At 47.0% G+C, this 144,179-nt stretch overlaps 3 protein-coding genes across 7 annotated transcripts in view; 1 reads left to right on the plus strand and 2 right to left on the minus strand.

The window, feature by feature from the left end:
* Nucleotides 1-21,010: 21,010 nt before the first annotated feature.
* Nucleotides 21,011-95,686, plus strand: CNN1 (calponin 1). The gene is made up of 7 exons (XM_077261937.1): nt 21,011-21,167; nt 78,513-78,634; nt 78,711-78,777; nt 79,403-79,540; nt 92,759-92,869; nt 93,319-93,465; nt 94,381-95,686. Exons 1-7 carry the CDS (start codon nt 21,105-21,107, stop codon nt 94,627-94,629), a joined length of 897 nt encoding a protein of 298 aa, XP_077118052.1. The 5' UTR covers nt 21,011-21,104; the 3' UTR covers nt 94,630-95,686.
* Nucleotides 95,687-111,238: 15,552 nt separating this feature from the next.
* On the minus strand, nt 111,239-117,243 carry ELOF1 (elongation factor 1). Its single transcript, XM_077261938.1, has 4 exons — nt 117,121-117,243; nt 114,219-114,343; nt 113,510-113,580; nt 111,239-113,132 (listed from the first exon to the last, which is right to left on the minus strand). The coding sequence occupies exons 2-4, from the start codon at nt 114,332-114,334 to the stop codon at nt 113,068-113,070; spliced, it is 252 nt and encodes an 83-aa protein (XP_077118053.1). The 5' UTR covers nt 114,335-114,343; nt 117,121-117,243; the 3' UTR covers nt 111,239-113,067.
* An 11,635-nt stretch (nt 117,244-128,878) lies between these two features.
* ACP5 (acid phosphatase 5, tartrate resistant) overlaps nt 128,879-144,179 on the minus strand; it is a 16,510-nt gene continuing 1,209 nt past the window's right edge. Inside the window, exons 1-5 of one of the 5 annotated variants that reach the window (XM_077261939.1) lie at nt 143,383-143,489; nt 134,228-134,507; nt 132,543-132,670; nt 130,425-130,770; nt 128,879-129,835 (exon numbers count right to left, since the gene is read on the minus strand). In XM_077261939.1, the coding sequence (XP_077118054.1) occupies nt 129,596-129,835; nt 130,425-130,770; nt 132,543-132,670; nt 134,228-134,507; nt 143,383-143,474 (1,086 nt within the window). In that variant the 5' untranslated portion in view covers nt 143,475-143,489 and the 3' untranslated portion in view covers nt 128,879-129,595. Of the gene's footprint in view, nt 129,836-130,424; nt 130,771-132,542; nt 132,671-134,227; nt 134,508-142,484; nt 142,964-143,382; nt 143,490-144,179 lie in introns of those variants that run through there. The other 4 variants (XM_077261941.1, XM_077261942.1, XM_077261940.1 and 1 more) reach the window with 4 other exon arrangements.

Below are 144,179 nucleotides of genomic sequence, written 5' to 3' on the forward strand. Positions count from 1 at the left end.
CAGGTAGTCTGGCCAACACGCCTTCTTATCCTCCTCCAATGTTTTCAGCATTTGAAGTAAGGTTCAGTTGAAGCGTTCACATGCTCCTTTGCCTCGAGGATGGTAAGGGGTGGTCTGGGACCGCTCGATGCCATACATACGATACAGTTCTTCCTTCACCTTGCCTTGGAAACATGCGCCTTGGTCGGAGTGGATGCGCTTTGGGCACCCATACACCCGGATGAAGTCTTGACAGATGGCTCGCGCCGCCGATTTCGCAGTCTGATCTCTAGTCGGGGTAACTACTGCGAACTAACAGAAATGATCGGTCATCACCAAACAGTACTGTAGCCCCCGGGTCGAGTGTCCCACAAGGAGATAGTCGATCATCAAGACTTCTAGCGGCTCTTTAGTTTGTATGGTCTGGATGGGTGCCTTCTGTTCGGTACTCTTAATGAGGTCACATACTCGACATTGCCGGCAAACCTCTTCCACCACAGACTCCAACTGAGGGCAATACACATACCGCTGTAACCATTGGTAGGTCTTTGTGGGCCCGGAGTGAACTCCAAATTCGTGGGCTTCTTTAGCTACTTCTTAAGCCATTCTTCCTGGGATGACCACCTGCCACCTTACTTCCATATCTTTCAGCTGCTGTCTCTTACGATATAGCACTGACTCTCGCACTTCCAATCTATCCCATTGGTGTAACACACTCTTCATTTCGGAGTCCAGATCATCTCTCTCTTGTTTGCCAGGCTTCCGCTTCTGAGTTACCCACCATTTCATCTGTCTCAGCCCTTCGTCTTCATCCTGAACATGTCCCCATTCCTCATTGGTTCTCCCCAGAGACAGGGGTAATGCACAGGCCTGCCTTCTTGACTGGGCCGCAACCACTGGGGACTTAAACTTACGAAAGTCTGGGGTTTCCTCCTCTTCGAGTTGCTCATCGAGATCCCCCATTGGAGTCTCCACAGTCACTCTTGACAGCCCATCAGCATTTGCGTTTTCGGTAGCAGAGCCATAACGGATGGTAAAGTCAAACTTGGCTAGGCGAGCCACCCACTGTTGTTCTAAGGCCCCCAATTTAGCATTCTTAAGGTGGGCCTGGGGATTATTGTCTGTTCGAACTTGAATCTTGGTCCCTGTCAGGAAGCTCGCAAACTTCTCTGTCATGGCCCACACCAGGGCCAGGAACTCTAACCGGAAGGAGCTGTAATTTTGAGGGTTTCTTTCGCTTTCTCACAGGGACATGCTAGCAAACCTGATGACTCTCTCATGTCCATCCTGTATCTGAGAAAGTACTGCACCAAGTCCATGAAGGCTACCATCTGTATACAACAGGATTGGTTGATCGAAGTCTGCGTAGGCCAAAATCGGGGCTGAGGTAAGAGCATTCTTTATAGCCTGGAAGGCCTCATCTTGTCTCTGGGCTCAAGGGATGTACTGGGTCTTCAGTACTCCAGCGGTCTCCCTCAGCAGCTCATTCAGAGGACTCGCCACATTCGCGAAGTCTTTATCAAACCAGCGGTAGTACCCGGTGAGCCCCAGAAAGGCCTGAAGTTCTCTCACTGTTCGAGGGACTGGCCACTTCTGAATAGCAGCCTCTTTTTCTGATGAGGGTAGAACTCTATCTTGTGACACTATGTGGTCCAGGTACTCGATCTCTCTCTTGAAAAGATGGCACTTCTTTAGCTTCACCTTCAGGTTATGAGCCCGCAGTCTTCCGGGCACCTGTCGAAGCCGGGCAAGGTGTTCTTCAAATAAGTCCGAAAACACTATGATGTCATCCAGATAGATCAGGGTAGCCTCAAAACTTAAGTCTCCCAAACACTTTTCCATCAGCCTTTGAAACGTGCCCGGAGCATTGGAGAGCCCGAAGGGCATCCGGTTAAACTCCAACAGCCCCATAGGGAGGATGAAGGCATTTTGTCTTTGTCTTTCTCTGCCACAGCTACTTGCCAGTATCCGCTTGCCAGGTCCAGGGTGGAGAAGTACTTGGCTTTCCCCAATGCTGTCAAGGATTCCTCGATGCGGGGCAAGGGATACGAGTCTTGAACAGTGCAGGCATTGAGTTTCCTGTAATCTACACAGAACCGGATGGTCCCATCCTTTTTCTTGACGAGCACCACCGGGGCTGCCCAAGGGCTCTGACTACTCTGCACCACTCCTGAATCCAGCATCTGCCTCAGTAATGTTTTCACCTCTTGATACATCTTGGGCAGGATTTGCCGGCATCGTTCTCGAATTGGACAAGCTTCTCCAGTCGGTATCTCATGCGTGATGGCTTCAGTACAGCCGAAATCCTCGGTGTGACGGGAAAATGCGGCCTGATTCTCCCACAGCATAGCTTCTATTGCTTGCACACGCTCAGGGCCCAGAGCCTTCACATCCACTTCCATTTGATCAAGGATGACCCGTCCACTCCACTCCGGGGATGGTGTCTCTTCGGCCCCCGCAGCAACTACTAGGGTCCACGCCTTCTTTCAGAGATAAAGACATCTCCTTCTGATTCACCACTTCACCCTTATGTAGGTACACCAGGGCCAAATCTGTCCCTCGTGGCAATGTGACTTCCCCGGGGCCCACATTCAAAGCTCTTATGGGGACGTATCCTCGCTGGACCACAGCTATTGTACAATCTATCATGACTTCTTGGTCCACTCCTCTGCCTACCACAGGCTGAACAACCACTTCCAACCCGTCAAGTTTGCGATGCGTCCCCACTGTAAGGTATACTATAGTTTCTTGCTCAGAAGGCAGGACTACAGGTTCTTTACCAGGAGCCCTGATGACCCCTACAGTCTGATAGGATGGCACACTCTTCTGCATCCCACAGACGCGGATCAGTCGTTGAAGGGCTTCTTGAGTAGGCTTATGTGTAGTAGCCTTCTTCCAATATCCAGGTCCCCGTTCGGTAAACATAATCTGATCAAGTTCACGTAGGATATTCATTCCCAGTACTACAGGCACATCTTCTTTGATAGGCTCAGGGACTAGCAGGATCCCTTTTCTCCCCATTTCTTGTCCACAGATTCGAATATTCATCCACACGACCCCTGTGACCGGGATCGGTTGGGCTGAAGAATGTTTGCATGAGTACTGTGGGTCAGACTGTTGTAGTTCCCCCACTCTTCGTTCCATCTGGGTCAGTTTCTCTTGCACGTTGACAAGGGACCGCTGCAAGTCTTGCACCACCTGGACCAGCACCTCCTGATGGTTTGGGTCCCCTCTGGTATTGGCGCCCTGGACACACATCACCCCAGACGCGTAGTTCTCTTCTTTACATTGGGCCAGCGTTTCCGACAGGATTTGACGAAACGTAAGAGCCGGATCTGCCTGGACCCATTCTGACAGTGCTCGCTTCAAGGATGTGCTGTGCAGTCCCAGAATGAATTGCTCCCAGAGTATCCGGTCTTTAGAGTCCATGCCGCCAAATCCATCCACCTCCTTTCTCTGCACCTCAACTAACACTTCTTGCAGTGCTGTTGCATACTGAGAAATTCTTTCTTCTACCCGCTGCAGCCTAGAGAAAAATTTGTACCTCATACCTGCACAATAATGACCGATGAAAAACATTATGAATAGAAAAAGATGCAGGGAGGTCCAAACGGAAGGACACAGGGTTAAGAATCTCCAATATCTTGTACGGGCCGATGAACCGAGGCTTAAACTTGGGAGAAGAAACCCTCATAGGGACAAAACGAGAAGACAACCACACCAAGTCCCCAACACAAAGCCGAGGACCAACCCGACGCCGGCGGTTGGCAAAAAGCTGAGTCTTCTCCTGGGACAACTTCAAATTGTCCACTACCTGCCCCCAAATCCGATGCAACCTCTCCACCACAGCATCCACTCCAGGACAATCCGAAGATTCCACCTGACCAGAAGAAAATCGAGGATGAAACCCCGAATTACAGAAAAAGGGAGACACCAAGGTGGCAGAGCTGGCCCGATTATTGAGGGCAAACTCCGCTAAAGGCAAAAAAGCAACCCAATCATCCTGATCTGCAGACACAAAACACCTCAAATATGTCTCCAAGGTCTGATTCGTCCGCTCGGTCTGGCCATTAGTCTGAGGATGGAAAGCAGACGAGAAAGACAAATCTATGCCCATCCTAGCACAGAATGCTCGCCAAAATCTAGACACGAATTGGGTACCTCTGTCAGAAACGATATTCTCCGGAATACCATGCAAACGGACCACATTTTGAAAAAACAGAGGAACCAACTCGGAAGAAGAAGGCAACTTAGGCAGGGGAACCAAATGGACCATCTTAGAGAAACGATCACACACCACCCAGATGACAGACATCCTCTGAGAAACAGGAAGATCCGAAATAAAATCCATCGAGATGTGCATCCAGGGCCTCTTCGGAATAGGCAAGGGCAACAACAATCCACTAGCCCGAGAACAACAAGGCTTGGCCCGAGCACAAACGTCACAAGACTGCACGAAGCCTCGCACATCTCGAGACAGGGAAGGCCACCAGAAGGACCTTGCCACCAAATCCCTGGTACCAAAGATTCCAGGATGACCTGCCAACGCAGAAGAATGAACCTCAGAAATGACTTTACTGGTCCAATCATCAGGAACAAACAGTCTACCAGGTGGGCAACGATCAGGTCTATCCGCCTGAAACTCCTGCAAGGCCCGCCGCAGGTCTGGAGAAACGGCAGACAATATCACTCCATCCTTAAGGATACCTGTAGGTTCAGAATTACCAGGGGAGTCAGGCTCAAAACTCCTAGAAAGGGCATCCGCCTTAACATTCTTAGAACCCGGCAGGTAGGACACCACAAAATTAAACCGAGAGAAAAACAACGACCAGCGCGCCTGTCTAGGATTCAGGCGTCTGGCGGACTCAAGATAAATTAGATTTTTGTGGTCAGTCAATACCACCACCTGATGTCCAGCCCCCTCAAGCCAATGACGCCACTCCTCAAAAGCCCACTTCATGGCCAAAAGCTCCCGATTCCCAACATCATAATTCCGCTCGGCGGGCGAAAATTTACGCGAGAAAAAAGCACAAGGTCTCATCACGGAGCAATCGGAACTTCTCTGCGACAAAACCGCCCCAGCTCCGATTTCAGAAGCGTCGACCTCAACCTGAAAAGGAAGAGCAACATCAGGCTGACGCAACACAGGGGCGGAAGAAAAGCGGCGCTTAAGCTCCCGAAAGGCCTCCACAGCAGCAGGGGACCAATCAGCAACATCAGCACCCTTCTTAGTCAAATCAGTCAATGGTTTAACAACATCAGAAAAACCAGCAATAAATCGACGATAAAAGTTAGCAAAGCCCAAAAATTTCTGAAGACTCTTAAGAGAAGAGGGTTGCGTCCAATCACAAATAGCCTGAACCTTGACAGGATCCATCTCGATGGAAGAGGGGGAAAAAATATATCCCAAAAAGGAAATCTTTTGAACCCCAAAAACGCACTTAGAACCCTTCACACACAAGGAATTAGACCGCAAAACCTGAAAAACCCTCCTGACCTGCTGGACATGAGAGTCCCAGTCATCCGAAAAAATCAAAATATCATCCAGATACACAATCATAAATTTATCCAAATAATCACGGAAAATGTCATGCATAAAGGACTGAAAGACTGAAGGGGCATTTGAAAGACCAAAAGGCATCACCAAATACTCAAAGTGGCCCTCGGGCGTATTAAATGCGGTTTTCCACTCATCCCCCTGCTTAATTCGCACCAAATTATACGCCCCACGGAGATCTATCTTAGAGAACCACTTGGCCCCCTTTATGCGAGCAAACAAATCAGTCAGCAGTGGCAACGGATATTGATATTTAACCGTGATTTTATTCAAAAGCCGATAATCAATGCACGGCCTCAAAGAGCCATCTTTCTTAGCCACAAAGAAAAAACCGGCTCCTAAGGGAGATGACGAAGGACGAATATGTCCCTTTTCCAAGGACTCCTTTATATATTCTCGCATAGCAGCATGTTCAGGCACAGACAGATTAAATAAACGACCCTTAGGGTATTTACTACCCGGAATCAAATCTATGGCACAATCGCACTCCCGGTGCGGAGGTAATGAACCAAGCTTAGGTTCTTCAAAAACGTCACGATATTCAGTCAAGAATTCAGGAATCTCAGAGGGAATAGATGATGAAATGGAAACCACAGGTACGTCCCCATGCGTCCCCTTACATCCCCAGCTTAACACAGACATAGCTTTCCAGTCAAGGACTGGGTTATGAGATTGCAGCCATGGCAATCCAAGCACCAACACATCATGTAGGTTATACAGCACAAGAAAGCGAATAATCTCCTGGTGATCCGGATTAATCCGCATAGTTACTTGTGTCCAGTATTGTGGTTTATTGCTAGCCAATGGGGTGGAGTCAATCCCCTTCAGGGGTATAGGAGTTTCAAGAGGCTCCAAATCATACCCACAGCGTTTGGCAAAGGACCAATCCATAAGACTCAAAGCGGCGCCAGAGTCGACATAGGCATCCGCGGTAATAGATGATAAAGAACAAATCAGGGTCACAGATAGAATAAACTTAGACTGTAAAGTGCCAATTGAAACAGACTTATCAAGCTTCTTAGTACGCTTAGAGCATGCTGATATAACATGAGTTGAATCACCGCAATAGAAGCACAACCCATTTTTTCGTCTAAAATTCTGCCGTTCACTTCTGGACAGAATTCTATCACATTGCATATCCTCTGGCGTCTTCTCAGTAGACACCGCCAAATGGTGCACAGGTTTGCGCTCCCGCAGACGCCTATCGATCTGGATAGCCATTGTCATGGACTCATTCAGACCCGCAGGCACAGGGAACCCCACCATAACATCCTTAATGGCATCAGAGAGACCCTCTCTGAAATTCGCCGCCAGGGCGCACTCATTCCACTGAGTAAGCACAGCCCACTTACGGAATTTCTGGCAGTATATTTCAGCTTCGTCTTGCCCCTGAGATAGGGACATCAAGGCCTTTTCCGCCTGAAGTTCTAACTGAGGTTCCTCATAAAGCAACCCCAAGGCCAGAAAAAACGCATCCACATTGAGCAACGCAGGATCCCCTGGAGCCAATGCAAAAGCCCAATCCTGAGGGTCGCCCCGGAGCAAGGAAATCACAATCCTGACCTGCTGAGCAGGATCTCCAGCAGAGCGAGATTTCAGGGACAAAAACAACTTGCAATTATTTTTGAAATTTTGAAAGCAAGATCTATTCCCCGAGAAAAATTCAGGCAAAGGAATTCTAGGTTCAGATATAGGAACATGAACAACAAAATCTTGTAAATTTTGAACTTTCGTGGTGAGATTATTCAAACCTGCAGCTAAACTCTGAATATCCATTTTAAACAGGTGAACACAGAGCCATTCCAGGATTAGAAGGAGAGAGAGAGAGAAAGGCTGCAATATAGGCAGACTTGCAAGAGATTCAATTACAAGCACACTCAGAACTGAAAAAAAAAAAAAAAAAAAATCTTCAGCAGACTTCTCTTTTCTCTCCTTTCTCTGTCAATTAATTTAACCCTTTTTGGCCGGTCAAACTGTTATGGTTCTCAATGGCAAGAGAACATAGCCCAGCAAACATAAGTACTAGCTCTTGGAAGGATGGAAACTAAACTGACCATGAACTAAACCTGCCGCACAACTAACAGTAGCCGGGTAGCGTAGCCTGCGTTTTATCCCTAGACGCCCAGCGCCGGCCGGAGGACTAACTAATCCTGGCAGAGGAAAATATAGTCCTGGCTCACCTCTAGAGAAATTTCCCCGAAAGGCAGACAGAGGCCCCCACAAATATTGGCGGTGATTTTAGATGAAATGACAAACATAGTATGAAAATAGGTTTAGCAAAATTGAGGTCCGCTTACTAGATAGCAGGAAGACAGAAAGGGCACTTTCATGGTCAGCTGAAAACCCTATCAAAACACCATCCTGAAATTACTTTAAGACTCTAGTATTAACTCATAACATCAGAGTGGCAATTTCAGATCACAAGAGCTTTCCAGACACAGAAACGAAACTACAGCTGTGAACTGGAACAAAATGCAAAAACAAACAAGGACTAAAGTCCAACTTAGCTGGGAGTTGTCTAGCAGCAGGAACATGCACAGAAAGGCTTCTGATTACAATGTTGACCGGCATGGAAGTGACAGAGGAGCAAGGCTAAATAGCGACTCCCACATCCTGATGGAAACAGGTGAACAGAGAGGATGATGCACACCAGTTCAATTCCACCAGTGGCCACCGGGGGAGCCCAAAATCCAGTTTCACAACAGGCATATTATTGCCGTCAAACTTTGGTAGCACACTAAATATAGTGCCCATAGGGAGTGTCCTTGCAGGGGCTCCACCAATGCCCACAGCATCTCCATTAACATTAGAATTCTCGCTGTTGCTGTCTGCTGCCTCCCTCTTGGTGACAGTACTCTGCTCGCAGCGCCACTTGAAACGATGGCCGGGGGACCACCACGGTGCAGGAAGACTACCGTACACAAGATGAGTTGCAAACAACAAAGGGTAAATTTATTGGAAGTCAAGGAATGAAGTGGATGAGGAAGATGCAAACAGGGGTATGCAATGGCAAAAGATAATTTACAAGAGTTATATTCTTTAGCTTGTCCGTAAAATAGCACGGTGCTCCAACTATTACAGAATCAACATACGTCACACAAGTTAATGCAAACAATAAACAAATAATGATGCTACTCTACTTATAACCTCCCTGGCCTTTACTAAGCAGGCCACACGGCTCCAGTATACTGACTACTGAAGCCTACACTAGGCCCTGACATGTGCACAAACAAGAACAAACCCAAGGTGATGTTGGGGACTCAGATCCAGTTCCCGGGGGGGCCACTACAGTCTAGTGCGGTGGTGCGCACGGCTTTCTGCCATCTCCGTGAAACATGGTCTTCTCCTTGCTTCTGGGTCCCACGGAGATCTATCTTAGAGAACCACTTGGCCCCCTTTATGCGAGCAAACAAATCAGTCAGCAGTGGCAACGGATATTGATATTTAACCGTGATTTTATTCAAAAGCCGATAATCAATGCACGGCCTCAAAGAGCCATCTTTCTTAGCCACAAAGAAAAAACCGGCTCCTAAGGGAGATGACGAAGGACGAATATGTCCCTTTTCCAAGGACTCCTTTATATATTCTCGCATAGCAGCATGTTCAGGCACAGACAGATTAAATAAACGACCCTTAGGGTATTTACTACCCGGAATCAAATCTATGGCACAATCGCACTCCCGGTGCGGAGGTAATGAACCAAGCTTAGGTTCTTCAAAAACGTCACGATATTCAGTCAAGAATTCAGGAATCTCAGAGGGAATAGATGATGAAATGGAAACCACAGGTACGTCCCCATGCGTCCCCTTACATCCCCAGCTTAACACAGACATAGCTTTCCAGTCAAGGACTGGGTTATGAGATTGCAGCCATGGCAATCCAAGCACCAACACATCATGTAGGTTATACAGCACAAGAAAGCGAATAATCTCCTGGTGATCCGGATTAATCCGCATAGTTACTTGTGTCCAGTATTGTGGTTTATTGCTAGCCAATGGGGTGGAGTCAATCCCCTTCAGGGGTATAGGAGTTTCAAGAGGCTCCAAATCATACCCACAGCGTTTGGCAAAGGACCAATCCATAAGACTCAAAGCGGCGCCAGAGTCGACATAGGCATCCGCGGTAATAGATGATAAAGAACAAATCAGGGTCACAGATAGAATAAACTTAGACTGTAAAGTGCCAATTGAAACAGACTTATCAAGCTTCTTAGTACGCTTAGAGCATGCTGATATAACATGAGTTGAATCACCGCAATAGAAGCACAACCCATTTTTTCGTCTAAAATTCTGCCGTTCACTTCTGGACAGAATTCTATCACATTGCATATCCTCTGGCGTCTTCTCAGTAGACACCGCCAAATGGTGCACAGGTTTGCGCTCCCGCAGACGCCTATCGATCTGGATAGCCATTGTCATGGACTCATTCAGACCCGCAGGCACAGGGAACCCCACCATAACATCCTTAATGGCATCAGAGAGACCCTCTCTGAAATTCGCCGCCAGGGCGCACTCATTCCACTGAGTAAGCACAGCCCACTTACGGAATTTCTGGCAGTATATTTCAGCTTCGTCTTGCCCCTGAGATAGGGACATCAAGGCCTTTTCCGCCTGAAGTTCTAACTGAGGTTCCTCATAAAGCAACCCCAAGGCCAGAAAAAACGCATCCACATTGAGCAACGCAGGATCCCCTGGAGCCAATGCAAAAGCCCAATCCTGAGGGTCGCCCCGGAGCAAGGAAATCACAATCCTGACCTGCTGAGCAGGATCTCCAGCAGAGCGAGATTTCAGGGACAAAAACAACTTGCAATTATTTTTGAAATTTTGAAAGCAAGATCTATTCCCCGAGAAAAATTCAGGCAAAGGAATTCTAGGTTCAGATATAGGAACATGAACAACAAAATCTTGTAAATTTTGAACTTTCGTGGTGAGATTATTCAAACCTGCAGCTAAACTCTGAATATCCATTTTAAACAGGTGAACACAGAGCCATTCCAGGATTAGAAGGAGAGAGAGAGAGAAAGGCTGCAATATAGGCAGACTTGCAAGAGATTCAATTACAAGCACACTCAGAACTGAAAAAAAAAAAAAAAAAAAATCTTCAGCAGACTTCTCTTTTCTCTCCTTTCTCTGTCAATTAATTTAACCCTTTTTGGCCGGTCAAACTGTTATGGTTCTCAATGGCAAGAGAACATAGCCCAGCAAACATAAGTACTAGCTCTTGGAAGGATGGAAACTAAACTGACCATGAACTAAACCTGCCGCACAACTAACAGTAGCCGGGTAGCGTAGCCTGCGTTTTATCCCTAGACGCCCAGCGCCGGCCGGAGGACTAACTAATCCTGGCAGAGGAAAATATAGTCCTGGCTCACCTCTAGAGAAATTTCCCCGAAAGGCAGACAGAGGCCCCCACAAATATTGGCGGTGATTTTAGATGAAATGACAAACATAGTATGAAAATAGGTTTAGCAAAATTGAGGTCCGCTTACTAGATAGCAGGAAGACAGAAAGGGCACTTTCATGGTCAGCTGAAAACCCTATCAAAACACCATCCTGAAATTACTTTAAGACTCTAGTATTAACTCATAACATCAGAGTGGCAATTTCAGATCACAAGAGCTTTCCAGACACAGAAACGAAACTACAGCTGTGAACTGGAACAAAATGCAAAAACAAACAAGGACTAAAGTCCAACTTAGCTGGGAGTTGTCTAGCAGCAGGAACATGCACAGAAAGGCTTCTGATTACAATGTTGACCGGCATGGAAGTGACAGAGGAGCAAGGCTAAATAGCGACTCCCACATCCTGATGGAAACAGGTGAACAGAGAGGATGATGCACACCAGTTCAATTCCACCAGTGGCCACCGGGGGAGCCCAAAATCCAGTTTCACAACAGGCATATTATTGCCGTCAAACTTTGGTAGCACACTAAATATAGTGCCCATAGGGAGTGTCCTTGCAGGGGCTCCACCAATGCCCACAGCATCTCCATTAACATTAGAATTCTCGCTGTTGCTGTCTGCTGCCTCCCTCTTGGTGACAGTACTCTGCTCGCAGCGCCACTTGAAACGATGGCCGGGGGACCACCACGGTGCAGGAAGACTACCGTACACAAGATGAGTTGCAAACAACAAAGGGTAAATTTATTGGAAGTCAAGGAATGAAGTGGATGAGGAAGATGCAAACAGGGGTATGCAATGGCAAAAGATAATTTACAAGAGTTATATTCTTTAGCTTGTCCGTAAAATAGCACGGTGCTCCAACTATTACAGAATCAACATACGTCACACAAGTTAATGCAAACAATAAACAAATAATGATGCTACTCTACTTATAACCTCCCTGGCCTTTACTAAGCAGGCCACACGGCTCCAGTATACTGACTACTGAAGCCTACACTAGGCCCTGACATGTGCACAAACAAGAACAAACCCAAGGTGATGTTGGGGACTCAGATCCAGTTCCCGGGGGGGCCACTACAGTCTAGTGCGGTGGTGCGCACGGCTTTCTGCCATCTCCGTGAAACATGGTCTTCTCCTTGCTTCTGGGTCCTGGAGGTGCTCCTGGAAACAGTAAATTCCTTTCTCGGTATCTTCGTGGCTTCTCAAACTCACACAGGACAGCCACTCTCGCTGCACTCGGAAAAGTCTGTCAAATTTCAAAACTCCACTCTGTTACAGGCTGTGGGTCCTCTCTTGCAGAAAACAGCACAAAGTTCTCTCTGCAGCAGCTGCAGCTCACACACGCTGTTCAGGCTCCACCCCCACCCTTTGCATAGTCCAGTTCATTTACACAGTCTATTGCAGGGGAGAAGCAGAACATTCCATCACACCAGACAAGGGGGTGCAGTCTCTTAAAGTGACAGCGTGTTCCTTACTGTCCACAACAGCACCACCCTCTTACTCCTGAACCCCATTGAAAACCTCTAGAATGTAATCAAGAGGATGATGGATAGTCACAAGCCATCAACAAAGAAAAACTGCTTAAATTTTTGCGCCAGATGCAATGTGAAAGACTGGTGGAAAGCATGCCAAGACGCATGAAAGCTGTGATTAAAAATCATGGTCATTCCACAAAATATTGATTTCTGAACTCTTCCCGAGTTAAAACAATAGTATTGTTGTTTCTAAATGATTCTAAACTTGTTTTCTTTGCTTTATTTGAGGTCTGAAAGCACTGTTGTTTATTTTTATTTTGACAATTTTTCTTTGTCAGAAAAAAAATACAAAAATTATTGCTTGGAACTTTGGAGCCATGTTGTCAGAAGTTTTTAGAATAAAACAACAATTTACATTTTACTCAAAAATATACCTGTAAAGAGAAAAATCAGACAAACTAAAAATTTTGCAGTGGTCTCTTAATTTTTGCCAGAGCTGTATATTCTAATGGGTTAGAACAATCATTTAACTACCGTATGTTAATCCTTTAGGTAATTTTCTTCTATATACACTAGCCTAGGTGAGTATCATTATCGTAGTGGGAGCTTAAAGAGAAAGCATAGACAAAGTTCATTCTTTTGGTGTATATGTTTTAAGCTATTTGAGGCATATCTTATAATGTCTCTTTTAAGAGATTTTTTTAAGGGTTTTATGTAATTTTGGTATATGGACCGCTGAGTTAAAGAGCTAAAAAATGCCAAATAAGCAAACTGAGCAATAAAGATAGAGATGAGCGAACCTGAATTTAAAGAGAACCTGTCAGCAGGATTTTGCTAAGTAAGCTACAGGCATTGTCACGTGGATGCTGTTACACTGATTAAAATCTCTGTCTGTCTCTGTCTGTGTTTCTCTCTCGTCTCTATGATGATGATGATGAACATGCTCATGCTTCGAGGTGGGCCTGCGGGCAGGTCTTTTCTTTGTGTTTTGTCATAGTGCACCCAGATAAGACCCTGCCCACAGGCCGGCAACAAAGCACAATCATATCATTAAATAAAAGCTTCAAAGATTACACAAGAACCACAAAAAGGATTTCTTCACCGCATGTATCATTTTAACCAGTGTAACAACATCAACATAACAATGCCTGTAGTTTACCTATGCAAAATCCTTCTGACAAGTTCTCTTTAAAAATAGAGAGAGAATTTTTTTCCAGATCGAAAGTTTGGGCCTCCATTATTTTCATTGGGGTTCAGGTTCAAGTTCGGGTACAGTTCTGGTGCCAGGAGCCGGGTTACTGTAATAAGAGGTTTCAGAGTAATAAGAGGATCAGGAGCCGGGTAACTGTAATAAGAGGTTACAGGGGTAATAAGAGGATCAGGAGCTGGGTTACTGTAATAAGAGGTTACAGGAGTAATAAGAGGATCAGGAGCCGGGTTACTGTAATAACAGGTTACAGGGTAATAAGAGGATCAGGAGCCGGGTTACTGTAATAAGAGGTTACAGGGTAATAAGAGGATCAGGAGCCGGGTAACTGTAATAAGAGGTTACAGGGGTAATAAGAGGATCAGGAGCCGGGTTACTGTAATAAGAGGTTACAGGGTAATAAGAGGATCAGGAGCCGGGTTACTGTAATAAGAGGTTACAGGGTAATAAGAGGATCAGGAGCCGGGTAACTGTAATAAGAGGTTACAGGGTAATAAGAGGATCAGGAGCCGGGTTACTGTAATAAGAGGTTTCAGAGTAATAAGAGGATCAGGAGCCGGGTAACTGTAATAAGAGGTTACAGGGGTAATAAGAGGATCAGGAGCCGGGTTACTGTAATAAGAGGTTACAGGGTAATAAGAGGATCAGGAGCCGGGTTACTGTAATAAGAGGTTACAGGGTAATAAGAGGATCAGGAGCCGGGTAACTGTAATAAGAGGTTACAGGGTAATAAGAGGATCAGGAGCCGGGTTACTGTAATAAGAGGTTTCAGAGTAATAAGAGGATCAGGAGCCGGGTAACTGTAATAAGAGGTTACAGGGGTAATAAGAGGATCAGGAGCTGGGTTACTGTAATAAGAGGTTACAGGAGTAATAAGAGGATCAGGAGCCGGGTTACTGTAATAAGAGGTTACAGGAGTAATAAGAGGATCAGGAGCCGGGTTACTGTAATAAGAGGTTACAGGGTAATAAGAGGATCAGGAGCCGGGTAACTGTAATAAGAGGTTACAGGGGTAATAAGAGGATCAGGAGCCGGGTTACTGTAATAAGAGGTTTCAGAGTAATAAGAGGACCAGGAGCCGGGTAACTGTAATAAGAGGTTACAGGGGTAATAAGAGGATCAGGAGCCGGGTTACTGTAATAAGAGGTTACAGGGTAATAAGAGGATCAGGAGCCGGGTTACTGTAATAAGAGGTTACAGGGTAATAAGAGGATCAGGAGCCGGGTAACTGTAATAAGAGGTTACAGGGTAATAAGAGGATCAGGAGCCAGGTTACTGTAATAAGAGGTTTCAGAGTAATAAGAGGATCAGGAGCCGGGTAACTGTAATAAGAGGTTACAGGGGTAATAAGAGGATCAGGAGCCGGGTTACTGTAATAAGAGGTTACAGGGGTAATAAGAGGATCAGGAGCCAGGTTACTGTAATAAGAGGTTACAGGGGTAATAAGAGGATCAGGAGCCGGGTTACTGTAATAAGAGGTTTCAGAGTAATAAGAGGATCAGGAGCCGGGTTACTGTAATAAGAGGTTACAGGGTAATAAGAGGATCAGGAGCCGGGTTACTGTAATAAGTGGTTACAGGGTAATAAGAGGATGAGGAGCCGGGTTACTGTAATAAGGGGTTACAGGGTAATAAGAGGATCAGGAGCCGGGTTACTGTAATAAGGGGTTACAGGGTAATAAGAGGATCAGGAGCCGGGTTACTGTAATAAGGGGTTACAGGGTAATAAGAGGATCAGGAGCCGGGTTACCGTAATAAGAGGTTACAGGGGTAATAAGAGGATCAGGAGCCGGGTTACTGTAATAAGAGGTTACAGGGTAATAAGAGGATCAGGAGCCGGGTTACTGTAATAAGAGGTTACAGGGTAATAAGAGGATCAGGAGCCGGGTTACTGTAATAAGGGGTTACAGGGTAATAAGAGGATCAGGAGCCGGGTTACCGTAATAAGAGGTTACAGGGGTAATAAGAGGATCAGGAGCCGGGTTACTGTAATAAGAGGTTACAGGGTAATAAGAGGATCAGGAGCCGGGTTACTGTAATAAGAGGTTACAGGGGTAATAAGAGGATCAGGAGGCGGGTTACTGTAATAAGAGGTTACAGGGTAATAAGAGGCTCAGGAGCCGGGTTACTGTAATAAGAGGATACAGGGTAATAAGAGGATCAGGAGCCGGGTTACTGTAATAAGAGGTTACAGGGGTAATAAGAGGATCAGGAGCCGGGTTACTGTAATAAGAGGTTACAGGTTAATAAGAGGATCAGGAGCCGGGTTACTGTAATAAGAGGTTACAGGGGTAATAAGAGGATCAGGAGCCGGGTTACTGTAATAAGAGGTTACAGGGTAATAAGAGGATCAGGAGCCGGGTTACTGTAATAAGAGGTTACAGGGTAATAAGAGGATCAGGAGCCGGGTTACCGTAATAAGAGGTTACAGGGGTAATAAGAGGATCAGGAGGCGGGTTACTGTAATAAGAGGTTACAGGGTAATAAGAGGCTCAGGAGCCGGGTTACTGTAATAAGAGGATACAGGGTAATAAGAGGATCAGGAGCCGGGTTACTGTAATAAGAGGTTACAGGGGTAATAAGAGGATCAGGAGCCGGGTTACTGTAATAAGAGGTTACAGGTTAATAAGAGGATCAGGAGCCGGGTTACTGTAATAAGAGGTTACAGGGGTAATAAGAGGATCAGGAGCCGGGTTACTGTAATAAGAGGTTACAGGGTAAAAAGAGGATCAGGAGGCAGGTTACTGTAATAAGAGTTTACATGGTAATAATGGATCGCCCCCAGTGTAGGGCAATGGGGTACTCGGTACCGGGTCCTGCGGTTCGGGGGATGTCACGGTGGCTGACCCGGTCCGTGGCCCTTAGGGGTTTCCAGTAAAAGAGTTTATATATGGGCAAGGTGCAATAAAGAACGAGGAGACAGGTTTGCAGTCTTTTACCTTGTTTACTGAAGACTTCAGATGGCATCCTCAGCCCGGAGCGCCAGATGACAGGGCAGGCAGAGTCCGGTCGGTCTGAAGGCAATTCCAGAGTCCCCTTATCCAGGTGGAAATCAGTAGCCTTCCTACTAGCGCCTGTGTGTTGTAGTACCTCCCTGCTGAGCTTCTCGGTAAGGTCCTCACAACTCTTGTAGATGTTCTAGATGTTGTTATTTCTTCCTCTCTGTCCCCCAGATGGTATGGATAGGACAACCTGTATGACTGGGATAGCCTGGGTCTTGTTTGTAGGGACCCTAGAGACGCCCCGACCCCCACAATTTGCCACCGTGTCTTCTTAGGTATTAAGGTCGGGCAGCCAACTTGGAATTGACTATCCTGCCGGTCTCTGAAGTAATGCGTAGTCAATTACTCCCTCGGTGTTCCTGGCTACCGGCTTCTGCGCCTCAGAAAGGAGCAGCTTGTTCCTGGCTGATCTCCCTCTGATATTCCTCTCCTGTGCTCTGCTTTCCTGCACACTCTCTGCAGTATGTTCACCTTTTTGTGTCTTTTTCCAGGAGTTGCAGCACTTCAGGCCAGCAGAGCTCCACTTCTTCTGTCTGCCTGACAGGAACTGAACTCCTTTCCCTCCAGATCAGGATGTCAAAAGGGGAGCTCACCCTAAACAGGCTTAGAGCTCCCCCTTATGGTCTGGAGTGTAAACATGTTGCATGCGTGTAATACCTGAATGTGGTTGTCTTTCATTGCCTTAAGACATGACATCACTTCTCCCCTGAAAGGATAATGACATCACTGCGACAACCAGGACACTGGGGCGCCGCAATAAGAGGATGAGGAGCCGGGTTACTGTAATAAGACTTTACATGGTAATAAGAGGATGAAGAGCCGGGTTACTGTAATAAGAGGTTTCAGAGTAATAAGAGGATGAGGAGCCAGGTTACTGTAATAAGAGGATCAGGAGCCGGGTTACTGTAATAAGAGTTTTCAGAGTAATAAGAGGATGAGGAGCCAGGTTACTGTAATAAGAGGTTACAGGGGTAATAAGAGGATCAGGAGCCGGGTTACAGTAATAAGAGGTTTCAGAGTAATAAGAGGATCAGGAGCCGGGTTACAGTAATAAGAGGTTTCAGAGTAATAAGAGGATCAGGAGCCGGGTTACTGTAATAAGAGGTTTCAGAGTAATAAGATGATCAGGAGCCGGGTTACTGTAATAAGTGGTTACAGGGTAATAAGAGGATCAGGAGCCGGGTTACAGTAATAAGAGGTTACAGGGTAATAAGAGGATCAGGAGCCGGGTTACTGTAATAAGAGGATACAGGGTAATAAGAGGATCAGGAGCCGGGTTACTGTAATAAGAGGGTACAGGGGTAATAAGAGGATCAGGAGCCGGGTTACTGTAATAAGAGGTTACAGGGTAATAAGAGGATCAGGAGCCGGGTTACTGTAATAAGAGGTTACAGGTTAATAAGAGGATCAGGAGCCGGGTTACTGTAATAAGAGGTTACAGGGTAATAAGAGGATCAGGAGCCGGGTTACTGTAATAAGAGGTTTCAGAGTAATAAGAGGATGAGGAGCCAGGTTACTGTAATAAGAGGATCAGGAGCCGGGTTACTGTAATAAGAGGTTTCAGAGTAATAAGAGGATGAGGAGCCAGGTTACTGTAATAAGAGGTTACAGGGGTAATAAGAGGCTCAGGAGCCGGGTTACTGTAATAAGAGGTTACAGGTAATAAGAGGCTCAGGAGCCGGGTTACTGTAATGAGGTTACAGGGTAATAAGAGGATCAGGAGCCGGGTTACTGTAATAAGAGGTTACAGGGTAATAGGAGGATGATCAGGAGCCGGGTTACTGTAATAAGAGGTTACAGGGTAATAAGAGGATCAGGAGCCGGGTTACTGTAATAAGAGGTTTCAGAGTAATAAGAGGATGAGGAGCCGGGTTACTGTAATAAGAGGATCAGGAGCTGGGTTACTGTAATAAGAGGTTACAGGGGTAATACGAGGCTCAGGAGCCGGGTTACTGTAATAAGAGGTTACGGGGTAATAAGAGGATCAGGAGCCGGGTTACTGTAATAAGAGGTTACAGGTAATAAGAGGATCAGGAGCCGGGTTACTGTAATAAGAGGTTACAGGGTAATAAGAGGATCAGGAGCCGGGTTACTGTAATAAGAGGTTAAAGGGTAATAAGAGGATCAGGAGCCGGGTTACTGTAATAAGAGGTTTCAGAGTAATAAGAGGATGAGGAGCCAGGTTACTGTAATAAGAGGATCAGGAGCTGGGTTACTGTAATAAGAGGTTACAGGGGTAATACGAGGATCAGGAGCCGGGTTACTGTAATAAGAGGTTACAGGTAATAAGAGGATCAGGAGCCGGGTTACTGTAATAAGAGGTTACAGAGGTAATAAGAGGATCAGGAGCCGGGTTACTGTAATAAGAGGTTACAGGGGTAATAAGAGGATCAGGAGCCGGGTTACTGTAATAAGAGGTTACAGAGGTAATAAGAGGATCAGGAGCCGGGTTACTGTAATAAGAGGTTACAGGGGTAATAAGAGGATCAGGAGCCGGGTTACTGTAATAAGAGGTTACAGAGGTAATAAGAGGATCAGGAGCCGGGTTACTGTAATAAGAGGTTACAGAGGTAATAAGAGGATCAGGAGCCGGGTTACTGTAATAAGAGGTTACAGAGGTAATAAGAGGATCAGGAGCCGGGTTACTGTAATAAGAGGTTACAGGGGTAATAAGAGGATCAGGAGCCGGGTTACTGTAATAAGAGGTTACAGGGGTAATAAGAGGATCAGGAGCCGGGTTACTGTAATAAGAGGTTACAGAGGTAATAAGAGGATCAGGAGCCGGGTTACTGTAATAAGAGGATACAGGGTAATAAGAGGATCAGGAGCCGGGTTACTGTAATAAGAGGGTACAGGGGTAATAAGAGGATCAGGAGCCGGGTTACTGTAATAAGAGGTTACAGGGTAATAAGAGGATCAGGAGCCGGGTTACTGTAATAAGAGGTTACAGGGGTAATAAGAGGCTCAGGAGCCGGGTTACTGTAATAAGAGGTTACGGGGTAATAAGAGGATCAGGAGCCGGGTTACTGTAATAAGAGGTTACAGGTAATAAGAGGATCAGGAGCCGGGTTACTGTAATAAGAGGTTACAGAGGTAATAAGAGGATCAGGAGCCGGGTTACTGTAATAAGAGGTTACAGGGGTAATAAGAGGATCAGGAGCCGGGTTACTGTAATAAGAGGTTACAGAGGTAATAAGAGGATCAGGAGCCGGGTTACTGTAATAAGGGGATCAGGAGCCGGGTTACTGTAATAAGAGGTTACAGAGGTAATAAGAGGATCAGGAGCCGGGTTACTGTAATAAGAGGTTACAGGGGTAATACGAGGATCAGGAGCCGGGTTACTGTAATAAGAGGTTACAGAGGTAATAAGAGGATCAGGAGCCGGGTTACTGTAATAAGAGGTTACTGGGGTAATAAGAGGATCAGGAGCCGGGTTACAGTAATAAGAGGTTACAGGGTAATAAGAGGATCAGGAGCCGGGTTACTGTAATAAGAGGTTACAGGGTAATAAGAGGATCAGGAGACGGGTTACTGTACTAAGAGGTTACAGGGTAATAAGAGGATCAGGAGCCGGGTTACTGTAATAAGAGGTTACAGGGGTAATAAGAGGATCAGGAGCCGGGTTACAGTAATAAGTGGTTACAGGGTAATAAGGGGATCAGGAGCCAGGTTACTGTAATAAGAGGCTGTGAGGACGGTTTCGGTAAGTACAGGGGATATATGTAGCTGAGTTATTATTATAAGATGGATTATAACACTTGAAAGTTGCCCATAGATCTTTTCCCCTCAGTGAAGTAAAATAAATAAAGATGTATATAATACGGCCGTATGGGAAATTCCAGACATATACTCTCCTTATAAGTCCCGATCTTTATATACAGATATGTATTTGAAGTGTGGATGAGATGGGTGTGTGGGATCTGGAGCTGGATGTGGCGGTTCGGGGGCAGGATGTGACTTGTGGTGCGGAGCTGACAGTCTGCTCATTTATTCTGTATGTTGGTAGCACATCGGCCTCCTCCTTCGCTGATTAGCTGTCGATTAGCTCAGTAACTTCTCGTATTTATGATTTCTCGCCCGTCTTTCCCTCCTGCCTCGATTTAACCCCTTCATCATCTGATCCTATTACGCGCCTTCGCTCCCCACTCCCTATCTTCATTTTTCAGTCCTCCAGTCTGGCTTCCTCCCTTCCCCCCACCCTCGTTCCTTCTCTTTCTGCCATCATCAGTCCAAAAAATTCCAAAGTTGGAAAATCTGACACAGTCCTGATATATCTCACTGTATAAATATATATATATTTCATTTTTTTTTTAATACCAACATGTTGACATCACAGGGAACAACGCTCTACAATTGGCCACACGCTGAGCCAATCCCCGGCCCCTCCGCAGACACACAGCTCTGGGAGAATGGGACATTTAAAAAGTTGAAGGAAGATTTTAAGAGCATCTTCTGAAGGAGCGAGGCTACAGGACAGGTCAACATGGCTGCTGCTCACTTCGTCAGGGGCCCGGCCTATGGACTCAGCGCAGAGGTGAAGAACAAGGTGAGGAGGTCGTCCCAAGAGCATGCGATCAAAATCCGAATGTGTGGAGCGTGTGTGGAGCGGTCACCACGAGAGCCGACCAGTCCTTCCATTATATTTTCATGTCCTACGACGCCATGGACTCGTCTCGAGTACAAGTATCTGTGTCTGGTCCGTGGAGCTGACGCTCCGTATCTCCTGGGTAGTGGTAGATTTTGGATGGGATGTGAAGAGCTGACAGTCTAAGGTTTGTGCGCACACGTCTTTCTGAGGCGCAGTAATGCTAAAACGACTTGCCGTTTATTTGGTCCATAATTTGAGCTTCTTTAAACCTCTTTAGGTTTCGTAAGTTATGAAGGACGGGAGCGCTCCATTCTTCTGCGATTTCTACGGTTTTAGACATAGTTAAAAAAACTAAACAAAAAAGTCGCTGATGTCTATTAGATGCCGTGTGTACATACTCTTACAGGTCGTCCATTAGTCTTCTATTAAATGTCAGTGTCCTTATCCTGTACCCCCAGTGTCAGTGTCATTATCCTGTACCCCAAGTGTCAGCGTCATTATCCTGTACCCCCAGTGTCAGTGTCATTATCCTGTACCCCGAGTGCCAGTGTCATTATCCTGTACCCCCAGTGTCAGTGTCATTATCCTGTACCCCCAGTGTCAGCGTCATTATCCTGTACCCCCAGTGTCAGCGTCATTATCCTGTACCCCGAGTGTCAGTGTCATTATCCTGTACCCCAGTGTCAGTGTCATTATCCTGTACCCCGAGTGCCAGTGTCATTATCCTGTACCCCCAGTGTCAGTGTCATTATCCTGTACCCCCAGTGTCAGTGTCATTATCCTGTACCCCCAGTGTCAGTGTCATTATCCTGTACCCCCAGTGTCAGCGTCATTATCCTGTACCCCCAGTGTCAGTGTCATTATCCTGTACCCCCAGTGTCAGTGTCAATATCCTGTACCCCCAGTGTCAGTGTCATTATCCTGTACCCCCAGTGTCAGTGTCACTATCCTGTACCCCCAGTGTCAGTGTCAATATCCTGTACCCCCAGTGTCAGTGTCATTATCCTGTACCCCCAGTGTCAGTGTCATTATCCTGTACCCCGAGTGTCATTATCCTGTACCCCGAGTGCCAGTGTCATTATCCTGTACCCCCAGTGTCAGTGTCATTATCCTGTACCCCCAGTGTCAGTGTCATTATCCTGTACCCCCAGTGTCAGTGTCACTATCCTGTACCCCCAGTGTCAGTGTCATTATCCTGTACCCCAAGTGTCAGTGTCATTATCCTGTACCCCGAGTGTCATTATCCTGTACCCCGAGTGCCAGTGTCATTATCCTGTACCCCCAGTGTCAGTGTCATTATCCTGTACCCCCAGTGTCAGTGTCATTATCCTGTACCCCCAGTGTCAGTGTCATTATCCTGTACCCCCAGTGTCAGTGTCAATATCCTGTACCCCCAGTGTCAGTGTCATTATCCTGTACCCCCAGTGTCAGTGTCACTATCCTGTACCCCCAGTGTCAGTGTCATTATCCTGTACCCCAAGTGTCAGTGTCATTATCCTGTACCCCGAGTGTCATTATCCTGTACCCCCAGTGTCAGTGTCATTATCCTGTACCCCGAGTGTCAGTGTCAGTATCCTGTACCCCAAGTGTCAGTGTCATTATCCTGTACCCCCAGTGTCAGTGTCACTATCCTGTACCCCCAGTGTCAGTGTCATTATCCTGTACCCCCAGTGTCAGTGTCATTATCCTGTACCCCCAGTGTCAGCGTCATTATCCTGTACCCCCAGTGTCATTATCCTGTACCCCCAGTGTCAGCGTCATTATCCTGTACCCCTAGTGTCAGTGTCATTATCCTGTACCCCCAGTGTCAGCGTTATTATCCTGTACCCCCAGTGTCAGCGTCATTATCCTGTACCCCGAGTGTCAGTGTCATTATCCTGTACCCCCAGTGTCATTATCCTGTACCCCCATAGTCAGCGTCATTATCCTGTACCCCGAGTGTCAGTGTCATTATCCTGTACCCCGAGTGTCAGCGTCATTATCCTGTACCCCGAGTGTCATTATCCTGTACCCCCAGTGTCAGCGTCATTATCCTGTACCCCCATAGTCAGCGTCATTATCCTGTACCCCGAGTGTCAGTGTCACTATCCTGTACCCCAAGTGTCAGTGTCATTATCCTGTACCCCCAGTGTCAGTCATTATCCTGTACCCCGAGTGTCAGTGTCATTATCCTGTACCCCCAGTGTCAGTGTCATTATCCTGTACCCCCAGTGTCATTATCCTGTACCCCAAGTGTCATTATCCTGTACCCCCAGTGTCAGTATCCTGTACCCCCAGCGTCAGTGTCATTATCCTGTACCCCGAGTGTCAGTGTCATTATCCTGTACCCCGAGTGTCATTATCCTGTACCCCCAATGTCAGTATCCTGTACCCACAGTGTCAGTGTCATTATCATGTACCCCAAGTGTCATTATCCTGTACCCCAAGTGTCAGCATCATTATCCTGTACCCCGAGTGTCAGCGTCATTATCCTGTACCCCCAGTGTCAGTGTCATTATCCTGTACCCCCAGTGTCAGCGTCATTATCCTGTACCCCAAGTGTCAGCGTCATCATCCTGTACCCCAAGTGTCAGTATCCTGTACCCCCAGTGTCATTATCCTGTACCCCAAGTGTCAGTGTCATTATCCTGTACCCCAAATGTCAGTGTCATTATCCTGTACCCCAAGTGTCAGCGTCATTATCCTTTACCCCCAGCGTCAGTGTCATTATCCTGTACCCCAAGTGTCAGCATCATTATCCTGTACCCCGAGTGTCAGCGTCATTATCCTTTACCCCAAGTGTCAGCATCATTATCCTGTACCCCAAGTGTCAGCATCATTATCCTGTACCCCGAGTGTCAGCGTCATTATCCTGTACCCCCAGTGTCAGTGTCATTATCCTGTACCCCCAGTGTCAGCGTCATCATCCTGTACCCCAAGTGTCAGTATCCTGTACCCCCAGTGTCATTATCCTGTACCCCAAATGTCAGTGTCATTATCCTGTACCCCAGTGTCAGGGTCATTATCCTGTACCCCCAGCGTCAGTGTCATTATCCTGTATCCCCAGTGTCAGTGTCATTATCCTGTACCCCGAGTGTCAGTGTCATTATCCTGTACCCCGAGTGTCAGTGTCATTATCCTGTACCCCGAGTGTCAGTGTCATTATCCTGTATCCCCAGTGTCAGTGTCATTATCCTGTACCCCCAGGTGTCAGTGTCATTATCCTGTACCCCAAGTGTAAGGGTCATGATCCTGTACCACGAGTGTCAATATCATCCTGTACCCCAAGTGTCAGTGTCATTATCCTGTACCCCAAGTGTCTGGGTCATGATCCTGTACCCCAAGTATCATGATTCTGTACCCCAAGTGTCAGTGTCATTATCCTGTACCCCAAGTGTCAGTGTCATTATCCTGTACCCCAAGTGTCAGGGTCATGATCCTGTACCCCAAGTATCAGTGTCATTATCCTGTACCCCCAGTGTCAGGGTCATTATCCTGTACCCCCAGTGTCAGCGTCAATATCCTGTACCCCAAGTGTCAGGGTCATTATCCTGTACCCCAAGTGTCAGTGTCATTATCCTGTACCCCCAGTGTCAGTGTCATTATCCTGTACCCCCAGTGTCAGGGTCATTATCCTGTACCCCGAGTGTCAGTGTCATTATCCTGTACCCCCAGTGTCAGTGTCATTATCCTGTACCCCCAGTGTCAGGGTCATTATCCTGTACCCCAAGTGTCAGTGTCATTATCCTGTACCCCCAGTGTCAGTGTCATTATCCTGTACCCCCAGTGTCAGGGTCATTATCCTGTACCCCCAGTGTCAGTGTCATTATCCTGTACCCCCAGTGTCAGTGTCATTATCCTGTACCCCCAGTGTCAGGGTCATTATCCTGTACCCCAAGTGTCAGTGTCATTATCCTGTACCCCCAGTGTCAGTGTCATTATCCTGTACCCCAAGTGTCAGTGTCATTATCCTGTACCCCAAGTATCAGGGTCATGATTCTGTACCCCAAGTGTCAGTGTCATTATCCTGTACCCCAAGTATCAGGGTCATGATTCTGTACCCCAAGTGTCAGTGTCATTATCCTGTACCCCAAGTGTCAGTGTCATTATCCTGTACCCCCAGTGTCAGTGTCATTATCCTGTACCCCCAGTGTCAGTGTCATTATCCTGTACCCCCAGTGTCAGGGTCATTATCCTGTACCCCGAGTGTCAGTGTCATTATCCTGTACCCCCAGTGTCAGTATCCTGCACCCCCAGAGTCAGCGTCATTATCCTCCACCCCCAGTGTCAGTGTGTAATTCCTCTTCACTCTACATCTGAGGACTGGTTTCCCCATTGATGTGGGTCAGCGGTGCTTTGCCTGTGGAGCTTGTACTCTTCTGCCCTCTGTGCAACTCTTCGTCTCCACCGGATTCCTGTAATGTGATGATCGCTGTCACCACGGAGGAATACAATTGCTTGTTGACAGATTGTTGAATCCACTTGAAAGTGCCTCTGATGCTACTGCTGCCTGCGTCTCCTCCAGAGCGGGCGCTGGGGTCCTGTCTACAACGAGCTGCGCGCCATTCATTCGTTGTGCTCAGAGTCCAACTGTTGAGACCAGAGATGCAGAACCTCCAATAAATATTATATGCTGCCACTTCTTATAGGGACAGTAATGGAAGATTTACCAATTTATCTCATCTTCAAGCTCAGCGATAGTTTAAGGCAACAGTCAGGCTAAGGAGTTTTTTTGGGGGTTTTAAGGGATATCGACACTTTAAGTGCAATTCTTTCTTCTTAAATTAAAGTATTTTTGCCTTAAAATGATTTAGCACTTTTGTTTCATTAAAAATGTATTGTCTCTCCTCTGGCTGCAGAATGAGTTAACTGAGAATCCATTGGTGAGCTCATTGTGACAGGTGAGCTTGTAGTTCCTCTCCCCTGATTCATGACTACATAAAAATACAGTTCAACTTACATGCGGTCTGTGATCATAAACCAGCAAAAGAAGAGCTAAAAAAGACAGATAAGGAATTACAAGTCATAATGACTTCACTGATGGATTAACTTATTCTATAGGCAAAATATAGAGAGCACATCACAGAGGCTTTAGAAGGAAAATGGTGCAGAATTTTTAATGAGGCTCAATCCCCAAAAAATGTTTTAGGCAAAACATAGCATGTATTTAAATGGGTTGTCCGATTAATACAAATTATCACCTATTCACAGGATAGGTGATGACTTGCTGATCGGCGGATGTCTGACCACTGGGATCTGCACTAATTGGCAGAATGGGGAAGTTTTATCCTTGTAATAATGAAGCGGCAGTGAGCATGTGCGACCTGTGTTACCATAAGGATGAAGCGGCAGTGAGCATGTGCGACCTGTGCTCCCGTAAGGATGAAGCAGCAGAGAGCATGTGCTACCTGCGTGAATGAAGCAGCAGTGAGCATATGCAACCTGTGCTGCCATAAGAATGAAGCAGCAGAAACCATGTGCGATCTGTGCTGCCATAAGAATAAAGCGGCAGTGAGCATGTGCGACCTGTGCTCCCGTAAGGATGAAGCAGGAGTGAGCATGTGTGACCTGTGCTCCCGTAAGGATGAAGCAGGAGTGAGCATGTGTGACCTGTGCTCCCGTAAGGATGAAGCAGCAGTGAGCATGTGCGACCTGTACGAATGAAGTGGCATTGGGCATGTGCGACCGGTGCTCCTGTAAGAATGAAGCAGCAGTGATCATGTTTGACCTGTGCTCCTATAAGATTGAAGCAGCAGTGAGCATGTGCTCCCGTAATAATGAGGTGACAGAGTATGTGGTCCTGTACAAATTAAGTGGCAGTAAGGATGTGTGACCTGTGCTTCCGTAAGAATGAAGCGACGGAGAGAATGTGTGACCTGTACAAATGAAGGGGCAGTGAGCATGTGCGACCATATGTAACTTGTAGTCCTGCAAGAATGAAACAGCAGTCAGCATGTGTGATCTCTGCTCCTATAAGAATGAAGCGACTGTGAGCATGTGCGACCCGTTTTCCTTTAAGAATGAAGCAGCAGTGAGCATGTGCGACCTGTGCTCCTATAAGAATGAAGCGACTGTGAGCATGTGCGACCTGTGCTCCTATAAGAATGAAGCGACTGTGAGCATGTGCGACCTGTTTTCGTATAAGAATGAAGCTGCAGTGAGCATGTGCGACCTCTGCTCCTATAAGAATCAAGCTGCAGTGAGCATGTGCGACCTGTGCTCCTATAAGAATGAAGCGTCTGTGAGCATGTGCAGCCTCTGCTCCTATAAGAATGAAGCTGCAGTGAGCATGTGCGACCTGTTTTCCTATAAGAATGAAGCTGCAGTGAGCATGTGCGACCTCTGCTCCTATAAGAATCAAGCTGCAGTGAGCATGTGCGACCTGTGCTCCTATAGGAATGAAGCAGCAGTGGGCATGTGCGACCTGTGCTCCTATAAGAATGAAGCAGCAGTGAGCATGAACGACCTGTCCTATAAGAATGAAGCGGCATTGAGCATGTGCGACCTGTGCTCCTATAAGAATGAAGCATCTATGAGCATGTGCGACCTGTGCTCCTATAAGAATAAAGTGGCTGTGAGCATGTGTGATCTCTGCTCCTATAAGAATGAAGCGACTGTGAGCATGTGCGACCTGTTTTCCTATAAGAATGAAGAGTCTGTGAGCATGTCCGACCTGTGCTCCTATAAGAATGAAGCAGCAGTGGGCATGTGATACCTGTGCTACTATATGAATGAAGCATCTGTGAGCATGTGCGACCTGTTTTCCTATAAGAATTAAGCTGCAGTGAGCATGTGCGACCTGTGCTACTATAAGATTGAAGCGTCTGTGAGCATGTGCGACCTGTTTTCCTATAAGAATGAAGCTGCAGTGAGCATGTCCGACCTGTTTTCCTATAAGAATGAAGCTGCAGTGAGCATGTGCGACCTCTGCTCCTATAACAATGAAACTGCAGTGGGCATGTGAGGCCTGTGCTCCTATAAGAATGAAGCTGCAGTGAGCATGTGCGACCTGTTTTCCTATAAGAATGAAGCTGCAGTGAGCATGTGCGACCTGTGCTCCTATAAGAATGAAGCTGCAGTGAGCATGTGCGACCTCTGCTCCTATGACAATGAAACTGCAGTGGGCATGTGAGGCCTGTGCTCCTATAAGAATGAAGCTGCAGTGAGCATGTGCGACCTGTTTTCCTATAAGAATGAAGCTGCAGTGAGCATGTGCGACCTGTGCTCCTATAAGAATGAAGCAGCAGTGGGCATGTGCGACCTGTGCTCCTATAAGAATGAACCAGCAGTGGGCATGTGAGACCTGTGCTCCTATAAGAATGAAGCGGCAGTGAGCATGAATGACCTGTCCTATAAGAATGAAGCGGCACTGAGCATGTGCGACCTGTGCTCCTATAAGAATGAAGCATCTATGAGCATGTGCGACCTGTGCTCCTATAAGAATGAAGTGTCTATGAGCATGTGCGACCTGTGCTCCTATAAGAATAAAGTGGCTGTGAGCATGGGCAACCTCTGTTCCTATAAGAATGAAGCGGCTGTGAACATGTGCGACCTGTGCTCCTATAAGAATAAAGTGGCTGTGAGCATGTGCGACCTGTGCTCCTATAACAATGAAGCGTCTATGAGTATGTGCGACCTGTGCTCCTATAAGAATAAAGTGGCTGTGAGCATGTGCGACCTGCGCTCCAATAAGAATAAAGCGGCTGTGAGCATGTGCGACCTGTGCTCCTATAAGAATGAAGCGGCTGTGAGCATGTGCGACCTGTGCTCCTATAAGAATGAAGCGGCTGTGAGCATGTGCAACCTGTGCTCCTATAAGAATGAAGCATCTTTTTCCAGTGTTATTTTTTGAACTTTTTTGTTGTCTTTTTCGGTCACACAAATATTGTTGCAGTACCACTAGTCACCTCTACCAGTGGCACAAATTTTCCCATAGACAGCAAAGCAATAGTGCCCCTCCAGTTTGACTAAGCAGAAAAATAAAACGTTGCGAGCCACAATTGTTTGGTATAGACTGTCATAACGTGGAGGTGGCCATTGTCGGCAAAGCTAATTTAAGCACTGAGAATTTGGGGGATTACAGGCAGCAGATGTGAGGATTTAGCTGATAATACAGGCTGGATTGGGTCAGTGACAAAGCATTGAGGTGGGATAAGCAGGTTATAGCTGGGGGACAGGGACAGCTGAACGCAAAGAACTCTTTAGAAATTCACTCCTAGGTCCTTAGCTATCTATGCCATTCTTTCAAGACCAAAGCTGGTACGAAAATGCCTATTTGACCCATTTCTGTTCCTTCTGAACTCCGTCATATCTCCGTTGACAACAAAGGATCCTCTTTTTCTTTGACATAGGTCGAAAGAAAGTTGGCTGAACTTCAAACACACGTTGACATTGGAGTAAGGTTCATCCACCTTAGTCCAACGTCACCGGGAACCTTAAAGATCTTACAATCCCAAAGGCTTCACTTTTGTTCTACAGAGGCATGGGAGAGCTTGAGCTCAGGTATCTCTTCATCATTTTATGACAAAGTGACAACTCCATAACTGTTAGAGATAGTTGATGTCTACTTCCTGGACCAAGATACGAGAGGAAAAAGTCTTCAGGAGCATTTCTAGTAGACGTTTCTACCATGCAGTTTGGTGAGCATGTGTTATCTGGACGTATGATCCTAAGAACAGTTTTCTCTGATGGTCCTAAGGTAAAACAGTCCAGTACTGCACTTTCCTTTCCGTTAAGTCCCATGTAGATCATCTGCCGAAGCCTGTATGGTTGATTGACTTGGACCAAAAGGTGGTTGTCCAAATTCTAGGACCACATTTTACATTACATGTTCTATATCCAAAAGCTGAACATACTAGTGAGAGCCATCAAAATCAATTGTTTCAATCAATGGAAAAAACATTCTGTCCATTGTCTCCTACTCCCTGGAGGACCTTTTCTGTGGTCCTTCAGAGAATAGCTTGACTCTAGCTAATGGGGGTTGGTGGGATCTGAGTGGGTGATTCCTTCCACCTCCTACCAAATAACTACATTTTCCTTAGAAGGCATCTGAAAAGGGTTTGTGCAGAGCAGACCTCCCATCAAATTCATGGGATGACTGACTAAATTTCATTCCAGGTTCGCAATACTCCTATCCAACCAACACGCTCCTCTAATCATTAGGCAATGGCGTAGGTGGATGGATTGTGTCATCCTGATTTCCGGAATGGGTACATGTGGTTTGGCAGCCTGTAGACATGTGGTTTACTGCAGTTTATGAATGACATATGTCATGTATAGCTGGCACAGGTAGAAGGATTTCATGGATGACTTAACAATGATACAGTATTGTACGGTGAAGACCAAAAAAAAGAACAAGTTCTTCAGAAAACCCTTGTCCAACGTCAATGATGTAAATAATAGGGGTCTTTCTCCTCAGCTCCCTCTCGACTTCCACTCACGGTTCAGCCAAGCGTGTGTGTTCTCTATGGGGAGAGGGGAATGAGATGTGGCCTCACCATCTCTGATGGATGCTTGAAGATATTCTAGTCATCTGTGACTGGACTCTTCCTTAGACTGAAGTTGACCAAAGCTGATGACTACAGAAGGATAAACTGACCCTTATGAGAATAGGGATCTCCAAACTCTCCCTTCACAGAAGATATGAGAGTTATAAAGGAATGGCCGGACGATGTGCCCTATCCTGTGTGGCAGGAGATAAGATGCCGCCAGAATCCTCTGCCTATTGAATACATCTGCTCGCCTGGCTGAGCGTCTACGCATGTGGCAGATCAGGCGGACATCCCACAGCCAATAATGGCAGATCAGGCGGACATCCCACAGCCAATAATGGCAGATCAGGCGGACATCCCACAGCCAATAATGGTCCAAGGTGCATGGAAGGCTCTTTATCTGGCAAAAAATATCTTATTGTTTGCTGATGGCTGGTAAACGGTCTACACATCCTGTAATCTCCATGAAGCTAAAAATATTGTGTGAATTATACATCTTCTATATAGTGATGTAGGCCATACTGGTATAACCTGGGTATTGTCTGTTTATAATTATATATGTACAGCTGGTATAACCTGGGCATCTCCTGTATATAATTATATATGTACAGCTAGTATAACCTGGGTATCCCCTGTATATAATGATATATGTACAGCTGGTATAACCTGGGTATCCCCTGTATATAATTATATATGTACAGCTGGTATAACCTGGGTATCCCCTGTATATAATTATATTATATATGTACAGCTGGTATAACCTGGGTATCCCCTGTATATAATTATATATATACAGCTGGTATAACCTGGGTATCCCCTGTATATAATGATATATGTACAGCTGGTATAACCTGGGTATCCCCTGTATATAATTATATATGTACAGCTGGTATAACCTGGGTATCCCCTGTATATAATTATATTATATATGTACAGCTGGTATAACCTGGGTATCCCCTGTATATAATTATATATATACAGCTGGTATAACCTGGGTATCCCCTGTATATAATTATATATGTACAGCTGGTATAACCTGGGCATCTCCTGTATATAATTATATATGTACTGCTGGTATAACCTGGGCATCTCCTGTATATAATTATATATGTACAGCTGGTATAACCTGGGCATCTCCTGTATATAATTATATATGTGCAGCTGGTATAACTTGGGCATCTCCTGTATATAATTATATATGTACAGCTGGTATAACCCGGGTATCCCCTGTATATAATTATATATGTACAGTTGGTATAACCCGGGTATCCCCTGTATATAATTATATATGTACAGCTGGTATAACCTGGGCATCTCCTGTATATAATTATATATGTACAGCTGGTATAACCCGGGTATCCCCTGTATATAATTATATATGTACAGTTGGTATAACCCGGGTATCCCCTGTATATAATTATATATGTACAGCTGGTATAACCTGGGCATCTCCTGTATATAATTATATATGTACAGCTGGTATAACCCGGGTATCCCCTGTATATAATTATATATGTACAGTTGGTATAACCCGGGTATCCCCTGTATATAATTATATATGTACAGCTGGTATAACCTGGGCATCTCCTGTATATAATTATATATGTACAGTTGGTATAACCCGGGTATCCCCTGTATATAGTTATATATGTACAGCAGGTATAACCTGGGCATCTCCTGTATATAATTATATATGTACAGCTGGTATAACCCGGGTATCCCCTGTATATAATTATATATGTACAGCTGGTATAACCTGGGCATCTCCTGTATATAATTATATATGTACAGCTGGTATAACCCGGGTATCCCCTGTATATAATTATATATGTACAGTTGGTATAACCCGGGTATCCCCTGTATATAATTATATATGTACAGCTGGTATAACCTGGGCATCTCCTGTATATAATTATATATGTACAGCTGGTATAACCCGGGTATCCCCTGTATATAATTATATATGTACAGTTGGTATAACCCGGGTATCCCCTGTATATAATTATATATGTACAGCTGGTATAACCTGGGCATCTCCTGTATATAATTATATATGTACAGTTGGTATAACCCGGGTATCCCCTGAATATAATTATATATGTACAGCAGGTATAACCTGGGCATCTCCTGTATATAATTATATATGTACAGCTGGTATAACCTGGGCATCTCCTGTATATAATTATATATGTACAGCTGGTATAACCTGGGCATCTCCTGTATATAATTATATATGTACAGCTGGTATAACCTGGGTATCCCCTGTATATAATTATATATGTGCAGCTGGTATAACCTGGGCATCTCCTGTATATAATTATATATGTACAGCTGGTATAACCTGGGCATCTCCTGTATATAATTATATATGTACAGCTGGTATAACCTGGGCATCTCCTGTATATAATTATATATGTACAGTTGGTATAACCCGGGTATCTCCTGTATATAATTATATATGTACAGCAGGTATAACCTGGGCATCTCCTGTATATAATTATATATGTACAGCTGGTATAACCTGGGCATCTCCTGTATATAATTATATATGTACAGCTGGTATAACCTGGGCATCTCCTGTATATAATTATATATGTGCAGCTGGTATAACCTGGGCATCTCCTGTATATAATTATATATGTGCAGCTGGTATAACCTGGGCATCTCCTGTATATAATTATATATGTACAGCTGGTATAACCTGGGCATCTCCTGTATATAATTATATATGTACAGCTGGTATAACCTGGGCATCTCCTGTATATAATTATATATGTACAGTTGGTATAACCCGGGTATCTCCTGTATATAATTATATATGTACAGCTGGTATAACCTGGGTATCCCCTGTATATAATTATATATGTACAGCTGGTATAACCTGGGTATCCCCTGTATATAATTATATATGTACGGCTGGTATAACCTGGGCATCTCCTGTATATAATTATATGTACAGCTGGTATAACCTGGGCATCTCCTGTATATAATTATATATGTACAGCTGGTATAACCTGGGCATCTTTAGTGTATGCTGATGCAATCAGTGCAATGTGTATCTGACAGGTAAAAGATTTTAATTCACATAAATTCAGTAGAAGTAAATGTTAGGAATCACTAACAACACAACGTGGGCCAAGCCTGGATGGTTTTATAGACCTGTCTAGCTCATCACATAAAAGTCTCGTTTTATAGGGAATTATTCCTAACATGCCAAACGTCTTTGTTTTGTGCGGCTGCAGGTTCTGTACGGTATCTGATGGCGTAAAGTACAAGGGAGGTAATTAAACACTTACAGTGGGGCAAAAAAGTATTTAGTCATTCAGCAATAGTGCAAGTTCCACAACTTAAAAAGATGAGAGGCGTCTGTAATTTACATCATAGGTAGACCTCAACTATGGGAGACAAACTGAGAAAAAAAAATCCAGAAAATCACATTGTCTGTTTTTTTATCATTTTATTTGCATATTATGGTGGAAAATAAGTATTTGGTCAGAAACAAAATTTCATCTCAATACTTTGTAATATATCCTTTGTTGGCAATGACAGAGGTCAAACGTTTTCTGTAAGTCTTCACAAGGTTGCCACACACTGTTGTTGGTATGTTGGCCCATTCCTCCATGCAGATCTCCTCTAGAGCAGTGATGTTTTTGGCTTTTCGCTTGGCAACACGGACTTTCAACTCCCTCCAAAGGTTTTCTATAGGGTTGAGATCTGGAGACTGGCTAGGCCACTCCAGGACCTTGAAATGCTTCTTACGAAGCCACTCCTTCGTTGCCCTGGCGGTGTGCTTTGGATCATTGTCATGTTGAAAGACCCAGCCACGTTTCATCTTCAATGCCCTTGCTGATGGAAAGAGGTTTGCACTCAAAATCTCACGATACATGGCCCCATTCATTTTTTCATGTACCCAGATCAGTCGTCCTGGCCCCTTTGCAGAGAAACAGCCCCAAAGCATGATGTTTCCACCACCATGCTTTACAGTAGGTATGGTGTTTGATGGATGCAACTCAGTATTCTTTTTCCTCCAAACATGACAAGTTGTGTTTCTACCAAACAGTTCCAGTTTGGTTTCATCAGACCATAGGACATTCTCCCAAAACTCCTCTGGATCATCCAAATGCTCTCTAGCAAACTTCAGACGGGCCCGGACATGTACTGGCTTAAGCAGTGGGACACGTCTGGCACTGCAGGATCTGAGTCCATGGTGGCGTAGTGTGTTACTTATGGTAGGCCTTGTTACATTGGTCCCAGATCTCTGCAGTTCATTCACTAGGTCCCCCCGCGTGGTTCTGGGATTTTTGCTCACCGTTCTTGTGATCATTCTGACCCCACGGGGTGGGATTTTGCGTGGAGCCCCAGATCGAGGGAGATTATCAGTGGTCTTGAATGTGTTCCATTTTCTAATTATTGCTCCCACTGTTGATTTCTTCACTCCAAGCTGGTTGGCTATTGCAGATTCAGTCTTCCCAGCCTGGTGCAGGGCTACAATTTTGTTTCTGGTGTCCTTTGACAGCTCTTTGGTCTTCACCATAGTGGAGTTTGGAGTCAGACTGTTTGAGGGTGTGCACAGGTGTCTTTTTATACTGATAACAAGTTTAAACAGGTGCCATTACTACAGGTAATGAGTGGAGGAAAGAGGAGACTCTTAAAGAAGAAGTTACAGGTCTGTGAGAGCCAGAAATCTTGATTGTTTGTTTCTGACCAAATACTTATTTTCCACCATAATATGCAAATAAAATGATAAAAAAACAGACAATGTGATTTTCTGGATTTTTTTTTCTCAGTTTGTCTCCCATAGTTGAGGTCTACCTATGAGGTAAATTACAGACGCCTCTCATCTTTTTAAGTGGTGGAACTTGCACTATTGCTGAATGACTAAATACTTTTTTGCCCCACTGTATTACATAATATAGCAATTTCCTAGAGTCTCCCCTTCCCAACCCTGGAGGACACAAATAAGAGGGAGAAGCCATATAACAGGTGTATGGTCCACCCTCTTATGGGCAAAACAGACAGAAGGGAGGAGCTATGCCACATGGAGTCTGCTCCTCCTACTTTAGGGTAACAAATTTAGAGGGATACGCTATGAGACATGGAGTCTGCTCCTCCCACTACAGGGTGACAAAAGGGAGACGCTATATGACAATTAGTCTTCTCCTCCCACCCCAGGGTAATAAAGACAGGAGGGAGGAGCTATGTGACACTGAATCTGCTCCTCCACCACAGGGTGCCACAGTCAGGAGGGAGGAGCTATGTGACATGGAGTCTGCTCCTCTCACCACAGGGTGACACAGTCAGGAGGGAGGAGCTATGTGACATGAAGTATGCTCCTCTCACCACAGGCTTTCTATAGTCAGGAGGGAGGAGCTATGTGACATGGAGTCTGCTCCTTCTACCACAGGGTGACACAGTCAGGAGGGAGGAGCTATGTGACATGGAGTATGCTCCTCCCAACAGAGGGTGACAGGAGGGAGGAGCTATGTGACAAGGAGTATGCTCCTCCCACCACAGATTGACACAGTCAGGAGGGAGGAGCCATGTAACATGGAGTATGCTTCTCCAAACAGAGGGTGACAGTCAGGAGGGAGGAGCTATGTGACATGGAGTATGCTCCTCTCACCACAGGCTGTCTATAGTCAGGAGGGAGGAGCTATGTGACATGGAGTCTGCTCCTCCCACCACAGGGTGACAGTCAGGAGGGAGGAGCTATGTGACATGGAGCCTGCCCCTCCCACCACAGAGTGACAGTCAGGAGGGAGGAGCTATGTGACATGGAGCCTGCCCCTCCCACCACAGGGTGACAGTCAGCAGGGAGGAGCTATGCGACATGGAGTCTGCTCCTCCCACCACAGGGTGACAGTCAGCAGGGAGGAGCTATGTGACATGGAGCCTGCCCCTCCCACCACAGGGTGACACAGGAGGGAGGAGCTACGTGACATGGAGTCTGCTCCTTCCACCACAGGGTGACAGTCAGGAGGGAGGAGCTATGTGACATGGAGTCTGCTCCTTCCACCACAGGGTGACAGTCAGGAGGGAGGAGCTATGTGACATGGAGTCTGCTCCTCCCACCAGAGGGTGACAGTCAGGAGGGAGGAGCTATGTGACATGGAGCCTGCCCCTCCCACCATAGGGTGACAGTTAGGAGGGAGGAGCTATGTGACATGGAGCCTGCCCCTCCCACCATAGGGTGACAGTTAGGAGGGAGGAGCTATGTGACATGGAGCCTGCCCCTCCCACCATAGGGTGACAGTTAGGAGGGAGGAGCTATGTGACATGGAGTCTGCTCCTCCCACCACAGGGTGACAGTCAGGAGGGAGGAGCTATGTGACATGGAGCCTGCCCCTCCCACCACAGGGTGACACAGCAGACATACTATGGTGAGGTGCAGGTGATCCTCAGTGGACAGGGATCAGATGCAGCCAATATATAATACATGACATTTAGCAGCAGGCAGTGGCTAGCATCGGGTTTAACCCCGTGCGCCCCGGCGGGGAGCTGTGCACCGCGCAGGGAATGTGTGCTGGATGAGAGCGCAGACCATATAAGGCCGGCTCCGCTCACATGAGACGTCTCTACTATATAAGGGTATTGGTGAAATCCATAACCCAGGTGTAAATGGACCCCCTCCTCGCCTGTCACAATTCTCTCACATCCCCCATTCATTCTGTCTGCCCTGTCTGTTAATTAGCGGCTGGCAATTACATGTGGTGCTGGAGCAGGACATTCCTGCCTGTGGAGCCGCCGCCGCTGCCCCTGCCCTGCGCTCTGCAGCTATTCCTAGGAATCTGCCTCTTTTCTGGCATAGGGCGACTGTGGGGGACATCTGGGCTCTCACAATGCGTCTACCCACTGGGACGGGCAATGCGGACACGTGCAGACCACAGGGGTATAGTTATAGGGGAAACAATACAGTAGTAGCACCCAGTATGTGCACAGACAGATCCACTCCGTAACCCGCCTCAAAAAGCGCTAAATAAATTGCAGTTGCTTCAGGACTAAACGATGGCATGCCTTGAAGTGTCTTCCATCTGAAAAACTTGCAGGGGTCTCGGATGACTAAAAGACATTTATACCTTAAAAGTAAATATACCCTTAAGCTTTAGTTAAGGCAACCATTCACACTAGACAAAAGTTGTCCAAATCGACTGATATCAACAGGTATAGGAGGTCTTTGACACATAATGTCGGGGCAATGGGGATCCAGCAGGTCTGATTTTCAGATCCTTTTGTTCTCTAAGTGATAAGCTACCATCAGAGATTTCTATCAGCGCAGCTCTCTCATAGAGAACACAGGAGCAATCTCGGAAGGGCGAGTCTCTCAAAATATAGTTGTCAGCTAAATGATCGGACAGCTGTCTATAGTTTATGAGGGCTTTAGTCAAACACTTGTTTGGCTGACATATATAGTCTCATTCAGATGAGTGTATTTTCAGTCCAGCATACTGACCCTCTTTTATCACATGTAAGACATTAAAGATTACATCATCTACATTAATACAGGATCAAAACCAACATCAGTACATGAATACAACACCAAATCACTATCAGTACACTATCAGTACAGAAATACATCACCAGAAACACCATCAGTACAGAAATAAATCACCAGAACCACTATCAGTACATGAATATGTCACCAGAACCACCATCAGTACATGACTACATCACTAAAATCACTATTATAATGTACATGACTACATCACCAGAACCATCCTCAGCACATGTGGAGCGCCCCCACACCGCCGCAGGGCCGAGGGGTACCCGGAGCCGGGCCTCTGGGTCTCAGTCCTGGGGTTGTCACGGTGGCTAGACCCGGTCCGTGGCCCTGTCTGTCAGTGGGGGACGTCCGGTGCAGTAAGTGGTGTTGTAACGGTGCAGTTGTGGGGTGCAGGTCGCGGTAAATAACGAGGACACCAGGTTGCAGTCTCTTTACCTCATTACTGGAGATCTCTGAGTCCTCAGTCCAGAATACGGTTCACCAGGCTGCGCAAGTCCGGCCGGTCCAATGGCACCTCCAGAGTTCACTTCACAGGTGGAAATCGGTGCCTTCCTTCTTAGCGCTATGTGTTGTAGTCCTCCCCTGCTGTGCTTACGGAAAGTACCCCACAACCGTTGTGTCTGTTTCTTAAGTTCCCTCACAACTCGATTAAATGATGTTCTTCTAATCTTCCGTCCCTTCCTGATGTTACAGTTAGAACGGCACCTGTTTGTCGGATAGGCCTGGAGTTCTTCCGGGACCCTAGAGACGCCCCTCTCCCGCAATTGCCTCCCAAGACTTCATAGGTGATGTGTGTTAGACAGCCCGCCTTAAACTGACTGTCCTGCCGCTGTTTAGAGTATTGCTTGAAGCTGAATGTTATAATACTCCCTCGGCGTTCCGGCCACCGGTAGTGCGCCTCAGTAGGGTGTTGCTCCGGTCTTACAGCACGACCCCTACTGGAATTCTCCTATTGCTTGATCTCGTTTCTCACTCAGCACAATCTATCTCGCTTCTAGTCCTTTCTTGGGTCCCGCCGCTTCCCGGAGCTGGCGCGGACCCGTTACGTTCTTTCCAATGCCAAGCCTCTGTCAGGATCCCACCCCTGACAGAGACCCTACTGTCTCTTCCTCCACAACACCCTCTGCCACTAAGTGTTGCTTCGTCCAATCCAGTCAGCTTTCTGATCTAACTTCCTGCCTGACCCCCAGTTTACCCACTATGGTGGGGAGTGGCCTAATGAATAGAACCCTTAGCTCCCCCCGGAGGCCCGGCTGTGAAATGTATTGGTGTCTGTGATACCTGGTCAGATGAACTCCTTCAGTGCCATCGGACGCACCATAGCTCCCCATAGTGGCGGAGCCACAGTACTGCAACGACCAGGACTCTGGGGCGCTGCACTCCCCCCTGGTTAAACACAGTACTCCGGGACTGGGAAGAAAACAACAATACAAGTTTAGCAAAAAGACATACAATTTTGTTGAGTGCAAATAATAAGTATACTTGAACAGAGCTTCCCTTTATGGGAGGTGAGGACACTTGAACGTTACAAAACATGGTTAAATATTAAAACATTATAAATTACAGGCTATAAATAACTCCTGTTACCCAACCGGGTATTCTACTAAGCGCAAAAACTGCTGAATAACATTTTAACATTGCCCTTAAGGACATACACTCTGTATCCACCAAAGGCCTTCCTATAATCACATTATAAGGTAAGTTAACTTTTTCATTCTCCTTCTTTGAGTCTGCAGGACCGCCTGTCCTATCGGCACCAGACCTACTGCCTCTCCTTTCTGTTACAGGACCGTCCCGTTCAGCCAGGGCCTACCGCCTTTTCAACTGCTATACATGGTATAGAACATAACATACTTTCTGTTTTAGAAGCTTTGAGCCATCTACGTATAGCTCCTAGGAGGACTCACTACCTAACCCCTACGGGTTCACTTTCTGTCCTCTGTAACACATTACTAACTCTTTCTTAACTTTCTATGGAGGACTCAGGGTTTACCTTCTATCCCCATTTTCTTATCAACATTATCAACTTTCTTCTTAGATCATCAACCTTCATTAATACTTTCTTACTTCCGACTATGCAGGACATTCTGTCTACCCCTAGGGGCCTACTGCACCTTCCTTCTGTCTCTCAATCTTTCTTCTAAGGAACATTGTCAGCATTTCTTTACAGTTAACCAGTTGGATACATATAACTTTTACATGTAAGTATCATCATTTTCTCTTATCAAACATCATTGCTATCTATCAGTCTTAAAGCAATACCATTTCTTTAAGTGCAACACGTGAACATCCCCTTTAAGAGGGGACCAAGTCTTTAGGAGGTAGCATTTGTTCTCTAGCTACCAGTCCTTTCTCAGCAAAAGCTCCGGTATGGTATCTTCACAAAGAGTCTTTAAGTACAACCAGTAGGAAACACCCTTAAGAAGGTGTAAACTATTTACAAAGAAGAGTTTGTATCATGCACGGTCCATGATTACTGCAGTTCTTTCAACTTGTGCAAACTTGAGGAAAAATAAACAAACAAGAAGGATCCCTAGGAATTAACCCTGGACGGGTTTAGCAACAAACAATCAGGAAACGCAAACAGTTAAACCAAGAACTATATACATTTTCATTTTTTCCGAGGTTTGTTCTTATTCTGGCGGTCTTGGTCCCTGACCCCCGACTACTGTGGCACGGATACCAGCGGCAGGCCCCGCAGGGACCACCAGGTCACCCGGTGTCTGAATTTGAAGACTGACCCTGCTAGCGAGTTCGGGAGCTACTACAAAGCGCACAGTGGAGACAGTAACGAGATCTGGCAACTCTGGATCAACCATAATTGGGGCCACAGGCGACACTCCCTCAGGCTCACATCGCTGAACATTCCGGGCACGCCATCCTTGTGCGTTCCAGTGACGGGTGTACGTCACCTGGTCCCCTTCTCGCAATGGTTCGCCTTCCCGATCACAGCAGGGAGTTTCCACGTCATAACTAGCAACGAAGACGTCAGTCGATAGACCCGGTTCCTGTATAGAGCCCCATCCTTTCCTTGGGTGGAAGGCCGACACCATTCCTCGCTTCACCACATCTTTCCTGCCAGGCACAGACTCCTTGCGTTGCGTCTCCCGTTGTTCAACTCCATCTCGCTGTTTCCAGTGCTGGAGCACGCATTGATTGTACTGGTCCCAGGTAAGTATCGCGATGGTGAGACCATCCACCGGAACCCCATCCTGCTCAACCCAGGGGGTGTCCCACCGGAACATCACTCCGTCCGGGCCCATCTCTATGGGCTCCCCCCACCTGGTTGGTAGTGGCGGCAACAACTTCCCGATCGCGCTGGGGCCGAGGACCACCCGCTCGATGGTGAACGAAGGATTACTGCTGCGGGGAGGATCGGTCGCGGGAGCGGGATCGAGCGTGGGGGCAGGGATATCTGTCGTACCTGCGCCTGATGTGGTTCCACTGATGTCGATCCGGTCCGCTGACAAGAACGCTGGAGTCGGCTGCAGCCCGGACTGCGGCTCTTCCAATACGGTCCCCGGACGCGGCTCCGCTCGCTGTGGTTCCTCCTCCGCTGGCTCCGAGGTCGGGATTGGTGGACTCAGCTCCGCTATCTGTTCCAGGGGCTTCGGATCCTCCGGCTGCAGGGGACACGGGTCCGCCTCCGGTGAACGAGGGCAAACCGGGACTGCTCCTTCCCCGTTCCGGCACTCGCTGTTCTTCGTCATGGTCTGCTGATCGGTGGCAATGCATACATCGGACTCCGCCATTTCTCCAGGGCCTGGCTTCTCCGTCTCCTGCTTCCCGCCGTTGCAAATCAGGGGGTTGTCCTCTGTTTTGGGGCAGGTCATCTCTTTGCAGCCAGAAGCGCAGGGGGCGGTAGCCATTTCTCGCGCCACTCTGGAAGTCTCCTCCCATAGCACGCCCTCCTTCTTCTCTGGTGTAGCAATGGCGGCGGCTTTTGGCGGGAACTTCTCTGAGTCAATGGCAATACACAATCTCTTACAGTCCAAGCACAATAAATCACAGTTCCAAGGCACACATGACCTGATTCTTCAGGCTTAAGTAGATCCTGTTCGTGACGCCAAGTTTTGGAGCGCCCCCACACCGCCGCAGGGCCGAGGGGTACCCGGAGCCGGGCCTCTGGGTCTCAGTCCTGGGGTTGTCACGGTGGCTAGACCCGGTCCGTGGCCCTGTCTGTCAGTGGGGGACGTCCGGTGCAGTAAGTGGTGTTGTAACGGTGCAGTTGTGGGGTGCAGGTCGCGGTAAATAACGAGGACACCAGGTTGCAGTCTCTTTACCTCATTACTGGAGATCTCTGAGTCCTCAGTCCAGAATACGGTTCACCAGGCTGCGCAAGTCCGGCCGGTCCAATGGCACCTCCAGAGTTCACTTCACAGGTGGAAATCGGTGCCTTCCTTCTTAGCGCTATGTGTTGTAGTCCTCCCCTGCTGTGCTTACGGAAAGTACCCCACAACCGTTGTGTCTGTTTCTTAAGTTCCCTCACAACTCGATTAAATGATGTTCTTCTAATCTTCCGTCCCTTCCTGATGTTACAGTTAGAACGGCACCCGTTTGTCGGGTAGGCCTGGAGTTCTTCCGGGACCCTAGAGACGCCCCTCTCCCGCAATTGCCTCCCAAGACTGCATAGGTGATATGTGTTAGACAGCCCGCCTTAAACTGACTGTCCTGCCGCTGTTTAGAGTATTGCTTGAAGCTGAATGTTATAATACTCCCTCGGCGTTCCGGCCACCGGTAGTGCGCCTCAGTAGGGTGTTGCTCCGGTCTTACAGCACGACCCCTACTGGAATTCTCCTATTGCTTGATCTCGTTTCTCACTCAGCACAATCTATCTCGCTTCTAGTCCTTTCTTGGGTCCCGCCGCTTCCCGGAGCTGGCGCGGACCCGTTACGTTCTTTCCAATGCCAAGCCTCTGTCAGGATCCCACCCCTGACAGAGACCCTACTGTCTCTTCCTCCACAACACCCTCTGCCACTAGGTGTTGCTTCGTCCAATCCAGTCAGCTTTCTGATCTAACTTCCTGCCTGACCCCCAGTTTACCCACTATGGTGGGGAGTGGCCTAATGAATAGAACCCTTAGCTCCCCCCGGAGGCCCGGCTGTGAAATGTATTGGTGTCTGTGATACCTGGTCAGATGAACTCCTTCAGTGCCATCGGACGCACCATAGCTCCCCATAGTGGCGGAGCCACAGTACTGCAACGACCAGGACTCTGGGGCGCTGCACATGAATACATTACCAAGGTTAGTACAGCGATCAACTGCAATGTCAGATCAGCCTCATATATAATTGTTTCCCATTAACCTACAATTCCTAGTATGGCCTTTATAATGGTAAGGAGATGATGGAAGTTGTTGTCAACAGCCATCATCAAACTGCGGACAATACAGGAACCACCGATTGCTCAAAAGACTTTAGAAGTGTGAAACTCAGGAGACTGACTACGACGTCTGCTGTATTTGGTCAGCGCTTTGTGTGAATATGCTCCTGTCTCCTGAGCTGTGCACTTCTAAGGTGCCATTTGAGTGATTGATAGGGATCTCAGGACCTGGTCCCCCATTGATCTGCTCAGAATTAACAGGCCTAAAACATCTAAAAAAAATGCTCCCAAAGGTTTTGATACTAATTACGATGCTATCTACACAGGCTGTCAATCACCTGATGCATCTGATGCACAAGCAACATAGTCATTCATCGGGAGAAATTATTTTTCAGCTTACTTATACATCATCGCTCTCTGCAGCTCATCGCATAAACACGTGATGCCAAGAACAATGCTATCCTATGTGCACACAACGATGACGTCTTGTAAACAATCGTCCTGTGCACATGAAAATGCCAACAGCTCGTCTAAAAATGGCTATTAAATGACTGCCGATTGGCTTCATATAGTCAGTAGGCCATGATTGTCCAGGGGAAATGCGCCAGTAGATACTTAGTCTGCACACTATCTTCTCTTATTTAATATTCCCACTACACTGTCCTCCCTTATATACTATGAGCACCACACCATCCCACTGCTATTCTATTACTGCCACACTGTCTGCCCTTGTATATTATGATCACCACACCATCCCCTTATGAACTAGTTGTACCCACCACACATTCCTCCTTGATGAACTAGGACCTCCACACTGTCCCCCCATGTTGCCCCTCTTCACGCTGCTCCCCACAATGAGAGACCACTCTTCACACTGTCCACAAACACCACCCCTTCTCTATACGTAGCTGTTTCTTCACACTTTCCCCTCCATGCCACCCCACTCCATAATTAGCCAACTGCTCACACTGTCCCCCAACTCCATACTGAGCCACCTATTCACATTGCCCCCACTCCATACTGAGCTGTCTCTTCACATTGTCCCCTCAATCCAGACTGAGCCACCTCTTCACACTGTCCCTCAACTCAATACTGAGCCACCTCTTCACACTGTCCCTCAACTCCATACTGAGTCACCTCTTCACACTGTCCCCCAACTCCATACTGAGCCACCTCTTCACACTGTCCCTCAACTCCATACTGAGCCACCTCTTCACACTGTCCCCCAACTCCATACTGAGCCACCTCTTCACACTGTCCCCCAACTCCATACTGAGCCACCTCTTCACACTGTCCCTCAACTCCATACTGAGCCACCTCTTCACACTGTCCCCCAACTCCATACTGAGCCACCTCTTCACACTGTCCCTCAACTCCATACTGAGCCACCTCTTCACACTGTCCCTCAACTCCATACTGAGCCACCTCTTCACACTGTCCCCCAACTCCATACTGAGCCACCTCTTCACACTGTCCCCCAACTCCATACTGAGCCACCTCTTCACACTGTCCCTCAACTCCATACTGAGCCACCTCTTCACACTGTCCCCCAACTCGATACTGAGCCACCTCTTCACACTGTCCCCCAACTCCATACTGAGCCACCTCTTCACACTGTCCCCCAACTCGATACTGAGCCACCTCTTCACACTGTCCCCCAACTCCATACTGAGCCACCTCTTCACACTGTCCCCCAACTCGATACTGAGCCACCTCTTCACACTGTTCCCCAACTCCATACTGAGCCACCTCTTCACACTGTCCCCCAACTCGATACTGAGCCACCTCTTCACACTGTCCCCAACTCCATACTGAGCCACCTCTTCACACTGTCCCTCAACTCCATATTGAGCCACCTCTTCACACTGTCCCCCAACTCCATACTGAGCCACCTCTTCACATTGTCCCTTCACGAATGACATGAATAAAAATTAATGCAGCGAGCCTCCAACCTTTCCCACCAGGGGACAAAGGGAGTATTTAAAAAATAAATAATTGATTTTTCCTGGCAAGTGAGTGCCACTCCCTTACACCTGCCACCTAGTCACAGTCCCTCCATTGCCTAGTGGCAAATGCATCCCTCCACATGGTATTTGGGGATTTGGAACGCCCGCCAGGACCGTGGGTACTCGGTACCGGGTCCGGTACTTAAAGGGATGTGTCACGGCGGCGGCAACCCGGTCCGTGGACCTGGGCGCCCATGTTTAAGGAAAAGTCTTTATAGGGGTTTGAATAAAGTTTGCAAAATAATAAATGATCGTGACGCCACCTGTGGTATTCGGTCAGGGATGACCGATGCTGCGTAAAGGGGTCCTCTGGGGTGATGTTGTGGCAGCAGGGATGGTATACCTTCCCACAGGTAAAGCTGAGTCCCCAGGGCTACCTGTGTATAGATAGAGATGGTAGATAGTGTAGCAAGAAACGGAGGACACAGGGTTGCAGTCTCTTTACCTTTTTACTGTAGTGTTCAGGCAGCCGCAGTCCAGGGTACCAGATCACAGGTTCTGGTATGGTCCGGCCGGCTTGGAAGCAAGTTGGGAATCCCCCTAACCAGGTGGGATTGGAAGCCTTTCTTCTAGCGCGGTGTTGTAGTCCCTTGCTGCCTTAGGCCTCTCACAAGGTCCTCACGTTTTCTCTCTGTCCCCCTTTAGGTAGGACACAAACCTGCATGACAGGTGGCTCGAGCCTTTTTACACGACCCGGGCTCTCTGTGCTACTGTGTCTTCGGGTGTAATGGTGGACAGGTGACTTGAAATCCAGCTGTCCACCGGTTTCTGCTGTGAGACATAAAGTACTGCACAACCTTAGTCTTCCGGCTACCGGTATCTGCACTTCAGCGTGGAGGGAACCCAGTCGCAGCTCTCCTACAGCTCCTCACTCTCCTGTGCTTCTTTTCCTCCTTCACACTCTCTACAAGTTATTCTGATTTCCTTTTCTCTCTTTCCAGGATCTGCAGCACCTCACGTGCCTGCACTGCCCCTCTCTTTCTCTCTGCTCTGTTGCTCTGACAGACTGCTCCAGACTGCTGTCATTTGCTGCTCCCATCCCGCACCCCCATCCTGTCATGTGCTGTTCCCATCCTGCGCCCCCGTTCTGTCATGTGCTGCTGCCATCCTGCACCCCCGTTCTGTCATGTGCTGCCCTATTCTGTCATGTGCTGCTCTATTCTGTCATGTGCTGCTCCCATCCTGCGCCACAGTTCTGTCATGTGCTGCTCCCATCCTGCGCCACCGTTCTGTAATTTGCAGCTCCCATCCATATGCCCCATACGCTGCTCCATAAAGGTTGATGACCCCCATAAGATGCTCCATAGTATATGCCTCATATGCTGCTCCATTATGGTTGATGGCCCCCATAAGATGCTCCATAGTATATGCCTCATATGCTGCTCCATTATGGTTGATGGCCCCCATAAGATGCTCCATAGTATATGCCTCATTTGCTGCTCCATTATGGTTGATGTCCCCCATAAGATGCTCCATAGTATATGCCTCATATGCTGCTCCATTATGGTTGATGGCCCCCATAAGATGCTCCATAGTATATGCCCTGTATGCTGCTCCATAAAGGTTGATGGCCCCCATAAGATGCTCCATAGTATTATATGCTCTGTATGCTGCTGCAATAAATATAAAAAAATAACATACTCACCTATCGTCGCTGGGCGCCGAGTGCTGGGGGGCCTGAGCAGGCGGGGACACTGGCGCGCTGTGGGGGTCAGGATCCGGAGTTGCCGCTAGCTCAGGCCCCCGACACTTGCTATAGTCACCTGGCCCTGATCCAGTGCTGCATGCCGCTCCGTCTTCCGGGTCCTCTTGCTGTGACTGTTCAGTCAGAGGGCGACGCGCATTAAGCGCGTCATCGCGCCCACTGACCTGAACGTCACAGGCAGAGGATGTGGAGGACGGAGCAGCACGCATCACTGGAACGGAACAGGTGAATATTGCATACTCACCCTCCTGGCACGTCCCTGCTTCTCCGTTGGAGATCGCGGTGTGCGTTCAGTGCTTTCGCATACCGCGATCTCCTGGGAGCGTCACTCTGTGGGGTCCAGACTGTGCCGGCGCTTGCGCTTGTGCAGTCTATAAAGGCTTCGGACAGAGTGACGCTCCCAGCGTTATATTATAGATATCTATATCTAGGGAAGCTCCCCTGAAACCGGGTTCAGAGCTCCCCCTTCTGGCCTGGAGTAAGAACATGTTGCATGTTTGTGATTACCTGCTAAAAGGGATCCTTCCTCACTTCCAAGCATAACATCACTCTCCCCATAAGAAAAGCAATGCCACTGTAACAGCCAGGAACCTGGGGTGTTACAGATCCTGGTACGGAGTTTGAATTTGTGCCCAGAATTTCGAGCTGTCAATATAGGAAGTTCATTTCCTTACCATTTTCTAAACCTGATTTTGCTCAGGGAAGCAAAATGGGAACATTCTTGTTGATATCCATCTTTGTTAAATTATTTTTCTGGCTTTCTCCAAAAATAGATTTGAACCTTTTCTTCCAATTCTTTGCCATTTTTAGAATCTCTAGACGTTTAGTGGTACCAGTCCTGCTCCCAATGAAGACGCAGATACAGTTACACAGAAAGTACAGAAAACTGCTCTCTTTTAGCTCCATTTTTTTTAAGTTCCCTCTTTCTGTCCCAATAAAATAAGAGAAAGACAGAAGTCCAAACACCAGGGGGAATAAAATAAGAGAAAGACAGAAGTCCAAACACCAGGGGGAATAAAATAAGAGAAAGACAGAAGTCCAAACACCAGGGGGAATAAAATAAGAGAAAGACAGAAGTCCAGACACCAGGGGGAATAAAATAAGAGAAAGAAAGAAGTCCAAACACCAGTGTGAATAAAATAAGAGAAAGACAGAAGTCCAAACACCAGGGGGAATAAAATAAGAGAAAGACAGAAGTCCAAACACCAGTGTGAATAAAATAAGAGAAAGACAGAAGTCCAAACACCAGTGTGAATAAAATAAAAAAAAGACAGAAGTCCAAACACCAGGGGAATAAAATAAGAGAAAGAAAGAAGTCCAAACACCAGTGTGAATAAAATAAGAGAAAGACAGAAGTCCAAACACCAGTGTGAATAAAATAAGAGAAAGACAGAAGTCCAAATACCAGTGTGAATAAAATAAGAGAAAGACAGAAGTCCAGACACCAGGGGGAATAAAATAAGAGAAAGACAGAAGTCCAAACACCAGTGTGAATAAAATAAAAAAAAGACAGAAGTCCAAACACCAGGGGGAATAAAATAAGAGAAAGAAAGAAGTCCAAACACCAGTGTGAATAAAATAAGAGAAAGACAGAAGTCCAAACACCAGTGTGAATAAAATAAAAAAAGACAGAAGTCCAAACACCAGGGGGAATAAAATAAGAGAAAGAAAGAAGTCCAAACACCAGTGTGAATAAAATAAGAGAAAGACAGAAGTCCAAACACCAGTGTGAATAAAATAAAAAAAAGACAGAAGTCCAAACACCAGGGGGAATAAAATAAGAGAAAGAAAGAAGTCCAAACACCAGTGTAAATAAAATAAGAGAAAGACAGAAGTCCAAACACCAGGGGAATAAAATAAGAGAAAGAAAGAAGTCCAAACACCAGTGTGAATAAAATAAGAGAAAGACAGAAGTCCAAACACCAGTGTGAATAAAATAAGAGAAAGACAGAAGTCCAAATACCAGTGTGAATAAAATAAGAGAAAGACAGAAGTCCAGACACCAGGGGGAATAAAATAAGAGAAAGACAGAAGTCCAAACACCAGTGTGAATAAAATAAAAAAAAGACAGAAGTCCAAACACCAGGGGGAATAAAATAAGAGAAAGAAAGAAGTCCAAACACCAGTGTGAATAAAATAAGAGAAAGACAGAAGTCCAAACACCAGTGTGAATAAAATAAAAAAAGACAGAAGTCCAAACACCAGGGGGAATAAAATAAGAGAAAGAAAGAAGTCCAAACACCAGTGTGAATAAAATAAGAGAAAGACAGAAGTCCAAACACCAGTGTGAATAAAATAAAAAAAAGACAGAAGTCCAAACACCAGGGGGAATAAAATAAGAGAAAGAAAGAAGTCCAAACACCAGTGTGAATAAAATAAGAGAAAGACAGAAGTCCAAACACCAGTGTGAATAAAATAAGAGAAAGAAAGAAGTCCAAACACCAGTGTGAATAAAATAAGAGAAAGACAGAAGTCCAAACACCAGTGTGAATAAAATAAGAGAAAGACAGAAGTCCAAACACCAGTGTGAATAAAATAAAAAAAAGACAGAAGTCCAAACACCAGGGGGAATAAAATAAGAGAAAGAAAGAAGTCCAAACACCAGTGTGAATAAAATAAGAGAAAGACAGAAGTCCAAACACCAGTGTGAATAAAATAAGAGAAAGAAAGAAGTCCAAACACCAGTGTGAATAAAATAAGAGAAAGACAGAAGTCCAAATACCAGTGTGATCCCGGCCCTAGCGAGATAGATAAGTGTTTTCTAACATGGAAGGAGGAATGGTCTTATTCACTAAAGTGATGAAGAATGAAACATAAAGTATATTACAAAGTTGTAAACCTTTGGTACATGAGGTGTCTGTTTGTGTTCTCACGTCATAGAGCTGCGATTTGGTGTCCTGTGTGGAGCGCAGAGTACTATGATGTTGTGTCATCAACTCATTACTAGAATATATAATTTTGCAAACTTTCTGAATCGAAAACCCCAAATATCGTAAACCTCATATACAAAGATTTGCAGGACACTGGTCAAGATGCCAAATTGGTAGTCCAGCGCAGAGATCAGCCTGGAGCCGGTATTTCTGGGGCGACCTGGTGTGTGCATCATTCCGCAACGTTATGAATGTCACCCCAGGTCTGATGGATCTGTATCCTGTGAATCTTTTCTTTATAGAGAACCTGTCAGCATGATTTATAAATGTAAAGTAAAGTCATGGCCATAGCGGCGCTGTAATACGGATGGAATATGTACCTTTAGTGAAGAATTTTGCATGGTGGTTGTTCTTTATTCAGCATGTGAAGTTTGGGTGTAATATGATTTCGGTGCATAGGGGCAGGACTGTGGGTAGGGTCTCCGATTCTTGCCCCAGGCCTTCCGTCTGCCTCTGGTGTGTGTATGACAGGTCACTGCTTTTAGAGTGATCGGCCTCCGGTTTGATATTTAATACTGGCGCCGTCCTTGCTGAAGGAGGCACACGAGCAGATTGATCTCCCTGCGGTCTTCAAATAGCGGCGCCGGTGGCAGCAATTGTACAAGTTGACCTCCCGGCAGTTTTCAATAAAATGGTGAAGGTGGCGGCCCATGCTCAGATTTAGATCTCGGTACAATTAAATCTCTAAAGGACGTCATTGAGCTGATAACTTAACCTGTGCATGCGCCGCCACTGTTGCCGTTTTATTGAAAAGTAGATATCAATCTGCGCATGCACCATCACCGGTGCCACCTTATTGAAAAGTAAAGATCAACCTGCGCATGTGCCACCAGCAGTGCCACTTTATTGAAAAATAGAGATCAGTCTGCGCACGCGCCACTTTTTTGAAAAATAGAGAGCAATCTGTGCATGCGCCACCAGCGGTGCGACTTTATTGAAAAGTAGAGATCAATCTGCGCATACGCTGTCACTGGTGCCACTTTATTGAAAAATAGAGATCAGTCTGCGCACGCGCCACTTTTTTTAAAATAGAGAGCAACCTGTGCATGCGCCACCAGCGGTGCCACTTTATCGAAAAGTAGAGAGCAGCCTGTGCATGCGCCACCAGCGGTGCCACTTTATTGAAAAGTAGAGAACAACCTGTGCATGCACCACCAGCGGTGCCACTTTATTGAAAAGTAGAGAACAGCCTGTGCATGCGCCACCAGCGGTGCCACTTTATTGAAAAGTAGAGAGCAGCCTGTGCATGCGCCACCAGCGGTGCCACTTTATTGAAAAGTAGAGAACAACCTGTGCATGCACCACAAGCGGTGCCACTTTATTGATAAGTAGAGATCAACCTGCACATGCACCACCCACGGCAGGGACAGCGCAACATTTTAAAGCAGTAGGCAGGTTGGCGACAGTGCAGTGACCTGTCATGCAGAAACCAGAGGCTGGCAGAGGGCCTGGGGCAGGAGCCAAAGACCCTATCCACACAGTCCTGCCCCTATGCACCAAAAGCTAATTGTCTGAAAATTTCAAACGTGGCTCAATGAACAACCACCATACAGATTTCTTCACTAAAGGTATGGACGTAATCAATATTACGGCAATATTATGGCCATGCCTTTACTTTGCAATGCTAAATCATACTGACAGGTTCTCTAGAAAGGAAGTCTATCAGCAGGTTTCTGACACCTAATCTTTGAGCAAAAAAATGCAGAGACGGAGACCGTGATTCCATTTATTGTGTCACTTACTGTTTGGCTGTAATTTTAATATAATCCCTGTTTTGTCAATAGGAGATTATCACTACAGAACGAGTAAACCTGCTGCCATGTAGTCCTCTACATTCTTGAGCCCTGTATAACCCCGCCCCCACCACTGATTGGCAGCTTTCTGCTTATGCACAGTGCACACAGAAAGCAGCCTATCAGTGGTGTGGGCGGGGTTAAACAGAGCTCAGCATTCAGAGATCTGCTAGATCTGCAGCAGATAAAATAGGGATTTTATCAAAACTGCAGCAAGCAGAGCAGTAAGTGATACATTACTGCAATCAGGATCTCTGCCCCTTCATTATGCTGCTCCCAGCAAAAACCTGGTGACAGATTCCTTTTAAATCTAATAGGTATTTTTTTTTTATTTTTATGTATTTTACTTTTTTACAAATACTACTGGCAATTATGTGGCTGTGGCTTAAAAAAGTTCCATAGGATAAACAATAATGAGCATAGCCCAAATAATAGGGCGCTAATAAAAATAATACAATGCCTAAATAATCAGCTGAACATACCCCAAAAATACCAACATCCAAGACCCCCCAAAACATGAAAAATCCCCTTATATGCCACTATGATAGCATTGCTAATTGCTTTCTTTTTGCATTTTTTCAGACAGATCACAGTGTATACAGTGCAAACATATGTCATGTGCTGGGATCTGTCGGCCCAATGACTGCCATTGGCAAAACCAGGTACTGTGACGTTAAATTACCTACAGTGCTGAATACTCTCCACCCCGCACCTAAAAATCAAGGTTTTGTATAGAGTTTGATTTGGTGACTATTCCGTACACCATGGTATCTGCCGGGAAAATACTGTAACATGTGTTATCATTATCAATATAAAAACTAATTAACAAAAAAATACATTTAATTTAAAGATAATAACAAGTTAATCATTTGTATGTGCTTCCATGGCCAGAGACTATAAAAATACTCAACTTTTTTTTCAAAGTGATTAAAATGAAATACCGTATTTTTCGCTATATAAGACGCGCACCTGATTATAAGACTCACCCCCAAATTTGGTGAAGAAAAAGAGAAAAAAATATGGTAAACTCATGTTTTTATTATAATCCAAATTACTTCAAACAACCATTATCAATATATATATATATTATACAGTACCTTGAAAAAGTATTCATGCCCCCGTGAACTTTTCCACATTTTGTCTACAAACATAAATGTATTTTATTGGGATTTTATGGAATAATTGTAAAATGTAAAAGGAAACGATACAGGGTTTTCTAATTATTTAAAAAATGTAAATCTGAAAATTGTTCCATGAATTTGTATTCGGCAGCAAAATGGAAAAATCCAGCATTCGCAGGAAATGAGGTAAGCATATTAAAACTTTATTTTATTAGCAACATAGTTAAAAAAATGAGAAAAAATAAAAATCAAAACCTATAAAGAGAATAAAAAGACAAGGGTCTACGCGTTTTGACTGAGAGCAGTTATGCTCGAAACGCGTAGAGCTTTGTTCTTTTATCCTCTTTGTATGTGTTGATTTTTTTTTAGCTATGTTGCCAATAAAATAATGTTTTTATACACTTGCCGCATTTCCTGGGATGCTGGATTTTGCCATTTTGCTGCTATATCTACACCCAGAAGTCGGTCTTGACTCGAGCCTTCATGTACCACATCTCAATTCAAGGCATTTCAGCCCCTATTCAGAAAACACTTTGTAGGACCACCTTTCGCTGCAATTACTGCAACAAGTCTTTTGGGGTCTATCTTTATGAGCTTTGCACATCTACAGGTGACATTTTTGTCCCTTCTAATTTGCACACTCGCTTTCACTCAGTGAGATTGGATGAAGGCATTTGTGAGCAGCAATTTTCAAGTTTTTTCACAGATTCTCAACAGGATCTAGGTCTGGACTGTGACACACACATGAATATGCTTTGAGCTAAACAATCGATTGGAGCTCCGGCAGTATGTTTAGGGTCATTTTGACCTGCGAAAAAGGTGACCCTACGCCCCAGTTTCGATTATTTTACAGGCTCTAACAGGTTTTCCTCCTGGGTTGCCCTGTATTTCACTCCATCCATCTTCCCTGTCCCTGCTGAAGAAAAGTCTCCCCACAGCATGATGCTACCACCACGTGTGACAATGTTTTCAGAGTGATATGCAGTGATAGTTTTCCCACGCCTCACGTTTTGCATTTAGCCCAAAAAGTTCTACTTTGGTCTGATCAGAGCCCCTTATTTCACTTGCTTGCTGTGTCCCCCACATGACTTTTTGCAAACTGTAAATGGGACCTCTTATGGCTTGCTTCAAAAAAATGCCTTTTATCTATCCACTCTTCCAAAAAAAGCTAAATTTGTGGAACATACGACTAATAGTTGTCCTGTTGACAGATTCTCCCTCCTGAGCTGTGGATCTCTGCAGCTCCTTCAGAGTGATCATGGACTTCTTGGCTGCTTCTCTAATTAGTGCTCTCCTTGCTTGGGATGTCAGTTTATGTGGACGGCCATGTCTTGGTAGGTTTGCAGTTGTGCCATACTCCTTCCATGGTTGAAAGTTGTCCTGTTTAGCAGAGATGAGGGCTGACTTGAATCAGAAAGTTGCTTGTTTAAACGTAGTGAAGTCTTCCTGCGGGTGAGTTTTCTTCCAGCGCCGCTCTGTAAGCCTGAGCACCTGCAGAAGTTTTTCAGTGAGGTGGTTGTGCCAGGGTAATCGATTGATTTGACGCACTCTGCCATGCAAGATGAGGGGGGGGGGGGGGTGATCGATTCAATTGCTAATGTCAGTGAGGTGTTGCAGAGAAGAGTGGTACTATCTGAGTTGTATAGTGACTATTCCGTATGGAGGGCAGTGGTAGGAGAGTTTGAGAGATTGTGTGAGGTCTCCGCAGAGGTTTGTTAGCTGCTGGACTTTTGGCCAGGTGAAGAGGTCAGGGATGAGAAAGTGAGTAGATGGTGGTCAGAAAAGGTGAAGTTGTATAGGGAATAGAGGTAGGTGAAAATAAGGTTTAATGTATGTCTGCCTGTGTGGGTGGGTGGATGTGGAGGACCATTGTGTAAGATCAAAGGATCATACAAGTCGACAGGAGTTTGGAGACTGCTGACTGGTGGGTGTCAATGGAGTTGTTAAAGTCAGCTGTGATGATGGTGAGAATGTCAGCAGAGAGAAAGTGCAGAAGCCAGGTGGAAAAGTTGTCCATCAAGGCAATAGCAGGGCCCAGGGTTCGGTATATGACGGCCACTTGGAGGTGGGATGGTGAGTGGATATGGACAGAGGTGGGTAGAGGAGGTGGGATAGGATTGAAGTGCTGTTGTTAGAAATGAGAAAACCAATTCATCCACCATGTCTAATGTCAAGGCCAGGAGTGTGGGTAAACGTAAAGCCACCGTGTCAGCCATATTTCTGGGAGCTTCAGGAAGGATAGGTTTGCGAGAGGTGACTAGGGAGGAGCAGATCCGTGGAAGTTCAAGTTCTGATGCACGACCCAAACTTTATTCCAAAGTTGCATTTGGATGCCAGATCTATACCCAAACCAGAACCCAAAGTCCATTGTGTTTCTATTATACTTTTCCCCTGATTGTTCCACTCCTGGTTTTGGCTTACAAATACTGATGTAAAATACTGACCAAGTACTGAACGTGTGAACGTGGTCCTAGTGGAACAATAACTGTTAGGGCAAATGTTAGCACAGTGAAAAGTGACTGTGGGATGATGAAAAGGAAGGTGCGCTTGCTCAGCAAACAGTTGTAACTCTTATCTTCTGGTACATTTCTAATGTGCACTTATGGTCTACATTTGATGGAGATGCCGGAATAGACCATAGTCAGCATAGACCTAGGGCTCCAAGCTCATACAGCTTTAATCGCACATGAAAGATACTAAATGTGAACAGAAAGGAGGAGCCACGGGGAGAAAGGTAAGAAAATCAAAGGACAGGGATGACCTGAGTGATAGATTACAAACTGTGCTAGTTCACACAGAAGAGGAGAGGTTGAAAACGCCAACCAAAAATAGACAGATACAACGGGGTGAACTGGGATCAACACAGTCAATCAGTGTTGAGGGATGTTGTAATCTGGAAGCAGCAGACATATCTGTGAATGAGACAGATCAAAAGGTGGTGATGACATTGAAGGACATATAACATTGGATTACATTTCTGGAATATTTATAATGTGCGCTTAAAGGCTGCACTTAATGGAGCTGCACACATAGACCACTATCTATCAATGTATACAGTGGCATGTCAAAGTTTGGGCACCCCTGGTCAAAGTTACTGTTATTGTGAACAGTTAAGCAAGTTGAAGATGAAATGATCTCTAAAAGGTATAAAGTTAAAGATGACACATTTAGGAAAAAATAAATAAATATAAACTATATATATATATATATATATATATATATATATATATATATATATATATATATATATACAGTTCCGGCAAAAATTAAGAGACCACTGTAAAATGTTCAGTTTGTCTGATTTCTCTCTTTATAGGTATATTTTTGAGCAAAATGTAAATTGTTATTTTATTCTATAAACTTCTGACAACAGTCTCCGAAGTTCCAAGCAATACATTTTGTATTTTTTTTTTCTGACAAAGAAAAATGGTCAAAATTAAAACAAACAAACAAACAAACAAACAAACCAGTGCTTTCAGACCTCAAATAATGCAAAGAAAACAAGTTCATAATCATTTAGAAACAGCAATACTAATGTTATAACTCAGGAAGAGTTCAGAAATCAATATTTTGTGGAATAACCATGATTTTTAATCCCAGCTTTCATGCGTCTTGGCATGCGATCCACCAGTCTTTCACACTGCTTCTGGTGCAAAAATGTAAGCGGTTCTTCTTTGTTTGATGGCTTGTGACTATCCATCTTCCTCTTGATTACATTCCAGAGGTTTTCAATGCGGTTCAGGTCTGGAGATTGGGCTGCCCATGACAGGGTTTTGATGTGGTGGTCTCTTAATTTTTACCAGAGCTGTATATATATATTTCATTCACTGACAATTTTGCAAGTTTTTCCCACCTACAAAGAATGGAGACATACAGTATGTAGTTTTGATCGTAGGTACACTTTAACTGTGAAAGACGGAATCTTACAAAAAAAAACAGAAAATCACATTGTATGATTTTTATTTAATTAGTTAGCATTTTATTGCATTAAATAAGTATTTGATACAAGAGGAAAACAGTTTGGCACAGAAACCTTTGTTTGCAACTACAGAGATCAGACGTTTCCTGTAGTTCTTGACCAAGTTTGCACACACTGCAGCAGGGATTTTGGCCCCCTCCTCCATACAGATGTTCTCCAGATCTTTCAGGTTTCGGGGTTGTCACTGGGCAACATTGAGTTTCAGCTCCCTCTAAATATTTTCTATTGAGTTCAGGTCTGGAGACTGGCTAGGCCACTCCAGGACCTTAAAATGCTTTTTACGGAGCCACTCCTTAGTTGCCCTGGCTGTGTGTTTCATGTCATTGTCATGCTCGAAGACCCAGCCACGACCCATCTTCAATGCTCTTACTGACTGAAGGAGGTTGTTGTGCAAAATCTCATGATACATGACCCCATCCATCCTCTCTTCAATACGGTGCAGTTGCACTTTCCCCTTTTCAGAAAAGCACCCCCAAAGTATGATGTTTCCCCCACCATGTTTCATGGTTGGGATGGTGTTCTTGGGGTTGTATTCATCCTTCTTCTTCCTCTAAACACAGCGAGTGCAGTTGATACCAAAAAGTTCTATTTTGGTCTCATCTGACCACATGACCTTCTTCCATGTCTCCTCTGGATCATCCAGATGGTCAATGGTGAACTTCAAATGGGCCTGGACATGTGCTGTTGTGAGCAGGGGGACCTTATGTGCCTGCAGGATTTTAATGCATGACGGTGTAGTGTGTTACTAACAGTAATGTTTGAGACTGTGGTCCCAGCTCTCTTCAGGTCATTGACCAGGTCTGGGCCGATTCCTGACCTTTCTCAGAATCATCCTCACCCCACGAGGTGAGATCTTGTATGGACCCACAGACATACAATATTTTCTAATAATTGTGCCAGCAGTTGTTGACTTCTCACCAAGCTGTTTGCCTGCTGTCCTGTAGCCCATTCCAGCCTTGTGCTGGTCTACAATTTTGTCCCTGGTGTTCTTAGACAGCTCTTTGGTCTTGACCATGATGGAGAGGTTGGAGTGTGATTGATTGATTGTGTGGACAGGTGTCTCTCGTACAGGTAATGAGTTCAAACAGGTGCAATTAATACAGTTACTGGGTGCTGAGAAGGAGAGCTTCTTAAAGACAAACTAACAGGTCTCTAAGAGTCAGAATTCTTGCTGGTTGGTAGGTGATCAAATTCATATTTCACGCAATTTGATTATTTAAAAATCATACAATGTGATTTTATGTTTTTTATTTTTAGATTCTGTCTCTCACAGTTAAAGTGTACCTACGATAAAAATGACAGACCTCTGTAATTGTAAGTTTCCCCACTATTTGTAAGTGGGAAAACTTGCAAAATCAACAGTGTATCAAATTCTTATTTTCCCCACTGTATTTTAATCTTTTACATTGGGCAGATGCAAAAGTTTGGGCACCCTGCATGGTCTGTACCTAGTAGCAACCTCTTTTGAAAGTATCGCAGCTTGTAAATGCTTTTTGTACCCAGCGAAAAGTCTTTCAATTTGTTTGAGGGACTTTCATCCATTCTTCCTTGGACAATTCTTCGATTCCTGGGTCGTCTTCCATCCTCTGCTACTTTGAGGTCTAGCCAAAGATATTCAATGATGTTCAGATCAGCGGACTGTGAGGGCCATTGTAAAACCTCCAGCTTGCGCCTTTTTAGGTCGTCTATTGTGGATTTTGATGTGTGTTTAGGATCATTATCTATTTGTAGAAGCCATCCTCTTCCTCTTTTCAACTACCATTTTTTTACAGATGGTGTTTTGTTTGCATCAAGTATTTGTAGAAATTTCATTGAATCCATTCATCCCTCTACCCGTGTAATGTTCCCAGTGCCGTTGGTTGGAACAAAACCTCAATGCATGATTGATCCACCCCGATGCTTAAAGGTTGGCAAGATTTCCTTTTCCTGAAATTCTGTGGCCTTTTCTCCACACATACCTTTGGTCATTGTGGCCAAAGAGTTCTATTTTAACCTCATTGGTCCACAGGACTTGTTTACAAAATGCATCAGGCTTGTTTAGATGTTCTTTTGCATACTTTTGACTCTGAATTTTATGGTGAGGACGCAAGAGAGGTTTTCTTCTGATGACTCTTCCATTAAGCCCATATTTGTGCAGGTGTCTCTGAACAGTAGAACAATGTACCATGACTCCAGAGTCTGCTAAATCTTTCTGAAGTTCTTTTGCAGTCCAGTGAGGGTTCTGATTTGCCTCTCTAGCAATCCTATGAGCAGCTCTCACTGAAATTTTGCTTGGTCTTCCAGACCTTATCTTGACCTCCATTGTTCTTGTTAGCTGCCATTTCTTAATTACAGTTCAAACTGAGGAAAAAGGTTTGCTATCTTGTTATAACCTTCTCCTGCTTTGTGGGCCTAAACTATTTTGATTTTCAGAGTTCCAGGCTGCTGCTTAAAAGAATCCATGGCTGCTGTTTTTTATCGCAATGTTAGTGGAGGCTGGGTTTTTATAAAGCTGGGAAATGTGCAGCACTTAGCCTTTCCTAATGATGATGGTGAACGAGTCGCAACCCTAACAGGCTAATTAAGGTCTGAGAGCTTGGTCAAAGTTATTTGAGCACACAAATTTCCAAGGGTTCCCAAACTTTTGGATCCGCCCATTTTTCTTTTTGCAATTTTTAAAATATAAAAAAAAAGAAAATATTTTTTTCCCTAAAATACAATGGAAATGTGTCATCTTTAACTTTAGGCCTTTCATCTTCAACTTTTTTAACTGTTCACAATGACAGTAATTTTGACCAGGGGTGCCCAAACTTTTACATGCCACTGCAGATATATGCAGCATGATTATTATCAGTATATACAGTTGATATATCATTACTGTATACAGTGCAGGGTGATTATTATCAGTTTATATATAGATATATCATTATACAATGCAATGTGATTATTATCAGAATGTATAGATATATCAATATACAGTGCAGTGTGATTATTATTAGGGCATAGTGCACTAAAATATAACTTATTTTTATCCTAGAAAAATGTTATGTAAAGCCAATCATAAATTTATAGACGACCAGAACAGTGTATAAAGTGCTAGTGCTCAGTATAACCAGTGCTCATAATAAAAATTGGTTTGATCTCACCAATGTTCAGGGTTGGTATTTCTATTGCAGGCTTATGAGGCAGGAGCAGGAAAAAAGATGGTGGTGGGGAGAAGGGGGGGAAGTTTGTTTTCCTCTATCATTCTGTTGTGCTGCTGCATTGCTCCTGCAAGGGCAGTTCCCACGTGTAGATCTGCTAAATTTTACCCATAAGAGGTATGTAGCCTCCCTACGTGTTTCCTCTTCTGTTCGGGGCACTCATCTGGGGAGTATAAAAGGTATAGGGGTATATAAGAATAGAACTCTTACAGTGGCAAGTAGTACCGTGTTGGGTCTGACAATTTGTGTCAGTACCCATATGTGAGAATTGGTCTATATTGAGCGCACTAGCACTTTATACACTGTTCTGGTTGTCTTTAAGTTTATGGTTGGCTTTACATTATAATTTTATAGGATACAAAGAAAAGTTATATTTTACTGTACTATGCCCTCTCCTTGCTGAATTCTATTGTACCTACTGGGAGGTTTTATAGTGGTCGGTTACAATTACCGTACTGTGCTCAGCTTTCACTTCCACATTGTCATATTGAACCAATCCGATGGTCCACAAAAAATTAAAGGGATATTTACATGAGTACATCAGCAGAACCAAGTTTTGAGTATTTGAGAAGTGTTGTGAGAGTTTTTGCTCCAAAAAAATCTATGTGAACACACTCAAACTTACCTAAAGTTTTTGGCGCAGAAACTCAACCAATTCCTCCTCATAATCTCAAAACTGAATTTTGATGATTTTTCATTATTAACATGAAGCACGTTATGGATTGCTACATGAACAGAAGCACAGTCAGTACATGAAAGCAGTGCCAGAACCACCATCAGTACATAAATACCTTACCAAGCTAAGTACAGTGATCAATTGCTGCTTCGGGTCAGCCCCATAAACACTTGTATCACTAAACCTGCAACTCCCAATATGTCCTTAACAATGGTAAGGAGATTCTGTGAGTTTTTGTTACCAAGCATCATCAGATTGTGGACCATGAGGAACCACAGTATTGATGAGATGCAGGAAGAATACAAATAAACATTTACATCCAGGTACCTTATAGGTGACATCTTCTCTGATAGTTCCCATCCCTTTTGTCTCCAGGTATTACAGGCACCATAATGAGATTTCGTGTCCAGAGCTCATCTCTGCAGACTTCCCTGTTCCCGTCTTCAGCAGCAGATCCCATCATGGTGCCCCTAAAAAAAATTATCGTTATACTGCCCCATAAATAGACATATCTCCCATGCTGCATCCCTGAATAAAAAATTGCCCTTCAATGTGTTTTCTGTACAAAATATCCTCCCCACACTGCCCTTGTCTGTAAAGTCCCAACCACACTGTCCCTCTCCATAATGTCCCCACACAGCTCTGCTCCATAATATTCCCCCTACACTGCTCCTCGCCATCAAATTCTCCTTCACACACAGCTCCTCTGTCATATTCCTTCCGATAATGCTCCTCTCCATCATTGCCCCCCTACAACCCTCCTCTCCATCATATTCTTCCCGATAATGCTCCTCTCCATCATTCCCCCCCAACAACCCTCCTCTTCATCATATTTTTCCCGATAATGCTCCTCTCCATCATTCCCCCCTACACCCCTCTTCTCCATCATATTCCTCCCGATAATGATCCTCTCCATCATATTCCTCCCGATAATGCTCTTCTCCATCATTTCCCCATACACCCCTCCTCTCCTTAATATTCCTCCCAATAATGCTCCTCTCCATCATTCCCCCCCTACAACCCTCCTCTCCATCATATTCCTCCCTATAATGCTCCTCTCCATCATTTCCCCCCCTACACCGCTCCTCTCCATCATATTCCTCCCGATAATGCTCCTCTCCATCATTTCCCCCACACCACTCCTCTCCATCATATTCCTCCTGATAATGCTCCTCTCCATCATTTCACCCCCTACACGGCTCCTCTCCATCATATTCCTCCCGATAATGCTCCTCTCCATCATTTCCCCCCTACACCACTCCTCTCCATCTTATTCCTCGCGATAATGCTCCTCTCCATCATTTCCTCCACACCGCTCCTCTCCATCATATTCCTCCCGATAATGCTCCTCTCCATCATTTCACCCCCTACACCCCTCCTCTCCATCATATTCCTCCCGATAATGCTCCTCTCCATCATTTCCCCCCCTACACCACTCCTCTCCATCTTATTCCTCCCGATAATGATCCTTTCCATCATTTCCCCCCCTACACGGCTCCTCTCCATCATATTCGCCCCGATAATGCTCCTCTCCATCATTTCACCCCCTACACGGCGTTCCTCTCTGCCTGTTACGATACTGGTGTAGCACTGCTGGAATCCAGTGGCTGGAGGAACACAAGCAGGAACAGCAAGTGGTAAAAGAAGTCCTTGAAGATGAAAAAAGGATTTGTAGGAAACAATCTGGACATAGGTGAGACGAGTCTGAGTAAGACATTTTAAATAGCTGGAGACTGGAACTAGACTAACAGCTATACACAATACTCAAGCAAAGAGTGAGAGATCCATGCGGCTTTAAGTAGGCCCAAACAGGAACCACAATGGATTTCACAGCTTCAGAATCTGCCATCTTAGTAAAGGGCAATATCAGAACACAATAGCAGCCTCCGTTGGTAAGGAGTGGAATAGCAGCACAATTATCTAGGTGAGCAATATCAGCCACTAGAGGTTAAACTGTAGAAGGACAATAGGAATCCTGACATATTCCCCCCTTCACACACAGATCTTCTCCATCATACTGCCCTCCATACCGCGCCTCGCCATTTTATTCACCCCCTACACTACTTCTTTCCATAATATTCCCCCCACACCACTCCTCTCTGTAATATTTCCTCCCACCCACCCCACTCCTTTCAGAGCTATTCCCTCCACATCGCACCTCTCTATAATATTCCCCTCACATCGCTTCTGTCTCACAGTACCTTGGGACTATGGGACTAGGTCCCTAGAACTAGGGGCGCCCTAGTCTATCCCTGTCCTCCAGATTACTCCTGAAGGTGGAGGCGGCGGGTCCATGTGCCTTGCTATGCTACTATATAAACCCTTATCTGTCCCGTTCCTCACCCAGGGAGGTTGGAAGCTGAAGTGTATGTGATAACACTAACCAGACAAACAAGGAAAGATGGACAGGGATAAATGAAAATAACAATCATACAAAATATACTCACTAAATAAGAGCACAAAACACCAACCAAACTCCAAGCAACAAAGTCCTGGACAAATCTCCAAACGCCAACTCCATCCACAAACGACGCCTCCAACTCCAAACCAGGCAGTAAAAACTATCACTGGCAATTCCTAAGTGTCAGAGGTGAGCATATATAGCAGAAGGGAGTGGCCAACCCTGAACAGCTGATACAATCCAGGTAGGAAATCTCCAGGAGATTCAACTGAACAGATTAACCCTTGCACTGCCAGCAAAGGAACATAACTACACTGCTTAATAAGATGATGAAGTACTTCTAACCAGTGCAGGAGTTTGTGAAACCAGGCGCCATGATCTTCTGGCCTCTCTCTGTCGCAGTATCCCTGTTACAGTTTCTCTCCATAATATTCCCTCCCCGTACCACTCCTCTCTGTAATATTCCCTCACACATCCTACTTCTCTGCATACTGTGCCTCCGTCGTAATCCTCTCAATGTAACTTTAACCACCATCTTTTCTCCTATCATATTATATTTAATCCTCGGCACTTACTTTTTATGACGTGTCCTTGCCTCCTCTGCACTTTCTCCAACACATTTCCTCAGTAGCTCAGGCTTATTCCTTTAGGTTCAACCTCTTGGCCAGAACAAAATTTCTCTGCAGTCATTTACTTAGCAAAAATATCTAGCATAACTAGTCTAAAGTCTCGGTTTTCACCTTAAAGTCACCAATTTCAATGATCATCATTCTCCTTTTCCTCTGTAGCCTGAAAAAGTGATAACACTTTCAGTCTCAAGACTGTTCTTGCTTTTTATCGTGGATCATTTCAAAATGTCACAGACACTGACTTTGCTTGACTTGTAGGAGAGACGTACAGGTGGTTTACATTTGTCTTCTGTTTTCCCATGCTTTTGGTTCTGTAATTCAGTTCAGTTGTATCTGCTCACTCTTAGTGCTTGGGATTGCACTGACTTCAATCATTTGTTCAGAATTAGCCTGATCGTTGTCAGATTTGTCTTTAGTTTGTGGTGCCCTTCGAGCCTTGGATTCGATCATTGTCAGATTTGTCTTTAGTTGGCGGTGCCCTTCTAGCATTGGATTTGATCGTTGTCAGATTTGTCTTTAGTTGGTGGTGCCCTTCTAGCCTTGGATTCGATCATTGTCAGATTTGTCTTTAGTTGGCGGTGCCCTTCGAGCCTTGGATTCGATCATTGTCAGATTTGTCTTTAGTTGGTGGTGCCCTTCGAGCCTTGGATTCGATCATTGTCAGATTTGTCTTTAGTTGGTGGTGCCCTTCGAGCCTTGGATTCGATCATTGTCAGATTTGTCTTTAGTTGGTGGTGCCCTTCTAGCCTTGGATTCGATCATTGTCAGATTTGTCTTTAGTTGGTGGTGCCCTTCGGGCCTTGGATTCGATCATTGTCAGATTTGTCTTTAGTTGGTGGTGCCCTTCTAGCCTTGGATTCGATCATTGTCAGATTTGTCTTTAGTTGGTGGTGCCCTTCGGGCCTTGGATTCGATCATTGTCAGATTTGTCTTTAGTTGGTGGTGCCCTTCGAGCCTTGGATTCGATCATTGTCAGATTTGTCTTTAGTTGGTGGTGCCCTTCGAGCCTTGGATTCGATCATTGTCAGATTTGTCTTTAGTTGGTGGTGCCCTTCTAGCCTTGGATTCAATACAGCATTCATTTACCACAGCACTTAAACAAGTGGACACTACAAGATCCTTTGTCGGGTTCCATTTTTGCTCCATTACTCCCTTAAAAGATAATTTTCAGCCTAAATCCCCATTTATTTTATGTCATAATCGAATCTATTTTCCAATATACCTTAATTAAAAATTCCATATCCTTCCCTAAGTACACTATTTAACTGCTGTTTTTTTTGTTTACAACTTCCTTATTGATTGCGATTCATTTCAGTATCACAGGGATTCTCAAAGAAAGTGTCATCTAAGGGCAGTCATTATCGCAGTCCCTGCCCCCTCCCTGAAACAAAGTGTTAATAGTGACCTTCAATTTAGGAGCTGGACTAGTCCCTGCTCTGTCATTGTGCGACGTACACAGTGACAGTGCACTCTCTCACAGCTCTGATCAGTAGTAACAAACCAGCAACAGAGAGCACTGTCAGTGAGCATTGTAGGAATACCTGGTATGCAGAGATCAGTCTGTCCCCACAAGTGACATCCGGGTATTTGTCTTACAGTGCTCACTGCTAACAGTGTGCTCTGTTGCCAGCTTGTTACTACTGATTGGAGTTGGTGAAAGAGTGCACTGTCATTGTGTTCATTGTACAGTGACAGAGCAGGGACTAGCCCAGCCCCTGAAACTAAGGTCACTGATGACTCCATGTTTCAAGTAGGGGACAGGGGCTGCGACAGTGACCGCAGACTCTGCCCCCTGATGACATCTCATTTGAGTATCTCAGCATGCACTGCACCTTAGAGAAATTGCATCAAAATTATATACAAAAACGCAGCAAAAATGTGCACATTTTAAGCACCTTTTCCTTCCAACGCTGTTTTTTGCTGCAGAAAAATCTGATGGAAATACTAAACTTTTTCACATATCCATATGCTTTATTGATAACAGTCCTCCTTCTTGACTGGGAATATACAACACATCTTTTACTGGTATGAATAAATCCTGTTTATTTTTATTTGGTTTCCAGGTCCAGTATATTCACCTTCCATCAATATAGATTTTTATTTAAAGGGGACCTTTTTCTGATTTTTTTCAAGTTATCAGATATTTTTCTCTAGTGGTGTGTGGTCCCCTTGAATGAGTTACCCAACCATAAGCAGGCAGCAAAACAACAGAAAAATAACATGTGGATATCATAGTATAGGTTTCTGCCTGATCTGCTGGTGTAATCTCAATAGACACTGCTGGAAGATTAGAGCAAAGATTATTCACACCTTTTAGATAAATTCCTTGTGTGGTGAAAAGCAGCACAGCTGAGTTTAGCAGTGTCACATTACAAATTCTTACATCAGCTCTCCACTTCTCATAACACTCTGCTCTGCTGTAGTGCATCTTCCCCCACTTTTGCCACAGTTCACACCATTCTATTTGACAAGGATGGGTGGTCATCGGTCAGGATTTGGCCCAGAAGATGATATCCAGCTGCCGTGGGGCGAAGGGGAGAAGTCTTGAAAAATTAGGGGCAACACTTTACATACTGAATCTTTGCAAAAACTTCATGTATCTGTCAATAAAAGTTTAAAAACTTATGAAATTCTGATAATTGAACTTCAGTAACCAGAGAAATATCCGACTAAAAGATCGAAAAACACCAAAGCAGCAAACCTTGTAGAAACCAAAATTGTTTTCAGTCTCCAAACTTTTGGCCTTGGCTGTAGTGGGCAAGTTATGTTTTTGGCATCCTGTGTATAAAAGCTATTATCCAGGAAGTCTAGTAAGTAAATAATAATGCCCTGGTGCCTAGTGGGTAAATAATAATGCCCTGGTGCCTAGTGGGTAAATAATAATGTCCCTGGTATTTAGTGGGCTAATGAAACAGTAGGGAGTCACTAAGAAGCTTCCATGTCTCTTGTGTATATGATCGTCATAATAATAGTTTCTCTGCTGTCTGGTGGATAAATAATAACGTGCTCTATACCCTCTTCCCCACCAGGACTAGACTTGTGTCATAATTCTGTAAATCCTTCATTCTACTTGTGTTGCACTCATTGTTTTCTTATGAACATATGTCTGATACTAATTCCAGAATTCTTCAGGCTTTTTTGTTTTGTTTTTTTTCCTGCCACCCCAGTGGTATTTTGGGATCTTGATGACGCCCCTGTCATCTGTCTGACATTGGGGTGGAGCAAAACTGCTGTCTCTTTCCAGGGACAATCAGGAGAAATGTGCTGCATGTGAAATGGAGGAAATCATATGAAATAGTCGATAATGAGAATCTTGATGAATCATTTTTTTTTCTTTGCTTCCAGCTGAAAAATGTTTGTTGGGACGCTGCAGGTCATATAATTGCCAGCAGATATATTTAGGTTTATGCAAAACCAAAAATAGGATACAAAAAGTCCAAGGTATTTTCAGAGATCTGGGAACTCGGATCGCTCAGGATTCCCTGGTTCACATTTACGTGACACAAGTGAATTTCTCCAGCCATTTGTTTGAGTAGTCAGTGTTTTCTGAGGGCACATTTATAATTCTTGTCTTAGACCTGGATACTTAGTGTTTGTCTTGTGTGAACCTAAGAAGATTTGCGCACTACCTAGCTGTTTGAGTATGACAGTATGATGTGGGCGAGTAACGGGGCTGCTTGTGCTGCGTGTACGGTCCCTTTAAATATGGGATACAGTGGCCCTTGGTGGCCGAGTAGTTGCCCACCATGAGGACAGCTCGAGGAGACAAGTTTGCTGGCTAGTGTCTCCTAAAGAACAATGTACTTGATGGTTTCAAAGTCTCTTACATGGCACATGCTTGGTAGTTACAAAGAGGCAACCATTTGCATAGAGGTAGATGATTGGCAAAGAAATATGAATAGTAGACTGGTACTTGAGTCTCTTTACACCACTTGCTGGCAAACACCTCAGCAGCTCCCTCTGCTGGTCACCTCTCATGGCCGAAATGAACTGATGTAGCATGTCCGCCAATCTTCCATACTTCTGCGGCCTGTTCTCAGTATTACCCCATTATTGCCTCCTTTCTGATTTTTGTGGGGCCATACTTCCTCATGCACAGGTATCAGAATCATTCTCCCTCTGCTGTGGCTAGTCATCACAGTAATCATAATCCTATTCACTCACATTGACAAGCCTCTCTGCTGCCTTGCGGGGCGTCAATCCTCACCCTCTCTCTGTAATGGCAGTAGTTTTGCAGTTGGGCTGGTCTCCTTCACCTAGGACACACTAAGGGCAGCAGAACACCCTGGAGCATCTAACTTTACCCCAACCCTGGTGTGATGTAATTATATAGAGAGTGCTGCTCACCCCAACTTCTAGATAGCAGTGATGCAGACTTTCTCAGCTATACATTTTCTGCCAGGCTACTGTCAGGAAATAGGATCTTTTTATGGACACTGTCAAACTAGCAGAGTGGATGTGCAGTCCTGACCCCTACGCTAGCCTCTGCCCTTGGATTACACAGACCATCACCATTTTAGTTTATGGTGTGAATGGAAAATTTAAGGGTATTTTACTACGTGATACTCTCTGCTGAGCTTCAGCATCTTAGCCTATCATATGTGATACTCTATTCTTGAACTGCTGTATCTAAGTCTAATATATTTTATATTATCTAAGTTTATGACGTGTGATATTTCCTCCTCAGCCATTATATCTAACCCTGTCATGTGTGATATGGTCTTATAGATCTCGGCAGCGCTGCACCCCCATCATTAACCGGTCTGCGTACAAGGTCATGGGGTGTTCGCTGGTGGTGAGATGCTCTGCGGGCTCCTCTGTGTTATGCAGAGCATGAGATGGAGGATGAGCCCTTGTGTCTCCAGATATAGCAGAGCTGTGTCTGTGCCGTCGCTTGTCTGCTCCCTAGTTTGGTCAATTCCAGATCTGACAATGTTTGGGTTGGCAGAGCACAGAGAGTTTAGTGCATCAGCATCCTCACCATCCCACCCTCCTTCGCTCCTCGCCTTTCCTGCTGAATCTATACTCCATTACATCTGTTCCTGATCAATATACTCTTTTCTCTTATCAATCCTACTCCACTGCTCATCCTGCTCCCCTTGATTCCTCAACAGCCTCCCAATAGACCTGATCCTGTGATATTTCAGACCCCTTAGCTCTGATATTAGTGGGGTACTGTTGTTTTCCTTGTGAGGGACTGATACAATAGTCTCGGGTACTATTGTAATTCCGTCATCAAATATGGGGAGAGCGGCTCCGGTCATAGTCCTACACGAGACGTCTACATAGAGCGTGTCCTAGAGATGCTGCTGTGTGGTCCTAGCTGTCTGGCATGCTGTGAATGCCGGCAGGCATGCTGTGAACGCCGGCTGGCCCGCCTGGTGATTTCTCACATAGCTGACTCCATGGTTCACGCTAAGATTTACTGGGTCATTGTTCTTTTTATAAACCTCATAGACACCAGAATGATGCCCCCGAGGGCTTTAAAATGCCCCCTCCTCCTACGCATACCACCTACCCATAGTTCCTCCATTCCCACTCCTCCTACACATACCACCCATGAATAGTTCCTCCATTCCCCTCCTCCTACACATACCACCCACGCATAGTTCCTCCATTCCCCCTACACATACCGCCCACGAATAGTTCCTCCATGCCTCCTCCTCCTACGCATACCACCCACGCATAGTTCCTCCATGCCCCTCCTCCTACACATACCACCCATGAATAGTTCCTCCATTCCCCTCCTCCTACGTATACCACTCATGCATAGTTCCTCCATGCCCCCTCCTCCTACACATACCACCCATGCATAGTTCCTCCATGCCCCCTCCTCTTACGCATACCACCCACACATAGTTCCTCCATGCCTCCTCCTCCTACACATACCACCCATGCATAATTCCTCCATTCCCCCACCTCCTACACATACCACCCACGCATAGTTCCTCCATGCCCCCTCCTCTTACGTATACCACTCACGCATAGTTCCTCCATGCCCCCTCCTCCTACACATACCACCCATGCATAGTTCCTCCATGCCCCCTCCTCTTACGCATACCACCCACACATAGTTCCTCCATGCCCCCTCCTCCTGCACATACCACCCAAGAATAGTTCCTCCATTCCCCTCCTACGAATACCACCCATGCATAGTTCCTCCATGCCCCCTCCTCCTACACATACCACCCATGCATAGTTCCTCCATTCCCCCTCCTCCTGCGCATACCACCCATGCATAGTTCCTCCATTCCCCCTCCTCCTACGCATACCACCCACGCATAGTTCCTCCATTCCCGCACCTCCTACACATACCACCCACGCATAGTTCCTCCATGCCCCCTCCTCCTACGCATACCACCCACGCATAGTTCCTCCATGCCTCCTCCTACACATACCACCCGTGCATAGTTCCTCCATGCCCCCTCCTCCTACACATTCCACCCACGCATAGTTCCTCCATGCCTCCTCCTCCTACACATACCACCCATGCATAGTTCCTCCATGCCCCCTCCTCCTACACATACCACCCATGCATAGTTCCTCCATGCCTCCTCCTCCTACGTATACCACTCACGCATAGTTCCTCCATGCCCCCTCCTCCTACACATACCACCCACGCATAGTTCCTCCATGCCTCCTCCTCCTACACATACCACCCATGCATAGTTCCTCCATTCCCCCACCTCCTACACATACCACCCATGCATAGTTCCTCCATTCCCCCTCCTCCTACGCATACCACCCACGCATAGTTCCTCCATGCCCCCTCCTCCTACACATACCACCCACGCATAGTTCCTCCATTCCCCCACCTCCTACACATACCACCCACGCATAGTTCCTCCATGCCCCCTCCTCCTACGCATACCACCCACGCATAGTTCCTCCATGCCTCCTCCTACACATACCACCCGTGCATAGTTCCTCCATTCCCCCACCTCCTATACATACCACCCACGCATAGTTCCTCCATGCCCCCTCCTCCTACGCATACCACCCATGCATAGTTCCTCCATGCCCCCTCCTCCTGCACATACCACCCAAGAATAGTTCCTCCATTCCCCTCCTACGAATACCACCCATGCATAGTTCCTCCATGCCCCCTCCTCCTACACATACCACCCATGCATAGTTCCTCCATTCCCCCTCCTCCTGCGCATACCACCCATGCATAGTTCCTCCATTCCCGCACCTCCTACACATACCACCCACGCATAGTTCCTCCATGCCCCCTCCTCCTACGCATACCACCCACGCATAGTTCCTCCATGCTTCCTCCTACACATACCACCCGTGCATAGTTCCTCCATTCCCCCACCTCCTATACATACCACCCACACATAGTTCCTCCATGCCCCCTCCTCCTACACATACCACCTACGCATAGTTCCTCCATGCCCCCTCCTCCTGCACATACCACCCATGAATAGTTCCTCCATTCCCCTCCTCCTACGAATACCACCCACGCATAGTTCCTCCATGCCCCCTCCTCCTGCACATACCACCCATGAATAGTTCCTCCATGCCCCCTCCTCCTACGCATACCACCCACGCATAGTTCCTCTATCCCTCCTCCTATGCATACCACCCATGCATAGTTCCTCCATGCCTCCTCCTCCTACACATACCACCAATGCATAGTTCCTCCATTCCCCCACCTCCTACATATACCACTCACGCATAGTTCCTCCATGCCCCCTCCTCCTACACATACCACCCACGCATAGTTCCTCCATGCCCCCTCCTCCTACACATACCACCCACGCATAGTTCCTCCATGCCCCCTCCTCCTGCACATACCACCCATGAATAATTCCTCCATTCCCCTCCTCCTACGCATACTACCCTACGCATAGTTCCTCCATGCCCCCTCCTCCTACACATACCACCCACGCATAGTTCCTCCATTCCCCTCCTCCTACACATGCTGCCCACGGATAGTTCCTCCATGCCCCCTCCTCCTCCATATACCACCCACGCATAGTTCCTCCATGCCCCCTCCTCCTACGTATACCACCTATGCATAGTTCCTCCATGCCCCCTCCTCCTACGCATACCACCCACGCATAGTTCCTCCATTCTCCCTCCTACATTCCTCTCTGGCATCAGGAATGAATGATACAAAAGATTTCAGGGGCACACTGCGTATTCTTCACGTTACTGGCTCTGGTACAGGTGGGCAAGGTCCAGAAGTCACATGATCTGACATACGCCCCAGGTGGGCAACTGTGCAGGTGACGTGACTCGCCTACTTCTCAGGGGTGGTCCTGATCATAGGGAGTCCTCATGAAGTTCTGCAAATTGCTAATGTACTTTGTGCTCTGATTTCTCACCAATTCTGGATCTCTGCTGCCCTCAGTGAATGTTTACATACACAGGCTGAGGAAAAAAAACCCCAAAAAAGTCTAAACATTTTTGATAAATGTCTCTAATGCTGCTGTTCTCCTGGATCTAGAACTTTTTATTCTTGTACCTCTCCATTCCTGAGATGTGGCCCATCTTCCCTATATGGAAATCTGGTCTTGATAGTCAAGGGGGTGTGATCCTCATGAAGATGTCCACAGAGAATTGAGGACTACACCCACTTGGCTAACAAGTCTAGCTTTACATGTAGAGAAGAGAGGGACGATATCTCCGGAACAGGGAGGAGCAGGAACCAAAGTAAAACCTCACCAGATTCAGGACAGCGTTAGTTACACCAGATTCTTTTTGCAAATTAGAGGTTTTCTGTAAGTTTTATAGATCAAGTTGATCAAACCTACAGGAATTTACGGATTTACAGAAGACAGGTCTCCTTCCCTAACATGTCTCTTTTAGTAACTACTTTCAATTTTCCATAAAAAAGACGAGGTCTTCAGACATCTATTTCATGGACCGTACAAGGACCTCCGTGTCCAAACTGACCTTTGATCAAATTTATTAAAAAAAGTCACTAATAGTGCAAAAACAATGATGACTCGGGTCTTGGGTGTTTCCATTCCCCGTGTCGATGTGCTGGGTCCCTTCACAGTCTGATGCTATTAAAGGGTTATACCCTGCCAAGGGTGAGTGAGCCCCCATCTGTCCAGGGTCCCCGACACTTGCCCGCGTGCATCGGGTGGTGATGCTGGCCCTAGCCCTGGATCAGCGTTTCCCAGCCTTTCTTACTTTGAGGGCCACATTCATCTCCGAGAGATGGTCATGAGCCACACGCTGAGCAAAGAAGTCTTAGAAGCCCCCTGCGTGCCCATTTTAATAAGTCGTATTAGTGTTGCAAGTGCCACCTCATAAAGTACGTATGCCCCGAGTGCCCTCTTATCAAGTAATAATGCCCTCACTACTCCTGCATAAAGTAATAATGTCATAACTCCTAAGTGTCCCCTTACAAAGTAATAATGGCCCCAGAGCCCCCTTATAAAGTATAAATGTCACGAGTGTCCCTTTACAAAGTAATAATGGCCCCAGAGCCCCCTTATAAAGTATAAATGTCACGAGTGTCCCCTTACAAAGTAATAATGCCCCAGTGATCCTGTATAAAGTAATAATGTCACGAGTGTCCCCTTACAAAGTAATAATGGCCCCAGAGCCCCCTTATAAAGTAATAATGTCACGTGTCCCCTTACAAAGTAATAATGGGCCCAGAGCCCCCTTATAAAGTAATAATGCCTCGAGTGCCCTTATTAAGTAATAATGCCCCAGTGATCCTGTATAAAGTAATAATGTCACGAGTGTCCCCTTACAAAGTAATAATGGCCCCAGTACCCCCTTATAAAGTATGTATGCCCCAGGAGCCCTCTTATCAAGTAATAATGCCCTCAGTACTCCCGTATAAAGTAATAATGTCATGAGTGTCCCCTTATAAAGTAATAGTTGCCCCAGTACCCCCTTATAAAGTACGTATGCCCTGAGTGCCCTCTTATTAAGTAATAATGCCCCAGTGATCCTGTATAAAGTAATAATGTCACGAGTGTCCCCTTACAAAGTAATAATGGCCCCAGAGCCCCCTTATAAAGTAATAATGTCACAAGTGTCCCCTTACAAAGTAATAATGGCCCCAGTACCCCCTTATAAAGTATGTATGCCCCAGGAGCCCTCTTATTAAGTAATAATGCCCCAGTGATCCTGTATAAAGTAATAATGTCACGAGTGTCCCCTTACAAAGTAATAATGGCCCCAGTACCCCCTTATAAAGTATGTATGCCCCAGGAGCCCTCTTATTAAGTAATAATGCCCCAGTGATCCTGTATAAAGTAATAATGTCATGAGTGTCCCCTTATAAAGTAATAGTTGCCCCAGTACCCCCTTATAAAGTACGTATGCCCTGAGTGCCCTCTTATTAAGTAATAATGCCCCAGTGATCCTGTATAAAGTAATAATGTCATGAGTGTCCCCTTATAAAGTAATAGTTGCCCCAGTACCCCCTTATAAAGTACGTATGCCCTGAGTGCCCTCTTATTAAGTAATAATGCTCCAGTGATCCTGTATAAAGTAATAATGTTACGAGTGTCCCCTTATAAAGCACTCATGCCATAAGGGCCCACGTATAAGTTAATATTCCTGCGAGTACCCCCTTAAAAATGATCAATGCCCCAGGTGCCCACTTTTAATACAATAATGCCCCGAGGACCCCCTGAAGAAGCAGTAATGTTCTGAGTGGCACTTATAAATTAATCATGCCCCAAGTGTCCCTTATCAAGTAATATTGTGCTTTGTGCCCCCCAACAGGTACTGATGCTTCTTATGGACACCATACAGTTGAGTGGCACTCACATAAACTTTCAGCCACGAGCCAGGCATCAGGGGCTCACGACTGGTTTTGGGACCCCTGCTCTTCTACATGATAGGTGCTAGGAGGGGGCACCAGTAAGCGAAACTGTATTGGCCAGGACATTTAGACAAAAGGCTAGAGTAAGAAATTGGACCTTTTGCAAGTTTCCAGATACCACTGACCCCCCTGGGTGTCCTCCTCTCAGTCCCACAGCTCAGCGATCACCTAGTTAACATATGCATAATTTTCATATAAATACACAGTCTACGCATATGTAAATTTGCCCTTCCTCAGGTTTCCTTACAAGGGCCTCCTATAGGTAAATCCATTTCTGGATGTAATTAAAGAATCTTCCCATTCACTGACAGCAAGCAGAGATCCTAGACATGTTGGGAAAATAAAGCACAAATTGTATTAGATGCACAATATTTATCTACGTATTAAAATATACCAACTGGCTCTATTAATGGGGGCATAATTGGCATCTGAGGGCACGGCGGTAACTTGTGTGCGTACAGCGTGTGATCTGCACTGAGGATTTCATCTGCTTGGTCGCTGATGATGAGAACGCCATATTTTCCTTATGCGCCAACTTCAGTAAATCTAATCTTTTTCCATTTCGGCCAGATGTGACAATGCATTTCCCTGATTAATTACAACCCAGATGAACAAAGCCATAACTGGGCACCCACCTGCCAACCTGCCGCCTGGTCGCAGGGAGATAACTCCGCTTCTCTGCTCCACATTCGCCAATTGCTGAATTTGGTGACAATAAAACAGACAGGAGAGGCCAGCGTTAAAGGGACAGTAACCTTAAAAAATGCGTCCATCGATTAATTATGTCTAACAGGCAAGGACTACTTCATGACATTGCATATCAGTATCTGGGGTAGAGGTGAAGAATTACACATTTTGGACTTTTGGGGGATTTAGTTTGTAAATCTTGTTTTGATATGATGGGGAGATTTATCAAAGATGGTACAAAAGGAGTCATTTCCCATAGCAAGTAATTAAAGTTTGACAAGTAGGCCAAATTCAGACGTTGGTGAAACATGCTCCTTGTACGAGATGTGGACAGTGTACGAGACATGGTCCGTATATGAGACATAAACAGTGTGCAAGACGTGGACAGTGTACGAGACGTGGTCAGTGTATGAGACATGGACAGTGTACGAGACATGGACAGTGTACGAGACATGGTCCGTGTACGAGACGTGGTCCGTGTATGAGACGTGGTCCGTGTACGAGACGTGGTCCTTGTACGAGACATGGTCCGTGTGCGAGACGTGGTCAGTGTATGAGAAATGGACAGTGTACGAGACATGGAAAGTGTACGAGACGTGGTCCGTGTATGAGACATAGACAGTGTACGAGACATTGACAGTGTAAGAGATGTGGTCCATGTACGAGACGTGATCCGTGTACGAGACATAGACAGTGTACGAGACGTGGTCAGTGTATGAGACATGGAGAGTGTACGAGACATAGATAGTGTATGAGACATAGACAGTGTACGAGACGTGGTCAGTGTATGAGACATGGTCCTTGTACGAGGCATAGACAGTGTACGAGATGTGGAGAGTGTGCGAGACAGACAGTGTACAAAACATGGTCCGTGTACAAGACGTGCGTTTACAAGAGATGGTCTGTGTACAAGAGGTGGTCCGTGTACAAGAGGTGGTCCGTCCGTGTACAAGTCGTGGACAGTGTACAAGTTGTAGACAGTGTATGAAACGTGGATAGTGTTCGAGATGTAGTCCATGTACGGGACGTGGTCCGTGTACGAAATGTGGTACATGTATGAGACGTAGTCCATGTATGAAACGGGGTCCGTGTACGAGACATGGTCCATGTACAATAGGTGGTCCGTGTACGAGATGTGTTCCGTGTACGAAACGTGGACAGTGTACGAGATGCGATCCGTGTACGGGATGCGGTCCGTGTACGAAACATGGTAGGTGTATGAGACGTAGTCCATGTACGAAACATGGTCCGTGTACGAAATGTGGTACTTGTATGAGACGTAGTCCATGGACAAGACATGGTCCGTGTACAAGACATGGTCCGTGTACAAGACATGGTCCGTGTACAAGACGTGGTCCGTGTACAAGACGTGGTCCGTGTACAAGACGTGGTCCGTGTACAAGTCGTGGACAGTGTACAAGTCGTGGACAGTGTACGAGCTGTGGACAGTGTACTAGATGTGAACAGTGTACGAGATGTGGTCCGTGTACGAAACGTGGTACATGTATGAGACGTAATCCATGCATGAAACATGGTCTGTGTACAAGATGTGGTCAGTGTACGAAACGTGGACAGTGTACAGAACGTGGACAGTGTATGAAACGTAGTCTATGTACAAGTTGTGGTCAGTGTACGAAATGTGGTACGTGTATGAGATGTAGTCCATGTATGAAACGTGGACAGTATGAGACGTGGTCCGTGTATGAATCGTGATCAGGGTACGAAACGTGGTGCATGTATAAGACGTGGTCTGTGTACGAAACATGGACAGTGTACAAGACTTGGTCTGTGTATGAACCAGCTGCATGCCTTGGTATCCGAACCGGCTGTTGAGTTCAAGTCAAGAAACCTGAGGCTTCATGATTGTCTGAATTCGGCCTAAACTGATCATCGCTATGGGCAACTACTGCCAATTTCCTTTGTCCCCATTCTGACACATCTACCCCATTACTCGTTACCACAGGAGGTTCATGTAATATTATATTATATTTTTGATAGTGATCCCCATTTTCTTGTGAAGATGAATAATTATTAATTTTTGGGGTGAATTTCCTAAACATTAGGCCTCTTCAAATCTGTCTAAAAGATAAATGGAGCCTTGTCGCCCTTAGCAACCAATCAGAGCACGGCTTTCATTTTACAGGAACAGTCTAAGCAATGAAAGCTTATTTCTGATTGGCTGCATTTGGGAAACAAGAAGGCCTAGTAAACACTTGTGATAAATGAGTCCTTCAGGCCAACATCTGTACATTAGTCGTGCTTGTGGGGTCCTCTGTCTCCCACATAAGAGGGGTAGAAATGTCCTATGATTTTGGAGGGTCCTTGGTACATAATTTTAGTCTTTGATTATGTTCACACTGGGTTGGTTTTTTTACGTGAATTTTGGAGCAGATTCTGTTCCGAAATCCACATGAAAAAACTCTTTGTTTTCGGAGCAGAAACTCTTGAACTCTCCAATCAAAACTTGAGGTTTTTGGAGAATTTCTGCACAAAAAAACTCAGCAAAAAAAAAACACCACACCTCTGTCGTTCACAGAGTTTTTTTTATGTGGATTTGATGTGGATCTGCTTCAAAGTCTGTGTGAACGTCGCCTTCACGTGTTTCTATGTGGAAAAAAACACTACATGTTTTTACACCGAATTAACTAAAGCACGAAAAACACCTCAAACACAATAAACGCGTAAAAAAAACAGCAAAAATGCAACAAAAACAACACATTTTTCTGCCACTAAAATCCACATATAAAAAAAATCAGTACGATAATTTCTTAAAGGGGTAGAAACAGAAGGCAGCTTCTTCCAAAAATAGCACCACCCTTGTCTACAGGTTGTGCGTGGTACTGCATCTCCAAATCATGCCATTCAGTAGTGTTAAGCTGCAATACTAGTGACAACCTATATATAGGAGTGGCGCTGTTTTGGGGAAAAAAAAGTTTTTTTCCCCAATTTTGGGCAATCTCTTTAAGCTAAACGTCTGTACCAAGGAACCACGCTGCTCTTGCGTCATTTATATCCTGGAGACCCCCACAAGCACCCTGTGACCTCAGCAGTGTTACAGGCACCGCTTCTGACACTCTGCTTTCACTACTTTTAGTTGGCCTCAAAGTATGACCCCCACCTGGAGGCCGAGCTGAGGGAGTGGATAGAAAGCACAACCGGAAGGAAGATCGGAAACAAGTTTATGGAGTCACTGAAAGATGGCGCCATCCTGTGCGAGTGAGTACGTTATACAGGAGGGAGTCATCGGAAACTATACGGCTTAATTCTGTTTTTCTCATTCTTTCTCCCACAGTTTAATTAATAAGCTGCAGCCTGGATCCGTCAAGAGGGTCAATGAATCTACACAAAACTGGCATCAGGTCAGTGAAATAGACCGTGGTGGCTTTCCTGCACCCTGCTGACACTGAGCACCATAGTGTTAGCACTGTTGATACTCGCTCCTTAGCAACAGACTACAATCTGACTACAGACTACAAAAGATTATTTTCTAGGTCTTTAAGGGGAATCTGTCAGGATGATTTTACTACTGAAGCCAGAGGTGTGGCTGTAACTACTGGTTTGATGTTGGACTGGACCACCGGTCTACTAGAGAATCCTCTGGTGGACCCTCCTTTAGCTTCATGGACATCTATAGCAGTAGATATTGAGTCGGTGAGAAGCCGGCGCCATCATCTGGATATCAATGGTATCTGAGCGATCACGTGATAGACAAGCATTGTATTACTTATAACTATAACCGTAAGATACAGTGCCTGACGAAAATTAGCCCCGGTCCAAAAAAAAAAACCCTTCGCTTTAAAGCCACACTCCAGGATTAGAAAAACATGACTATTTTTTTTCTAAACCAGTGCCCCCCTTTATACAGGATGTTTGTGGTACTGCGACTAGGTACAATCCATGGAAAGATGCAGACTTGTTTTTTTCAACTCATTTAAGGAATATTTTTCCCATGATCATATTTTTCTGCTTTTTTTGTCTCTGCAGCTGGAAAACATTGGAAACTTCATTAAGGCCATCACAGCGTACGGACTCAGACCACACGATATATTTGAAGCAAATGACCTGTTTGAGAACACCAACCTCACCCAAGTCCAGTCCACACTGCTCGCACTGGCCAGCATGGTACGACGCTGTAGTCAGGTCACATCATTAAGGATCTATATAATCAACCAGGACATAGCTGCACTAATCCTGAGATACATCCTGTATTATACCCCAGAGCTGCACTCACTATTCTGCTGGTGCAGTCACTGTGTACATACATTACATTACTGATCCTGAGTTACATCCTGTAGATCTTTTATTATAAAAATGAAAAAAACATAACAATAATAGCAGAAAACATAACAAAAATATTAGCCAGAAAATAATCAGTATACTGAACACTGGTCCAGCCGCTCATTCTCTCCTCTCACACATATTATACAGTATATACAGAACAATAACTTCAGGTCCGGTCACCAAACAAAATAATAATAACAAATAAAATAAACAATGGAAAACAAAGACTATATACATGAAAATTTTTTTTTTTTTTTTTTTTTTTTTTTAAAGTTTTAAATAAAATAACTACAAATTAAACAAATATATACAATACTACAAGCTATCCTCCATTCCCAACCCCCCGCACTGACCTGAGAGCTGGTCCTGCGTCTCATGCCTCAGTCCATGTCCACGTCCATAGGCCAGATCAGGCAGTGCCAGTTTTTCCCCCAAACAACCCGGTGTCCCATAGTCCCACAAGATAATCCCACCTCCCCCCTTTTCCCACCACCCAACCTAACACCTACACCCAAATCTATATCCCCATTTTTTTTACAATATATACATTATATACAGCAGCACACACCACAATAATTACAAAACACAAAGCCCAAGTTCGGCGCCTGCAGCCCTACATCACTGTATAATGATCAAACAAAACAAAAATCTACAGTGTCAGCAGCAGCCCACCACCAGGAAAGGAGATGACCAGACTAGGGCACACTAAAAGAAAAGCCCCTCCAGAGGAGCGCGGCCCTCCGTGCGCCCAGTCTCCCATACTCCAGAGAGCGCACCTTCACCAGGTCACCGAGTATGGTCCTAAACACATCGTCCACTGGGAGGATTTTTCGTTGCGTCGATACTAAGCACCGTGCGTTCCACGTGTGATACCTAACCACTGCGCTAACTATAAATAAGGTGCAGCGGTCCCGACCACCCAGGTCTCCGAATGCTCCATAGGCCCATTCCGCATAGGAGAGACCGGCCAGCCGAGACCAGCCAATGAAGGCGCCCACCCTGTTGTACACCTCTGTGTTGAAGGGACAATGAAGCAGGAAGTGGTCCATGCTTTCCAGCAAGGTACCACAATGCTCCCGAGGACAATTCCTGTCCTCAGAGCTCCTACACTTCAGATTGTCCCTCACACACAGTTTCCCATGGAAGCAGCGCCAAGCCAAGTCCCAAAACTTCGAGGGGATCCTGATAGAATTCAAAAGATGCAAACCCACCCCAAGATCCCGACTTGGGCAGTCCCTGAGCGCCAGAGGCCTCTGGAAATGGGTCAACAGAACCCTACTGTCAAGTAGTTTCCTTGGCAGAGTCCTGATCTCCCACATTCCCAGACCCCACCGACGAATTACCTTCAGAACCAAGGTAGCGTAAGCCGGAAGATGTCCATGCGGTGTGCGAAGATCCTTCACTTGCCCTCCTGTCTCCCATTCCTGGAAGAAAGGCTGAAACCATCCCCTACAGGAGAATACCCACGGAGGAGCCCTCTCTTTCCAGAGGTTTGCGATATTGATCTTAATGAAGGTATCCACAAGGAATACCACAGGGTTGACCATACCCAACCCTCCTAGTCTCCTTGTACGGTAAGTAACCTCCCTCTTGACCAGGTTCAGTCTATTCCCCCATAACAGTTGGAAGAACAAACTGTAGACCCGAGTCCAGAGAGATTCCGGCAAGATGCACACACTGCCCAGATAAATCAGTAAAGGGAGCAGGTAAGTTTTGCTCAGGTTTACCCTTTCCCTTAGGGTCAAAGACCAACCCTTCCATTGGTTCACCTTCTGAGTGGCGATCTCTAGCCTGCTGTCCCAATTTTGTTTGGGGTAATCCCCCTGGCCAAATTCGATGCCAAGGACTTTTGCAGAGACTTTGGGTCCTGGAAGGGTGTCCGGGAGATCAAAACCAGGATCTCCTCCTCCCAGCCAGAGACTCTCACACTTATCCCGGTTGATCTTGGACCCGGATGCCTCCGAGTAGCGATCTACCTCTGACATCAGCCACCCTGCCTCCTCGTGAGAGGAAGCAAACACAGTGACATCATCGGCATACGCCACCACCCTCAGAGTGGCTTCCGGTGCTGCCTGATCCATCCTGATCCCGGCCAACGGTCCATGCTCCACCCTCCTAAGAAGAGGGTCAATCGCAAACACGTACAGCAGCGGGCTCAAGGGACAACCCTGGCGAACACCGGACCCAACCTCAAAAGAGCTACCAATCCAACCATTCACAAGCGGGAAACTCTCTGCCCCACTGTACAAGGTCTTAAGCCAATCAACAAACCCCCCCGGCAGGCCATATCTCAGAAGGACGGACCAGAGGTACTCGTGATTAACCCGATCAAACGCTTTTGCCTGGTCCAGTGACAGCATGTACCCCTTCCAGTGACCAGCCCTACCCTGCTCCACTGCCTCTCGGACACAGAGCACAGCACTAAATGTGCTGCGGCCTGGAACAGAGCAATGCTGGGCCCCCGAAAGGAGTCGGGGTGCAAATTTCACCAGCCGATTAAACAGCACCTTTGCTAGAACCTTCCTGTCTGCATTGAGAAGCGCTATGGGACGCCAATTCTCAATGCAAGACGGGTCCTTACCCTTTGACAAGATGATCAGAGCAGACCTCCTCATTGACTTCGGCAGAGTGCCCGAGGAAAGACACTCATTGAATACCTCAGTCAAGAGGGGAACCAAAACGTCCTTAAAGGTCTTATAGAATTCAGATGTTAAGCCATCTGGACCAGGCGATTTTTTGGGAGCAAGCCCTTCAATCGCCAACTGAACTTCCTCTTCCCTGATCATTTCTGTCAAAACGTCAAGAGAGGGGTCTACCCCTGGTTCGGGGACAGCTTCTGCCAGGAAAGCCGACATCTCATCCCAATCAAGATCCCTCTTCCCCAAGAGGTGCGAGTAGAAGGATCTGACAACCTCCAGGATCCCTGATCTGGATCTCCTCAGGGACCCCGTAGTGTCGACCAGTCCTGTAACTACTTTACTATTCACTGACATCTTGCAGTTTCTGTAAGGGTCGGGTGAGCGGTACTTCCCGTAATCCCTCTCAAAAACCAAAGATGCGTGTCTATCGTACTGACACCTCATAAGCAAAGATTTCACTCTGGAGATCTCCTCGCGGCTACCTCCAGTTGAGACAAGATGCTCGAGTTTCCTCCTCAGACCCTGATACAGGCGGTACCTGCTCAGACTCCTGAGGCTCGAGAGCTGGCGGAAGAATCTCGCCACCCTTTCCTTGAACATCTCCCACCACTCTGACCTACTACTACAAAGATCCAGTAAGGGTACCTGGCTCTGAAGAAAATCCTCAAAGGACTGTCTTATCTCCGCTTCTTCCAAGAGAGACGAATTGAGCCTCCAAAAGCCTCTTCCCATCCGGAGGGTCTCTGTAACATTCAGAGAAAACAAAATTAAACAGTGGTCGGAGAACTCCACCTCAACAACAGACACTGCTGAAGAGACAGCTTCCTCCTTTAAATAAAACCTATCTATTCTGGACCTACAGTTACCTCTATGATAGGTGAACCCCTCGTGGCCTGGGGTGTGCCGAATGTGGACATCCACCAGGCGAGCCTCACTAGCTATACTATTAAGGGCGACGCTATCATAAGTCAGCTTGTCTCTGGAACCTCCTCTATCTCAGGGCCTCGTGACAGCATTGAAGTCCCCTCCAAAAACAACCTGCCGACTTGTAAAAAGGTAGGGCTTGATCCTCATAAAGAGACACTTCCGGTCCCACTTAGATTGGGGACCATAGATGTTAATGAGCCGGAGCTCTTGTCCCTTCATGAGGACATCTAAGATCAGGCACCTCCCCATTTCTAACTCAATAACCCGTCGGCATTCCACCGGTGCGGTAAAAAGGACCGCCACTCCGCTATACGGCTCGGCCGCAAGAGACCAATAGGAGGGCCCGAGTCTCCACTCCCTCTTAGCTTTAAACACATCTGCCATGTTTGGCAGCCTGGTCTCTTGCAAAAAGAAAATGTCAGCTTCAACCCGGCTGAGAAAATCAAAGGCCGCAAATCTAGCTGTATTTGACTTTATGCTGGCGACATTAATGGACGCCAGCGTCAACGGAGTGGGTTCCGCCATCATTGGTGATTGAGTTAGATGGCTTTCTTTTTCCCACTCCCCTTATCCTCTGCCTCAGAGGAGGAATCCTTCCCCCTCTTTAATGACATGGAGGTATCCATTTCCACGCGTTTTTTATTTTTTTCGTCCTCGTCTCCGGACTCTGGGCCAGTCCCTCCCTCCAAGGATCTTACGTTCCCAGAAGGAGGAGACTCGGCGCCCCCTGTGAGCCCCGCCGAAGCCAGAACCTCACCCTCAGCTTCCTCCTTAGAGGAAGAGATGTTTTCAAGGGCTTGGAACCGGTTAGAAAGACCAACCAGAGGGGAGTCGGTTTTTCCTTCCTTAGGTACCTTGGTCAGAGTGAGAGAAGATTTTTTATCTCCCTTCTTTCTCTTCTTTTTGGTGCCGAGCTTACGCTTGTCCTCTAGCCACTGCCTATTATCCTCATCCATACTTTCATAATGGGAGGACTCTGAGGCAGTGGCACTCTCCTCCCTGTGGATCCTCCTGACCTCCTCATCCAACTCATCATCCCTTGGGGCCTCAGCAGCAAGACTGGCATCCAGGACAGGGGCCGCCCCAGTAGCCCGAGGCTCGCCCAGCTCCCTATCCTGTCTGCGCTTGTCTAGACGCCTTAGCTGGGCAGGCGTCTTTTTATTGCTTTTCTTCCTTGGCCCCTCAGCTCCCTCACCCTTGCTAGTCCCTTCCCCAGCAGAATCAGCCTCACGGCTTTCTCCCACCGGGGTCACGACTGCGTTAGCGAAGGAGCGAGGACAACGGCTGAATGGGTGACCTAACTCACCACACAGGTGGCACCTAATCTCCACACAAGATGCAGCAAGATGGCCGACATCCCCACACAATGCACACTTCTGCACAGTGCAGTTTGCGCTGAAGTGTGTGGGGTCGCCGCACTTGTGACAGAGCTTCGGTTGCCCCTGGTAGAAGACCAGGATACGATCCCTACCCAGGAAGGCAGATGATGGTATGTGGGCAACCGTACCACCTGAACGCTTAAGTTTTACCATAAACGTCCAGGCCCCTGACCAGATACCAAACTCGTCACGGTTTTTCTTTGGCATCTCCACTACCTCTCCATACCGGCCAAGCCACGTCATGATGTCATAACAAGAAAGCGACTCGTTAAATGTCATCACGGTCACTTTCTTGACTTGATTTTGGCGAGACACCGCCTGAACGGCAAAGTCTCGCCAGCCGGGCTCATTTTTTGCCAACTCATAGTTTGACCAGAAAAGTTCAAGCCCCTCCGGCCGAACAAAGCTGACATCAAACTCAGGTGTGGAATAGGGATGTATCAAGGCGTAGATGTCAATCGCCTTGAAGCCCATCCTCAGCAGGAGCTCCACAACCTTCGACCTTGGAGGACACGCATCACTGCCCCTCCACCGAAGACGGACCACATTCCTACGCACACTACCCGGCCCGGCTGTTGGGAGGGACCACACTGTATCCCCCCCTCTTTGCTCTCGGAAGGCCCCGAGGCCATGCCTCTCTATCCAGAAGGATAGATCAACCTCTCGACCCTCTACCATTAGTGATCTCTCTCCCTTCTTTAGAGCCTCCAGGAGACGCCGTTGCAACATGCCGTCCCCAGAGCCCAGAGACGAGGAGGACGCCCTATTTCCCCTGGAGGTGACAGCGGCATAACTCCTGACAGGTGCTGCCACCACCGGGGGGGCAACCGGACCAGTGACCACATCCACACCAACAGTATCACCATTACCCACCTCCATAACCTCCTCACCCTCCACCAAACCAGCAACCACACCACTAGACAAAGAGTTTTCCTCATCCATACCCACCACCACATTCACTCCTGCTGGACCAGTGACAACAGGGGGTGACATTTTGGCCTCCGCATCATCAGGCACAAGGGGCTGAGTCTCCTCCACAGAACTGGAGGTGACCTCACCCCTGGTTTTATGTGTGCCCTCCGCATCATCAGTTGATATTTTCCGCTGCTTCATGGTTGCTACCAGGCGCCGCTGATCTTTCGCTGCTGTGAGGCACCGCTGATCCTTAGCATCAGGATCTTGTTGACCAGCGGCGCCAACACAGAACAGGACTTTGGTGGGAGGACCGGAACGCCCAGCCCCGGTAACCCCCTCACACTGCCGCCGCTTCTCAACTAAGTGATCAGCGGCAACAGCATTCAGGGGCACCGAGGCTACCGGAGCTGCCCCTGACACCGGGCTGCTCCCCCCTCCCACTGGGGAGCGCACCACAGTATCGTGGCCTGATTTTTCGCCCGCCGCCGGGCCGCCCTCACTGTCCAGCCTCTCGGCTGATGCACCTGCTGCTACGTCCCTGCTACTACAAGCAGAAACGGAGCTCTGCGCCTCACTACATTGCTTTGTAGTCTCCCCGCGCCTTTGCACCGGATCCACAGCAGAACCCGGGCTGGGCTGGGCAACGGGGCTTATACAGTGAGCTGACCCTGCAGCCGACTCAGGGGGTACAGGGAGGGGGGCATATACATAGCTTACCGCTTCCTGCAGCTTAGGTTTGATCTTCTTCACCTTTTTTTTCCGGCCCCCAGGTGCCTCCTCTGGCAAATCATCACCAAGATGGAAGTTCTGAAGGCACACTGGGGACTCCAGGAGCTTGATCTCTGCCATTAGTGCCCCTCCCTGGTCGATGTCACTGTCCTCCCCAGAGCCAGCAGAACTGCGACGAGATGTCATTGTCGCCTGTCCAGCAGGGACCTCGCTGCACGTGGCCTGTGAGTGACTAAGCAGGCTGCCAGGTGGAGCTTTCTGCTGGTCATCATCCTCCTCCTCATCATCATCATCCACCTGGCACTCAGGCTGCAGCCCCATCTGCCTTTGCTCTCTGTTATCAGCCATTTCTCTGAATCGATCTTCATTAATAAGTTTTTCCTTAAATGGTCCACTTTTTTCTCTGATGAGAGCTTTTCTGACTTCAAGCTCATTGATGTCATCCTTCAGTCTCCTTACCTCCGCCTGGAGCTGATTCTTCCTCGGTTTGGAGGAACCTGCAGCTTTGTTGCTTGTGCAGCGCAGCTCCTCTCGGAGCCTCGTGATGGTCTTGCTTGCGTCTTCATACTCACGGAGGTGGCTCATGACCCGGGAGGCATAGGTGGACACAGACTCCCGGGGGCTCTGCAGCGCCCAACCCTCTTCAGTGAGGTCGGCTTCACCTCCGTGAGCACTCAGCTTTCCTCCAGAAGGACTGCCATCTTGCACACTAGCAGGCTTCTCCTCCATGGAAGCCTTGCGGCTTCTCTGGGTCTCTGCAGACCTGGGGGGAGTAGGAGCCACATTGCTGCGACTCCTGGTGGAGCGTCTCACCCCCGAATCCTCTGATGTGCAGGCTGGTTGCTGGTTCCTTCTGCCCCCCGCCAGCCTGGTCCGGGAAGCAGAAGCCTGGGACTTGGCTCCTTCACTCATCCCAGGAAACCCACTCCCTCCCTGGGTAAGAGAGAGAGCAGGTCCCCGGGTGGAGAGGTGGTGGTTCCCAGGAGCTCAGGAGCACACTGCAGGTTCAGCAGCGACCGCACCCACAATCAGCACAGTGAGTAGCAGCTGAGCAGAGCTGCACCCACTATCCTGCTGGAGCAGTCACTGTGCACATGCATTACATTACTGATCCTGAGTAGGATATGACAGACACATGAGTCAGAGCGGCTGTAAGGCCGGGGTCCCACTACCATAGAATATGGACAAGTGCGCCGACGTCACATAGGTGAAGTAAGTTCATTGGCCGTTCTATTCCCTGTCTGACGGCATCGCGAGCAGGAGACCCTTCTGACACTTGCGGTGCCCTCAGACAGGGAACAGCAGTTCACACAGAGACTCTGAGCACACAGTGCTCAGCTTCTCTGCTGGATGACAGGCTGTATGGTCGCATTATGCAGCCTGCCATCTAGATGTAGCAGAGCTGGACCCGTCTCGGGACAAATGGATTCAAAGCATCTCTGCGGAAAGGTGAGGAATATTGCGGTTTGTTTTTTTGTAACTCTTTTGCAGATGACGAGGGCATCGGGGGAATGGGCGAGGTCGTAATTATGGTTTAATTAAGAATATTAAAGGAGTCTGTGTCATTCTTTCAATTACAGGACTTTATTCTGGGTGTCTGTGTTGACTTGAGGTCACCTGACGTAGGGTAACATCAACCCCCCCAACTATCACCCCACTTGCCACCACTACAGGGCAAGTGGGAAGAGCGAGGCCAAGTGCCGGAATTGGCGCATCTTAGAGATGCACCTTTTCTGGGGCGGCTGAGTGCTGTTGTTTTCAGCCAGGGTGGGCTCAGTATCCATGGCCCCTTCCTAGGCTATTAAAATCAGCCCGCTGCTGTCTGCATAGCCTTTGCTGGTTATTAATTATAGGGGGACCCCATGTCATTTTTTTGGGGGGGTCTCCCATTTTAATAGCCAGTAAAGGCTAAGTATACAGCTGTGAGTTGATATTAATAGCCTGGGTAGCTCCATGGGTATTACCCCCTTCCCAGGCTATAAAAATCAGCCCCCAGCCGTCGGCTTTCCCTCTGCTGGTTACGAAAATTGGCGGGAGGCAAACACCATTTTTTTCCGAAAAATAATCTTTTATTCATTTAATACATGTACAGTAAGCTGCACACACACTGCACTAATTGCATTTATCACTGACATCTATATCTCTACCTATTCTATATGTATTTACTGTATGTAATCCATCTATTCTATCCTGCCGGCTCCTGCTGTGATTTTACAGAATACGGCAGATGAATTACCGGCTTTTCTTCTGTCTCTCTGTGCAATATAAATACATATATATGTGTGTTTCTGACATATACTGCATATATACATCTATTCTATGTATATATATCTATTCTAACCTGTCCCTCTGTGTTTGTTCTGTACGCGGCAGATGATTGCAGGCTTTTCTATCTATCTAATATATAAAGATATCTATATCTATCTAGATTATATATATATTTATATATATATATATATATATATATATATATATATATATATATATATATATATATATATATATATATATATATATATATATACAGTGCCTACAAGTAGTATTCAACCCCCTGCAGATTTAGCAGGTTTAATAAGATGCAAATAAGTTAGAGCCTTCAAACTTCAAACAAGAGCAGGATTTATTAACAGATGCATAAATCTTACAAACCAAAAAGTTTTGTTGCTCAGTTAAATTGTTATAAATTTTAAACATAAAAGTGTGGGTCAATTATTATTCAACCCCTAGGTTTAATATTTTGTGGAATAACCTTTGTTTGCAATTACAGCTAATAATCGTCTTTTCTAAGACCTGATCAGGCCGGCACAGGTCTCTGGAGTTATCTTGGCCCACTCCTCCATGCAGATCTTCTCCAAGTTATCTAGGTTCTTTGGGTGTCTCATGTGGACTTTAATCTTGAGCTCCTTCCACAAGTTTTCAATTGTGTTAAGGTCAGGAGACTGACTAGGCCACTGCAACACCTTGATTTTTTGCCTCTTGAACCAGGCCTTGGTTTTCTTGGCTGTGTGCTTTGGGTCGTTGTCTTGTTGGAAGATGAAATGACGACCCATCTTAAGATCCTTGATGGAGGAGCGGAGGTTCTTGGCCAAAATCTCCAGGTAGGCCGTGCTATCCATCTTCCCATGGATGCGGACCAGATGGCCAGGCTCCTTGGCTGAGAAACAGCCCCACAGCATGATGCTGCCACCACCATGCTTGACTGTAGGGATGGTATTCTTGGGGTCGTATGCAGTGCCATCCAGTCTCCAAACGTCACGTGTGTGGTTGGCACCAAAGATCTCGATCTTGGTCTCATCAGACCAGAGAACCTTGAACCAGTCAGTCTCAGAGTCCTCCAAGTGATCATGAGCAAACTGTAGACGAGCCTTGACATGACGCTTTGAAAGTAAAGGTACCTTACGGGCTCGTCTGGAACGGAGACCATTGCGGTGGAGTACGTTACTTATGGTATTGACTGAAACCAATTTCCCCACTGCCATGAGATCTTCCCGGAGCTCCTTCCTTGTTGTCCTGGGGTTAGCCTTGACTCTTCGGACAAGCCTGGCCTCGGCACGGGAGGAAACTTTCAAAGGCTGTCCAGCCCGTGGAAGGCTAACAGTAGTTCCATAAGCCTTCCACTTTCGGATGCTGCTCCCAACAGTGGAGACAGGTAGGCCCAACTCCTTGGAAAGGGTTTTGTACCCCTTGCCAGCCTTGTGACCCTCCATGATCTTGTCTCTGATGGCCTTGGAATGCTCCTTTGTCTTTCCCATGTTGACCATGTTTGAGTGCTGTTCACAAGTTTGGGGAGGGTCTTAAATAGTCAGAAAAGGCTGGAAAAAGAGATAATTAATCCAAACATGTGAAGCTCATTGTTCTTTGTGCCTGAACTACTTCTTAATACTTTAGGGGAACCAAACAGAATTATGGTGGGTTGAGGGGTTGAATAATAAATGACCCTCTGAATAAACTTTTCACAATTTAAAAAAAAAAATAAACAAAGAAATAACATTCTTTTTTGCTGCAGTGCATTTCACACTTCCAGGCTGATCTACAGTCCAAATGTCACAATGCCAAGTTAATTCCAAATGTGTAAACCTGCTAAATCTGCAGGGGGTTGAATACTACTTGTAGGCACTGTATATATATACAGTGCCTACAAGTAGTATTCAACCCCCTGCAGATTTAGCAGGTTTACACATTTGGAATTAACTTGGCATTGTGACATTTGCACTGTAGATCAGCCTGGAAGTGTGAAATGCACTGCAGCAAAAAAGAATGTTATTTCTTTGTTTATTTTTTTTTTAAATTGGGAAAAGTTTTTTCAGAGGGTCATTTATTATTCAACCCCTCAACCCACCTGAATTCTGTTTGTTTCCCCTAAAGTATTAAGAAGTAGTTCAGGCACAAAGAACAATGAGCTTCACATGTTTGGATTAATTATCTCTTTTTCCAGCATTTTCTGACTATTTAAGACCCTCCCCAAACTTGTGAACAGCACTCATACATGGTCAACATGGGAAAGACAAAGGAGCATTCCAAGGCCATCAGAGACAAGATCGTGGAGGGTCACGAGGCTGGCAAGGGGTACAAAACCCTTTCCAAGGAGTTGGGCCTACCTGTCTCCACTGTTGGGAGCATCATCCGGAAGTGGAAGGCTTATGGAACTACTGTTAGCTTTCCACGGCCTGGACAGCCTTTGAAAGTTTCCTCCCATGCCGAGGCCAGGCTTGTCCGAAGAGTCAAGGCTAACCCAAGGACAACAAAGAAGGAGCTCCGGGAAGATCTCATGGCAGTGGGGACATTGGTTTCAGTCAATACCATAAGTAACGTACTCCACCGCAATGGTCTCCGTTCCAGACGAGCCCGTAAGGTACCTTTACTTTCAAAGCGTCATGTCAAGGCTCGTCTACAGTTTGCTCATGATCACTTGGAGGACTCTGAGACTGGCTGGTTCAAGGTTCTCTGGTCTGATGAGACCAAAATCGAGATCTTTGGTGCCAACCACACACGTGACGTTTGGAGACTGGATGGCACTGCATACGACCCCAATAATACCATCCCTACAGTCAAGCATGGTGTTGGCAGCATCATGCTGTGGGGCTGTTTCTCAGCCAAGGGGCCTGGCCATCTGGTCCGCATCCATGGGAAGATGGATAGCACGGCCTACCTGGAGATTTTGGCCAAGAACCTCTGCTCCTCCATCAAGGATCTTAAGATGGGTCGTCATTTCATCTTCCAACAAGACAACGACCCAAAGCACACAGCCAAGAAAACCAAGGCCTGGTTCAAGAGGCAAAAAATCAAGGTGTTGCAGTGGCCTAGTCAGTCTCCTGACCTTAACCCAATTGAAAACTTGTGGAAGGAGCTCAAGATTAAAGTCCACATGAGACACCCAAAGAACCTAGATAACTTGGAGAAGATCTGCATGGAGGAGTGGGCCAAGATAACTCCAGAGACCTGTGCCGGCCTGATCAGGTCTTATAAAAGACGATTATTAACTGTAATTGCAAACAAAGGTTATTCCACAAAATATTAAACCTAGGGGTTGAATAATAATTGACCCACACTTTTATGTTTAAAATTTATAAAAATTTAACTGAGCAACAAAACTTTTTGGTTTGTAAGATTTATGCATCTGTTAATAAATCCTGCTCTTGTTTGAAGTTTGAAGGCTCTAACTTATTTGCATCTTATTTCTGCAGGGGGTTGAATACTACTTGTAGGCACTGTATATATATATATATATATATATATATATATACGGTATATATATATATATATTATGTGTGTGTTTTGCCGAATATTTCCTTTGAAACAATGTGTAAATGACATAGAGAATTGCTCTATTTAAATCCCATGTTAAAATCGCACCGCCTTCGGATGTAAATCGGATTGTACTCGCATGACACTCGTGTGACTCTCAGCAGGGAGACGTGGACCGATTTTTCATACGTTAAGTGTGACCCCAGCCTTATAGTGATCATAGTGTGACTGCAGGGCATCTCTATACCAGATCCACAAGCCTCCATTACACACGCCCCAGCCGTGGCACATTGCGTCATGTATAGATCCTGCGGGGTAAAATCTCTATATACGAGGATCACAGTCAACTATAAAGGGACCAAATATTAGGATCATAGTTTCCTTGTGCCACCTGGTGGCCAATATGGGCAATGCAGCCTGATGGAAAATCAAGTTTTTCATTGTGACATTTGATTGCACTTTGACAGTATGATCTGAGATTTTAGGCCCCTACATGACACTCTTGCCTTATCATGCACTGATCTGACCGTGCATTATACTCCAGTCACATCCAAAGCTGCAGGAGGTGAATTACTACTACTATAGGCTCCAAGTGACAATGCAGCTAACATGCAGTCACCGATCATATCTCTGTCCTGAATGTAACCGAACATGCAATGGAACAGGCAGCAGTACAGCACTGAAGCGGTTAATGCTATCCTTACATACATCCTCTAATAATTCAGGCCAAGTCAAAAGGAGCCAAAGTGAACCTTGGTGTCAAGTATGCCGATCGACAGGAGAGGAAATTCAACCCTGAAAAACTAAGGGAAGGAAGAAATATCATTGGACTTCAGGTGAGTTTTTGGTTATGTGCATTCTCATCTAACAACAGCAGGGGGAGCTGTGGGTGCTGAAGTAAAGCAATGCATGTAGTAGGGGAAAAGTGTACATTGCAGTTCTCAGGAATCTCAGGAGCAGGTCATACAGACGCCTCACAGTCTGCTGATGGGGTTGCAGGAACATAGATAATGAAAGGAAATTGTAGGTTTTGGGTAAATTAAAAATAGAAATATATTGTGATATACCAGCGTTCGCCACTAGGTGGCAGCAGAGTAATAAATTAGAGAATGGCATGAGTGATATGGTAGAGCTAAGATCATGGGTGCAACTAGTTCCCCCTTTACCACATAAAAAGATACCCGCAATGTAGTCGGGGCCCCTGGTATGAATTTTGCATTGGGACCCAGGAGCTTTATATACAAGGACTTTCTTTTATTATTAAAACCTATGTTTTTTCTTGTAGATGGGAACCAACAAGTTTGCCAGCCAAAAAGGGATGACATCGTACGGCACCCGTAGACATCTGTATGACCCCAAACTGGGCACTGACCAGCCGCTGGACCAAGCCACCATCAGCTTACAAATGGGCACCAATAAAGGGGCATCCCAGGTGAGTGTAAATGTCTCCCCCCGATATCAATATACAACGCTTTGACTTCTACATCCTGTACGTGTCATTGTACATAGCAAACTGTGGGATGAGCTCTTACTGATCCGTGCCCTGGTTTGTAACTCCTATCTCTCTTCTCCTGTTGCGTCTGGTCATAAATCAGCTTAGGAGATGATTCAGAGGAAGAGAGGTAAGGGTTACAGACCCTGCCCTCAGACCACAGGTAACTCTATGTACAGTGACACATAAAGGATGTAGAAGCCGATGAATCCTAATTGTTAAAATGATTATTGACATATAAAAGTCTTATAATAAAAAAAATTCCCTAGAGGTGTCCACATTTAACCGTAAAAACCATAACGTGTAAGTCCAGCCTACATATATTCTCCAAAGAAAAACAGTTAGCACTCACCGGTCTTTTGTAGAAATTCCACTCTTTATTTGTAGTAAAAAAGCATGTTGGCCGGGGGAGTGCGGACAGGAGTGGGCAGAAGCTTGACGACGGCCGTTTCGCGCCTGCCAGCGCTTCCACGGGTCAATTCCATTCCATTCTACATATATTCTCGGCACTTGTTTAATCTGTGTGTACTCTCCCGGATTATGGAAGTTTCCCATAATTAATTTCTGTCTGCCACCACTAGAGGGAGCTCTCTGCATGAGTATCTGTATACATATGTCTGCAGTGCAGTGCTCCCCCTAGTGGTGACTCCAAGATGGCAGAATTGTAGTCTTTTATCTCATAGTAGTGTGAAGCAACTAGGGGCAGATTTTCTGGTTCTCTTACTGGGTGGGGGGCTAGTTTTGTTTATAGGTGGGCACACTGGTGGTGTCATATTTCATTTTTTTTTACCTAAAAAGAGCTTATTTGAGATAAATGTGGAGGCGACCGGCTAACGCTATCCCCTGTTTCCTCAGGCTGGCATGACGGCTCCAGGCACCAAGCGCCAGATCTTCGAGCAGAAGCTCGGCATGGAGCACTGCGACACCCAGACCATACCCTTACAAATGGGAACAAACAAGGGGGCATCTCAGCAAGGCATGACCGTGTACGGCCTCCCGCGCCAGGTGTTCGACGCCAAGTACTGCGGAGACCCCAACATGCTCCTGATCCCCGACGAGGACGGGCACTACGATAACAGCCATCAGTATTACAACTCCGAGTAGACAGCGTCCATTCCCCCCAGATAACCCGTACACCGCCCTCTTCCGCGCCAGTGTGTGCCTGCTACTGTGGCAGAGAACGGAGCTCACGCTGCCCATTCGATGCCAGTGTGTGCTAGTCGCTCTGGCAATGGGGGGTTAAACGCTGCCCACTATCCGTGTTTGCTCTTGCAAAAGGAAGGAATAGATGATGCCCGCTCTGTGCCAGCCTGCCTTCTGGCAATTAGATTACTGCCCGTCCCATACCTGCTGTTCTGGCAGAGAATGACGCTCATCCTACCCACTTTCTGCTCTCCTGGCAGAAAAGGGGTAAAGCTTCCCATTCTGTGCCAGCTTGTGCTTTGGCAGTAAAGACATAAACCCGTCCCCTCCGTGCCTGACACCACTTTACAAAAGACTGACAATGAGCGTCACATTTCCTTTTTTTTTTTTTTAATTTTTCCTCTCATTTTGCTCAGGTGGACGTCTGCAGAGCATCGCTCCGCGTCTCGGGATTCTTACTCACAAGTTCACAAACCTTAGATCTTACGGGGAACATAAACTATTATATGAATATTATTTAAGGAGGGGGCTACACGGCGACTTTACGATCAGAATATCGCGCCGCTAAGCCACAAGTGATGGGGCATGTGGTCGCGACGCTCTGCTGAACACTGCGACCTTTCTAGAGCAACAACCGAGTCTGCAGCGCGTCGCCGCTGAGGTGGGCGACTGACGGTCAGGACGGCGATGCTCTGCGGCTTTCCAAGTCTGACTGGCGATGGCGCTCCTGAGGGGATGGGACAGGTCTCTGATGAGAGGGCATGGGGGGCGGAGGGGGCACTTACAAGATAAAAGTTCTGGCAGGTGAGAGGTTAATAGGGTTAGGACAAAGCACCGAGATGGGCGCAATGCTCTGCAGACGACAGCGTGATGAATGACTTGCCTGGCTACGTTTTTTGTGCATGTCCTTCGCTCCCCCTCTCCTCCACCTTTTCCTCTCGTCACCGCAGTAATCGACACCTCACTTCTGCTCTGTTCAAGAAATGACTGCAAATATATTTCTAGATCTATATTTCTACACGGGCTCTGTGTGGTTTATTTCTGTGCGCCGTGATGCCAAGAGGAACTGAGGGGCGGGAGGTGGGAGCTACTGCCAATCACGGGGTTAAAGGCAGTGGTGGGACAAAATTTGGACTTGGGACTCACCTGCACATTGATCAGATGCATGGGCCCTTGTAGTGCTCTAGATCCTATAAAGACAAATGTGTTCACACCCCCATGTAATAATGGCCTGTTCCTGGTATAATGTCCCCCTCCTGGGCACCATCCTGGTATAATGTCCTCCATCCTGGTATAATATCCAAAATCCTGGGCCCCTTCCTGTAAAAATGCTGTCCCCCACATCCTATAACAATGTCTCCCATCCTGGTATAATATCCACCATCCTGAGCCACTTCCTGGTATAATATCTCCCACCCTTGGCCCCTTCCTGGTATAATGTCCCCCATTCTGGACCATTTCATGGTATCCCATCCTCCATCCTCGACCCCAACCTATAACAATGTCCCCCATCCTGGTATAATATCCACCATCCTGGGCCCCTTCCTGGTATAATATCTCCCACCCTTGGATGCTTCATGGCATAATGTCCCCCATCCTGGACCATTTCCTGGTATATTATCCTCCATCCTGGGTCTCTTCCAGTAATAATTCCCAATACCATTCCCTAGCCTCTTCCTGAATATAATATCCTCCATACTGGCCCATTCCAGTAAAAATGTTCCCTTCCTGGCTCCTTTCTGTATTAGTGCTAACTGCCATCGTGGGCCATTTACTGGTATAATGCTCTCCATCCTGGGCACCATCCTAGGCCCCTTTCAGTAATAATGTCCCCTACCTTCCCTGGTCTGTTCCTGATATAATGTCCCCCTCCTGGTCCCTTCTTGTAATAATGCCCCCAGCCTTCTCGGGCCTCTTCCTGGTATATTGTCCCCCATCCTGTGCCCCTTTTCAGTAGTAATGTCCCACTCTTGTAATAATGTCCCTTACCTTCCCTGGCCTCATCCTGATATAATGTCCCCCTCCTTCCCAGGTCTCTTCCTGGTACGTCCCCCATACTGTCGCATTCCAGTAATAATGTCCCTCATTCTTCTCCCGCTCCCATGACGGGCCGTGTTCTTTTCTACAGCCACACAGAAGCTGGCAGTTGACTTCAGTGTGCCGGCCGCCCATGACAGACAAGATGATGTCAGCTGCCAGCTACTGATTGGTCGGCAGCATTTATTGCAGTGCAGGGAACCGGTGGGTCTCTGCGCCACAATACCACTGTACAGTTCAGCTGAATGTGTGTCCGAGGAAGCACATCCAGTTGAAATAGTCACTGGCATTGGCGGAGCCCCCCCCCCGCACGCGAAAGCCGCCATTATGTCCCTATAGTTGAAGGGTTTATCCAGGTTTGGCACAAAATGTTGCAGTCACTCTATGTAACTGCAGACTTGTGAATCCTCACAGTGCACAATGTCAGGATTTTCCTGTGCCAGGAGCGAAACTGGACAGTCATGTGATCACAATTATGAGATGTGCATGCTCCCAGACTAATTCTACCTAGACGTGTCCAGTCTCGCTCAATGAGCATGCTAGTCACATACTTGGGGTCACATGACCACCCGCTCCTGGCGCAGGCGAATCCTGACAGCGCACAATGTGCGTGTTATGAGGACGTGACCCTGAACCCAATAGAAGTCAATGGGGACCTGAACGTCAGTGCTTTAAAATTGCTGTAAAATGGTCACACTAAGGGCTAGGGGGCTGCAAAAGGAAGCAAAATGGGGCTTAGAGCAGCACAATTGTCTTGTTACACACCCAGATGAAACACCTTCCTGTGGTACACGCAGGTGACCGGACGTTCTGTGTTATTTCATAGGCCGAAGTAACGCCGGATGAATGGTGAGGCCAGAAAAAGTAGAGGCGATTTTGGATTGTTTGGCGGAGAATGTCTTCATTTCCTTCGCTTTGTCTTCCACCCGGGTCTGTTAAAAGCACAGTTGCACCTGCGGCCCATGGGCATCTGTCTTCCACCTCACTCCCTTGCAAATCAGGTATCGGACTGAGCCCCAAGTCATGCAGCAGCCACTTCTGCTTTTTGATGACTCCGCTGGCTGTGGTTCCATAGGCCGTCCACCAGGCCCTGACCCACAAGTGGAAGATATTGAGCACCATGAGGCCCAACCACTTGTTCTGTTAGAGGATGAGTATGTGGCAGGGTAGTACCAACGGTCAGCGACCACCGCAGCACATCTCTGATGATGATGATCATGATGATGATGATGATGATGAAAATGAAACACAGATGTCAACTGCTACAGCTTTCTGCTGTGTGTAGTCCAACAAGGAGGGCAGGGGTGAAGACTGGGAGAAACATCATGGGGAGGATTATTTTTTTTTTAGCACCATTGATTCCATGTTTCTGTACATGAGGAGGGGTTACGTGCAAAATAGATATAAATTACAATGAACAACCTAATAGTGACAGACAGGTACAGAGGGAAGAGGACCCTGCCCTTGCGGCCTTACATTCTACAGGATAGTGGGGAAGTAGACAGTAGGCTCAGGGGTTGCAGCAGCTCCGGTGTTGGCGAGGTGGCAGCTCTGGTGTAGGAGAGGTGGCAGCTCTGATGTAGGTGAGGTGGCAGCCCCAGTGTTGGTGAGGAGGCAGCTCTGGTGTAGGTGAGGTGGCAGCTCTGGTGTAGGTGAGGTGGCAGCTTCGGTGTAGGTGAGGTGGCAGCTTCGGTGTAGGGGAGGTGGCAGCTCCGGTGTAGGTGAGGTGGCAGCTCCGGTGTGGGTGAGGTGGCAGCTCTGGTGTAGGTGAGGAGACAGCTTCGGTGTAGGTGAGGTGGCAGCTCTGGTGTAGGTGAGGTGTCAGCTCTGATGTAGGTGAGGTGTCTGCTCTGGTGTTGGTGAGGTGGCAGCTCTGGTGTAGGTGAGGAGGCAGCTATGGTGTTGGTGAGGAGACAGCTCTGGTGTGAGTGAGGTGGCAGCCCCAGTGTTGGCGAGGAGGCAGCTCTGTTGTAGGTGAGGAGGCAGCTCTGTTGTAGGTGAGGTGGCAGCTCTGGTGCTGGTGAGGTGGCAGCTCTGGTGCTGGTGAGGTAGCAGCTCTGGTGTAGGTGAGGTAGTAGCTCTGGTGTAGGTGAGGTGGCAGCTCTGGTGCTGGTGAGGTGGCAGCTCTGGTGCAGGTGAGGCAGCTCTGGTGTAGTTGAGGTGGCAGCTCTGGTGTTGGTGAGGTGGCAGCTCTGGTGCAGGTGACGCAGCTCTGGTGTAGTTGAGGTGGCAGCTTCGGAGTAGGGGAGGTGGCAGCTCCGGTGTAGGTGGCAGCTCTAGTGGTGGTGAGGTGGCAGCTCTGGTGGTGGTGAGGAGGCAGCTTTGGTGTAGGTGAGGTGGCAGCTCTGGTGGTGGTGAGGCGGCAGCTCTGGTGGTGGTGAGGAGGCAGCTTCGGTGTAGGTGAGGTGGCAGCTCTGGTGTAGGTGAGGTGGCAGCTCCGGTGTAGGTGAGGTGGCAGCTCTGGTGTAGGTGAGATGGCAGCTCTGGTGTAGGTGAGGTGGCAGCTCTGGTGTAGGTGAGGTGGCAGCTTCGGTGTAGGGGAGGTGGCAGCTCCGGTGTAGGTGAGGTGGCAGCTCTGGTGTAGGTGAGGTGGCTGCTCTGGTGTAGGTGAGGTGGCAGCTCTGGTGTAGGTGAGGAGACAGCTTCGGTGTAAGTGAGGTGGCAGCTCTGGTGTTGGTGAGGTGGCAGCTCTGGTGTAGGTGAGGAGGCAGCTTCGGTGTAGGTGAGGTGGCAGCTCTGGTGTTGGTGAGGTGTCAGCTCTGGTGTAGGTGAGGTGTCAGCTCTGATGTAGGTGAGGTGTCAGCTCTGGTGTTGGTGAGGTGGCAGCTCTGGTGAAGGTGAGGAGGCAGCTATGGTGTTGGTGAGGAGACAGCTCTGGTGTGAGTGAGGAGGCAGCCCCAGTGTTGGTGAGGAGGCAGCTCTGTTGTAGGTGAGGTGGCAGCTCTGTTGTAGGTGAGGTGGAAGCTCTGGTGCTGGTGAGGTGGCAGCTCTGGTGCTGGTGAGGTGGCAGCTCTGGTACTGGTGAGGTGGCAGCTCTGGTGTAGGTGAGGTAGTAGCTCTGGTGTAGGTGAGGTAGTAGCTCTGGTGCTGGTGAGGTGGCAGCTCTGGTGCTGGTGAGGCAGCTCTGGTGTAGTTGAGGTGGCAGCTCTGGTGTTGGTGAGGTGGCAGCTCTGGTGTAGTTGAGGTGACAGCTTCGGTGTAGGGGAGGTGGCAGCTCCGGTGTAGGTGAGGTGGCAGCTCTGGTGGTGGTGAGGCGGCAGCTCTGGTGGTGGTGAGGAGGCAGCTTTGGTGTAGGTGAGGTGGCAGCTCTGCTGGTGGTGAGGAGGCAGCTTCGGTGTAGGTGAGGTGGCAGCTCTGGTGTAGGTGAGGTGGCAGCTTCAGTGTAGGGGAGGTGGCAGCTCCGGTGTAGGTGAGGTGGCAGCTCTGGTGTAGGTGAGGTGGCAGCTCTAGTGTAGGTGAGGTGGCAGCTCTGGTGTAGGTGAGGAGACAGCTTCGGTGTAGGTGAGGTGGCAGCTCTGGTGGTGGTGAGGCGGCAGCTCTGGTGGTGGTGAGGAGGCAGCTTTGGTGTAGGTGAGGTGGCAGCTCTGCTGGTGAGGAGGCAGCTTCGGTGTAGGTGAGGTGGCAGCTCTGCTGGTGGTGAGGAGGCAGCTTCGGTGTAGGTGAGGTGGCAGCTCTGGTGTAGGTGAGGTGGCAGCTTCGGTGTAGGGGAGGTGGCAGCTCCGGTGTAGGTGAGGTGGCAGCTCTGGTGTAGGTGAGGTGGCAGCTCTGGTGTAGGTGAGGAGACAGCTTCGGTGTTGGTGAGGTGGCAGCTCTGGTGTAGGTGAGGAGGCAGCTTCAGTGTAGGTGAGGTGGCAGCTCTGGTGTTGGTGAGCTGTCAGCTCTGGTGTAGGTGAGGTGTCAGCTCTGATGTAGGTGAGGTGTCAGCTCTGGTGTTGGTGAGGTGTCAGCTCTGGTGTTGGTGAGGTGGCAGCTCTGGTGTAGGTGAGGAGGCAGCTATGGTGTTGGTGAGACAGCTCTGGTGTGAGTGAGGTGGCAGCCCCAGTGTTGGTGAGGAGGCAGCTCTGTTGTAGGTGAGGTGGCAGCTCTAGTGCTGGTGAGGTGGCAGCTCTGGTACTGGTGAGGTGGCAGCTCTGGTGTAGGTGAGGTAGTAGCTCTGGTGTAGGTGAGGTAGTAGCTCTGGTGCTGGTGAGGTGGCAGCTCTGGTGCTGGTGAGGCAGCTCTGGTGTAGTTGAGGTGGCAGCTCTGGTGTTGGTGAGGTGGCAGCTCTGGTGTAGTTGAGGTGGCAGCTTCGGTGTAGGGGAGGTGGCAGCTCCGGTGTGAGGTGGCAGCTCTGGTGGTGGTGAGGCGGCAGCTCTGGTGGTGGTGAGGCAGCTTTGGTGTAGGTGAGGTGGCAGCTCTGGTGGTGGTGAGGCGGCAGCTCTGGTGAGGAGGCAGCTTCGGTGTAGGTGAGGTGGCAGCTCTGGTGTAGGTGAGGTGGCAGCTTCGGTGTAGGGGAGGTGGCACCTCAGGTGTAGGTGAGGAGACAGCTTCGGTGTAGGTGAGGTGGCAGCTTTGGTGTTGGTGAGGTGGCAGCTCTGGTGTAGGTGAGGAGGCAGCTTCAGTGTAGGTGAGGTGGCAGCTCTGGTGTTGGTGAGGTGTCAGCTCTGGTGTAGGTGAGGTGTCAGCTCTGATGTAGGTGAGGTGTCAGTTCTGGTGTTGGTGAGGTGGCAGCTCTGGTGTTGGTGAGGTGGCAGCTCTGGTGTAGGTGAGGAGGCAGCTATGGTGTTGGTGAGGAGACAGCTCTGGTGTGAGGTGGCAGCCCCGGTGTTGGTGAGGAGGCAGCTCTGTTGTAGGTGAGGTGGCAGCTCTGGTGCTGGTGAGGTGGCAGCTCTGGTACTGGTGAGGTGGCAGCTCTGGTGGAGGTGAGGTAGTAGCTCTGGTGTAGGTGAGGTGGCAGCTCTGGTGCTGGTGAGGTGGCAGCTCTGGTGTAGTTGAGGTGGCAGCTCTGGTGTAGTTGAGGTGGCAGCTCTGGTGTAGTTGAGGTGGCAGCTTCGGTGTAGGGGAGGTGGCAGCTCCGGTGAAGGGGAGGTGGCAGCTCTGGTGGTGGTGAGGCGGCAGCTCTGGTGGTGGTGAGGAGGCAGCTTTGGTGTAGGTGAGGTGGCAGCTCTGGTGGTGGTGAGGCGGCAGCTCTGGTGGTGGTGAGGCAGCTTCGGTGTAGGTGAGGTGGCTGCTCTGGTGTAGGTGAGGTGGCAGCTTCGGTGTAGGTGAGGTGGCACCTCTGGTGTAGGTGAGGTGGCAGCTCTGGTGTAGGTGAGGATACAGCTTCGGTGTAGGTGAGGTGGCAGCTATGGTGTTGGTGAGGAGACAGCTATGGTGTGAGTGAGGTGGCAGCCCCAGTGTTGGTGAGGAGGCAGCTCTGTTGTAGGTGAGGTGGCAGCTCTGGTGCTGGTGAGGTGGCAGCTCTGGTACTGGTGAGGTGGCAGCTCTGGTGTAGGTGTGGTAGTAGCTCTGGTGTAGGTGAGGTAGCTCTGGTGCTGGTGAGGTGGCAGCTCTGGTGCTGGTGAGGCAGCTCTGGTGTAGTTGAGGTGGCATCACTGGTGTTGGTGAGGTGGCAGCTCTGGTGTAGTTGAGGTGGCAGCTCCGGTGTAGGGGAGGTGGCAGCTCCGGTGTAGGTGAGGTGGCAGCTCTGGTGGTGGTGAGGCGGCAGCTCTGGTGGTGGTGAGGAGGCAGCTTTGGTGGTGGTGAGGAGGCAGCTTTGGTGTAGGTGAGGTGGCAGCTCTGGTGGTGGTGAGGCGGCAGCTCTGGTGGTGGTGAGGAGGCAGCTTCGGTGTAGGTGAGGTGGCAGCTCTGGTGTAGGTGAGGTGGCAGCTCCTGTGTAGGTGAGGTGGCACCTCTGGTGTAGGTGAGGTGGCAGCTCTGGTGTAGGTGAGACAGCTTCGGTGTAGGTGAGGTGGCAGCTCTGGTGTTGGTGAGGAGGCAGCTATGGTGTTGGTGAGGAGACAGCTATGGTGTGAGTGAGGTGGCAGCCCCAGTGTTGGTGAGGAGGCAGCTCTGTTGTAGGTGAGGTGGCAGCTCTGGTGCTGGTGAGGTGGCAGCTCTGGTACTGGTGAGGTGGCAGCTCTGGTGTAGGTGTGGTAGTAGCTCTGGTGTAGGTGAGGTAGCTCTGGTGCTGGTGAGGTGGCAGCTCTGGTGCTGGTGAGGCAGCTCTGGTGTAGTTGAGGTGGCATCACTGGTGTTGGTGAGGTGGCAGCTCTGGTGTAGTTGAGGTGGCAGCTTCGGTGTAGGGGAGGTGGCAGCTCCGGTGTAGGTGAGGTGGCAGCTCTGGTAGTGGTGAGGAGGCAGCTTTGGTGTAGGTGAGGTGGCAGCTCTGGTGGTGGTGAGGCGGCAGCTCTGGTGGTGGTGAGGAGGCAGCTTCGGTGTAGGTGAGGTGGCAGCTCTGGTGGTGGTGAGGCGGCAGCTTCGGTGTAGGTGAGGTGGCAGCTCTGGTGTTAGTGAGGTGGCAACGAGGGCATTGCAGGCAGTAAGCTGTTCTAAAGAAATGGGTTTTCAAGTTCTGTCTGAAAGTTCAGAATGTGGTGGATAATCGGACGTGTTGGGGCGAAGGATTAGAGGATGGTTGATACTTGGGAGAAGTTTTGCAGGTAACTGGATGCAGAGGAGAGGTGGTCTTGGGAGGACCAGAAATTACATGGTGGAAGATATCGGGAGTAGAGATGGGCAAACCCGAACAGTAAAGATCAGGGTTGGTACCTAACACATACTGTTCGGATTTGGCACCCCGAAAATTGGGTGCTTTTCATGATGTCACCTGCATGACAGCACGAGAAACACCGGCTGCTCTGATCGGCGGTAAGATTATTACGGATGGTCAGAGCTCTAGCAGCTGTGACCGGTGGTAAAAAGTTTACTTCCGGTCACAGAGGAGTCGTCGACTGATGAGAGTTCTATTCCCATCAACCTACGCCTGCTGCCGATAAGAACAGCAGGAGCAAGCAGAGGTTGATGGGAGTATTCATCAGCAGGCATCTGCACTATAAATAAAAATGTTAAAAAATGGTGTGGGTTCTCCTTTATTTTTGATTATCAGCATGGCATGTACAGGGTGGAGCTCAGTTAAGACATGACTGAGCATATTCAGGGTGGAGCTTGGTTGTCACATGACTGAGCATTTTCAGGGTGGGGCTTGGCTGTCACATGACTGTGAGCATGTTCAGGGTGGAGGTTAGTTGTCACATGACTGAGCATATTCAGGGTGGAGATTGGTTGTCACATGACTGAGCATGTTCAGAGTGGAGCTTAGTTGTCACATGACTGAGCATATTCAGGGTGGAGATTGGTTGTCACATGACTGAGCATGTTCAGAGTGGAGCTTAGTTGTCACATGACTGAGCATATTCAGGGTGGAGATTGGCTGTCACATGACTGTGAGCATGTTCAGGGTGGAGCTTAGTTGTCACATGACAGCATATTCAGGGTGGAGCTTGGTTGTCACATGACTGAGCATATTCAGGGTGGAGCTTAGTTGTCACATGACTGTCAGCATATTCAGGGTGGGGCTTAGTTGCCACACAGGTTCCCAGCAGTTTCCCTGCAATTAGTCCCAGGTGTTAACACGGTTTCATCATCATGACAGCACCATCTTCCCCAGAGGTGTATCTAGGCTTCCTGGCACCCGGGGCAAAAACTCAGTATAGCACCCCCCTCAATCACATATGCGATTTGCACACTTAGTCATGTACCGACGAGCTCCTCTCCCTAATGCTCTCAATGTTCAGTGAAAAACTGAGAGAAGCTCCTTGTCACAGGACCATGAGTATGAGTGAAGTGTCCATGTGACGACTACTGGAACCTGCAGAGCTGAATCCTGACATCGCAGCTTCTGAATGCTCACAACTAATGCACTGCACACTTTTAGGATTCTCCCTTGCCGGTGGTAAGGGTGGACGTCATGTCAGCACAAGCATGTGATTTGTATACTTCTGGCCACATTCCGACTAGACGTGCCCGGCCTTGCTCAGTTCATTTTCACTGAGTGAGGCCACACATGTCTAGTCAGCACGTGACCGCATGTATGTAAATCACGAGAGAATCCTGACAGCGTGCAGTGCGCAGTGAGAATTCAGAAGTCTGCCAACCAGGACAACCCCTTTAATGCTCCTAACATAAATAAAAACATGAGAATTAATCAGTATCACAAATAACATTTACATCCAGGTACCTTATAGATGACGTCGCCTCTGGAGCCGTTCTTCTTTTCTTCATCTTGTCCAGACCCCATGATGAATCTTCTCTTCCACAGCCGTCTCTGCAGACTTCCGTCTTCTCTGGTCTCCTGCAGCGCATCCCCACACGACACCCTGAGGCTATGTTCACACTTTGCGGTTTTTGCTGCGGATCCGCATCAGTTTTCCATGCAGGGTACAGTACAATGTTACCCTATGGAAAACTAAAACCGCTGTGCCCACTTTGCGTTTTTCCGCAGGAAAATCCGCGCTGATTTTCTGCGGAAAAAAAGAAGTACCATGTCAATTCTTTCTGCGGATTCCGCAGCGGTTTTCCACCTGCACCAATAGGAAAGTGCAGTTGGAAAACCGCAGTGGAATCCGCAGTAGAAACCGCACAAAAAACCGCAGTGAAAATCACCGCGGTTTTGCACTGCGGTTTTTGCAAATCCGCTGTGGAAAAATCCGCAGTGGAATCTGCAAAGTGTGAACATGCCCTTAAAGATTGCAATGTTATTCTATTAAATATCTGCCCTACGCTGAGCCCCTGAATAATTGCTCCTCACTATATTGTCTGCACAAAATATGACCCCACACTTATGGTACATGCTCTTCACACTGTCTCCTCCCTATAGGGCCCAGTCTCTACACTGTACTCTCTCATCAGTCACCCTCCTTGGTATACTGTTCCCTCCTGGCTGTGCCCTTACACTGTGCCCCAATGCTACACCCCCACTACTCAGTCTCTATTCTGTGCCCACTCACTTTTCTCCCCCTCCCTCCTCATACGGTCTCCTCTCACAGCCCCTCTGTTCACCATGTCTCCTCATATATTGACCCTCTAACTCTCTATACTGCTTGTTCACACATACCACCGACTCCACATACTGTGTCTGTCGACATCCCATCACCCTCACTCCCCATACTGTGTCCACATACATTTTTCCCATCGCTACTCATACTGTATCCGCATACATTCCCGTTCGCTCCCCATACTGTCTGCACCCATCCCCAATACTGTTTCCTCATGCATACCCCCCAATCCTCCATACTATTTCCTCATACATGCTCCCCCACTGTTTCCTCATACGTGCCATACATCTCCCCCTTTTCTCCTCATTTTGTGTCCTCAAATCCCCCCATACATTAAATCTCCCCATCCCCATTTGACAGTCGGCACAGAGAACAGCCGACTCCCAGACCGTGGGGCGGCAGAATGCAGCCGCCGGAGGGAAACACTGCGGACCGCCGCATTAGGCGGCCCGACTGAGCCCCCCTGCCGACTGCACATGGGGCACCCAGATACACCTCTGATCTTCCCCAGAGGGATCAACAAACACCAATTGAAGAGTTAGAGCAGTGAGTGAGTCACTGTTCTTGAAAACCCTTAGGGTATGTGCAAACTGCGGATTTCGCTGCGGAACCGCAGCTGTTTCCCATGAGTTTACAGTACCATGTAAAGCTATGGAAAATGAAATCCGCAGTGCACATGCTGCGGAAAAAAACGCGTGGAAACGCAGCGGTTTATATTCCGCAGCATGTCAATTCTTTGTGCGGATTCCGCTGCGGGTTTACACCTGCTCCAATAGAAATCTGCAGGTGAAAACCCGCAGAGGAAACCGCAATAGAAACCGCGATAAATCCGCAGTAAAAACCGCAATGGAACTTGCAGCGTGGGCACATGGCCTTAATGTACAAAACTGACAACGCCGCTTGGAATAGGCCCCAATGCCTATTATGCCCTTTTTGTCTCTGTATTTCCCTGTATTCTGCCTAGCAGTCTCTGTATTTTATTGTCTATTTTAATTTAAATTGTCTATTTTAATTTAAAGAAAATGTTATTTTAGGACAATACTCTGAGCTACTTGGTTCTACTATTCTCAGTTTCTACAGTTGTATGAAGCCTAGAAGAATTACTCACGATTTGGATGACACCGAATGCATATGGCGTGTGCAGAACACTTAGGCGCGGGAGCTCATCCCAGCGACATTGTGAGGAGCCTGGTGGGGTCAAAACGTTCTATGTAACTGTCACATTGTCATAGCCCCGTTTGCATGTCTGCATATATCTGCTTTCATGGCTATAAAACTACTCTGCATCACCTGATATAAGAATGTGCGGTGAATTTATCCTGCCTTAGTCAAGAGGTCACATATCCCGTTGCATCAGCATCTCGCTATATGACCACATGCACGCCAATCTTCTGATATTTACTCCTACCCTGAATGTGCGCCGTTTGCTTCTCTCCCAGTAATACAGGCTGGATGCAAGATCTGTGTCCCTCTCAGTAATACAGGCTGGATGCAAGATCTGTGTCCCTCTCAGTAATACAGGCTGGATGCAAGATCTGTGTCCCTCTCAGTAATACAGGTAGGATGTCAGATCTGTGTCTCTCAGTAATACAGGTAGGATGTCAGATCTGTGTCTCTCAGTAATACAGGTAGGATGTCAGATCTGTGTCTCTCAGTAATACAGGCTAGATTGAGATATGTGTCTCTCAAAGTCATACAGGCTGAATGTGAGTGGAGTCTACTCTCCTAGTAATACAGGCTGAATGTGAGATCTGTGCCTCTCTCCCAGTAATACAGGCTGGATGCAAGATCTGTGTCTCTCTCTGTAATACAAGCTGGATGTGAGCTGTGTCTACTCTCCCATTAATACAGGCTGAATGTGAGCTGTCTCTCTCAGTAATACATATATAAGAAAAAACCTGGCACTCAACTTATATATAGGCGGTTTATTATTCAAGTAACAAATGTTTTTTTGCACGCCTCTCTCAGTAATACAAGTTGGATGTGATATCTGTGTCTCTCTCCCAGTAATATAGGCTGAATGTGAGATCTGTGTCTCTCTCCCAGTAATACAGGCTGAATGTGAGATCTGTGTCTCTCTCCAAGTAATACAGGCTGGATGTGAGATCTGTCTCTCTCTCCCAGTAATACAGGCTGGATGCAAGATCTGTGTCTCTCAGTAATACAGGCTGGATGCAAGATCTGTCTCTCTCTCAGTAATACAGGCTGGATGTGAGATCTGTGTCTCTCTCAGTAATACAGGCTGGGTGTGAGATCTGTGTCTCTCAGTAATACAGGTTAGATGTGAGATATGTCTCTCAGTCATACAGGCTGAATGTGAGTGGAGTCTACTCTCCCAGTAATACAGGCTGAATGTAATATCTGTGTCTCAGTAACACAAGCTGGATGTGATATCTGTCTCTCTCTCCCAGTAATATAGGCTGAATGTGAGATCTGTGTCTCTCTCCCAGTAATACAGGCTGAATGTGAGATCTGTGTCTCTCTCCAAGTAATACAGGCTGGATGTGAGATCTGTCTCTCTCTCCCAGTAATACAGGCTGGATGCAAGATCTGTGTCTCTCAGTAATACAGGCTGGATGCAAGATCTGTCTCTCTCTCAGTAATACAGGCTGGATGTGAGATCTGTGTCTCTCTCAGTAATACAGGCTGGGTGTGAGATCTGTGTCTCTCAGTAATACAGGTTAGATGTGAGATATGTCTCTCAGTCATACAGGCTGAATGTGAGTGGAGTCTACTCTCCCAGTAATACAGGCTGAATGTAATATCTGTGTCTCAGTAACACAAGCTGGATGTGATATCTGTCTCTCTCTCCCAGTAATATAGGCTGAATGTGAGATGTGTCTCTCTCCCAGTAATATAGGCTGGATGTGAGATCTGTCTCTCTCCCAGTAATACAGGCTGAATGTGAGATGTCTCTCTCCCAGTAATATAGGCTGAATGTGAGATCTGTGTCTCTCTCCCAGTAAGGGCTGTCCCACACGTCCAGATAATTCCGGTACCGGAATAAATCGGTACCGGAGTTATCCGTGTCCGTGTGCCTGGCAACTCACGGAGGCCATACCTGCGGCACACGTGTGCCGCCCGTATGGCGAGTGGGTACCACACGGAGCGTGTGGTACCCACTCTGCATGGTGCTGAAGCTGCGATTCATATCCTCTCTGCAGTAACGTTTGCTGCAGAGAAAATATGAAGAATAGTGTTAAAAATAAAGATTTAGGTGTCCGCCGCCCCCCCACCCCCTGTGCGCCCCCCCGCTGGTCAGAAAATACTTACCCGGGTCCCCCGTCGGCTGTCGCTCCTTCTTGGTCTTGCCGCGGCTTCTCCTGCATGCGGTCACGTGGGCCCGATCATTTACAGTCATGAATATGTGGCTCCACCTCCCATAGGGGCGGAGCCGACTATTCATGATTGTAATTGATCGGCCCCACGTGACCGCATACAGTAGGACGCGCGGCCAGACCAGGAAGGCGCGACAGCCGACGGGGGACCCGGATAAGTATTTTCTGACCAGCGGGGGGGCGCACAGGGGGTGGGAGGGCGGCGGACACCTAAATCTTTATTTTTAACACTATTCTTCATATTTTCTCTATAGCAAACGCTGCTACAGGGAAGATATGAATACCGGCTTCAGCACCATGTGGGGGGGACAGCGCTTACTGTAGCGCTGTCTCCTGCACGCACACGGACCCCAGACGGAGAATGTCCGTGTGAGGTGCGTGTTTTACGCGGACCCATTGACTCTATTGGGTCCGTGTAAAACGTGCGCTCCCACGAACACTGACATGTCTCCGTGTTTGGCACACGGAGACACGGTCCGCAAAAAATCAATGACATCTGCACAGATGCATTGATTTTTATGGGTCTACGTGTGTCAGTGTCTCCGGTACGTGAGGAAACTGTCACCTCACGTACCGGAGCCACTGACGTGTGAAACCGGCCTAATACAGGCTGGATGCAAGATCTGTCTCTCTCTCAGTAATACAGGCTGGATGTGAGATCTGTGTCTCTCAGTAATACAAGCTGGATGTGATATATGTCTCTCTCCCAGTAATATAGGCTGAATGTGAGATCTGTATCTCTCTCCCAGAAATATAGGCTGAATGTGAGCTGTGTCTCTCTCAGTAATACAAGCTGGATGTGATATCTGTGTCTCTCTCCCAGTAATATAGGCTGAATGTGAGATCTGTGTCTCAGTAATACAGGTTAGATGTGAGATCTGTGTCTCTCAAAGTCATACAGGCTGAATGTGAGTGGAGTCTACTCTCCCAGTAATACAGGCTGAATGTGAGATCTGTGTCAGTAATACAAGCTGGATGTGATATCTGTGTCTCTCTCCCAGTAATATAGGCTGAATGTGAGCTGTGTCTCTCTCCCAGTAATATAGGCTGAATGTAAGATCTGTGTCTCTCTCCCAGTAATATAGGCTGAATGTGAGATCTGTGTCTCTCCCAGTAATACAGGCTGGATGCAACATCTGTGTGTCTCTCTGTAATACAAGCTGGATGTGATCTTTGTCTACTCTCCCAGTAATATAGGCTGAATGTGAGATCTGTGCCTCCATCACAGTAATACAGGCTGGATGCAACATGTGTCTCTCTCTGTAATACAAGCTGGATGTGATCTTTGTCTACTCTCCCAGTAATACAGGCTGAATGTGAGATCTGTGCCTCTCAGTAATACAGGCTGGATGTGAGCACTGTAACTCTCTCAGTAATAAAAACTGGATTTGAACACTGTGTGACTCGCTCTATAATATAGGCTGTCAGCTTATTGAATATTTTCCCACTAATATAGGCTGGATTTGAGCTGTCTTTCTCCAAGCAGTACAGGCTGAATGTGTGCCATGTGTGTACTTAGGGTCTTCTTTAGCTATATGGTCAGTGCTGCACTTATTTCCTCCAGCCTATCTTCCATGGCTTTCCGAGACATGTAAATACTTTTGCCCATCTTCACCGCAGCTCTGCATCTATCCCAATTCCTGCTGCTGGGAGCTCCCATAGATGTGTAACATTTTTGCACTGGACTCTGCTAGACCTGCAGCTTACAGACACACTGCTGCAGCAAAAAGGTAGAAATATTTTAATGAAGACTATTTAGAAAGTGTACTAATTTTGCATCTTGGAAAGAAAAAAACAAACAAAAAAAATCCTGTGTGAGGGTTTAGACGAGCATCGATCGCCTATATACAAGTTGCTCGCTGCTCATCTGAGAGCCCATTCACACAGATGGACAAACGGCACAGGGACAGATCGCTCGTTAATATGCACAATAGATCCTATGTACATGGAGTAACGTGTTGCCGACAACAATGGATCTTGGGCACTAACGATCAGCCTGGTTCACCAGCAGGTTTACACGGGCCAAGGATCAGAGGGAGGTGTTTAAAGCTCTTTCGACAATCATCGGCCTGTATAATCGGACCCTCCTGCCCGTTTCAGGCGCCTATACTGGGGAATACTGGGGACCAGACCTAGGACATTCACGGAGGTCGGACAACCGTAATGAACCCACACGCTTCGTACCTCACGGTCTGCTTTATTAAAAAAAAAAAAAGTCACTTTTACATCAAAGTGTAACAGATCGTTGCTGTAAGTCACCGTTTTAATCTACAAAATAAAAAAAATTAAAGGAAAAAATCAACTTCTAGTTTTGTAACGTCTAACACTTCATGACTGATACGGTATATACAAGAGAAAATAGAAGGGGCTACGGCATCAGGTGGGGGCTTGTCGCACTGTATCCATGGCCGACCCCTCGTTAAAAGGGAACCCGTCAGTCAATTAACGCTGCCCGAACCAGACCTGGCAGTATGAATGCGAGTCTCCGAAATACTGCGATGTGTTTAGAGATCTGGCCAGGGACTATAAAGTGTTGTCTGTTGACTGACAGGGGCCTCCATTGTGTACAGCAGGAGACCTGTCAATCATCTGGACTAGTCAGGCTTTCCTCTAGTTCCGACAAGAAATAAACCTAAACCTACTGCCGCCCGTGACTTGGGCAGCGAGAATCCACCCACAGGTTCCCTTTAACATCATATATATTGTATTGTACATATTACAGCACCATCATGTGGTAGGACTAGGTTACTACACGTCACACTGGAGCTGCTGATACGCTTCATTCCTCGCAGTGGAGAAAGGGGGGGGGAGCTCCGACAACCGTATTAAAAAATAAAAATATGACACCCCACAGCGCCTGGACGGGGTCATCTCAGAAATGAGAAAAAAAAAAAGCCTGTAGCCATTAATTACACAATGGGTGGAGGCAACAAAAGCGGGGGCATTAATTAGACCGAGCCGAGGGAAGAGCATCCGGGGCCAAATACGACCCATGAAGAGCGACGCTGTTTTTAGGGACGTTTGCAAATACTTGGGGGCCCCAGAATCCAGAAACAGAGGGCGCCAGAGAACTGCTGCAAAAAAATAAAATAAAAAACCATTCACGTTTTGGCTTTACCGACCGTGTCGCCAACTGGGCCGAGATTAGGAAGAAGGGGCCTGGTCTAGGGGCCTGGAGAGTTCATTAGAATTTTCACCAAGGGATGTAAATTATAGCGGTAAATGGGGAACATTTCTCAGACTCGGGGTCAAGACTTTAGTGAAACACAACGGCCTTAATGATTTAGGCCCATAGTTTTAACAGACTGACATGCGCACTAGTCACATCCAGAGCTGCATCCAGGACCTGGCCCTGAAATGCAGCTTAACCCGGGGTGCACGGAGGTGGGTGCAGGGTAAAGCCCCAGCGCATAGTCATGTGACCTGCCCTACTCCAGTCACGTCCGAAGCTGCATCCAGGACCTGGCCCTGAAATGCAGCTTAACCCGGGGTGCACGGAGGTGGGTGCAGGGTAAAGCCCCAGCGCATAGTCATGTGACGTGACCTGCCCTACTCCAGTCACATCCGAAGCTGCATCCAGAACCTGGCCCTGTAATGCAGCTTAACCCGGGGTGCACGGAGGTGGGTGCAGGGTAAAGCTCCAGAGCATAGTCATGTGACCTGACCTACTCCAGTCACATCCAGAGCTGCACCCAGAACAGAGTCCCATAATGCATTGCGCCTTACATCTGCAGTGTCCAAGGCCAAGTATCCCGCTATTATAATCAATATAGGAGGGAAATAATAAGGAATTAAATCTAAAGCGCCCCCCCCCACACACCCAAAAATCACTGGTGTTTCCGCCCGGCTGGATTCCGCCACTAGCAGCCAAGGGTCCGCATTCATTCATAGTGAAGCCTTCGCCATCCTGATGCCACCAGGGGGCGCTCTAAACTTGTCCATGGGAAGTCAGGAGGGAAATATGGAGGGCATCTGGTGCAGACTGGTGAGATCGCCCTCCTGGCACGACGCTACTGGTTGGCGGCTTCACAGGCGTCGATCCAATCGCTATAGACATCCACCGGTTCTGACAGATCTGGGGAGAGGGGGGGGGCAGCGTTCAGGAAACACAATGGAAAAAATACAGGCAGCAAAAGACCCCACAGGAGAGGTTTGTTACCGACACCACCAAACGCAGAGGGGGAACCAAAATTGTTACATACTTCTTCCAGCTGAGGGCTGGTTACACAAGACAATCACCAGACTGACACACTGTAGCAAAAAACTGAAAAGAGAGTCGCTGATGAAGTCTAGAGGATACAACAGTAGCAAACCCTCAGCTGTGAAGACGCTGGATGGACGACCAACATGGCTGCTGGATCAGGGCCATGAAAATAATTCACAAGTGCTGGAGGAATGAGGCCCCCAGCGAGGTCCTGCGGTCTGGAGGGACGCGGGCCAATGAAAGGATACATGTTATGGGGGTCTGGAACTCCTCCAGGCAGACGGTGCAGGAGATGACCCCCGTGTTCCGCGCTCTGTCCCTGCGGGAAGAAGGAAACGAGAGTGACGATAATCCATCAGAGGTGACGAGGGTCCGAGTACTGGGGTCTCCTCCCCGGGGTACAGCACAGTTTTGCAAGAGACATTTTTTTACTTCCCCCATCGGTGGCGCTGTGTGACAGCGGGTGTTCTTGTGGGGGGCTTCAGTTTATAGCGACACCATTTCAGGGTCTATATGACATGCTGACCGCTTTGGGGCAGGTGCGACAACCGATTCTAGCATTTCATTAGTTTTCTGTTAAGGGGTTAAATAATTGTACATCTTGACAGAACAGACTTACAGACGTGGCGATGCCCCTGATGGAGCAGACGCCTGGGCCTGGCCAATGTACAGAGATGGGGCTGTGGTGCAAGCTCCTGCCTGCTCTATATTATTGCTGTGCGGGCAGTCGAGGGGGTTAAAGGAGAACTGGTCACCATGACTGTGCCTTGGTGAGACACTGGGAATCACATGATCACTCCCAGCCAGTCAGCTGCTTAGTAAAAGATCATGTGATGCACTTGGCGACTCCTGTTGCGTTGAGCGCATGTCACATGATCCTTTCCAAAGCTGGTGACAGGCTGAGAAGGATCATGTGACTCCCAGTACTGCCGCATAGTCGCAACAGGCATCACTTACATTTTTACGTCGCAGGATTTCTCGTGGTTGCAGAACGGACACGTGAACTGGGTGTCCAGATTTCCCGTCATCTTCTTCTTGGGTGGAGGCTTTCGCTTCGACTTTCTGCGTCCCATCTTCTACAACTACAAAGAAAGACGAGTGTTCAACTACAAGAACAACAACACTCAAAATCCCCCTCCACCCAGGCAAATATGCAACACCCGCTGGTGCTGCAGTCAGTCGGGACCCTAGGCGTTCGCCCATCAGCTGCTGGATTTTTGGGGGTGAGGCTGTACCTTACTTTGCCCCTACAGCAGTCAACATAAGTTGTAAGTGACTGGTCTCCTATCTGGCAGCTCTAATACAAGACCCCCAAAATGCCTGGCTGGGACCTCACTGGTTGGGGGGTGCTAGGAATGAGACATTCTGAAAGTTCTTATCCCTTTAAGGTCCAAAGTAAAGATCCTTAAAGGGGTTGTCCTAAAATTAACATATCCACAGCTCGGATGATAAATGTGGGATCACAGAGGTGGGTCTGACTGAAGGATCCCCCCCAAGATCATGGGTCAGCATGTGTGACCAGTGCTGCATTCACTTCTATGGGAGACGTGGTCGCACAGGCCCACAACAGCTTCCAATGGGACCCCCAGAGAACACCGAACCCCTTCTAGACTTTGGTCTGGTGCGGGTGTACGGTGCAGGCTCAGGATCAGTGTTCTACATGCAGCACAGGCCTCTAACGGTAGTGATCGGAGGTCGGTGCAATCACTGCCGTTTAACCACCTAAATGCCACTGTCCATGTATAGATGCGTCATTTTTGTGGCGTGATCCAGGCATGAAGGTCTCATTCTCCGGTGAGGATGCCGGCGGCAGAAATGTGGCAACGTCACTGCCCACGGTGAGCAGAATGCATCACCAGTTTCCCTGCAGCCATCTTTCTGAAGCTGCGGGCCGCCGGAGGCTTCATGAAAATGGCCGCCGAGATCTCAATCTGCACACAGGCGGCCCATGGCTTCAGAAAGCTGGCTGCAGGGAAACCGGTGATGCGCTCTGCTCACCGCGGACACCGGGGAAGCGGCGCTGCCACATTTCTGCTGCCGGCATACTGAAGAAGGGTCCCTGCTCAGGTGCACTCCGCACTGCCCACCGCCGCAGCATCGCCACACCTCTTCCGCCGCCGGCATCCCGAGGATGGGACCGTGCGCCAGCTCTGCCACACCACCGACACCGGACCCGCAGCATCACACCCCAGGACTGCGACATTGCCAACATTTTTTTTTTTTTCTCTCAAAAAAGAAAGCAGCACAAAAAACTGAAGAAAATAAGTGGACTTTATTGCTATATATATATATATATATATATATATATATATATATATATATAATTTAAATCACCCTCCTCCCCATTGAAACAGAAATTAACCCCTTAGTAACAGCCAATTTTGACCATGACCCGTTTCCCACATCTTCAGGTGCTTCTTAGAAATTAAGGCAAAAGTGGAATGAAAAAAACCAATAGGTACGATTCAGACGGAGCCCATCCCTATGAGGGAGAGGAGACACTTTGGACTCCGTTTGGTGCCTGCTCCGGTAGGATCCATCTTATTAGGTGTTCACAGAACTGTGGTCGTCCACACTTGTGCCCTAAAAAAACGCCCAAAATGATGGGACAGCGCGACAACAGAGACCAGATGGAGTCCAAAGAGTCTCCATTGGTCTCATAGGGAGTGGTTCCATTGGGGGTGTTGTCCAAATTGCACATTTCGGGAATTCACATGGAAACCCTTATGTAAGTGCTCAGCAGAGAGCGCAGGATAAATGTGACCCGAGCCTTACTGGGAACCGTGGGAGGCAGAATGAACAGAGACAGAAGTATAAAAACAGTTCTTATTGTACACCATTCCTCGCACGATATAAGTGATCAGGTGACTTTATTCGTCGGGTCGGTGACATTACGGGGATACCCATTTTATATCTTTTTTTATGCTTTGCTGCTTTTACAGACTGAAAAAAATAATTTTACAAAAATTAAATTTCTCTTTGCATCGTCATATTCTGAGAGCTGTAAACGTTATCTTTTTGCCGAAAGGCCCATATTAGGGGTTTTTTTTTTGCAGGACGGTTTATCATCCTCTTTTTTTGCTTTCTTACATATGACTTTTTGATCGCTTGTTATGCAGAGCTTTGTGTGACATTTTTGGAGTGGTTTTAATTCATTATTTCTCCGCCATATGGAATAAATAATGTCATGGTATTATACTAGTCTTTCGGGAGTGGCAATCTTTTTTTTTTTTTTTTTCACACACAGGCCGCATTTTCAGGCTTTTTTTTATGCTACACATTTTACTTAAGTTTTTTTTCGTAACCTTCGTCCCACTGCGGGACATGAACATTTCTTACTCTGATCTCATGCACTGTAATACTCACGTAGTGCGGCGCCCAAAATCCGGCGGTGACCGAGCCTGCGAGACCCTGCTCAGGGCTGGATCCACCAGGCCACCGTACCCTGGGGTCATCCGATGACCTCAAGGTGCCCATAGCAACTATCGTGACCTACCTACGATGATGGCGGAGGGGATTAATAAAGGGAGCCCTCCCCTTTATTAACCCTCTAGATGCCAGGTGTGATTGACAGCAGCGTCTAAGAGGGTGGATCACCCCCCCCCCCCGATTGGTTCCAAAACCCGTCATATATGGCTATGGGAACATACAGCTGTGGCACTCGGAAAAGGGGAGGGGAAAACAGTCAGAAAAGGGTTAAAGTCACTGTCCCCAGTATCCAGGACCGCCCCTGTGAGTCTCAGGCCTGTCACCTGCTGTCAGGTAATGGCTGAGGTCAGGGGTCCGCACGGCCGCCATGTGCTGGTGTACAAGGTGCCGGGAGAACGGTCATACACGTGATATCAGCAGCGATAATCACCTCTGATTTCCCGCCTGTTGCTTCGTGCCTCCTCCCTCCGCGTCTCAGATCAGCAATGAGCGTGGCCGGAAATCGGCTCTCAATCCCCCTCTTTGGCGACACTTCCTATTTCCGGTCAGTAGCCAATCAGATTATGCTAAACGCACATTGTCCCGCCTCCTCTTGTTTCCTATTGGACGACTCTGCGATGCGTTCCATTGGATGGAATAGTCGTTATGAATTGGGAAATGTGATTGGTTAAAAGACGGAAAGAAGCTGCAGCTGATTGGACGGAGATTACGTCAACGGTGTGCGACGTTGCTAAGCGTGACTGGTTGCTAGAGAGGCCTAGAGCATGAGGCCAGACCAGAGCTAGAGTGAAAATGTCAATTAGAGAAACCTCAAAGAATCATGAGAGGCGCCCTGATACCTGTGCAGGCTGCTGTTATCTGTTGTCAGTCACTATTGCATCAAGAGCTGAAGTCCTAGAGTCCTCTTTAATTGCCCCCATAAAGTATGATGCCTACAACAGTACCCCCAAACACAGTAAGATAGCCCCATGGTGAAGACCTCCAAATGCACAGTATAATGACTATACTGTACTCCCAAGGAAAGGCATGGTGACCCAAAAACAGTATGTTCCCCCATATGTGTCCCCCATACAGCCCTCCATGCAGTATAATGGCATACCTCCCAACTTTTGAAGATGGGAAAGAGGGACAAAGTTTGCGGCGCGCAAAGCGCGCCGCGGCAAATTTTAGGCCACGCCTCTGACCACACCCATTCATAATTAGTCACACCTATATCCACGTCCCAAGCACACCCATTTAGCACTGCTGATCACACTGTTTCATATACAATAGTTATAAACAAAAAAATATGGCCACACAGTGCTCCATACTGTATAATGGCCACACATGAGGCTCCATACTGTATAATGAACACACATGACGCTCCATACTGTATAATGGCTGCACATGATGCTCCATACTGTATAATGACCACACATGATGCTCCATACTGTATAATGGCCACACATGAGGCTCCATACTGTATAATGAACACACATGATGCTCCATACTGTATAATGACCATTGGCCACACATGATGCTCCATACTGTAATGACCACACATGATGCCCCATACTGTATAATGGCCACACATGATGCTCCATACTGTATAATGGCCACACATGAGGCTCCATACTGTATAATGAACACACATGACGCTCCATACTGTATAATGGCTGCACATGATGCTCCATACTGTATAATGACCACACATGATGCTCCATACTGTATAATGGCCACACATGAGGCTCCATACTGTATAATGAACACACATGATGCTCCATACTGTATAATGACCATTGGCCACACATGATGCTCCATACTGTAATGACCACACATGATGCCCCATACTGTATAATGGCCACACATGATGCTCCATACTGTATAATGGCCACACATGAGGCTCCATACTGTATAATGAACACACATGACGCTCCATACTGTATAATGGCTGCACATGATGCTCCATACTGTATAATGACCACACATGATGCTCCATACTGTATAATGGCCACACATGAGGCTCCATACTGTATAATGAACACACATGATGCTCCATACTGTATAATGACCATTGGCCACACATGATGCTCCATACTGTAATGACCACACATGATGCCCCATACTGTATAATGGCCACACATGAGGCTCCATACTGTATAATGAACACACATGACGCTCCATACTGTATAATGGCTGCACATGATGCTCCATACTGTATAATGGCTGCACATGATGCTCCATACTGTATAATGAACACACATGACGCTCCATACTGTATAATGGCTGCACATGATGCTCCATACTGTATAATGACCGCACATGATGCTCCATACTGTATAATGACCGCATGCATACTGTATAATGGCCGCACATGATGCTCCATACTGTATAATGAACGCACATGATGCTCCATACTGTATAATGACCGCACATGATGCTCCATATTGTATAATGACCGCACATGATGCTCCATACTGTATACTGGCTGCACATGATGCTCCATACTGTATAATGACCGCACATGATGCTCCATATTGTATAATGACCACACATGATGCTCCATACTGTATACTGGCTGCACATGATGCTCCATACTGTATAATGACCACACATGATGCTCCATACTGTATACTGGCTGCACATGATGCTCCATATTGTATAATGACCGCACATGATGCTCCATACTGTATAATGACTGCACATGATGCTCCATACTGTATAATGACCCCACATGATGCTCCATACTGTATTATGGCCACAGTTCTCCATACTGTATAATGACATACAGGCACGCAGCTCACACACATGCAGCATCACACACACAGTATCACACATACACACGCAGCATCACAAACGCAGCTCACAAACACATGCAGCTTTGACACAAATGCATCACACATGCAGCCATCACACACACACACAGCCATCACACACACACGCAGTCATCACACACACACACGCAGCCATCACACACACACACACAGCCATGACACACACACGCAGTCATCACACACACACGCAGTCATCACACACACACGCAGTCATCACACACACGCAGCCATCACACACACACACGCAGCCATCACACACACACACGCAGCCATCACACACACATGCAGCCATCACACACACACACACACGCAGCCATCACACACACACACACACACGCAGCCATCACACACACACACACGCAGCCATCACACACACACACACGCAGCCATCACACACACACACACACGCAGCCATCACACACACACGCAGCCATCACACACATGCAGCCATCGCACACACACGCAGCCATCACACACACACACACGCAGCCATCACACACACACACACGCAGCCATCACACACATGCAGCCATCACACACACACGCAGCCATCACACACACCCAGCCATCACACACACCCAGCCATCACACACACACACACCCAGCCATCACACACACACACACACCCAGCCATCACACACACACACTCAGCCATCACACACACACACCCATCACACACACACACCCATCACACACACACACCCAGCCATCACACACACACACACACCCATCACACACACCCAGCCATCACACACACCAGATACCTCATACACACATGACACACACACAAATGCAGCATCACACATCTCACACACACACACACCCATCACACACACACACCCATCACACACACCAGATACCTCATACACACATGACACACACACAAATGCAGCATCACACATCTCACACACACACACACATCACACACACACAATCTCCTCTGTGGTGCAGGGGCGGCTGATCTGTCCATGTGCACTGCAGCTCTTCAGTTTCTCCGGCTGCTCACAGCTCTGCACTGTCCCGGCACCTCCCCCGTCTCTCCTTCTCTGCCGGGATAGCAGCTAAGAGCAGGAGACGCCAGAGCTCTGTGCACACACAGGAGGAAGTGAGTCGCTGACCTCTCATCTTGATCGCTGCTGGCTCTCTTCCTCAGCGTGGCAGCGCCGCACACACAGGGGGCGGGGGGGGGGGCGGGATCGGTCGGGAGGAGACCCAGCATGTATAAGAAAAAAAAAACAGCCACAAACCTAAGCTACTCAGGTGCCGCCCCCTGCATTGTCCCTGCCCTAGGCACGGGACATTAGTGTCCCGCCCGGGATCCCGGGGCTGGCTGTCAAAATCAGGACAGTCCCGCGGGATCCGGGACGGTTGGGAGGTATGTAAATGGGCCTAATAGCCCCACGCTCTATAATGGCCCACACTAGCCCTCCGCACAGTATTATGGACCCCACACAAACCTTTACACCCTATAATTGCATACAGTATAATGGCCCCCCAAATATAATGGCCGCACATAACCTTCCACATATAATAATAATAATCTTTATTTTTATATAGCACTAACATATTCCGCAGCGCTTTACAGTTTTGCACACATTATCACACATAGTATAATGCACCCCCCATAATCCTCCATATAGTATAATGCACTCCCCATGGTCCTCCATATAGTATGATGCACTCCCCATGGTCCTCCATATAGTATGATGCACTCCCCATGGTCCTCCATAGAATATAATGCACTCCCCATGGTGCTCCATACAATATAATGCACCCACCATGGTCCTCCATACTCTATTATGGCCACCAGTTACTGATTTAAATAAATATACACAATACTCACCTCTCCTCGTTCCACCCGATGCCCCAGTCTGCAGACTCAGAGAAGCGGGCGCGCTGTAATGAAGTTATCGCACCTGCTGCTCTGACATGTCAGACGCCGAAGAAGCATGATGGGGGTGGAAGCGTCAGCTGACACTCCCTCCATCATCATTGCTCGTGCTGACAGCTGGAGCCCCCCATCCAGCATGAGCATTTATGATGGAGGAGGAAGCGTCAGCTGATGCTTTCATCCCAATCGTTCTGCGCTGCCGGGTGGAGGGGGCCCTGTGCGGGCGCTAACAGCGGGTCCCGACGGCTCACAGGCCCCATTGCAGTGGCGTGGCCTGCTGCCATAGGTGGTACACCACTGGTCCTAGAGAGTTGAAACCTGGTTTAAAACCTTCAGAAGCGCCTGGTTTGCCTACATTCCAAATTTGGTGCAGATTGGTCCAGACACCAGTCGTTTGACCATGCATAAAGAACCGATAACAGAAATTAGTTTATATATATATGCAGCGCCCCAGAGTCCTGGTTGTTGCAGTACTGATGCTCCGCCGCTAAGGGGAGTGATGTTACGTCTGATGGCACTGAAGGAGTTCACCTGACCAGATATCACAGACACCAATACACTTCTCAGTCTGGCCTCCAGGGGGAGCTAAGGGTGCTATGTATTAGGCCACTCCTCACACTTGGGTAAAACTGGGGGTTAGATAGGAAGTTAGAGAGAAGCTGACTGGGTTGGAACCAGGCAACATCCTGTGGCAGAGGGTGTTGCAGGGGAAGATTCAGGGGGGTCCCTGTCAGGGGTGGGATCCTGACAGAGGCCTAGCGAACAGAAAGAACGTTACGGGACCGCGCTTGCACTTCATTGCGGCGGTACCCTAAGAAAGGACAAGAAGCGAGGTTTATTGTGAAGAGTGAGAAACGAGATCAACACAACAAGGAGATAACACCAGTAGGAGTCGTGCTGTAAGACCGAGGCAACATCCTACTGAGGCGCGTAGCCGGTGGCCGGAACGCCGAGGAAGTATTGAGCTCCAAGCTTTACTTCAAACCTACGGCAGGGCAGTCAGTTATAGGCGGGCTGTCTCACCCAAAATCACCTAAGCAGACACAGGGGGCAACATCTGGAGAGGGGCGACTCTAGGGTCCCGGAAGACCTCCGAGCCTACCCATCATACGGGTGCGTTCTAGCCATATCATCTGGGAGACGGAGAAGAACATCAGAATCAGTTGTGAGGGAACTTCAGAAACAGACACAACAGTTGTGGGGACTATCCCGTGGTGCTCAGCAGGGAAGGACCACAACACACAAGCGCTAGAAGGAAGGCACAGATTTCCACCTGCAAAGTGAACTCTGGAGGTGCCATCGGACAGGCCAGTCTCAGACAGCCCTGTTAACCGTACTCCGGATTGAGGATCCTGAAGCCTTCAGTAAAGAGGTAAAGAGACTGCAACCTTGTGTCCTCGTTATTCATCGCACCCTGCACCACACATTATCACTCTCAACTTCTACTGGACGCCCCTCAGCAGGGTCACGGACCGGGTCTAGCCACCGTGACAATCCCAGAACCGAGACAGAGAGGCCCGGTACCGGGTACCCCTCGGCCCTGCGACGGTGGGGGCGCTCTATATATATATATATATATATATATATATATATATATACATATATATATATATACACTCACCGGCCACTTTATTAGGTACACCTGTCCAACTTCTTGTTAACACTTAATTTCTAATCAGCCAATCACATGGCGGCAACTCAGTGCATTTAGGCATGTAGACATGGTCAAGACAATCTCCTGCAGTTCAAACCGAGCATCAGTATGGGGAAGAAAGGTGATTTGAGTGCCTTTGAACGTGGCATGGTTGTTGGTGCCAGAAGGGCTGGTCTGAGTATTTCAGAAACTGCTGATCTACTGGGATTTTCACGCACAACCATCTCTAGGGTTTACAGAGAATGGTCCGAAAAAGAAAAAAAATCCAGTGAGCGGCAGTTCTGTGGGCGGAAATGCCTTGTTGATGCCAGAGGTCAGAGGAGAATGGGCAGACTGGTTCGAGCTGATAGAAAGGCAACAGTGACTCAAATCGCCACCCGTTACAACCAAGGTAGGCCTAAGAGCATCTCTGAACGCACAGTGCGTCGAACTTTGAGGCAGATGGGCTACAGCAGCAGAAGACCACACCGGGTACCTCTCCTTTCAGCTAAGAACAGGAAACTGAGGCTACAATTTGTACAAGCTCATCGAAATTCGACAGTAGAAGATTGGAAAAACGTTGCTTGGTCTGATGAGTCTCGATTTCTGCTGCGACATTCGGATGGTAGGGTCAGAATTTGGCGTAAACAACATGAAAGCATGGATCCATCCTGCCTTGTATGGAGCATCTTTGGGATGTGCAGCCGACAAATCTGCGGCAACTGTGTGATGCCATCATGTCAATATGGACCAAAATCTCTGAGGAATGCTTCCAGCACCTTGTTGAATCTATGCCACGAAGAATTGAGGCAGTTCTGAAGGCAAAAGGGGGTCCAACCCGTTACTAGCATGGTGTACCTAATAAAGTGGCCGGTGAGTGTATATATATATATATACTGTAGTTTGAGAACCATAAGAGGCACCCCAAATTTTGGAGAGGAAAATAGAAAAAAAAAGTTTTAATAAAATGGTGGTGCGTCTTATAGTCCACTTTTACAGTACATTACCGGGGAAGGGGGAGCTGCCGTGGAGTGGGGTCCCTGGAAGTCTGGAGGCAGGGTCACTGCTGCTGAAGCTGGTGGTGGCAGCAGGGAGTGGGGCAATTCTGCTTGCTCCAGGCTGGTAAGAAGGGGTGTTCGGTGGTGCGAGGCTGCAGCGGGACCTGGACGTTTACAAAATGTCGGGAGTCTCTGCTTTTCCCATCTTTTTACTGAAGTGGACTTGGCAAAATGGGCGCCGGAGGCGGCACATGCACAGATTGAGATCTCCACCTTGCGGTAAACTACATTCGATTTATTAGACGCACCCCCCCGCTTTTCCTCAAAATTTTTGGGGAAAAGTGCATCATATAATCCTGAAAATACGGCATATACACACATTGTATCAACCGTTCCTGTTCATCATTTTAACTCCAATTAATAATTAATTTTTTTTATTTTAGGCATTATTCCTTTTTTGCCTTTGGTATTCGGTAATAAAATAAAAAAATGCTGTTTATTTTTGTTTTTAACCTTCTTTTGCACCTTTTCAGCATAAAAAGTTGTATGTTCTGCTAAAATATCACAAAATTTTGCGCAAATAATTCCAGAAGTACTTAAAATTACTTTAGGCTTCGCTCACATCTGGGTAAAAAAAGCGCTCTGATGTTGATCCAGAAAAGTAGGATGAGTGTCATGGGATTACACAGTGCATTTTTTCTAACTTAGCATCCGTATGATATCCTTATTCTATCTGTATGTAATGTGTTTCTAACATCATCTTTTATATTTTGTAATTATGTACCGTATATACTCGAAAATAAGACGAGGCACCTAATTTTACCACAAAAAAAATAGGAAAACTTACTGACTAGAGTATAAGCCTGGTATGCATTGTACCCTCATCCCTATCCTGGTGTGCATGGCTCCACATCCCTATCCTGGTCTGCATGGCTCCTCATCCCTATTCTGGTCTGCATGGCTCCACATCCCTATCCTGGTATGCATGGCTCCTCATCCCTATTCTGGTATGCATGGCTCCTCATCCCTAACCTAGTTTGCATGGCTCCTCATCCCTATCCTGGTATTCATTGTACCCTCATCCCTATCCTGATATGCATGGCTCTTCATCTCTATCTTTGTATACATGGCTCTTCATCCCTATCCATGATGCATGGTTCCTCATCCACTCACTCCTCATCTGCATGGCCTCCACTCACGTATCTTCCACCGGTTCCCTGTCTCGCCATGGTTTAAGCAGGTTTATGTGGTTTCCTTGGTAGGATTTCTTCAACCTGGCTGGTGGACCTCGTAGTTGACGTCACTCAGCTTTTCAACCACCTTGTATGGCCCCTGCCACTTGGACAGAAATTTACTTTCAACCGTAGGGATCAACATCAACACTCGCTCTCCAGGTCTAAACTGTCTCAGCCTTGCCGACCGATTGTAGGCCCTTGCCTGGGTTTCTTGTGCTTGAAGGAGGCTCTCTTTCACAATCGGCATCACCCTCGCTATCCTGTCCTGTATCTGGGCCACATGCTCGATGATACATCGGTGGGGTGTAACCTCTGCCTCCAAGGTCTCATTTGCAATATCTAGAATTCCCGAGGTTGTCATCCGTATAACAACTCGAACAGTGAGAACCCCGAAGAGGCCTAAGGAACTTCCCTAATAGAGAACAGCGGGTACGGGAGTAGGCAATCCCAGTCTCAGCCATTCTTTTCCACAACCTTTTTAAGCATGGACTTCAAGGTCTTATTGAACCTCTCCAACCAAACGTCCTTCTGCGGATGGTACACCGACGACCTGAGTTGTGTAATCTGTATAGCCTTACATAATTATCTCATTACCTTGGACATGAACGGCATTCCTTGTTGAAGAATGTCGTAAAGATAAAATGATGAAGCCGAGGACCATGCATCTCAGTTGACTAGTCCAAGATGTCCCTGGCAGCCTCTCAACACCTCGCTTCTCTAGATTGACAGGCCCTATGCGTGAGTGCTGTCCCAGACCTGTCAGTCTAGGGGAGCGAGGTGGGGAGAAGCCGCCGGGGACAACCTCTTGGACTAGTCAGCCAAGATGGTATTCTCTGAACCATTGCAACCATTTGAATCCTCATGCATTCATTTCTGCATTTTTTCTTTCACACTATGACGATGCAGGTTACATATGGTCTGTGTACATAAACCGTACTTGCTGGGTCTCCTGACCCGAGTTACCTGCCTCATGGTCATATAGAATCATAGAATGGTAGAGTTGGAAGGGTCCTCCAGGGTCGTCATGTCCAACCCCCTGCTCAATGCAGGATTCACTAAACCATCTCAGACAGATGTCTGTCCAGCCTCTGAAGACTTCCATTGAAGGAGAACTCACCACCTCTTGTTGCAGCCTGTTCCACTCATTGATTACCCTATCAAATTTTTTGTTCTAATATCTAATCTGTATGTTCTCCTTTTAGTTTAATTCCATTGCTTCTCGTGTTTCCATGTGCAAATGAGAATAATCATGATCCCTCTACACTGTGACAGCACTTCAGATTTCTGTAGACAGCTATTAAGTCTCCTCTTAGCCTTCTTTTTTACAAGCTAAACATTCCCAGATCCTTTAACCATTCCCTGTAGGACATAGTTTGCAGTCCACTCACCATCCTGATAGCTATTCTCTGAACTTGCTCCAGTTTTCAATGTCTTTTTTAAAATGTGGAGCCCAGAACTGGACACAGTATTCCAGATGAGGCGTGACCAAGGAGTAGTAGAGGGGGATAATTACTTCATGTGATCAAGACTCTGTGCTTCTCTTACTACATCCTAGAACTGTTTTCCCTTTTTGCTGCTGCATCACACTGTTGACTCATGCGAGGTCTGTGATCTATTAGTATATCCAAGTCTTTTTCACACATGCTTTTAGTTCTATTCCTCCCATTCTGAAGATGTAATTTTCATTTTCTTGCCCAGATGTAGAATCCTGCATATACACACGTGGTCAAAATTGTTGGTACCCCTCGTTTAATGACAGAAAAACTCACAATGGTCACAGAAATAACTTGAATCTGACAAAAGTAATAATGAATAAAAAAAAAAATCTATGAAAATGAACAAATGAAAGTCAGACATTGCTTTTCAACCATGCTTCCACAGAATTAAAAATAAAAAATAAAACTCATGAAATAGGCCTGGACAGAAATGATGGTTACCTTAACTTAATATTTTGTTGCACAACCTTTTGAGGCAAACACTGCATTTAAACGATTCCTGTAACTGCCAATGAGTCTTCTGCATCTCTCGACAGGTATTTTGGCCCCCGCTCCTCAAGAGCAAACTGCTCCAGTTGTCTCGTGTTTGAAGGTTGCTTTTTCTAGATGGCATGTTTCAGCTGTTTCCAAAGATGCTCAATAGGATTTAGGTCAGGGCTCATAGAAGGCCACTTCAGACTAGTCCAATGTTTTCCTCTTAGCCGTTCTTGGGTGTTTTTAGCTGTGTGTTTTGGGTCATTATCCTGTTCCAAGACCCATGACCTGTGGCTGAGACCAAGCTTTCTGACACTGGGCAGCACATTTCTCTCTAGAATCCCTTGATAGTCTTGAGATTTCATTGTACCTTGGACAGATTCTAGACAGCATGTGCCAGATGGAGCAAAGCAGCTCCAGAACATAACAGAGCCTCCTCCATGTTTCACAGTAGGGACAGTGTTCTTTTCTTGATATGCTTCATTTTTCCATCTGTGAACATAGAGCTGATGTGCCTTGCCAAAAAGTTCCATTTTTGTCTCATCTGTCGATAGGACATTCTCCCAGAAGCTTTGTGGCTTGTCAACATGTATTTTGGCAAATTCCTGTCTGTTTTTTTTTTTTTTAACAATGGTGTCCTCCTTGGTCATCTCCCATTAAGTCCACTTTGGGTCATACAACGACGGATGGTGCGATCTGACACTGATGTTCCTTGAGCTTGAAGTTCACCTTTAATCCGTTTAGAAGTTTTTCTGGGCTCTTTTGTTACCATTCGTATTATCCGTCTCTTTGATTTATCATCAATTTTCCTCCTGCGGCCACGTCCAGGGAGGTCGGCTACAGTCCCATGGATCTTACATTTCTGAATAATATGTGCAGCTGTAGTCACAGGAACATCAAGCTGCTTGGAAATGGCCTTATAACTTTGACATGTTTGTCTAGGATTTTCTTTCTAATCTCCTGAGACAACTCTTTCCTTCGCTTCCTCTGGTCCATGTTGAGTGTGATACACACCATGTCACCAAACAGCACAGTGAGTATCTGTAGCCCTATATACAGGCCACTCACTGATTCCAGGATTGTAGACACCAGTGATGCTAGTTAGTGGACACACCGCGATATAACATGTCCCTTTTGTCACATTATTTTCAAGGGTGCCATCATTTCTGTCCAGGCCTATTTCAGGAGTTTTATTTATTTATTTTTTTTAATTGTGTGGAAGCATGGTTGAAAAGCAAAGTCTGACTTTCATTTGTTCATTTTCATAGATCTTTTATTTATTATTACTGTCAGATTCAAGTTATTTTTTGTGTGACCATTGTGGGATTTTCTGTCATTAAACGAGGGATACCAACAATTTTGACCATGTATGTATAAAGCGATTAGCTCAGGTCAGGAGAGCTAGCGGTCAGACATGCCAGAACCTTCAGTCTGGAGACCCTCATACACATTTAGACTGTTGTCTGAGCCTTTTCGACATCGGCGGGTCTGTCCGAAGTTTGTCTAATGTTTATGGAGGCCTTCAGAGAGAAAAAGCAGCTGCATCCCCCTCCTCTCTGCCTTCTATGAACAAACTTTTGCAAGTTGCTGAGTAATAAAGAAAAAAAAAAAAAAAAAAAAAAAAAAAAAAAGAGTAAAAATAAACGAGTCGTGTACAGAAAACATTTAATTTTTTTTTTACAATTAAAAAGACAGTAACAAAACAATATTTATAAAATCAGTAAACATAACCTCAACGATGGAAAGGACACAGAGAAAAAACAAAACAAAACAGGGTTTGGTGACGAAAACATTCGATTTAACCAGTATAAAATCAACAAACCTCTATAGAGAATTGCTAGAGAGACATGGGGGGCTTGTGTGCGGATCCCCCCTCTGGACACGCATCCGTATCTATTGCCTGATAAATCGGACGTGTCCACGAGAAGTGACCCGATCAGATGGTGCCCAAATAAATAAGACTGATTTGTCCATCAAACGCTTCTTAAAAGTCAGCAGATCATGAAACGAGGGGATTTTAACAAATTTCGAGGTGTCAAGCTTACAACAGCACCGGTCGCCTATGGACTTAGTGATGTTCCTAGCTCCAGCCCAGTGGTCTCCAGCCTGGGGGGGTCATAAACTGGTGTGAAATGACAATTGCCCTGAAAGCACCAGGCCATCAGGAAACGCCGGGGGTCCCTACAAAGTGTTGGGGGCGATCTAACTGTTCAACAGATTTGGAGACGTATTAAAATTATAAAACCAAAAGATAAAAGGTAAAAACAGCAGCGATTTGTTAGTTCCACAGCAGATGGTCCACGTGCCAGGACTGTGGAGCTACATTAGTAATGCCCGGTGTGGAGAGGAGACATGGCGGAGGAGCTCAGAGGCCACGCGGGGACAGGGCGGTGCGGAACAGACTTTGGCCTCCTGACTTTATGTACGTTATGTCCATTTCTGTAGGTGTGATCTGCACGTACACGAAGCTGCCCATAGTCTCCTGCTCACCCTGGAAAAACCGCAAGTAACCTTTGGGAATCTTTCCTTCGTGTCTGCGGGAGTTTTCCATAAAGTTTCCCGCTCCGCTCAGCACGTATCCGATGCCGCTGTCATCCTGCAGGTACTGGAAGAGGAACAGAGTCATGTTAGGGGTCAGGATAGAACACAGAGGTTCGCTGGCGTTACAGAATAGTGTTTGTAGGTTAGGGAAGAGGTCTCGTCCACCTGACCGCTGCAGCCAATCTCGTGACCACGGACCCTAGGGATGCGCTTGCAGCCGCTGACGGAGAGGACCACTAGAGTCCCATACCCAACCATTAAATACTAGAAGTAGGTTGTATGTAGATAGCAAATTGATTAGCACAACCCTGGTCCTGTAGTCAGGTCAGAACATCATGGCCGCCGGATGGTGACGAACTGCGCCTCTTCGAGAGGATACAAAGAAGAAGAGGCGCTGAGGATGTCGGCAGGTAGAAGGAGATTTGTGGGGCTCACAAGGACCATGGACCAGGGTCCTGCAAATTGATTTGCTCATCTCTAGTTATTCCCACCCTATCCACAACTTGCTGATCACAGGGGTCCGTCCGCAGCGGCCACACATGCACGCCACCGCTTCATCCACAGTGTACGGGACTGCCATGTCCATATTTGCTACCAGGATCCCGGTGCTAACCACTGAGCCACCGTGCCGCCCATGCAGAGAAGACACCTACCTGCATATTGTGATCATGCCCACAGAGGTAAGCGGTGACTCCGTACTTCTTAAGCAGAGGCTCGAGATGGTGGATGAGACAGCTAGTAGGCCCATGCTCCGCTATTGACCACACAGGGTAATGTCCGGCCACTAGTAAGTATTCGTCCTTCGAAGCCTGCAGTTTCTCCGTCAGCCATTGTAGTTGTTTCTCTGCCAGCCTCACGTTTGTCGCTCCCAGCGGCTGCCCCCCTAGGAAGTCGTCAGAGTTCCCACACAGGACAACTGTGTCCAGCATCAGCAGTCTCACAGATACATTGGTGCTGGGGATCTTGAAGGACAAGTCGTAGTAGAGATCTGGATATTTCCTGTATGAGGGAAGATAAAAGGCGTCATGGATGAAATAGACCCTGGAGAAACATGGCCAAAAACCAGCACCGCAGCCATCCACTGGGATGAGTCCACAATAGCACCTCGACTTGAATGAAGTGAAGGGTGCTGAGCTGTAATACCTCACACATCCAGTAAACAGGTGTGGCGCCATTTCATTAAGTTTCCCTCCTTCCATAAATCTATAATCTGGTGATAGCCTTATTCTGACACAGTCGGGTCAGCAGGATCTGAACAGCTCCTATTACTCCCCTTCAGAAAGTCACCACCCACAGCAGCCACTAGTGGGAGCTCACTGTGCAGATTTACCTGGCTCCAATGGGGTTAGAGGAGTTGTCCTGTTAGAAACGGACCACAGATGCCCCAATCCATCATCATGTGCTACATGCCCGCGCTTGGCACCCCCTGCTCCTGGCCCGTGCTCGGCAGCCCAGCTCCTGGCCCGTGCTCGGCAGCCCCGCTCCTGGCCCGTGCTCGGCAGCCCCGCTCCTGGCCCGTGCTCGGCAGCCCCGCTCCTGGCCCGTGCTCGGCAGCCCCGCTCCTGGCCCGTGCTCGGCAGCCCCGCTCCTGGCCCGTGCTCGGCAGCCCCGCTCCTGGCCCGTGCTCGGCAGCCCCGCTCCTGGCCCGTGCTCGGCAGCCCCGCTCCTGGCCCGTGCTCGGCAGCCCCGCTCCTGGCCCGTGCTCGGCAGCCCAGCTCCTGGCCCGTGCTCGGCAGCCCAGCTCCTGGCCCGTGCTCGGCAGCCCAGCTCCTGGCCCGTGCTCGGCAGCCCAGCTCCTGGCCCGTGCTCGGCAGCCCAGCTCCTGGCCCGTGCTCGGCAGCCCAGCTCCTGGCCCGTGCTCGGCAGCCCAGCTCCTGGCTCGTGCTCGGCACCCCCTGCTCCTGGCCCGTGCTCGGCACCCCCTGCTCCTGGCCCGTGCTCGGCACCCCCGCTCCTGGCTCGTGCTCGGCACCCCCTGCTCCTGGCTCGTGCTCGGCACCCCCTGCTCCTGGTTCGTGCTCGGCACCCCCTGCTCCTGGCTCGTGCTCGGCAGCCCAGCTCCTGGCCCGTGCTCGGCACCCCCGCTCCTGGCTCGTGCTCGGCACCCCCTGCTCCTGGCTCGTGCTCGGCACCCCCTGCTCCTGGCCCGTGCTCGGCACCCCAGCTCCTGGCTCGTGCTCGACATAGGAGAGCATTACATGTCTCAGCACGTGGAGGGACTGTCTGACAGCTCATTTTCCTATCTAAGCCAGCCCCCTTTTATCACAGAGATGTATAGGCAGAGTAGGGGTCTTTACTATTAGGGTATGTGCACACGTTCAGGTTTTTTCGCTATAAAAACTCATTAAAAACACATACATTATGCATCCTATCATTTAGAATGCATTCTGCATGTTTTGTGCACATGGTGCGTTTTTTCCGCGAAAAAAATGCATCGCGGTAAAAAAAGCAGCATGTTCATTAATTTTGCTTTTTTTTTTCACGTTTTTCCCGCTATGCCATGCATTGGGAAAAAACGCACAAAAAACGTGTCAAAAACGCGGTAAAACGCATGCGGATTTCTGGCAGAAATGTCCGGTTTTTGTCAGGAAAATTTCTGCCAGAAATCCTGACGTGTGCACATAGCCTTAGGCTACCATAACTTTTTATGCTTTTCTTTTTTTTTTTTTTTAAAGCTGTACAACTCCTAATACAGTGAGCTCCCTCTAGTGGTGACTGCAGGGAGCCGGAATAAAAAGAAAAAAAAACTCGGGGAATATAGTTAGCCTTACCAGCGAGAAGACACGTTGCTGTAGGCGATCTGAGCTGTGACGTTTCCATTGTGGTCGTGATTGCCGGCGAGGACGTACCACGGGACATCGCGCAGCGACTCCCCATTAAACACATTCTCGAATGTTGCCTGGAAGGAAATTACGCACGGGATTAGATACATGGGTTTACAGTCACATGTAAATAATGGAAAGACCGGCAGTGTTATAATTCGGTGCTTGCTGTCAGTGAATGTCTGAGCGTTTGTTACAATGTGTCAGTGTAGGTAATGGTAACCAGTAGGGTCAGGACAGGAGAGATCTCAGGCATTGCTAACGTTCCGGATGCTGAGACCTTTCGGGTCACAAGAGTAAGGACCATTCTCCTTTATCATCAGATGTTTGCTATGTAATCTCAGAGCACCATAATATAGAGGCTGAGACCCTGATTCCAGCGATGTGTCACTTACTGGGCTGCTTGCTCTCATTTTGAGATAATGACAGTTTTCTCGGCTGAAGATCTAGCATTGCTCAGAATGCCGAACCCTGTATAACCCCGCCCACACCACTGATTGGCTGATTAAGGTGTACACTGTGCAATGATAGCTGCCAATCAGCTGTTAGGGGCGGGATTACACAGAGCATCTGACTAGGAGGCAGGAGACACCTAGTCCTGCAGTGATAATCTCCTGCTGATAAAACACTGATTTTATTGAAACAGCAACGCGCAGCTCAGTAAGTGACATCGCCGGAATCAGGGTCTCTGCCCCTACATTATGCTGCTCTCAGATTAAATAGCAAAAACCCGCTGAGAGATTCCCTTTAAAGCCTGGTTTACACACATTCAATTCCTGCCAATCAGTCCGATCTTACAGACAATGCAATCAGTTGGATTTGGCCGTTTTCTTGTAGATATTCTGAGAAGGCAAAATCCATTCATGTTTTTGATCTGTTATCAATTTATGAGATGGCAATATACCCTTTAAGTCATAATATATTGGTAACTATATATAAAAAAAATTGCTGGTAATTAAAGGATCATGTAATTAGAGACTTTTTCTTTAGAAACAGCGCCAGCCCTGAGGATGGGTTGTATCCGATGTTATATCTCAGGCCCATTGATGTGAATAGAGCAGAGTTGCAATACCACACACAACCCATGATCAGGGGTGGCGCCATTTCTCAAAGAAAGCAAACATTTTTTCTAATCCCAGACTAACATCCAGTGTGTGGCTAATCACTGGGACTATCCCGGGGTTTCTTCTTTACAATAGGGTAGAAATTCTGTACTGATTCATTTAGTTAAATATTCACGTTCAGATTTTCAGATAAAGAGCAACAAATCTCCAGCAAACATTAAGCTTAATGATTCTGCCTACCCGCTGCCACCACTAGAGGGAGCGTCCTACATTGCCATCAATACCCCAGTATGCAGTGAGCTCCCCCTGGTGGTGGCTGCAGGCGGAATTGTATTTGTCACCAGGTCTCGTCAGGTGATGAAACGAAGGAGCACGTTGTGCCGGACTGACTAATGACCTGGAGACAAAAAGGCGGAGATCCACTATGACAGAAAATGTTCACTGAAGTGTGGCGGGTGGTTTGGCCTATGATCCAGTGAGCACTGCTGATTTCAGCGTAAATTGTTGTCAGAGGGGCTCAGGTTTTCTGGCGAGGACATGTCACCGCCAATAGTGCATTTATTTCTTTACCTTAAATCTGATGTCTGTCACGTTTTTCACGCCGTCATAATAGAAGTTGTCACCCACAGACAGGATGAAGTCGGCCCCCCATTTGGATACGATATGGTCAAGCTCGTCTGCGACCAGTAGTTCTTGTTTGGTGGTGTAAGGGGGAAGGGGCAGGCCGCCCCAGTCACCAATCACAGCAAAGCGAAGAGAGGGGTCGCCGTCCTGCGGGGGGCTCCACAGGGTCTTCATAGAGACACATGGCAGAAAGGCCAGGAGGACGACAAGCTTCTCCATGTTGTGTCTGTGCGGGAAACATAAGTTGTAAGAGACCAAATGTAAAATCACATAAACCAGAGAGGGTACCCCAAAACTCATCCATCACATAGGGGGGACATAACCATCTGCATGGGCTGTGGGATGCTGAGCAGTGTATCTAAGCCCGCCATATGTGATACTGTCTGCTGAGCAGTGTATCCAAGCCCATTATGTGTGATGCTGTCTGCTGAGGTGTATCTAAGCACATCATATGTGATACTGTCTGCTGAGCTGGTGTATCTAAGCCATTATGTGTGATACTTGTAGATTGTGAGCCCTCACGGGCAGGGTCCTCTCTCCTCCTGTACCAGTTGTGATTTGTATTGTTCAAGATTATTGTACTTATTTTTATTATGTATACCCCTCCTCACATGTAAAGCGCCATGGAATAAATGGCGCTATAATAAAAATTAATAATACTGTCTGCTGAGCTGGTGTATCTAAGCATAATATGTGTGATACTGTCTGCTTATCCGGTGTATCCAAACCCATTATGTGTGATACTGTCTGCTAAGCCAGTGTATCTAAGCACGTCATATGTGATACTGTCTGCTGCGCCGGTGTATCCAAGCTCATCATGTGATACTGTCTGCTGAGCCAATGTATCTGAGCACGACATAGGTGATACTGTCTGCTTAGCCGGTGTATCCAATCCCATTATGTGCGATACTGTCTGCTGAGCCGATGTATCTAAGCACGTCATAGGTGATACCGTCTGATCTTGTGTATCCAAATCCATTATGTGAGATACTGTCTGCCGAGCTGGTGTATCTAAGCACATCATATGTGATACTGTCTGCTGAGTCGCTGTATCCAAGCCCATTATGTGTGATCCTGTCTGCTGACGTAATGTATATAAGCCCATTATGTGCGATGCTGATCTGATGTATCTAAGCTCATGAGTTAGTGACAAAATATATATACTGAGTGGAGAGAGGTTGAACTTGATGGACCTAGGCCTTTTTTCAACCTATGTAACTACGGTATATGTGTGATACTGTCTGCTGAGCTAATGAATCTAATCCCATCACGTGTGATACTGTCTGCTGAGCTGATGTATCTAATCCCATCATGTGTGATACTGTCTGTTCAACTGATATATCCAATCCCATCATGTGGAATACTAAATGCAGGACTGATGTATCTAAGCCCATCATATTGGATACGGTCTGCTGAACTGATATATCTAAGCATATCATGTGATTTTGTCTACTGGGCCGCAGGGCCGGTGTATCTAAGCCTTTTATACCTGCAGCTCTGGTGGTGTCTCCGGAGCTGGTGTATCCAAGCTGACAATGTGTGGATCAGTTTAGAAGCGCGCGTCGCCGCTCCGTACATCCTCATCTTCCTCCATTGTGTTTTTGTTAGGCCGGCGTCACACTCGGCGTAAGACAATACGCCACGTATTATACGTCCGTACTACGGCCGTAATACGGAGAAATGTTCCCAAAATAGTGATCCGTAGTCAGGGTGTGTCAGCGTATTTTGCGCATGGCATCCTCCGTATGTAATCCGTATGGCATCCGTACTGCGAGAGTTTCGCGCAGGCTTGCAAAACCGACATCTAATGGATTTATGTGCTCAAATGTTCATTAAAACATATATACAGTGTAATATATATATATATATATATATATATATATATATATATATATATATATATATATATATATATATATATATATATATATATATATATATATATATGTCATTGAGACACATATATATATATATTCTGTATTTAGATTTCATTCTGCGCGATATCTGTGAAAAGCCGGTAATTCAATTGCCGGCTTTTCATTTCTCCTGCACAAACCCGACAGGATATGAGACATGATTACATACAGTAAACCATCTCATATCCCCTTTTTTTTTTGCATATTCCACACTACTAATGTTAGTAGTGTGTATGTGCAAAATTTCAGCACTGTAGCTGCTGAAATAAAGGGTTAAATGGCGGAAAAAATTGGCGTGGGCTCCCGCGCAATTTTCTCCGCCAGAATGGTAAAGCCAGTGACTGAGGGCAGATATTAATAGCCAGGAGAGGGTCCATGGTTATTGGCCCCCCCGTGGCTAAAAATATCTGCCCCCAGCCACCCCAGAAAAGGCACATCTGGAAGATGCGCCTATTCTGGCACTTGGCCACTCTCTTCCCACTCCCGTGTAGCGGTGGGATATGGGGTAATGAAGGGTTAATGCCACCTTGCTATTGTAAGGTGACATTAAGCCAGATTAATAATGGAGAGACGTCAATTATGACACCTATCCATTATTAATCCAATTGTTGGAAAGGGTTAAAAAACACACACACACATTATTAAAAAGGATTTTAATGAAATAACACAGCGGTTGTTGTAATAATTTATTGTTCTCGCAATCCATTTCCAGGCCCTCGCTTGGCAAAATAATAAACGCACAAGATACATACCTTCTGATGTCAGATCAGGTCCCACGAAGTAATCCATCTGAAGGGGTTAACTAATATTACAGGCAGAGCTGCGATAAACCACTCGCTCGTGCCTGTAATCCCCGGGTGCTGAAAGGAAAGCAGGATCTGTACTTACATTGAGTCGCGGTGATGTGCCCCTGCTGGATGTTCTCATGAACTGCAGCCTGGGAACTTTTTCCCACGCTCCAGGTCATATGAGGACATCCACCAGGGGGCGCCTCACCGCGACTGAAGGAAATGTAGGTCAATGACCTACATTTCATTCATTCGCCGGGGATTACAGGCACGGAGCACACAGCTGCATTAGCAGGGCTCCTGCCTGTAATATTAGTTAACCCCTTCAGATGGATTACATCGTGGGACGTGATCTGACACCAGAAGGTATGTATATTGTGCGTTTATTATTTTGCCAAGCGAGGGTTTGCAAATGGATTGCGAGAACAATAAATTATTACAACAACCGCTGTGTTTATTTCATTAAAATCCTTTTTAATCATGTGTGTGTGTGTGTGTGTGTTTTTTAACCCTTTCCTACAATTGGCTTAATAATGGATAGGTGTCATAATTGACGCCTCTCCATTATTAATCTGGCTTAATGTCACCTTCCAATAGCAAGGTGACATTAACCCTTCATTACCCCATATCCCACCGCTACAGGGAGTGGGAAGAGAGTGGCCAAGTGCCAGAATAGGCGCATCTTCCAGATGTGCCTTTTCTGGGGTGGCTGGGGGCAGATGTTTTTAGCCACGGGGGGGCCAATAACCATGGACCCTCTCCTGGCTATTAATATCTGCCCTCAGTCACCGGCTTTACCACTCTGGCGGAGAAAATTGCGCGGGAGCCCACGCCAATTTTTTCCGCCATTTAACCCTTTATTTTACAAGCTACAGCGCACAAATTTTGCACATACACACTACTAACATTAGTAGTGTGGAATATGCAAAAAAAAGGGGATATGAGATGGTTTACTGTATGTAACCATGTCTCATATCCTGTCGGGTTTGTGAAGGAGAAATGAAAAGCCGGCAATTGAATTACCGACTTTTCACTAACACCGCTGCGTATTTCTCGCAAGTCACACTGCAGGTCCGTGTGGAATCCGTATTTTTCTCGCCCCCATAGACTTTCATTAGCGATTTTTTTGCGCAATACGCTGACAAACGCAGCATGCTGCGATTTTGTACGGCCATAGAAAGCCGTATAATACTGAACCGTAATATACGGCTAATAGGAGCAGCCCCATTGAGAATAATTGTGCCGTATGTAATGCGAGTTTTACGGACGTAGTTTCTGCGCTCTTACGTCCGTAAAACTCGCCAGTGTGACGCCGGCCTTATGGTGAGGAGCCAATAACTGGGGAACGATGGATCGTAGCAGCGCTCGTTCCTGACTATTGGGTCGTCTGAACCGGCTGACAATCAATAAAAGCAAAACGAGCACCGATCAGAAGGTCTACAAGGGCCATCATCAGGGACAGATCACCATCCCCAGGTCCAATCCCTGATGATCAGGAGCAGTTTGCGGCCATGCTGTGAGCACTGAGGACGGCACCTACATATCGCTGTAGTATTTCCCATATATAATGCTATCTTCTTATTAGTGGGATTTCCTTTGAGGTTTTTTGGGTAAGTGTGCGGAGGACAGTGCTATTTGGTGCACTGAGCCCCCCCCTGCTTGTCCTCACCTCCGCCTAGTCACATGTCTATGGGGGAGGATTGCTTTCCAAATAATCCTGACTATAGGTTTGCCTGCTATTTAACAAATCCTTCTCAAATACCCATTTAGGCGTTTTTTGTAACAAATGGAGGAGGGGGCCGGAGTCTTTTGTCACACCACTCAGTCTCTCCTAAAGCCCCTCCGTACACATTAGACTAAAGTCCAACTCTCCCACAGATATCGTCCATCAGTCTTAGGGTACCGTCTCACAAAACGATTTACCAACGATCACGACCAGCGATACGACCTGGCCGTGATCGTTGGTAAGTCGTTGTGTGGTCGCTGGAGAGCTGTCACACAGTCCGCTCTCCAGCGACCAACTATGCCGAAGTCCCCGGGTAACCAGGGTAAACATCGGGTTACTAAGCGCGGCCCTGCGCTTAGTAACCCGATGTTTACCCTGGTTACCAGCGAACGCATCGCTGGATCGCTGTCACACACACCGATCCAACGATGACAGCGGGAGATCCAGCGACGAAAAAGAAAGTTCCAAACGATCTGCTACGACGTACGATTCTCAGCAGGGTCCCTGATCGCAGTAGCGTGTCAGACACTGCGATATCGTATGGATATCGCTGGAACGTCACGGATCGTACCGTCGTAGCGACAAAAGTGCCACTGTGTGACAGTACCCTAAGGCCGGCATCACACTAGCAGTATTTGGTCAGTATTTTACATGAGTATGTGTAAGCCAAAACCAGGAGTGGAACAGTCAGAGGAACAGTATAATAGAAACATCTGCACCACTTCTGCATTTATCACCCACCCCTGGTTTTGGCTTACAAATACTGAGGTAAAATACTGACCAAATACTGATAGTGTGACGGAGCCTAATGTGTATGGGGCTGTCCCTCGACAGATGATGTCAGGGGAGAGAAGTATCCGGCACTGCAGGGTGCAGAGGAGTCTGCAGTGGACCGCTTGGCCGAAAGAGCTATGTAATGTGTATGGGGCCAATATATTAGATAGCTTCCAACTCCACCTAAACATGAACCCCAAGTTTGGCCAAAGCTCTGCCAAACACTTTTGAAGGGGAATTATCTCCCCAGATAATAAAAGGATGGGGCATGCTGAAATTCATTATGCCCCATCCATCTTTCTCCCAACATCTGTTGCTGAGGTAAGTCAGGACACCACCATACACATAATGGTTGAACTGTCCTGATGAAATTGGTGGGTTTCTCTGAAGTCTATCTATGGCTACGTTCACATTTGCGTTGTGCGCCGCAGCGTCGGCGCCGCAACGCACAACGCAAACAAAAACGCAGTTGCGTTTTGAACAAAAAACGCTGCGTTTTGCGCCGCATGCGCCCCCCCAAAATCTATACAATGTTTTGCATATTTATTGGAAAACACATGCGTCGTACAACGCACCACGACGCAAGTACTTGCGTCGTCTGCGTTGTCAATACAAATCAATGGGAAAAAAGGCGCATCGACGACGCAAAAGCGACGGAAACACGACGCATGCGTTTTTTAAAAAGTCAGCGCCGCAAAAAAAAATGCAACATGTTGCGTTTGCCGCGCCATGACAGGTGCGCCCTAACGCCGCATGCGGCGTACGACGCACCAAAACGCATGACAACGCATGTACATGCGGCGCCATGCGGCCCCAATGTTAAAGATAGGGCCGCACGACGCATGCGTTTTGTTGCGGCGACGACGCTGCGGCGCACAACGCAAATGTGAACGTAGCCTAATGCGTATGGGGGCTCTGAAGGGTAAGACCAAATAGAGCTACAGCAAAAAAAAATGCATCTTTGTATTTGCTTGTTAAACAATCAATCGATTTCGCTAGAGAACATAATAATAATAATAATAATAATAATAATAATAATAATAATCTCTTTATTTATTTCCACCAAACCATATAGTTTGACCACATGATTTTGTAGCTTCCCCTGAAAAACTAAGAGATTGTTTTACTGGCAACATGGCTGTTCCATTTGGCCTCACCCTTAGATCTGGAAGGCTGGTGCTGAGGACAGTCACCTCCAGAATCTCATCAGGGAGGGTTCACAGACAAAAAAACCAACCCAAAACCATCTCATCAAAGAGGAATCCTGCATAAGACAGGGCCCGAAATACCTGCAAAACCAGGCCCAAAACACAATGGGGTAGAGGGGGAGGGAGGTTCCCATTTTTGCATTTCTTTTCATTGCATTCTACAAGCACCAGAAACTAAAGATGCAAGAAACAAATCAACAAATGCGCATTATGCCGGCCCCCCATAATAGCATAGCGCAAGACAAAAAAAAGAAAAGTGAGTTTAAAAGAAAAAAAAAATGGAAATAATGAATCGAGGCTGGGGCAAAACGGCAACTTTGGCCACAACGTAAGTCGTGGGATCGAAGGTCGATCTGTGCTGCTGCTACATCGCAGCATAATGCAGGTGAATGGGGTCACAGTGCAAAACAAAAGGCTATGTGCCCACCTTGCGGATTCGTGTGCGGATTTTTCCACACCATTTTTGAAAAATCCACAGGTAAAACGCACTGCGTTTTACCTGCGGATTTACCCTGCAGTTTTACACCTGCGGATTCCTATTAAGGATCAGGTGTAAAACGCTGCGGAATCCGCACAAAGAATTGACATGCTGTAGAAAATACAACGCAGCGTTTCCACGCAGTATTTTCCGCAGCATGGGCACTGCTTGATTTGGTTTTCCATAGATTTACATAATACTGCGCAGCGTCAAATCCGCACCGTGTGCACATAGCCTAAGGAACCACATCAAAAATGTGACCCACATTCACCTGCATTATGTGGGGATGTACACCTGCATTTTACATTATTGGTTTTATAAGTATTTTTTATGTTTCCCACATCTTCCCAATTGCAAAGTTTAGCAGAATACGCAACTGTTTTGTAAAGGATGGTTATTAGTAAAGGGGAAGAGACGTGTGCGGGGGAGGGGGATGTGGTGCTGTACACTTATCGTCATGTGAGGAACCAAAAGATAAACATGAGACGCCCTGTGTACCGCACACCGAAAACAGGCATTATGTGGGTATATATATATATATATATATATATATATATATATATATATACACACACACACGCCATGAAGTATATGTGAGTCATGTGCAGGGTAGATATCGTTAGTCAGGATTAAATTAATCATTAACGCCAAATTCACAGGGCCAAGCTGCACGTAAACACAAGGCCCGAACTATAAAAACAGGTAGTTACCCATAGCAACCAATCAGGATTCAGCTTTCTTTCTCCAGAGGGCTTCTAAATGATGAGAGCTGTAACCTGATTGGTCACTAAGGACAAGTGCTACATTAGCTTTCCCACATCTCTTTGATGTGCAGATGATCCCTATAATTATACATTTACCCACAGAGATCCCCTTTATAGCTGTGGTTGTCATAAAAGATGTATAAAAAGTGCAGTACGGGCTGTATATACTCGTAGTAGGAAGTGCTTTAGTAAACAAGCTGCGCATACAATGACTACAAGTGCCAGGAAAACATAAGGCGGGTGGCTAGCACTTGTAGTCCCATAATAACTCATATCCCAGCCTAATTATATATATATATATATGTATATATATATTCTCATCAGTAACTAAGCACGACATTATCCCGTAGAATGTAAGTCCGCAAGGACAGGGTCCTCTCCCCTCTATACCAGTCTGTCAATGTAAATTAGTTTACTGTAAACGATATCTATAACTCTGTACGTAACCCCTTTTCTCACGTACAGCACCATGGAATTAATGGTGCTATATAAATAATTAATAATAATAATATACTAAGTGCACAGTGTAATGGCTGCAGTGCTCCTTACCTTGCTCCTCTCTCCTCTGCTGTCTTCACAAGGAAGCCCTTTGCCATTTAAAAACTTCACACAATACCTTTACCCCACACCCCTTCTGTCTCAAATTACTCAGCTTACCAGGAGGAGGACACCACAGCTTCCTCCAGCTTCTCACACAATAGTACACAAGCTTCTTAAATTCCTCAACAAAAGCAAAAAAAAAAAAGCAAAAATTTGCTGATTACAATGATTGCAAAAAGTTCATAGCTTTTTTTTTACCGGCGTCAGCACTGGGCGGCGCGGAGTTCATGGCCGTTCACTTAGTGGCGAGGCTTGGGGCTCAGCCTGACCACAATGAAGGAAATAGCTTGTTACTAACGAGCTGTGATGAGCACATTATACACATGAAATGGCAGGAACCTAGATAAGGAGTTCAAGTAAACCAGCGCCGGTGATGGCACCCAGATTACGTGATGGCATCAGGGCCTGCATATATTAATGACATCTAATAATCATGGTGTAGCTTCATGAATGAAGATTTGTGAAGGATAGGGAGTGTCCACCTCAATTACGTGCTCGTTGGTGGCTGATTATTATTATAGCACCATTTATTCCATGATGAGGCTGATGAGGCCATTGTGGGATAAGCAGTTGACTACAGGGAAAGAACTGACTTTGGCATGAGGCTGCAGTAATGCCCTGGTTCTTGCACTGTTTTCTTGGCTAATCCCGCATGCCGTCTCAAAGGAGGAGACCTCTTTGTGGACAGTATGGCTCCAGCGTCCACGGTTAGCAGCTAGGGCAGGCGACTAACTAAGGTCAACATGGAAGACATGAAGGGATTTCTTCATGATGTTTTTATATCAAGTTCACTATAAAATGCCATTTTGGGTAGACGACGATCTTCCATCCTGGAGATGTGTCCTACCCGGTATAACTTCTTCTTAAGCAGCATGCCCTCGATTCTTGGAACTGCAGCCTGTTGAAGAAATGCGATATTGGTGAAGAAATCCTTCCCATTGATTTGCAGGATTGTACGGAGTCAGCGATGATGGAAGCACTCGAGTAGGATATGGTGGTGGCAGAGAACCCACGTCTCGGACCCATACAAGCAAATTAATGATGGCTTTGTGCACGCCGACCTTAGATCTTTTCTCCAGATACTTGTTGTTCCAGACTCTTTTATACTGTCTACCAAATGCTCTGTATGCCTTTTTTCTAATATACTATTGCCGTCTGTTAAGAAAACCCCCACAAAGTGGATGCAGATGAATGGGGTCAATGTGACTTGAAGGGTACCTCCACAAACAAGTCACAGAAAGTCAGACTAGTTGTATTTGCGATTTGCTGGTCTCAATAAGTGGCAGTGTGACCCCATTCACCTGCATTAAGCTGCGATTTAGCAGCGGCACAGAGTGGTCTTTGGCTGTTTGACCTGTGTTGTGGCCAAAGTCGTCGTGTGGTCTCATAAATGTGTACTTCAACACCTGATCCTATTGTTCTCTCAGGAGATAAGCGATGGCCCGTGGTGTCTGGTGGCAGCTTACTCCACTCTTACAATTGAAAATTGAAAATTCCTGTGGCCAAATTAGCACTCAGCTTACAGATATTTAGGACTGCCTTCAGATGGCCGTGTCCATGTGAGGTTCAATGTCCTCAACCTCATTGCAGATGAGTGAAGGAGCTTCTTCTGCCATTAAAACAGTCACTGTCTTGCCTATAAAA

Source organism: Ranitomeya variabilis, chromosome 5 (assembly GCF_051348905.1).
Source record: "Ranitomeya variabilis isolate aRanVar5 chromosome 5, aRanVar5.hap1, whole genome shotgun sequence".
NCBI lineage: Eukaryota > Metazoa > Chordata > Amphibia > Anura > Dendrobatidae > Ranitomeya > Ranitomeya variabilis.

What these genes read in the sequence shown, in the direction of transcription:
- CNN1 (XM_077261937.1), top strand. Translation starts at nt 21,105, where the DNA reads ATGGCTGCTGCTCACTTCGTCAGGGGCCCGGCCTATGGACTCAGCGCA. An exon ending in TGCTCGCACTGGCCAGCATG is followed by an intron (nt 79,541 to 92,758) that starts GTACGACGCTGT and finishes CTAATAATTCAG; the next exon opens with GCCAAGTCAAAAGGAGCCAA. An exon ending in GAAATATCATTGGACTTCAG is followed by an intron (nt 92,870 to 93,318) that starts GTGAGTTTTTGG and finishes TTTTTCTTGTAG; the next exon opens with ATGGGAACCAACAAGTTTGC.
- ELOF1 (XM_077261938.1), bottom strand. Translation starts at nt 114,334, where the DNA reads ATGGGACGCAGAAAGTCGAAGCGAAAGCCTCCACCCAAGAAGAAGATG. An exon ending in AAATCCTGCGACGTAAAAAT is followed by an intron (nt 113,581 to 114,218) that starts GTAAGTGATGCC and finishes TTCTTCCCGCAG; the next exon opens with GGACAGAGCGCGGAACACGG. An exon ending in GTTCCAGACCCCCATAACAT is followed by an intron (nt 113,133 to 113,509) that starts GTATCCTTTCAT and finishes CCCTCTCCCCAG; the next exon opens with ATCTGTCAGAACCGGTGGAT.